Below are 123,024 nucleotides of genomic sequence, written 5' to 3'. Positions count from 1 at the left end.
AAGGAAACCAAGATTTGAATCAATTAAGGTGTTAGAACTTCCATATAATGTTTCTCTTATGCAAAGCTAACAAAGTTCAAACATATATTTCGTTAAAAGATAACCATATAAATTATGATTTGATAAGGCAAGTTCAACAATTGTGAGTACAAGTAGTTTATAATGATTACTTTATTCACATTTAAAATTGAAGTATATTTCTTTGCAAAACACAATAAAAAGATAAATATTTATCTTAATTTATCTACCAAAACAAAGTAGTACTATTGTAGAAAGTATCAATTCTATATATAGATATAAATCAAATTCTAAATAAAACTATGTGAAGCAATGACAGTTGGAGTTGCATTTGAAAGTTTATAATAACACAGAAAGATTTGAAAGAAAAATGAATTGCATACTTAAAGCTAATTTGATATAAACAACTCTCATTCTTAATGCTTCTTGTTGCGTCAAATTCCTATTTCTCTCCCCTTTTTATAATAATAAGAAGTTCCTTTTGTTTTCTATTTTCTCCTTTTGCTTTAATTTAATTTAATTTAATTTTCCTTTTCTTTCTTCCTAAAAAGGACCTCCCTATTTAAATATATATTAAAAAAAAAAATCATTCCGTTACAATAATAATCATTTTTATTCATTTTAAATCAGTATATTATTTATATTTTTGTTTTGTTCTATTTTTATAGTTTACTTATTTTTTTATTTTTTTCACAAGCTAATTCAAATTTATTTTTTACAATTATCTTTAAAATTAATCATAAAATTTTAATTTTGAGAAGAGAAGGGTTGGGACACTTTTGTCAAACAATTAGAAGATCTATTTAGCATTAGTCATTTTATTTGGTTGTTAATATATCATTCTATTCATAAATCATATCTCTAACCTTTGACTCATCTCAAATTCTCCTATTCTCTTTAATGATTGAAAAAATTGTTAAATATATCTTTTCTACAAGCTTAAGAAAAAATGTATTTCTCCTCAAGTTTGATAGGCTTAAAAATGCACATCTTAAGATTTGCTTCTATGACATCTAAAAACTCTCATATCTAATCCAATACATAAATTTCACATTAATTGAAAACTTAACTCATATAACAATAAAAATTACCCTCCTATTAATATAATAATTAATCAACTGCATTTTAATATGAATATAATTACTTGGTTGTCTTGACCACTTTTCTTTTATAATTATAAAATCTAAAAGCTCTATCTCAATCTTCCATTTCATCTTTTATAATTGAAAAATTAAAAGTCCCCTTTCATGGATTCTATTGCCCATGAAGGATGGTTTTAGTCTTCTTGTCTACCATCTCCTCCACAAGATGTTAGTTGATCATACATTGACAAATTTCCTTGTCCGCAACTTGCCATTTCTTTACGCTATACTTGTAGCCTTTCAAGTTGGATGAGTCCACAAATCGCAATTTCTTTACTCTATACTTAATAGTCTTTCAAGGTCGATGGAGATCACATTGTCGCTCTCACTAGATGAGAGCCATTTGATGATGTTTGAATTAACCATTCTCCTACCCAAATTCCCTTCCTAAAACTTCTAAAAAATTAACACTTAAAACTATACACCATTAATCAAAGCTACCCATTTTTTTTTCGTTTTGAAAGAACCAACGATTTTTTAAATGTGGAGAATGCAACTTGGGACCTTCCCCAAACAAAGGGGTCCCCCAAGGTTGGTGAAATTTAGGTACACCAACTTCCATCCCTTTCACACCTTGAACCCGAGCAAAACAAAAATATGGTAGATTGAATAAAATCCTGCACTGCTGGAAATTATGTTGACAGAATTTAATTTTAAAGTGGGTCAGTGAGAACATCAGTAAGTGGCCAGGTTGGAAGTATGATGTCTGATATATAATCAAACACGCGCCTACGAAGCATCCATTTTTGTGAAGTGCAGAATATTGTTGCAGTGCACTCGCAGCAAAGCATGGCAATGGCAAGGGCGGCCATGCGTAAGATCTCCACTTCTGCCTTGTTTGGGCGTGGATACGCTGTCACCCAACTCGCCCTGCAATCTACTGTATGTATTTCACACAAATCATAATAATTTTTTTTTGTTTTTCTATGCTTTTTTAAGATTCAGATTTCTAATATTAAGAAAAGCTTTTATTATTTATTTTAGGCGATGGATCACGTTAATGCTGGTTTTCAAATTTGATCACTGGTCTTTTGCAAAAGTTTTTTCTATTTATTATGGGGTGTGGAAGCCTTTAAAGTCTCATTTTCATTTTGGGCGTCGTTGCCTTTTTTATTAGGTTGCTCAGTCCAATGAGGCCGATTATTCTCGTCTTGAACAGCAGAAGTCTCATGTGACAGTGAGTTTCTTCTTTTCTTTTTCTATTCATCGCTTATAAAATTACAGTCCCTGATTGATGCGCTATGTTCATAGAAATAGAGGAGATTATAATGTGGAGCAAAACCTCATCATAGAGATGTCGCTGTTGCAAATAGGTTTAAAATAATGTACATTAGATAGATAACAATTGCAATTACAAGCAAGAGAGGACTCACTAGGAATACCACCAAAACTGTTTCAGCAAATAATAATTTCAGAATAATGAAGCAAATGTTAATGCACAAGTAGAAACTAGATAGAAAATTATGTGGTTTTAAACAGGAGGGGCCCTGAAAAGGCTTCAGCATGAACAAGATCTAATGAGAACATTTTTATAATTTGACAAAGAAGCATTTAAGCTTGAAGATCTGATTGAAATACATGACTAAGATAATGATGGATACAAGTTTCCAATCCGAGAATGAAGCATTCGAAGATCTGACCAAGAATACAGCAGTTGTGAATCTTGTGATCGAAAGATTAGAAAATTGATCTCACTGTTGCAAATATCTTTCAAATAATGGACTTCACATAGATAACAATTGCAATTACAAGTAAGAGAGGGCTCATCTGGAGTACCAGCAAAACTATTTCAGCACATAATAGTTTCAGAATAATGAAGCAAATGTGAATGCATAAGTAGAAACTATAAGGAAAATTATGTGGTTTTAAAAAGGATGGGCCCTGAAAAGGCTTCGGCATGACCAAGATCTATTGAGAATACGTTTTCAATCCACATTTAAGCCTGAAGATCTGATGAACAAAACATGACCAAGATAATGATGAATACAAGTTTTCAATCTGAGAACAAACCATTCGAATATTTGACGAAGAATACGATATTGGTGATCAAAAGATTAGGAAATTGATCGCACCAACGTTTATCTCTGATACCATGCTATTATTCCAAGGACCAGAATGATTCAAACGTAAGACCTCTAGTCAGCATGCTGGGAGTCTGTACCACCAAGCTAGTGGCCCCTTTGCCATCTGAAGTGCGGATTATTCTTCCAATAGAAACCACAAACAATGTTAGTACCATACAGATATTGAATGACTGCTCTTCAGTTACAAATATGATGCTTTAGTGCCTGTTATATAAGTTTGTAACAGAATTACTGCCTAGCAAAAGAAGCTGAAAGGAAAGGGAACTGGCTACATTTAAAGCAACGTATCTCTGCACATGATCTATTGAAGCTTCAAGATGAAAAATGAAGCATTCAAAATAGCTATTTTTTCTTCACTCAAGATTGAATCAGATCTTTCTCAAATCTGGGATAATGCTACACTATTGTTTGCAACCAAATTGAAATGTAATTGGTTTATTGTCATATTACAATATATGATACAGGAGTGAAGATAAATAATTCTCTTTTAACCCCAATAAGTAATTTTAGTTGCCACAAGTAGGTGGATTTTTGTTTAAGGTATAAATAAAAGGAGTCAGGACAATCTTACCCATTCCATGGTTATCTGGGTAATGTTGCCTTTAACTCTTAGCTACGGTAGTAAAAAATGGCAGTTAAAGAGAATTGTACTTTGTGTTCACTATCTCTCAGAGTCTCAAGATATATACACTCTGACTGGTGATGGGGAAGTTATCATCCAAAGTGAAATATAGTCAAAACCTCCATTAACATTTGAAATGGGTGTCAAACCTCAACCCTGATGTTAATAGATTAACCTGGGAACTTGCACTCACAAGCCTGATTCTTGGTTGGCAAAGCATTTTATAGATAACTTTAAACCTCAGAAACACGAGAAAATGTTGCTCTTAACTTATTTTAATTAAAATGGATTGCTTCCTACATTACTGTGAGTTTAAGAGACATTGCTATTGCATGTTACCTGAACAGATAGAATGATGTAAATGGGGTGTTTGAGAGTAAGTACATAAATGCGATGGATGGATTCTCTTCGGTTGTGCTTGAAACTTAGAATTTGAAGCATTTTTTGAAGCAACTAATGCTGTTTCTTTTTGCAAACATTGTAATGCAGTGGCCAAAACAGCTGAATGCTCCATTGGAGGAGGTGGATCCCGAGATTGCGAACATTATAGAGCTTGAAAAGAATCGACAATGGAAGGTTTGAGTCTAATTACTCAATTATAACTTCCATTAGTGTTAATTTACATTCTCATTTTGCAATTCCTTATTTACTCAAACATTATAATTTGTACATTACATTAAATTGTTTGTGACAAGAATTCAACTTCAATCAAGTCGGATACCTTCAACATATTACAAGATGTAATAATTCAAGTGTGATTGTTTCTTCTTAGGTTTTTTATTTTCTATTTAATTGCGTATCTCTTTTGATAATTTCATTGATGCATCCCCAATTCTTTGTCAAGAAATAAACAAACTAAGAAGACTGCACAAGGCAAGCTTTGTTGAGCATGGAATTACCTCCCTAGCTATTGGCTCTAGAGTTATGGATCACTTCCTACACATCATGAATGATGTTAACATCCTTTGCATTGTTGTGACTGTATTGGTCATATAGCTGGAGTTCGATATGTCAAAATCTCTATGCATATGCTTTGGCCCTTTGGGTCAAGGGAAAGTCACATCTTGGACCAATTGAGCTTTTATATTTGGATCAATAGAATTAGAGATCAATGAAAATATATTTTAGATGCCTAATCTATCATATAATTTAGATGGATGCTATTGCTTTCTTTGTGGAGCAAGGGGACATTGTTTTTCTCAATTATGGCTGGCTGTTGAAGGATAAAAGTTCTATCCATTTTTCATTACGAATCCACTCCTTATCCTTCCAGTTTTATGTCTACTTTACAGTTTACAGCCATTGGGCATAAAAAACCAAAGGGCTAGATTGGATTAGAACATAGATCTTTAGCATGATGAAGAAGAACACAAAATAGAATACAATAGAAGAATAGAAGAGGTTTGCACAATATTCCAATATAAAATATGAAGAATGAAGTAATGTTCTTTACCTTACAACTAGCCCTAAGTGATAACCTCCATAGGATCATTCAATGTTAGAATACAATAATTTCTGATTCATATCCTACAATGATTAACAGTGCACTTTATATAGAAAAATAGGGCAATATACCTATCCTGCACACTGCTCATTAATATCATCTTGATGCATTGTACCATACATTTTTATACTAAAACAGGGGCAATATGTAATGCCTCACCCAGAAATTAGGTCATTCCATTACAAACGAAATGAGGAAATTACTTATGACAGATGGCTGGCTGACTTACTTACAATAAGACAAGCAGCAATTATGCAATTTAAGACAGCAATAGCAACATTATTAAAAGAAGCACTTGAATTAAGATTAGTTAAGACCATAAAAAGAGACACAACTGTTGTCAGAAATAAACATAAAGTAAGCAACTTGAGATCAGGGAGCAGTTAAAATGGTGTGATCTCATCATTTTTGTTAATTAAAAGATATAATCAATCAAGAGGTGCGATTTGTATAAGTTTGTGAAGGGTGCAAACAAACATTAAAAAGGCAGCAATATATGAAGGGGTGCGAGTTGGGTTTGGATGATATTAAATAAAATTTAATTTGTTTTTAATGAAGAGGTATGTTTATGATAGGACATTGTCTTATTCAAGAGAGGTCTAAGATAAAAGGAATGCATCCTTTCTTGAAAGGGTATATGGAAGATATAAGACCATATTGAGAAGAATGATTGGTAGAGGGAGAGTGAAAGGAAAAAAGAAGATCTTTGAGATAGGTGTTGATGTAGAAATTTGTAAAGTATAATCATTATAATACACAGCAAGAGATCGAAGGATTCAGATTGGATATTTAATAAGATATTAAATATTCAGCAGTTCATCTGGTTACTACAGTTTGGTATAGTTTTCTGTGCATAATATAATAAGTACTGTATTAATATACATATATTTCTGCATACTAATTATTAGCAATGCACTGCTGTTATGATTGTTCATATATATGTCACAGTAAATGTTAATCTGATTTTCTGCAGTTAACTTATTATATGTAGAGTGTGTTCCTTCCTATGTTCAGAATGTTTCTAGCCACGGTAGAGGAAATAAGGTTTGCAAGAGGGGTACAGTGATGGGGCACTCTCCTAGGTACGCCACCTCATGGTGGGGACCAGATAGTCCCATGAGGCCAAGGGGGTACAGAGGGTACTGCATTTGGGCTTCCGGGCCACCCTGTTGTAACCTCATCCCCCTATCATGGCGAATCAACACAAGAAGTCCAATCATAGGGAGAGGGGAAATGGTTGGCAAGATGAGGGGAAATGGAAAGTGGACACCTCACTGGGTAGACCACCTCATATGGATGGCATGGGCCACATGAGGCCAAGAGGGATGCTATATCTGCTCTTGGGCCTAGGGTAGAGGATCCAAGACACCCCATCGAAGTCATCGTCTCCCATGCTCTCCTATTGTTGAGCCTTTCAAATATATTTAAATGCTTTATGATTGAATTGATAATTCTGCTACGAATTTAATAATGCTTAATTATGATAATCTGTTTATTGAAATTATTGTTGTAAATGGTTTCTAATCTGTTTGCAGGGTTTCAATCAGGTGAAGGGTATTTTCTAACCCAGCTTATTTATTTGGAAATTGAAAATTAGGGCAAATTTAGGGAATTCCCTATTAGGGGACATTACAAATAAACTTTCTCCACATCTACTCACTAATATTGTTTTGATGCATTGTATCATGCTAAGGGTATACAAGACATAGAACATTACCCAAGTTTAACATTACCATTCATGATGATATGGTGTATCGTACCCCTTTTGAATTACTTTGTTGTGGAACCACAAGATAAGACTAAATAGTAATACTTCTTAAGGTTTACATAAAATTAATGCTATTCTTGATCATCCATACATTCATATTTGATCTTAATTGGTGATGTTCTTTGATGGTATCATGTCCCATAGCTTTTGTTCATTTGATTTATATATAGCCTAGCTATATTGTTGTTCCAAGTCATGATGCCTTGATTGCTTTCTATCATGGTAGTGTGGATTCTTAGAGTTCCCAACATTTATGAAATATCCCCCTCATCTTCCACATGTTCCTTATGCTTTGGTTTAGTCAGATGTTCTCTGCCACCCTTACACTAAATTGTGTGCTTAGTTTGGCTAAATAGTAAATACTGAAGGTTGAGATATCCATATCTCTTGCCACAAAATGCTACTGTTGTCCACAACTGATATATACAAATTAACAGTGATAGGATCAACTAGCTTTCATAGCCTACCTTGTCCATTGTCTAGAGCAATCATTCTTCCCTGTTTAACATTTGTCACAATGCACTTTTTACCACAAAATCCACAACAATGTGAGGTTTATATGTAAGTTGATTGATAGATGTTTTTTTGTGCAGATCTAGAACAAACTAACATCCCTGACTATGAATTTTGTGGAATCACTTATCACAACCCATACATCCTCATTCCACTCATCTGCATGTGATCTACCATCACCCAGTGAAACAAAATCGGTAGAATTGGAATCAAGATTAAATTTGACATACCACCCCTGTGGAAGGTTAAGTAATGAGATGAATCAAATTCAAGGGATCAACAACTGTTTGCATCATTGTTCTCTTGGTTATATGCCATAAAAGCATATCCTTCCTGCCTGGAGCCTTGTTTTGCTTCAATTGTTGCCACATCAGCTCAAGCCCATGATTTCTTGTGGGATATGTGATATTGTTGCTTCCAACTTTTCTTTTTGAAATACCTGAAGTTATGAGAATTTTAACACTTGACACTGTTTTGAAATTTGCATCGAAACTCAGGGCTTTCTTTGTTTTGTCTTTGGACTATGCAGCAGTTCACTTTCAAATTGTGTAGAATTGGATTCTTTGATTTGTGATTGTCTCCATATTTTTGCAATAGATAAGAGCCAACTTTTTCAAAGGTGAAGAGTTTGACACTCTACCAATAGATGCAAGGGCTCCAGAAAAGTTTCAAATGATGTTGACTGACTATTAGTCATATGAGCAGCCCATCCTCTTCATCTACCTTTTTGTTAATGGTGGAAAGCTAATCTCTTAGATCTTTTATCGTAGAAGATGCTTAGAAAATGATCTACTCTCACCCAACTTTGTGGAAAACTACAATTTTTAAAAAAAACAAGACTCACCTTTTTTAGAGGTTTGGTACTTTTTTTTCAACCTCTCCCAAAGATCATGATTAGAAGTGGCATTTCAGATCTCAGGAGTTAAATAATCAGAGACATAGTTTTAAGTTTTAACAACAGAAGGGATTTCTTGTGACGATTAGCCAAATAAGCAAAATTTTTAGTTGATCTGGTTTTGGTTTCGAGGATTATTTTATCACAACTCTTATTCTGAACAATGGAAAGTATTTTGTAACTCTTGACATTCAAATATTGGCTTGTTAACTTCTGGTTTTCTGGCAAAAAAATATTTTGAATATTGACCATAACTAGAGTTTTTACCTAGGGTTTTATATGCAATTTCAGACTTAGAAACTTTGAGAAAATTTAATTTTGGATTTGGAAAACTTAAATTATTCATAATATAACTCAGAATTTTCCCTAAAATGTTCAGAATTTAACAAAATTTCAGATTTGACAGTAGATTTAATGCACAAAACTAAGTACCCATTTGAGATTTCTTCCATGTGGCTAGGGTTAGGGCTTCTGAGATCTGTAGCATTTCTTTGACAATATCTGTTCATTTATGAAAGTTGGCTTCGACAGAGTTTTCAACCATTTGGCTTACTTCAACAGGGTTTTCAACAGGTTACAGTTGGCTCTTTGCATGACAATTACTTTGACAGCCCTCTGCTAGGGTTATTGTACTTTCCCTCCTGTCATTCCTTTTACATGCAATTTTTTAGTTTTTACAGTCTTTGAATTCTTCTCTTTCAAATTAATTTGTTTAGCATACGCTCTTCTAGTTCTTCTTTGCGCTGATACCAAATTTAGAAGAATGAATACATAGAGATTTAGAATATTGCGTGGTGCACACTCCATTGTGTGTATGCTGTATGCATGCATTTACAAGGAAACTACATTGGTAGTTATAACTTACATTGTGCAAGTTACCTTTTTGGACATTACTAATGTGATGTTATTAGCTATTACATCATTATCATAAGCAGTAAATGCCTATGTGTAAAAATTAGTGCAACATTATATTATAATTTATATTTAATATGTTTATTAATGTTAGTTAATAATTACATATCCCAAATACTTGAGCAGATTGTGACTAAATTTGAGATAGATAATGAAACATGTATCATCCATTTTATTGTTTTGCTTGTAGCTTCCAGGTTACAAGATGGGAAATTCAACATTCCAAACCTACCTATGTCTTGGGTGTTAGCTATAACAATCGCAATCATTTGTTTAGCATTGTGAAATCTTATTTTTTAATGGTTTGACCATATTTGTATATAGTATATACTAGTCTGAGCTTCTGTAAGGGTTTGACGCTGTTTTCCCTGCAGAAGTTTTACTTGGATATGATTTTTAATTATGCTAACTGTTTAATTATTAATTCACTATCATGTCCCTTTCATCTTATTAAGTGTTCAACTTATTTTGACCTTGACAGAGTTGCAAATTATTGGAAGTCATGTATAGAGGAGATACAATATATGAGATATTTTGTATCTCAGTACTGACAAATTCCATTATCTGATACAGGGCCTGGAACTCATTCCTTCGGAGAACTTTACTTCAGTATCAGTCATGCAGGCTGTTGGGTCAGTTATGACCAATAAATATAGTGAAGGTTATCCTGGTGCAAGATACTATGGAGGAAATGAGTGAGGCCTTTATACCTTATGCCTCAACCTAATTACTCAAATTATGTGATATTCTAAAGTTCTTAAACACATAAATTTGTTTAACATATTTGTTAACTACTTTGGAACAATTACAGGTTTATTGACATGGCAGAGTCATTATGCCAGAAAAGGGCCTTGGAAGCATTTCGGCTGGATCCAGAAAAATGGGGAGGTTGGTAGCCCGTAGCTATGTCAGTTTCGGCTTTAACCAGGGTCTTAAAATCTAAAAATCTATTTCATTCTAAATATTAATTCACATTCCATCCAAAATTAATTGAATTGTACTTGTCTTACTGTTAAGACTTGTTTGCTTGCTTTGTTTAGATTTTCATTGACAGACATCAGACTACAATTGTATGGCGTTCCTTAATACTGCTAGCCCATTTTTGGTTTAGTGGCAACTAATTTGATTATGATTAGCATACTTGGACTCGATTTGGAATTGGTGAGCCAAAAATTCTACATGGCAAAAGCTTGGTATGCACGAGTTTCTCCTACAGACTCTGAGTACGCACTGTGAGTTTGGCATTGCAACTGACCCAAATTCATCCCTTGCAACTTCAATTACTTAGTGACTTGCCAAGTATTCAGTAAGTAATTGAACAATACTTTTGATTATTGAAAGGTTTGATATGTCTATATAGACTTGCTACTTATGAAGCATATGCCTGACAGCCTAATGCTAATGTCTAACAACTTTTTAGCTGTGGCTCCTTGAAATGTTGTTAAATAAATTGTATGTTACAAAGTCATTTGTTGGCATTGATAGAAGCTTCCATAAACCCAAAATATTGAAAACCTAAAATAACCATACACCAAATTTTGAATATTTTCTGTAGGGTAACATACTTATAAAATCACCAAGGCAGATTCAATAGTGCAATTTCTCCTATTCTCACAATCAGCAATTTTCATTTGCTTAGTCAAATTGTAAGCAAACAAAAAAATGGTGTGAAACGCATGCCACTACTTTTGTAAGAACTTGCCTTGTCTTAGTATATCCGCCCTCTATTTAAATCCCACTACTTTTGTAAGTCCTCCCTCTATTTAAATCCCACTACTTTTGTAAGAACTTGCCTTTTCTTAGTAGTGTTAATATAAATTCTTATATTTTTCAGCAGAAGTCTGACTTGTCTAGTTTGAATTTTCCTGGCTTCTCACTTGCTCCATCTTGATTAATCGTTTTGGCATCAAAGCATAGTCCTTCTTACTCCAAGGCCCATGCCCTTGCAGTCAGCTTGATCTGTGCTGGATTGAATGACAAGATTGAATTCTCATTTATTTCCCAAAAATATCCTTACATCTATTAAAAATTTTGCTCTAAAATTGCTTCAACTTTATGTTTTGGTCTCAATGTTTCTACCTTATCATTGGTATCGTTTAAACCATAGAAGCAATAGTCTGCAAAAAATCGTGATTATACCCGATTAATCTTGAATCCTGGAGCCAGCCAATTTATTCCCCGAAAAAAATCCAATTCACGAAAAAATCGTTGACCCAATTTTCAATGTTTTTTGGCATTTAAATCACGTTAAAATCATTTTAAAAACACCAAAAAATGGCAAAAAAAGTGAAAAAAATCATTGTAAAAACATGCAAAACCGTAGAAAAACTCATGAAGTTATTGAATTACTTAGAAATAGGGTTGATCCGAGATGGAATCCAAGTCAATGTGGAATCAACGTTGAAAAAGTGAAGAAATTGAGAAAATACAACTTCAGAGATCCCAAGAGCTGCAAGCAAAATATCTGTCACAAGGGAAGATTAGAGACAAAAACACAATAATGGCTCTAAAGAAAAAGATTATCATTCAGAGAGGGAATAGAATAAAAAAGTACAATACAATCCTTATAAAAGGAGAATATGCAACCCTAAAGATGTGCAACCCTAAAGAAACCCTAAAGGGATCAAGTGTATTTAATAATTATTAAATACCTACCATATTATTAAATGCCTAAGTTTAGCTTAAGAGTAGAGTATAATAAACTAATAATTAAATAAATAATTATTAGCTAGTGCAAGATAACTCTAACACCCCCCCCTTAAGATGAACTTAGGGAGTAGCTAAAAAACTAAATGCATGAAGCAAAAAATGCAACTACATGATGAAGGCAAATTTGGGTCTCGGCAACAAAGCCTGATGAGGTACCCAAACACAACCAAATCTCTATGAACTAGAGAAATAGAGAAAACCACGTGGGAAAAAACTCTACTCCAAAAAGAGATGGAAAAGCATGCTAAAAAAACATGAAGGAAGGAAGGCCTCAATGAGATCCCCCAAGGACAACTTCCTTCACCCCAAGCATAGAGCGCAACCGAAGGTAGCGCGAAGATGCAAAAGGTTTAGTGAAGATGTCAGCAACCTGCTCATTTGCAGGAATGTACTCCAAGATGAGAAAGCCATCCTGAATCAACTGTCTGATGAAGTGCATGTGAAGCTCAATGTGTTTAGTCCTTTGGTGCTCCACTGGGTTGCGGGAAATGTGAATGGCACTTTGATTGTCACACCAAAGAATAGTGGGACTATCAGGAGGGAACCTGTTGACGTGTATTTTGTACACGACCAAACACAGAATAAAATACCTAAAGGTACCTTATCCTCTCTTGAATAAAGTTCCCGACTGCTGAAGATCTCACCGAAGGATCAGTCGGAGTAACTCCAAGGTTCTGAAATGTAGGATCTCTACTCATGGATAAGCTCTTCGTGGTATGATGTGATTTGCTGGAATCACAAGGGGACTTACACTTGATGACTGAACGTCTGATTTGCTTTGAATATTGCTGGAACACAGGATTTCACTAGTCTAGATTTTGAAAAAAAAGGAAAAGGATGAGGGCGAGGAAAGGATCTAATTCTGACACTAAGAATGTAGGAGCAATGAATGATCTTTGATGAAATTCTAACTAAGTCTTGTTTTGACATCCCAGGACCATCTCCACAAGGTTAGTGCGATCTTCGGAGGAAAACTTTATGATGTTCAAATCATCGCTACAGGCATAGACACCATCAGGCTAATGCATATCAGTGAAAAAGCGACAATTGAAGTTAAGCTTAAGCTAAATGATTCCAGTTGACTACACAAGGCAAGTCTGCAATCAACAAACTGCTAGTAGTATGGATATACGAATTTCACCATCAATCAAACACATTTCTTCCACTCATCTAATAACATGAAATCAAATATGAGAAATATAGAGACCATGCAAATTGTTGAATCAACCCATAAATTTCACCATTTCTTCAATGAAGTTTTACAAGTCTTTTACAACAACATCTTGGTAACAATCTTTGCCTTCTCTCTCTATTCTACTTTAATTGCTATTCTATCAACTGACTATTCACTATTTCTAACTATTCACCTTCTAACTACTGACTAACTATTAGCCTTTACAAATGAGGAGCCAGGGTTTATATAGCGCCCACAATACAATTCAATGGCTTAGATCAACTTGAGATCAATGGCCGAGATTTTACAATGAAAACCCTAATTAGGGTTTGTTACAACAAACTTAATTCTGACCAATGAAATAATTGCATTATTTGGACACATGTCTTCTCTGAAATATTTGACCAATGGATAGCCGGGGTAGGTACATCGAAGTTTGTGCCATCTTTAATGAGTCAGGTACATTGAATCTGAACATGCTGAGGTGGACCAACCCGACTGGAGGAGTGATGACTGGGATGCCACCTTGTTTAACACTTGGTTGATGCTCAATTTGGTGATGCTTTCCTTCAAATGTTGGACTGGAAGATAGATGGAGAAGGTCGTCCTTAATGAAATTGGATTGGAGGAGGTCGTCCTTAATGATGCTGGACTGGAAGAGATCGTCCTTGTCCTGGCTTGATCTTCTTTGATGAGAGTCTGCCAAGTAGTTGATCCTCCGGCTTTGGGGTCGTCATTTGATGCCTACACAAAAGATTAAAGTTAGTCTTTGAGTATAATATCTTAAAGCATAGGATCTAAGACCTTTCAAGGGAATAATTTAGACATTAATTTGAAAATGACATGATAAATCCAAGAATTATAAACTTTCAAATTAATTATGAATGAAATCAGATTTTACAAGACTTGAATTTTAAAAGATTGCTATGAAATCAAAATAAGTCTTGAATAAGAACTTAAAAAAAATTGATTCTTCATACCTCTTCTTTGAAAGCTTAACTATCAACCTTGGAAAATAAAGAAAAGGAGATCAAAATTCGCTGGATAAGGACTGAATTTCTGGTCTTCCTTTGGATGAATTATGCCTCAATCAGCCTTCAAAAGATCTTCGCTTTCCACCAGCCTCCAAACACTTAGCAAATTCTGGAAATTAGCCTCCAACTTAAAAAATTCGCTCCTCTAATATGCTCCTCAAATTCGCATGTGAATAATGAATGAATGATTTGCATTTTGTTCACAATACACCTCCCTTATATAGGGCGCTCACCGTAATTCCTCATGAGGCCGACTTAGGTCAATTAGCAATAAAATACAATAAAATCCCACTGAAAAGGAGGCCGACTTGCCTAAAAAGACAAAATAAAAGGCTTGAGCGCTCACCTTAATTTAAAAAAAAAATAAAAATTAAATACAAGGCTTCCAAGGTGAATTTTATATTTATTTTAAGGCTTGAAAACTAATTAATTCAATTGCAAATGCCTTAATTCATGCGAACTTGCTTTAGCCTCCCCAAATGTCTTGAATTTGGCAAATTTAGTGAAAATTGAGGAATATTAAGGTTTGATCAAGGCTTAATGAAGGCTCTTTGCTCCTTAGACATTGAAATATCCAAAGTGATGAAGGCCTAAATTATTTCAAGACTTGTTTGAACCTCACATCCAGGTTTGTTTACTTCATGAGTCAACATTTTCACAACCTAGATTTGCAAATTCCCATGCCCTTGTCTTCACAATCTTGCAATTTACCCTTGACTCACTTTAACAAGGTTGAATGATAGGCTTTTTGATGATTTCGCCCTGGACCCTTTGGAAGGGTCAGGAGCGATTTTTCAAATTAGGACTTGAATACCTTGTTTTCTTGACTCCAAAATCTTCCGGAAGGCAAGCTCATGCTTGTTTTGACCTAATCAAAGTCTTGCATTTCAAATTTTAGCATTTCACATGAGTAAATTAGGTGATAATGTGAATTTCGCCCTGGACCCTTTGGAAGGGTCAGGAGCGATTTTCTCTTTTTAGGTCACAATTTACCTTAGCTTGATCATTAACCTCCTTCAAGGCAATCTCCAGGGTATATTCATCTCAATCACTGAGTTGACTCATCAATATTTTGAAGGAAATACTGCTTTTTGGGGAATTTCGCTCTGGACCCTTTGGAAGGGTCAGGAGCGAAATTCTCTCCTGAGCTCAAAATTCTCATTTTTTGAAAATCCAAATCTTTCCAAGGCATTTTAAATGGGTTCTATCACTGTAGTCCAGGCCTAGTTTTACTCAAATTTTGGAGGAAAAGGTGGCTTTGATGTTTTTTGCCTTGGACCCTTTGGAAGGGTCAGGAGCGATTTTCTTTGCTTGGGCTTACCCCTCCATCATTTTAACTTCAATCCACCTCACAAGGTTAGGAAATTGTCTTCTTCATTCACCCAATCCAAGTTTGATTTATTCTTGCAAGGCAAAATAGGGGATTTTAGGATTTTCGCCCTGGACCCTTTGGAAGGGTCAGGAGCGAAAATCTTTCTCTGACCTAGAATCATCATTTTTTGAAACAAACATCCACTCAAAGGTGGTCTCAAGGGCAATTTCTACCTTGGTCTAGTCTTGTCTTAGCACAAACTTGAAAGGAACATATTGGTTTTGGGATTTTCGCTCTGGACTCTTTGGAAGGGTCAGGAGCGAAAATCAGGTTTTAGGGCAATTTTCCAATCCTTTCATCTTCAAATCACCTCCAAGGCATAGAACATCTTGCCTCACTCCTTTCCAAGTCATGAAAATCAAAATCTTGTCTTAAATTGCAAGGAAAGAGGAGAATTTGGAAATTTCGCTTTGGACCCTTTGGAAGGGTCAGGAGCGAAATTCTCTCTTGGCTTCAAAACTTGCATTCTTGGCAACCCAATTCCACTCTAAGGCAATCCAAATGCCTTCTCATACCCATGTCTAAGCTTAGTTTTGTCCAAAATTTGGAAGAAAGTATAGTTTTTAGGATTTTCGCTCTGGACCCTTTGGAAGGGTCAGGAGCAAAAATCTCTTTTAGGCTCAATTCCTTCATCTTTTCAACCTCAATCATCTTCAAAAGGCAAAAACACACCTCATCACACCCATTCAAGCCATAAAAACCAAAAAGTTGTCTTGACCTTGCAAGGAAAATAGGTGTTTTTAGGAATTTCGCTCTGGACCCTTTGGAAGGGTCAGGAGCGAAATTCACTATTTGGCTCAATTCCTTCACTTTTCAATGATTTCTTAGCACTTCAAGTCACTCCAGGGGCAATTCCTTCTTGGCTTTACCTTATCCCACTCTTGACTTAGCAAAACTTTGATAGCAAAAAGAAGTTTTGAGAAAATTCGCTCTGGACCCTTTGGAAGGGCTAGGAGCGAAATTCTCAATCTTGACCAAAAATCTTCATTTTTTCAACTTGAAACTTCTTTGCAAGGTAGGATTTCATGTTTCATTGTGCAAGGAATAAAGTTTCATGTCCAAGAAAGGCTAAGAATAGGTTTACAAGGAATTTCGCTTTGGACCCTTTGGAAGGGTCAGGAGCCAAATTTCCTTTCCTGGCCAGAATCCTTCATTTTCACAACTTCTAAACATGCCCAAGGATTTCAATATGTTCATTCTTCCTTTCATCATGTCTTGGACACCTCAATTTGACCAAACCAAGCAAGAAATGTCTCTTATAGAGATTTTCGCTTTGGACCCTTTGGAAGGGTCAGGAGCGAAATTCTCCATTTGGGCTAAATTCTCCTTTTCCTCAAAACAACCTCAAGAGGCAAAAGCAAGTTATTCTTCTTCCATCCATGTCAAAAAACTTGACCCTCTTCAATGCAAAATAAGAGCCTTTGGGAATTTCGCTCTGGACCCTTTGGAAGGGTTAGGAGCGAAATTTCCCTTTCCTGGCTAAATTGCTCATTTTTCAAGCTTCAAACCACTTCACAAGGCAAAATTAGATCATCATCCACATTAGGAGCAAGGTTTCCAATCCATTCAAGTCAAGAAACAAGGTTTATGATGAATTTCGCTCTGGACCCTTTGGAAGGGTCAGGAGCGAAATTCATCCTCTTGACTAAAATCCTTCATTTTTCAATCTTTACAAGGCTAGAACATTCAAAAAACATCACCAAGCATGCCTTAGAAACCAAAAGCTTGTCTTGAACAATGAAGAAATTGAGGTTTTCAAGGATTTTCGCTCTGGACCCTTTGGAAGGGTCAGGAACGAAATTCCTAATCTTGGCCAAAATCCTGACTTCATTTTCACATTTCTCCATCCAAACAAGTGTTTTGCCGTAAAAAATGCCTGGGAACGAGTTGGTTCTAAGTTTGGGTCAAACTAGAATGTCTTATGGAGAATTTCGCTCTGGACCCTTTGGAAGGGTCAGAAGCGAAATTCGCTTTGGACCCTTTGGAAGGGTCAGGAGCGAAATTTGACATTTTGGACTCTTTGTCAGGATCATTTTATGGAATATAACATTTAAGTATAAGAATGATCTTTCTTCTTTCTTATACTTTAAGTTATATTCCATATATACTTCCAGGATGTTTGAGAGTGGTTTCGGACCTCCAGGAGTTATATTGCAAAATCTAGTTTTTGGAGGATTCTTCAATTTTCCAGACTCAGCCAAATTTCAGGATCAGGACATTCCAGACTTAGCCAAATTTCAGGATCAGGACATTCCAGACTTAGCCAAATTTCAGGATTAGGACATTCTAGACTTAGCCAAATTTCAGGGCATTTGAAGATCAGGATGACATTCCAGACTTCATCACTCACCAACTTGACCTAGCTCGGACCTTCAAGAATGATACTCACTCACCAAGCAAGACACAATTAGCAACAAGAGCAAAACCAGGCCCTAAGGAAGACTTTCAAAGAAACCCTAATTCCGGGGCCCTATGGACTCACCCTGGCTCAAGCAAAGCTTGCAATCCCACGATCCCCTTGACAGCACTCATCCTGCAAAGGCTAACAGACAAAACCCTAAAAGACCCAGAAAACACACCCCAGAAGGCAAAAAGCAGGGGTCCCCATTTGCACTGGGGCGATGTGTGAATACGTCACAACAGAACCCAAACTCAGCCATCAACTATCGAAGCCATAAAACCTACTGACTAGCTAACACCGCTGCTCGATACTCAACCTCTGTAGATGATAATGCAATAGCAGACTGCTTCTTGCAAGACCATGTGATAAGACCAAAACCGAGGCAAAAAACAAAGCCAGAAGTAGACTTCCGATCATGAGCATCACCAGCCCAATCTGAGTCAGTGAAGCCAACAATGTGAGGGGATCCTAAAGTATGGTGAATGCCAAACTGTGTAGTGCCCCAAATGTACCTCAAAATACGTTTGGTAGCTTGCCAATGGCTCTCATGGGGATCATGGGAGAACCTAGAGACAAGACCAACCGCAAAGGAAAGATCCGGGCAAGTATGTGTCAGGTACAACAAACTGCCAACCAACTGCCTATATAAGGTAGGATCCACGAAAGGTGTAGAACAAGTGGCAGACAAAACAACACCTGACTGAAATGGTGTGGGTGCTGGTTTGCAAGCAAGCATGTCACATCTGTGAAGCATATCAAGAGCATACTTCTGTTGAAGTATGAAAATCCCATCGGAAGACTGAAGAACCTGTAGGCCCAAAAAATAGTGCAGAAGGCCAAGATCTGTCATCTCAAACTTCTCCATCAAAGCTCTTTGAATATCCTGAATCAAGGAGGACGAGCTACCGGTAATGATAAGATCATCAACATATAGCACAAGGATAACTATAACATCCCCTTGACGCTGAATATATACTGTGGGATCGAAATGACAACGTGTGAAGAGTGTAGAGAGCAAGAAAGAGTCCATCTTCTCATACCAGGCCCGAGGAGCCTATTTGAGACCATATAATGAACGCCGAAGTCTGCAAACCAAAGAGGAATCCTGCACAAATCCCTGAGGCTGCTCCATATAGATCTCCTCATGAAGGTCTCCATGCAAGAAGGCACTCTTCACATCCATCTGAAAAAACTGTCCATCCTTGTGAAGCTGCAAGTGAAAGTACAAAGCGAATAGAATTCATCTTGGCGACAGGAGCAAAGGTCTCGGAGTAATCAATACCCTCCACTTGAGAAAACCCCTTCGCAACAAGACGAGCCTTATACTTATTAATAGAATTATCTGCAGCATACTTGGTACGGTACACCCACTTGCACTGAACCAACTTTCTTCCTTTCAGAAGAGTACAAAGATCCCAAGTATGATTCTTCATCAAAGAAGAATACTCCTCATCCATGGCCCTATCCCACTCTGGGTGACCTGTCGCCTCTGAAAATTTCTGAGGATCATTCGAAATGGCATGACTTAGAAGACTAGAACCAGATGTCTGTGCATGAGTACGATAAGAATCTGAAGGATCACTTGCCATAGAACCAGCAACATCAACTGTAAACCGGGCCCACTTGGGCAAAGGCTGAGCTGCGGGTGGTGGTGGTGGTGGAGATGGCGGACCATCATCTGCATCATCCTCAAGGAATAAGGAATCCTCAAAAGATAAAGAGGGAGGAGGAGGCAGTGAGGGAGAAGCTGGTGATGGAGAATCCATCTGAGGAAGGCGCTCATCAAACTGGACATCCTGCCTAAACAGGACCTCTCGGGAATCAGGATCAAACAACCTGTACGCCTTAACATCCTCACAGTAGCTAACAAATATGAGTGGTCGGCTCTTCCTCTCCATGGCTTTCCTTTGAGCATCTGGAATAAATGCCCAAGCCTCACTACCAAAAACTCAGAATGATGAAACATCAGGCTTGACATGGGACCAAGCCTCCTTAGGAGTCATTTGGCGCAATGCCTTATGAGGCATCCGATTCTGAATATAAGTGGCACAATTAATTGCCTCAGCCCAAAAAGCAGTTTGCATAGAACGTGACTGAAGCATACAATTGGCCATCTCCCATAGTGTTCTGTTCTTTCTCTCAGCAACACCATTCTGCTGAGGAGTGTGAGGAAATGATAACTGATGCTGCAAACCATGCTTTGTGCAGAAATCTGTAAAAGCCTGATTCACGTATTCTCTCCCATTATCTGTGCGTATCCTCCGGATAGAAAGACCAGACTGTTTCTTGACAAATGTCTTAAAGACTCGAAATGAATCAAAGACATCAGACTTCTACTTAAGAAAGTACACACATGTACGTCTGGAGAAGTCATCAATGAATGTGAGCACATACTTGGACCCTGAAAAAGATGGAGTCGGGAATGACATAAGATCACTGTGTACCAAATCCAAGGGTGCCTTAGCACGTGTGGCTCTGCCTGTAGGAAAAGGATCCCGGTGATGCTTGCCAAGTGCACAACCTCGACATACACCATCAGTACAAGATATCTGTGGGAGCCCAATCACAAGTGCCTGTGTGCTCATCTGTTGTAAGTATCTGTAATTGACATGGCCAAAACGCTCATGCCAAAGTCTGCTCACTGAATCTGCATGTGCTACAAGAGAAACACCTGAACCATCTGGACTCTCAAAACCATCAAACCTGTATAACCGAGAATCAGGATCAACACTGCTAGTAGCCACAACCAAATCAAGATCATGGAGATCTCTAATAACCACATCATGTGGTGAGAACTCAATTGTTTTACCAGAGCCAGAATGACAAATCTGATAAACAGAGAGGAGGTTTGTCGAAATGTTAGGAACCAGAAGAACATCTTGAATACAACCACCTGTCAATGGAATAGTACTTGAACCTGAAACTGAAAGTTGTGCTGAGTCACCAACTGCAATCTGTAAAGTATCATTGTGAGCAAGTGAGGTAACAAGCTGCTGAGAGTGTGTCATGTGGTGAGAAGCCCTTGAATCAATAATCCAAGTGGATGCAAAAGTAATAGCTCGTGCAGAAAGAGCATGTCCTTTCCCTGTAGAAGAGGAAGAGGGAGGCCGAGGAGAAGAAATATGATGCTGCTGCATGGCTTCCTCCAAAGCCTCTAATCGTTTCCAACACTGGGAAATTGGATGTCCTTCCTTGCCACAAAAACTGCAAAGTTCATCTGATTTCTTCTTAGTCTTGGAGGAAGACTCACTAGACTTAGAAGATTTCTCCTGTTTGGGATAGGACTTCGGTTTATAATCAGACTTAGGTGGTGGCTTGGAGGAACTCTCACTGCCAGTTGAATCCTTCTTAGGCTTTGGTTTTGCTTCTTGTTCTCTTTAGATGTCTGTGCAACCAATGCTTTGTTCTTTGATCCCGTGAGAGTGTCCAACTGAGATAGGTGAGCCTGCTCACGAGTCAAGCGATCACATAACACATCAAATGTAGGCATGGTGAAGTGTGCACCTAGGGCATCCATAGTAGAATAAAATGTAGAAGCAAATATCTGATAGGGACCTCGAAGCTTAGAGAGAATCAGGTAGATGCACTCTGTGTCTGTCTTATTTTTACCACAACTGTGAAGGATAGACTTGGTGGTTTTAAACTTGCTCAGAAAGTCCTCAATGTGAGGAAAGGACTCAGGTAACAAGGAAGAGAGCTTTGCCTCAATCTGTAATGCTCTAAACTCATTGATGGTACCAAAGAGAGTATCAAATTTGGACCACATAGCTTGAGGAGTGAGCAAACCATCAAGGTGAAAAAGCAAGTTGTCTGAAACATGTAAGGAGATGACACCCATAGCCTCATCCATCTTATTCCCGTGCTGAAGAATCTCAAAAGGACGTTGCAACTGAGGCTGATCCACATCCAAACAAGACCACAACCCTCGTGATCTGAGAAGCCTCGTCATACGAGCTTTCCAGAGGTGATAGTTCTGGGATGTAAGAAGCTCAACTGAAGAATCTGCCATGTGTACCTGTACCTGGACCTACTCTTGATTTTTTTTTTAATTAAGTGATCTTTTAGACTAGACAGAGGATGCAGAAGGGGTTTTGTTTTGAGTTTTGAGGTGTTCTGATTTTTTGAAGTAAATTACAAAAAGTAGAAAATAACACCCCCCCACAAGATGTAAAACCAAACTCCAATACAATCTGAGAGCCAGAAAAGAAGGCAAGAGCAAAAAAAATGCGTCAGACAATATCTTGTGTACCTGGTAAGATTTTTGGAAAAATGAACCCCAAATCTGAATAGGGCTCTCCAAGACCTTTCCGACGTCTATTCGTTTGCCGAAAATGGAGTCCATTTGCCCAAGTTATGGCTCTTGGAGTTTAGAAAAGAGCTTTGACTTTGACGGAAAAAAACAAGTATGAAATGAAAAACTCTTCAAATCTCACCTCCAAATTTGAATAGAGCTTGAAAAGGGCTTTCCGACGCCTATTCGTTTTCGAAAATCCAACTTCGTTTGCCCAAGTCATTACAAAAAAACCATCTGCCTGTCAAAAAGCCTTCAAAGAAAAAAAACCTCCCTGCTGGTGGCAGGGAGGTGGTGATTTGGCTGAGCGGCGGCGGAGTGGAGGCTGGGCGGCGGCCTGGGGCAGGCGGAGTCTGGGCGGCGACCTGGCGGTGGACGAGCAGCGGGCGGTTTGGTAACCGCTGGGCGGTGACAGCTTGGGAAACCGGCAGTAACCGCCAATGTTGGCCCTGACAATTAATTGACCGCCAACGGTCGACGTTCACACTGTTGGCCTGGGCAAGCTGTGAAACTGCCCAAAATTATTTTTTTGATTTTTTTTCTTGAAATGCGTGCCCAATAAGGGCAAAATAAAACAAAATTTGCCGGAGCCAAAGTTGTCCAAATTGGGCAAATTTTATATGAAAATGGGGGTTTTTGGGTTTTTTGAGCTCAACGGTGAGGTTCATTTGAGCCCAAAATGCCTAGAAACAAGGAAGCACCTCAGATCCAAATAATAATTCTGAAAAAACTTGAAACCCTGGCCTCCAAAAAATTCTTCTGAAAAATCAAGAACAAGTAGTGTTAATTTTTGTAACATCGTTCATGCTATTTCATGCTTCCGATATATATTAATCCGATTACATATACTAATATGTTAACTTGTAGTATATACGTTAACAAATGATAAATAAAATCAAAGTTAACTTATCGCATTTGACCAACGGTTACACCGTTCATGGTATCGAGTGGTAAATGTAAGGAAAGCCATGCGCAGAAAACGCTCTCCTATCGTCAATTCTAAGAGGATTAGCAAGCAAGGAAGTATTTCAATTTCAGTTTGTAGTACATTAAAATAAACACAGACAAAAGATTAAGATGAACCAGACAGAATAGCACCAAAGAAAGACACCAGATATACGTGGGAAAACCCTTACGGGTAAAAAACCCACCACCAAAGAGAGATCACTTTATTTAGTAAACAACACGATTACAATAAAGTTATCAGATCCTCTTTTCCGGACTCTGATCTCAGAACTCTGTTCTCACCACATGCAGACACATCGACTTGGCTACTTATAAAACCATCACCTCCACACAGCCTTCATGCGCACCCTTCTTCGCTTTGCTCATCGATTACATCTCTAGCAACCGCCATCTGTCCAACCAAACATTCCTCTGTCAGTTTGTATAACGGCCTTGGAACGCAACCGTCGAGTAACAGCCTGTCCATTCATGAACTCGTGGAAAACATATTATCCCACATTCATCCGGAAGTCGGGTCGGTTTGTATTCAAATACACCGACATAAACATTCCAAGTGTCCACCTACTAGTCTTTTGGACTTCGGTCCGGATGACCATCCGCAGTCAGATACTTCCCCATCGGCCATCGGAACTAGCACTGAAAAGTTACCCCGATATCCGATCAGCAGTAAATGACTTCATTGGACTTCGGCATAACTTTCATCTAGTCAACCCGATCGCCGAAGGCGACCTCATCGGGTATTGGTGTAGCAAACAACCAGTTCTCTCGATCTTTGATGATACCCCAATCACCGAAGGCAATTCCATCGGGTCATCGGGAAGACAACCAAACACCTATCCTGATCATCCGATCTTCCTTGATCTCTTTCTGCGCTCCGCCATGTGGCATCCCCTGATTGGCTCCAGGGTCCCTGCCCTGCCACCTTAGCACGACCTCACTAATCACCCAGAATGAAGCTCTTCTTTGTCGCTGGGTCCCACCATGGTCGCCAAGTCGCGTGGAATAAACTTCGTGCATCTCGCCATAGCGGTATAGCGACAATCGTCCGATCATCCCGGACTTGCTCACTTGTTAACTTGCCTGAGCTTCTCTCTTGTTGGGTCCCACCATTTGGTCGCCAAGCCGCGATGGATAACCTTCGTGCATCTCGCCATGGTGGTATAGCGACAATCGTTCGATCGTCCCGGACTTGCTCACCTGTTAACCGATCACAGGAAGAAGGTTCCATCGGCCATTGACATAACTACGAACAAGCAATGCCGATCCCCCAAAAACCAGTAGACGACTTCATCAAAGCGGTTCCAGACAGATCGGCCCTATCGGCCATCGGCAACAGTATTGCAAAGTTACGCCGATCACCTAAAGCAGCTTCATCGGGTCATCGACACATACCCAGAACTGTTTCCCCGATGAGCGATGCACTCTAAGTCAGAAGAAGTCGAACTCATCGAACATCGGCGTAGCTTCCAACTTGTTCCACCGATAGCCGATGACAATCCGATCGCTATTCAAGTTCAAGTTCTAAACTCTAATTCCCACAAGAAAGGAAAGAAGAATAACTTTAAGAGAAAGAGGGACAACAACTCAAATGGGAAGAGGTCTTCAAAGAAGAAGAGAGACATTTCTGAAGTACAATGTTTCAGATGTGACCAATATGGGCACTATGCAATGAAGTGCCCCGACAAGATCAATCAACAAGCTTCAATGGCAGAAATTAAGAAAGGGAGTAATTCCGAGAAGCTAGTCTTCTACTCAGCCCTCTCTAGTCAAGTCACCTCCAGTTTCAACACATGGGTGATTGACAGCAGAGCATCTCGACACATCACTGGATTTCGTGAGCACCTAGATACACTTGTGGAAAATTCAAATGAAGAAGTGACAATTGGTGATGACTCAAATTATCCAGTTATGGGAATAGGAACCTGCAAATACAACCTAACAGGGATATCCCTACAACTGACTGGAGTTCTATTTGTACCTGGTATAAAGAGAAACCTTGTCTCAGTTTCTGCACTTGAAGATAAGGGTTACAGATTAACCTTTATGGAAGGAAAGGTACTTGCTTGGCCAAAGAACTCCACCATCAAGAAAGCCCACACCATTGGAGTAAGACAAGGGAGCCTCTATAGACTTTGCACCACTCCACCTCTAGCCTTGATTCATGAGACTCTAGATTCAAATGAACTTTGGCACAGAAGATTAGGGCACCTTCATTTCCATGCCCTACCTAAGATAGAGAAGATGGTGATCGGCTTACCCAAGCTAAGTCAAAACTCTGAAGGAGCCTGCAAAGGGTGTGCCTTGGGAAAGAATACTAAAGGGTCTTTTAATTCTAGCAACAGTAAATCCAAAAATGTATTAGAATTAGTTCATTTTGATTTATGTGGACCCTCAATAGGGGGATTTTTATATTATGTAATATTTGTAGATGATTATTCTAGGAAGACCTGGATATATTTTCTGAGGTACAAAGAGTTTGAAGAAATCCTTTCTAAATTTAAAGAATTCAAAGCTCTTGTAGAAAATATGACAGGTAAGAAAATCATAACCTTAAGAACAGACAATGGGGGGGAATACACTTCTGATATGTTTAAAGATTATTGTATAAATGCTGGGATTAAGAGGGAGTTAATTGTACCTTATAACCCACAACAAAATGGGGTAGTTGAAAGAAAGAACAGGACTATAGTAGAAGTTGCTAGGGCTATGTTGTTTGACCAAAATATAGAAACCTCATTTTGGGCTGAAGCATCTAGGACAGCTATGTACATTCAAAATAGATGTCCTCATTCTCTTCTTGACAATAAAACCCTTGAAGAAGCCTTTACTGGCAACAAACCTGACATAAGTCATTTCCGGATCTTTGGGTGTCCAGTCTATATTCATGTCCCCAAAGAAAAGAGGTCAAAGTTAGAACCTTCTAGAAAGAAAGGAGTATTTGTTGGGTTTAGTGAAACCTCTAAAGCCTACAGAATATACATACCTGGTCAAAGACAAATTGAACTAAGCAGAGATGTCATCTTTGAGGAAAACATAGCATTCAGGGGGTCCAAAAGCTCTAATGAATTAGAACACCAAGATCCTCCTACAAGCTTGGATGAGGATTCCACCCTTGAGATTCAGAGGGAGACCCCTAAAGATACTGAGCATGAAGTTCAAGGCTTACCTTTAGAAGAACATTATCCCGAAACTAGGAAGAGACCACTTTGGGCTAAAAAGATGCTTCAAGAAGCTGAAAATTATGCTGCTCCAAAGGGGACCTTTAGAGAAAGTAAGAGACCTAACCTATTTTCCAGTTATACTGCCTTGATGAGTGAGATCATTGATGCAAAACTTTCCTGTGTTGGAGATGCGCTCAAGCATCAAGTTTGGAAAGATGCTATGTCAGAAGAGTATCAGTCAATTCTGAAAAATGATGTCTGGGATATTGTGCCTAGGCCTAAAGGAAAATCTGTGGTATCTTCTAAATGGCTCTTCAAAATCAAACATGCAGCAGATGGCAACATTAAGAAGCACAAAGCAAGGTTTGTTGCCAGAGGTTTCTCATAGAAAGAAGGTATTGACTATGAAAAGACATTTGCTCTTGTTGCCAGATACACTTCTGTTCGAGCAGTTTTGGCTATTGCAGGATCTAAAGGATGGAAAGTCCTTCAAATGGATGTCAAGACTGCTTTTCTTAATGGTAAGATTGAAGAAGTTTATTTGGAGCAACCTGAAGGTTTTGTGATTCATAAGGCTGAATCACATGTCTGCAGATTAAAGAAAGCTCTTTATGGATTGAAACAGGCCCCCAAAGCATGGTATGAAAGAATTGATCACTATCTCTTGGAATTAGGGTTTTCCAAGAATGAAGCATAACCAAATCTCTACTACAAGGTAATCAATGGTGAATTATTAATTCTTATTATTTATGTTGATGATCTACTAATCACAGGAGAGGATAATTGTATTTCTCGATGTAAGAAAGAATTAGCCTCTGAGTTTGATATGAAAGATTTAGGAATTCTTCACTACTTCCTTGGATTGGAAGTTTGGCAGCAGGCAGATGGTATAATCCTCAATCAAGGAAAATACACCATTGATATACTCAAGAGATTTAAAATGTTGGATTGTAGATCCATGACCACACCTATGGAGACAAATCTGCACAAGCTAAAGGAAACAACTGCAGAATCAGAGTTTGCAGATCCTACACTCTACAGACAGATTATTGGATCTCTGATGTATTTGGTAAACACAAGACTTGATATATGTTATGCTGTTAATGCACTAAGTCAGTTCATGTGTGAACCAAGGGAAATACATCTTGTTGCTGCAAAACATATTCTGAGATATCTTCGAGGAACTATTGGTTTTGGTTTGAAATATAAACATGTAGAACTTGACCTACATGGATTCACTGATTCTGATTGGGCTGGAAGCATAGTTGACAAGAAAAGCACATCAGGATGTTGCTTCAGTTTATGATCAGGAATGATCTCATGGATATGTAGAAAACAATCTTCAGTTGTTCAGAGTTCTACAGAAGTTGAATACATTGCAGTCTCCATGGGAGCAAGAGAAGCTGTATGGCTTCGGAAATTGCTTGTAGGGCTGTTTGGTCAGCCCGTAAATCCTACTGTCATCTACTGTGACAATCAGAGTTGCATCAAGCTTTCAATGAATCCAGTATTTCATGACAGGTCTAAACACATTGAGATTCCTTATCACTATGTTCGAGATATGGTGGAAAAGAATGTGATCCGACTGAATTATATTAGTACAGGTGATCAGATTGCAGACATTCTTACCAAACCTCTCTCCAGGATCAAGATTGAACACTTTAGAGATAAACTTGGTATGGTTGAAAATGTTATTTAATTTTGAGAGTCTCATTTATTTTGATATACTATTTTATTTAAAGATGTTTAGTGTGTAAACTCTTTTATTTGTCATGTGTGTGACTCCATGACTGCATGGGCCTTCTGTGAACATTATTGAAGGGTGACAACTTTTCAATAATGAACACTTGTTTCAAATTGATATTGTAAGGTGACGATTTTACAATTATCAATTTAACTATCTTGATGGATATCATGTGACTTGATATCTGTGGACATGTCATGATAGTATATATATCTCTGAGACATTATGGTAGATATCTGTTGGTTGATATCATTATTTAACCATAATTATGATAGAGATTTTCATGGTGAATATTATGAACATAATATTCGTGGACATGCCATGAAATCATTATCAGTATGGTAGGCATCATGTGACTTGATGCCAGTGCACATACCTTACTTGATAACTATGAGTTATGGTGAGTATCATGAGACTTGATATTCATTGTTGATCCATATCTCTGAATATCACTATGGTGTGATATCTCTTCTCTTCACAATCAATGGATGAATTGTGATGTTTTCTCTAACATGAAATGTGTCCTCCCTAGTTAAGAGGGAGTGTTAATTTTTGTAACATCGGTCGTGCTATTTCATGCTTCCGATATATATTAATTTGATTACATATACTAATATGTTAACTTGTAATATATACGTTAACAAATGATAAATAAAACCAAAGTTAACTTATCGCACTTGACCAACGGGTTCATGGTATCGGGTGGTAAAGCGATTCTCAAACAAGTCACACTCCTTCCGATTGGGTAAGTAAAGAATGATTAGTTTATGTGCTGTGGTGAGAGGTACGTAGGGAAGAGATATGTCTTCCCACGTGGGAAGACATATCTCTTCACTACGTAACCCCTCATCCACTTATATAACATGCTTACATTGAGGAGGATGCATACACCAAAATTGATAAGTGTGGTGCATCTTTAAAATCACACTATAGCAGATAAAAATACAACTTTCAGATCATATCTCCATCTCTTCTATTTTTGATCACAGAATTTTGAAAGAACTTAACAAGTAACAACAGATGTAAGCTTTGATACCATGAAGAAGTTGAGAAAATACAACTTCAGAGATCCCAAGAGCACTTGGAAGCAAAATACCTGTCATAAGAGAAGATTGGAGACAAAAACACAGTAATGGCTCTGAAAAAAAAGATTATCATTCAGAGAGGGAATAGAATTAAAAAGTACAATACAATCCTTATAAAAGGAGAATATGCAACCCTAAAGATGTGCAACCCTAAAGAAACCCTAAAGGGATAAAGTGTATTTAATAATTAGAATAATTATTAAATGCCTAAGTTTAGCTTAAGCGTAGAGTATAATATACTAATAATTAAATAAATAATTATTAACTAATACAAGATAACTCTAACAAAAAGTTTGTTATTTCGTCCATTTTCGGGGGTTTCATCATTCCCCACACTTCACTTGTTCAAACCCACGAGCTCAACGATCTAACAAAGTCAGAAATCCCGCGAGCTCAATGGCCGAGCAGGGGCTTGTACCTTGGTGGCTGCCTTACCAATGGAGTGTTTCTACCACAACACTAAATGTTCGAAGACATATAATATATATATATAGATATGGATACATGATTTATAATTTATAATTGATATAGTTAATTTTTGCTCAAACAAAGACATACAATTCATTATGTGAGCAATATATCCAATTCATTAGGTAATAAATGAGCTTCCAACACACAATCATTAAAATTTGTCTCTACCTAAAATAGTAGTTGCAAGTTAGTTATTGAAAACTAGTGGCTTGCTAATCTTTTACTTAAGCTAAATAGATGATTTTTGTTGAATTCTACCCCATATAAAAGACTTACCAATTGCCATTAGGGAATATGAAGCATTGCAATGTGGAATATGATTTGATAAGCTTTCTCAAATATTGACGTAGCCCTAGAAAACTCCTTGCCTCAATCACAATGAAAGTCTTGGATCACTTCAAAATGTCTTCCTCTTTTACTAAATTCCTAACAATAGTTGGATCTCTGTCTGATAAATTTTGTTCTTAGCTACTTCATAGACTCAGCTAATCTTTGATCTCAGACTTAGACAACTACTTGGTGTATTTGGTGACTGCCCTTTAAAAAAGTTAAATGAATATTTGCCTATGTAATCAGCAATATCAATATAAACAACAAAAATCTATTCTCTACAATTCATGGGTTAAACTCTATTTTATTTACTCTCTATATCTCTATGCTATGGAAATGGCCTTAAGTTAAAAAAAAAAGTAGTTTGTGTCTATTTTTTTACAATTTTTTATGATTTTTTAAAATCCATTTTTTCAAAAAATCTTATTCTTTTTGTTTGCCGATTTATACCCCAAACAATTTTTGTTGCTATGAAATAAAACATTGCAATTGTGGAATATGATTTGATAAGCTTTCTAAAATATTGAATTAAACCTACAAAACTCCTTGCTTCAATCACAATGAAATTCTTGGATCACTTCAAAATTGCTTCCGCTTTTACTATTTGTCTATTAACTTTTGATCTCAGTTGCTTTATAGACTTAGTTAATATTTGATCTCAGACTTAGACAACTATTTGGTGTATTTGGTGACTGCCCTCTTAAAAAGTTAACTGAATATTTACCTATGTAATCAGCAATATGAATGTAAACAACAAAAAAATATTTTCTACAATTCATGGGTTAAACTCTATTTTATTTTCTCTTTATATCTCTATGCTATGGAAATGCCCTTAAGTTATTTAAAAAAATAGTTTTTGTCTTCTTTTCTACAATTTTTTATATTTTTTTATATCTGATTTTCTCCCCATTTTTTCAAAAAATCTTATACTTTTGGTTTGCTGATTTTTTCCCCAAACGATTTTTGCTACTATGGTTTAAACTATAAGCGAATTTGGTTTTATCTTTATGGTTATGATTGCAAAGATGAACTTTTTTTTCTTTTATCGCACTTTTCTATGCATTATAAATCATTTTCCAATTCACATGCTTGAAAATGTAGTTGCCATGTGTTAATCCACCATTTATAATCATTCTAAGAGATTCTAAGTGGGTATTCCCTTTGTCACAAAATTGTCTAAGCATGTCCATTGTCATCCTTTATGTGCTTATCAATGTGTTGGATGTGGTAAAATCTCAAAAGGTCTAAGTGTGGGGGGTGTATTGTTCAATTCTTAAATTTGTGCAAAGTTGTTGGACTTTCAGGGCTTCCCTTACTAGAACATCATTTGCCTGTCACCCTCAATCTTTGAAGCCCAAATAGTTTACCTTAACTTCCTTCTTGTGCCAAATTTTTGGAGTTTTCCTTCCCTAGGTACCATTTTCATGATCACCCCAATCTTTGAAGTTTTGACCCCTTGCATTATTTCTTTGTTGTGTTGGACTTTTGACCTTACCCTTACCTTGCTACTTGGTATGCCTTCCTCTTGATCCTTGATTCTTTGCAATTTGTACTTGAGTTGCTTTACGCATTGGAATTTTGGACATTTGCTGGCCAATTTATCGTTTCCACGTTCCCCCCAAACCTTGATCCTTGATACTTTTACTAACTATTTTATTGGGATCAAAGGTTTGGATCTATCCTTAATTGGGTAGATGCCAACTAGGAATCTTGCCGAAATTAATGGTTTTGGTTTGATTTTCAATCTTTGACCAGCGAAGTATTTTTTTTGGTTTTTGAGGTTTTTCAGTTTTGCTTTTTGGTTTGCCAATGAGGAATGAAAATATAATGCAATACATGAAAGAGTAATTGACCGAAATGAAAACTCAGAATTCTGATTTTATTACCAGCATTTTACAAATTCAAAGAAATAACTATTTATGACATCCAAAGCCAAAATTGGCCTACCAGGTATCCCATGCTAGCTTGGATGAGCTTATTTTATTGTTGGAAGTGATGCACTGAGCAATACTGGAGCCTCCAAGTGCTATCTATTGCTCCAAAGTTATTTATTGGCTTCACTAATAATTATCTAAAACAAATGAATGAATAAATGGCAGATTTGATGCAAATTCTCCAAGGTTGCCAGGCAAGGTCTCTAGAATTGATCAATTTTCTCCAATGAAATGCTGATGTAGGTCACACGTTGCAATTTCCTTGAAATAACTGATGATCTGCTGTTATTAATGTCTGACAATAATTTCAGACTTTATTTCCACCACTAAAACCCCTCTAATTATTTATTTAGCCTCCCCAGGCATGAATGGGAGGTACGGCCCTGCTATAGATGGTACGGCCTGCTAAAATCGGTATCCAATTTGCTGGTAAAGGCCTCTGAACTGCCCAGATCTGCTGTGCATACACTGATTGCTGTATCAGTCAGCAAACTTCAAGATTTTGGCCCTCAATGGCCTGAATGAAGATACTTTTGTGTGCCTATGTGTTGCATGTGGCTGGGGTTACGTCCAATCACCCTAGAGCTGAGTGTTTTCGTCCCCAATCTCACAAACAATCGCTGCTCTGCTGATTGCAGGTTGCTTCCAAGAAGATTTGATGAAAAAAAAAAATAATAATCATGCAAAATGATCTCCAAATGCCTTTTTAAAAAGGCTCCAAACCCTAGGCGTCACTTTTAGGGTTTCCATATTTTCAATTTATTATTTTTAATAAAACACAAGTCTTCCTAAAAAATCGACCCCTTAGGCATTATATTTTATTATTATAATGTTGTCCCCTTTTTATTACAACATTTTATGCTCATATGCCTAGGAAAAGGACCACAAATTATTATAACTTATTTTATTATAAAGTGACTTATGATATCACTTTGTTATTAATTTATTTAATTCCAAACTTAGGAATCATAAAATCCAAATCTAGGCTCCAAACTGAATTCCGTCTGAACCATTGTGATCTCCGATGCTGCCTGAGTCGTGTAGGCTAACTGGCAGTTCCTCCTAAAAAATAGGAACTCGCCCTAAAAAATAGGAACCTCACTCCAAACTCCAGAAATTGCTCAAGAGGCTCCTGCTTTGCTCTTTGGGCCCCCGAGTGATCATCTAGTGAACTGCGAGTTCTCCCTAAAAAATAGGAGATTTCCCTAAAAAGTAGGAATTGTCGTGTAAACGCTCAAAATGGTTCACTGATTCCCTGCAAAGCTATATGCCCCTCAGATTGAGTCCCCTAACCATCTGGTTGACCTACGGAAACTTGAGTGATAGGTCAACCCTTTGCTCATCTCGTCACCTAGAAAGGGGACATAACATCCCAACTCTTGAAACATTTTGCTAAGTTGTTTTATCAGAGTTGAGTGTTTGGCCATCTCTTTCCCCAAGTATCCACTTTCAGTATTTTCAATCCTTGAACCTTGAAACTCCAAAACTTTTGCCATTAATGCCCAAGTTTGATTCCTTTCCTTGTTCCCTTCAGTTTCACAAGAAAAAATGGCTAAGGAAGGAAGACGAGTTTCCAAATTAAAATGTTAGACTTTCGGACTTGTTCTTATTCAGGTCCCTTTTCCTTGGTATCCCCAATCCTCGACTTCGAACGTTTTCCTATGTAAAATTTTTTTGAGTCAGAGATGCAAGTGTACTCTTGATATGGTACCATGTATGGGGTATCTTTGAACTCTAATCCCTAACACTTTGCACTACGTTACCATATTGGGATTGTGAGTTTGGATTTGTTCTTGTTTGCATGCCTTATGGATGGTTTTGTTTATAATTTTTATTCTTGGCATACCTACTAAGTTGCACTTGTTCCTTTGACTTTATCTAATTTTTCGGCCTGCCCATACTTGAGTATCAATTCCTTCATTCCCTTGAACTTCGATCCTTGATTCAATCTACTATGTTTTCTATTAGGATTGACAATTCAAACTTTCCCTTGAGTACTTTATAATGATCTTTCCCGATTGTTGACTCCCAACCCAATATTTTTCACTAAGTTACTTTATTGAAGTTGGACTTTTAGCCTTACCTCTACCCAAATACTTGTTGTTTATCATCCTTGAAGCCTAAACTTCATTGTTTCCCTCGTATATCTTTTTGGAGTCAAACTTTTGCTCATCCCCTTACTTGAGTACTTCCTCCTTGGCATCAACCACACCCAATAGCTTTCTCCATGTATCTTATCAAAGTTAGAGGTGTGGGCATCCTTTTAACATCTCGAAAACATGATTATCAACAAATTGAAAATCATTTCTGACCTCAAACTCAAACCGATCTTCCCGTTGATCCAAAATGTACAAGCAACCTTTGATTTCTTTAGAAGATGTTCTAAATCAAAATCTTTTTAAAGGCAATCAAGCTCTGCAATTACTTGCTTGATTTCTTCAGCTCTTTCCTCATTCTCTTGCGTCCTAAATTGTTTTGCAACATCAAGCTGATTTTTCACTTCTAAAAGTGTCATTTGGACACTTTCTAGCGAATGCTTTGTTGATTTTGTTAGGAAATTTAAGTCAGTGCTCCATGAATGTGGATAAATAATAATTATGTGAATAATTATTACTCTATAAATGTTAGTATATAAAAATATTATCGTTATATTAACAATAATATATATTATGGTTTGAGTTGTTTTAACAACTCATATGGTGTGAGTTGTGTATTGTTACGTAAGTAACAATCACAACTAAATAGGGAGGTTGTTCCCTATAAAATAGGATTAGTAAATCCTTTATATATGTAATATGTCTTGAATGAAAAGATGAAGCATTATTATTCCATGCATAAACTATTTGGCTTTTCTGAGTTTCTACATAATTTCCTTTATGGTATCAGAGCCGGGTTGATTAGAGGGATTATAGATCACTAATGCTTAGGTGATAAAAAATGGAGAGGAGATTATTATAAAAGTACATAGATGTAAAAATAATATCCAGATCTATCGAGCTTCATTTATATTTTGATTTGGATCAACACATTACTATCTGTTAGCCTGTGTTTCTGTGTTTGGCACTTGACTTCAGACCTGCGATCTGTGGCAGGCGTGGCATTGATATTATTGGTACCCTCATTTATTGTTCAATGAGACCGGATTTTTGTTGGCTCTAGAAGATTGGTATCTTCTTTTGTCATATCTCCCTCTTGGATTGCAGTTTGTGCTTGCTGATTTGTGGAGCGGTGTATAAGTATTTGCTAGCTATATTGAAAGCCCAATGGTTTTTTCATACATCCTGAGGTGCTATCGTACATTGCTCTATAAGGATCGAGCTAATTATTTTATCAGTGGCTCTTCTTGAGGGGATCGGGCTCTTTTATCGTTCACATTGATAGTCTTGGTGTTGTGTGGTTTATGACTAAGGTTATGGCATTAAGGCTTGGATCAGTGAGGCCATAATTACATGTGATCAAATCTGTGTGATGTGGCGAAGCTCTTCCTTGTTTATTGTTATGAGCAGTGCATTAACTCTGATCTAGGTTCAGTGTGTTGAAGGGACCGGTGCTTCTTGCTATTGGTTGTAACATTGATAAATACATATCTTCTTCCTCTGTGATTAGTGCATAAAGGCTGCAAATGACCTTAAAGCCAAGGATGAAATAGGTATCACGACTTTTTTTGTGTGTAGAAGTCGACCCTCCAAATCGATGTATTCATAATGGTGTCAATGTCTCTTCAACCAATCACAGTGCTGGAAGCCAAGAAATCACGTCTTTAGTCGGTTGCCAATATCACGATCTCTTCAATGAGATATAGACAGACCGCCAATGTCATACTCTACCAATGAGGGTGCGTATTTATGTTAAGTTTTGTTACTACTATGTGTGAAGATCCTTAGATATTTTTGAGTCTAAGTAAGCTACATCTATAAGTCAAAGTTTAGTAGTATCATTTTGTTTAGAGTAGAGTATTTTTAATAAGTCAATAATTCTTGTGTCATTAAGAGTATGGTTTCAAAACGCAAAAAGTGTAAAAAATCATCAAAATAAGCATTGCTTTTATTGTAATTGGATGCACTATCGCTTGTACGCGACGTCCATATTAAGGGGGGCGTCATAAAATTAAGCCAAATTTGCTAAGTCTGTAGCAAATTAACTGGAGTTTGGAGGACATTCAACAACCTCTCGTCAGTCACCAACGACGGGGCCGTGCATTAGGCATGGTGACATTTTTTTCAGTTGTGGTGTGAATAAGTGGAAATTTCACATCGTGGGGGGGAACATAACATCAATGTTCCATTTCCATTTTGAGCTAAATCGGCTAAAGTCAGGGGCAACTTCTAGTGGCAGTGGCAGTTTCCTATGCTTTTCGAGATTAGGTGGCAGTGGTCGACAACAATGACAGCAATTGAGAACAACATTTGGTTCTCATAGATGTAATGTGAAATCGTTCCATGTTTTGTTTTTGGTTGCACTTCCTATAATTTCCCCTGATGTTGGAGAAATATAAGCACCAATGTACGTCAGTTCATGGATCTTGAAAGGGTTTGTGGGAGGATCCAGAAAACTACAAGAGGTGGATAGATGGTGAAGGTTTTTGTTCACGTCAAGGTTAGTGGTAAGCCTGTTTAAAACCATGGGAGGAGAGAGCCTTTCTTTGGATCAAGGTCATGAGTCAGTTGGACATGCCACAAGGGTGAGCATACTGCAGAGGAGTGTGTAATGTTATTCTACCAAGTTCGCACTAAGGGGGGGAATGTTAGGAAATTTAAGTTAGTGCTCCATGAATGTGTGTAAATAATAATTATGTGAATAATTATTATTATATAAATGTTAGTGTATAAAAATATTATTGTTATATTAACAATAATATATATTATGGTTTGAGTTGTTTTAACAATTCATATGGTGTGAGTTGTGTATTGTTACGTAAGTGTTGTGACCTTTTTCACACATTGCCCCATTGCAAATGGGGACCCTCTCTTTTCTTGCTTTCTAGGGTTTTTGTTAGTATCCCATGACCTTTCGCTTCAGTTTTACCAAGCCTTGCTCAGTTTTGAACATTTCAAGTCCTAAGATTGGAAGTTAGTTTTTGCAAACCAAGTGATTCTAGAGTCAGGACACCTTCAAAGCGCTTAGAGAGGCCAAAGGACGAAGATCACAATCGATTTGGACGAATTTGAACAACTTTCTATTTTTAGAAAGTTTGCGTTTTTGCTTTTTTCCTATTTTTTAGGAAGTTTTGTTTTTGGCATTTCTAGCCCAATCCCCGATATGGCTATTTTTAGAAAGTTTGCTTTTTGGCTTTTTCAGAATGGGTACTTAGGGTTTGCATTGCTGCAACTGACCTGCCTTGACCAAGATCCAAAAATTCCAAGTTCTGACCTAAAAAGCCAAATCCCTGCATTTTAGGGGGCGTGATGCCTCAGATGATCCACCTAGGCATGGATTTCAAATTTCAAGTTAATTCGGTTAAATTTGATTAAGCTATGAAATTTTGAAATTTTTCTAAGAATTCTTCTAAGTTTGGCTAACAAGGGTTTTTGCAGGTTCAAACTCCGCCATGATGCAGGAGGCCATGAAGAGAAGACCCTCCAAAAGTCCGCCATGTGTTGAAGACCCTTCAAAGTCCGCCTTGAGCCTTGTATAAATGATGCCATGTGTGTGGGAAGCCATGAAGAGAGGCACCTAGACTCCGCCATGTGTGTGTGTGAGGTCATGTGGGAACACCTCCAAACTCCGCCATACCCTGAAGGAGGACCCTCTAAGTCCGCCCTAGGCCATGTGAAAGAGTCATCAATAAACTTCGCCCTATCCTACCGCCATGAAGGCCAACACTCCAAAGTCCGCCATGAAGGAGGACCCTCTAAACTCCACCCTAGGATAGAAGGTCACCAAGAGAGCGCTCCAAAGTCCGCCATTGTCTTGGAGAAGCCTTGGGAGTGGTCTTCAAACTCCGCCATAGCCACGTGGAAGACCTTCTAAACTCCGCCCAAGGTCTTCAAATGTTGAAGAGGTGTCTTAGAAGTCCGCCATAGGGGTATAGCCTAAAGTCCGCCCAAGCATGTCAAGTGGTGGGAGCCTTGTCTAAAGTCCACCCTAGGGGATGTGTTCCAAAGTCCGCCCTATGCCTTAACTAAAACTTCGCCTTGATTGAGCTTTGCTCAAAGTCTGCCATAGAGGTATCCAAACTCCGCCATGTATAGGTCAGGTTGGGAGGCCCATGGGGTAAGGTCTTAGAAGTCCGCCATGAAGAAGGTTAGCTAGAAGTCCGCCCAATGTTGAGGACCCCTCAAACTCCGCCATGCTTGAAGAGTTATCATCAAAGTCCGCTCAAGGTAGATAGAAGCCAAGTCTAAACTCCGCCCTCCAAGCATATTGGAGCCCTCAAAGTCCGCCTTGGTGGAGGTGACACCAAATTCCGCCATGTCTTGGGGAGATGCCACCAAACTCCGCCATGGGGCTCGTTCAAAACTCCGCCTATGGTGGAAGTAGCACAAAAGTCTGCCTAGGCCATGTGGAGACCTTCTCAAACTCCGCCATGCCTTGGGAAGGTAAGGAAAGTTCGCCAAAGTTTGAGGAAGAAGGTAAGCCTCCAAAAGTCCACTTACACATGAAAAATCAAACAAAATCAACATGATGTCACAAAACTCCTCCAAGATTTCGAACTCAAAGACCAAAATGGAAAGTTTTTAAAAGAAGAATATTGGAAGATTGGTAAGGATTTCGCACCCAAATCCAAAATGGAAAGTTTTCGGAAGAGAATATTGGAAGATTAATAAATATTTAAACTTATAAACCAAATTGGAAACTTTGGAAGATATTTTCTTCAAACTTGGAAACATGACAACACTTTCCTAAAGAGTGAAGATGGAATTAGAAGTATGAGTTGGAAGATTTTAAGGGTTTCCAATTGAAGAGCTAATTTTATTTACAAATACTTCATTACAAACTTCATTTTTACACCAACAAGTTCGAAGTTACTAAGAAGAGCTTAGTAAATTATTTCAGTTCGAAGATCTGGAGAAAATTTTTGACATTGCTGGAAGTTGGATAACCTTTTTGACAAAAAGTTTCACAGATTTTTGGAGGAAGACAACTAGTACGAGGAAGAATTATTTAACCTTTTCTGAATTTTCGGAGTTTTCTTGAGAGAATTCTAGCCCTACTTCTACCCATTCGAAGGTGAAACTAAATTCATGATGCAGATTTATGGATTTTTTCTGAATATTTTCAAGAATTTGAGAAATGATTTTTTTCGAAATTTTGGGAAAGAAAATCATTTTTTTGGTTAAGTATAAAAAGTTTTTCAAAGTTTTTGACGCTCAGTGTTGGTTGACGATCACGATCATCCTTGAGATTGAAAGGTTTTTCAAATGAAATCTCAAGTTTTCATGACTAAGTATAAGTTGAAATTCTCCGACACTTAGCCATTTCGCAGCCCCTTTTTTTTTCGAAATTTTGCAAATTATTTTCTAACTTAAAATTTCATTGTTTGTCTGCAGGTCCTAGACACTATGAAATTCCAAGTGGATAAAGATGCTCCTCCGGAGTCGAGGATGACTGCAAAATGGAAGAACGTCAGCGACACCAACCTCAGACATCAATCTGAGGGAATTCAAGAAGCGATGTTTGGTCTGGACAACCTTGTGCCTACCACCATTGCGCGAAAGATGATGAAGAGTGGCATCGTGCATGCTGCTGGCTTCCTCCCAACCATGCAATGCAATGAACTAGTAGTTGAGTGTGCCAAACATTACAACCCCATCAGTAAGGACATTGTTGCACCTGATGGAAGGATATTGGCGAACATCAGTGACGAGGCCATCAGAGAGGCCTTCAGGATCCCAGAGTATCACAACACAATGTATATGACAAAGGACGAAGTTGACGGTTTGTATCAGGACCATCCGGAGGAATATGATGCCATAGTTAACCATTTCTGGCTAGCAAGCCAAGGAAGGGCGCCTCCAAACTTCAGAGGAAGAGCCTAGTGTGAGCATACTTCAAGGAAGAAATTGGAGACATGATCGTCTTGCTCAATAGAATAATGGGAAGCCCTTAGGGAGCTCCATTCGAACCCTAGATGTATGATTTAATCAATGAAATAATCAATGGAGTACAAATGATACACTGGGCCAGGATGATCAGCGACAACCTAGACAGCCAGCTGAGGAACCTAGAGAGAAATAGGACTTTCTTCATGAGTTCTTACTTGTTCTATTCCTTGGCTAGGACCTACAGGTACAAAGGTCTCACTTGTAGAGGAGAAGTAGGGAACAAGGAGAACCAGTTTCCAGTGTATGATTGCTATCCCCAGCTTCACATGGAAGAGAATTCCATTTCAAAAGAGTGAATGATACTTTCCTTATGCACATCACTTGGACATTGCAAGGCGGGCTGCACCAGAGACTCTCTCAAGAGTCTACGGACTTCATCAGTCGGTTCGGATATTGGTACATCCAATATCCAAAGTTCACTTACCTCCGAATCCAGGGATTCTCCGGACCTCCATACAAGCTTCCAACTTACCCTACCGAGTGGTGTTGCTCGAGGTTGTAAGACAATTGGAGGAGTATATAGTGCTTCAAAGAGATAAGCAGAAGAAGGCAGGAACGTCCTCAATTACAATTGGCAATGGGCTGGAAACATGTCCATCATCACAAGCTGCTGCGACCGTTGAGAAGGAGCTAGCCTGGTATCCCTTCTATCAATACAAGGCAAGAAGGAATTTTGATCCATTCCACAGGATAAAGAAGGTCGAAGGAACAACGTTTGAGCATAGACCAGACCTAGAAGATTACTGGGCTAATGCAGCCGATAGCTTCGAGATCAGGAAGAGATTCTGGTCGAGAATTCCTTTGAGCATGGTGAGAGCAACAGAGGTATTCAACGTTACCGATCAAGTGGAGGAAAGCCTATAGCTTCAGCAGCCAGGCTTTGAAAAGATGAAAAATGAAGGAGAAGTCAGATCTAGCAGACCTCATGAGGTCGGTAGTTGAGTATTCGAGGTGGTGGACGTCTAAAAAGACAAGGCAGTTAAAGGCCAAAGGTGTGACCTTGACCTATGAATTGATGGGAGTAGATGATGCTCTGTCCATCAATCCTTGTACCTTTGCCGGTGATGCCCAAAATCCAGAAAGTGTTGGGTCTCGGAAGAGGAAGGAGTTCGTTGGAAGCTCCACAAAGGTCGCAGGGAAAAGGGTTGTAGGTGAAAGAAGGGAGTCCGGCGAAGGCCGCTCCATCCTGAGTGCCGCTTCCATTGTGCCCGATCGTAATGCAATTGGGGAGCAAGAGATGAACATCTGCATGATTGATGATGAAGTCAGAGTGCCTTTTCATCCTGTTAGGGAAGTAGGGGAAGAGGTTGTCCAAAGTCTAGATAGAGAGCAAGCTGAAGCGCCCACAGTCTTCTTGGATGGCATACTAGCAAACCCAGGAGAGGCAGATGATGAGTTTGACCGGAATACTGTAGAGCAATCTACCATTCCGGATTGGCTGAGGGAAAGAATAAAGGCCAAGGTCCCCAAGGAAGCTTGTTCCGAAGAGGTCACTGCAGCGTTTCTGGAGAGGGTGAATGAGCCCACTATAACTAAACCACCCAAGCCTGCCAAAAAGTTTTCCCTAATTCAGAGAGACAACGCAGGTTTCAGGACAGTCCAAATAGCGATGCCCAAAGAAGGAAAGACTAGGGACAATGTTGCCGCGGATGACTACAAGATCACTACCATAGAGTTGGGCAAGCCCACCCAGGACCAAGAGGTCCAGTATTTCGACGACTCTTGCAACGCTCTGAAGACAAGTCTAGCCCATGAAAAGGAAAAGAGGAAGAAGGTTGAAGAAGAAAACCAGCAGTGGAGAAAGTACGTTCTCCATCTTACCAAACCACTCAATCATGAGATCCTGGTTACTCCGCCACAACCTCTTCAGCAGGGATCGATGAAAGATTATGATGATATGAAGAGCTTGTACACTCAAGCAAAGTAGTGGATTTTAGACGCTTCGGCGCGTGCTAACATACTGGTAGAGAATTTAGTATCGGCACATGACTCAGCCTCTTCATTGATCAATCGTATCCAGGATCTAGCCACCAATTGGGAGGATGTGGATGAAATTTAGAATGAAATACTCCCACACCTGAAGGTTATCTGAGGCTTGTCGAAGAGAAGCCTAGTGGATGCAGATATCATACAGGTCGGAGACAGGTTTGACTTCAGCACATGGTACTATGCCTTGGTCACTCGGATTGAAGTTCTGAAGAAATTCGAGACCAAGTGCTTTGAGACAGAGGAAAGTGTTAGAGAGATCTTGGGCAAGGTATTCCATGTGGCATCCGAGATCTGGAAGAAGGATAGCATAAGGGAGAAACATCTGTAGGCAGAAAACTTGAGAGCTAGGATCCAGTCTAGTTTCTTCAAGAATTCAGGGATGATTGATAAAGGCGATCTCTCGAAAATTGCAAATTTTCTCTTCATCGATGAAAATTTCCTTGCCCAAGCGGTTGAGTGGGAGAGCATTCTCACCACCTGTACCGACGATGTGGACATCATTGACTTCCAGATTGGCAGTTTGCCAAGTGTCACCATGGAGGAGGTCAAGCTCATTGTGTCTAGATACGTCGAATCTCTGAAAGAGGAAAGTGGACACTCACCTCAGTGAGATTAGCAGTTGCGCCATGTGTCACCCTCTTATTCATTTGAGCTAATAGTATTTTGGGAAACCCTAATTAGGGTTTATAACTTTCAGTCTCGGCCCTTGATCACTGTTTGATCTCAGCCATTCATTTATTTTGAAAAACTATTTAAGGTTGCCTCCTCTCATTTGGAGAGTGTGAGGTTTTTGATGTATTGTTGCTTAAGGTCATTTCCAGATGATATATTGCATGTGTGCTTGCTTTGTAATCCCTATTGTTTGAATGATTTGCATGGTTTCAATTTCCTCAACACCTAGTTAAAATTAATATAGATTTGCTTTCATTGTTGTTAATTTGAATGAAGGATTTGATAAGTGTCAATTGATGGTGTATCTCCGCTCATACTTTTGGTAAATGGATGATTTCCATTTTACCGTGCAAAGTTAGTCTGAGCCCATCCTCTGTGCATCTCAACATCTCGATCATAAGCACAACCCATTGAAGATTGTACCGGCTTTGTGTAGTTGTCCCTAGTGTGACGAAGCAAGGTTTGGTTTCTCAAGAGCACCCAGTTGATACCGTCTCTGGAGTTCGTAGGAGTAGGTTAGCCTTCTTAACCCAATCTCTTTTCCCTTTTTTTGAAAGTCTAAATCTCAGAAAATCCCCCCAAAAAGAAGAGCCTAAAATTGCTAAATCCATCTAAGTCTAGATAGTTGTTAAACATAAGTCCCCCTTGAGATTTTCAGCATACACTACCCAAGAAGCTATTCCACTAAAGTCGCTTGTTCACACATATAGACCTTGGAATCAGTAGTGATTTTTTAGGAGAGGATAGAATGCCTTCGGGTATCCTATTCTAATGTTTGGTAGATGATAAAACAGACACCAACAGTAAGTAACAATCACAACTAAATAGTGAGGTTGTTCCCTATAAAATAGGATTAGTAAATACTATATATATGTAATATGTCTTGAACGAAAAGATGAAGCATTATTATTCCATGCATAAACTATTTGGCTTTTCTGAGTTTCTACATAATTTCCTTTAGATTTAAGGTCAAATTTGAGCTCATCAACTTCTTTCTCTTGTCCTTTAAATGCATCAAGTGTCTCTTCTGCAAACTTGAGGGTATGATCCTTGTCTAAAAGCAAATGTAGGAAGTTTGATTTTGTTGTTTCCCAAGCATCTTTGGCTGTTTGTGAATCTGCAAAAGTGGAGCCTCCCTCCATGCCTTTCTGTCTCTTCTCAACTTAGGCCTTCCAAATGAGGTCTTTAATAAACTTATGTGTGCCATCAACTCTTGTCAAAACTTGTATCACTTTCTCTTATGTGAACAAGACTGATTCTTCAATTCTTGCAACTCCCTAGGCCTTTTTTTTTTTTAAATCAGCAAGGCAACTTTGTTCTTCACATAATATGGGCTTATTTCCCTCTTCTTCAATTTTTGAATAAGATTCACTATCTTCTAGATCATCTTGGAGCTTCCTCTCATTGGATTTTATTTGGAAATCAATCTTGAACACTTTCCGCATGGGAAATTCCCACTTCAACTCTGAATTGTCATTACAAAAATGATGTATGGGCTCATCACTACTCGTTTTGAATTTTTCAGTCAGTTCAACTTCGTCATTAACAGCAGCAACACCTTCAATGGATTCATTATGAGACTTCACACCATATGCCTGTAGAGATGTGACATAATTTCTGCAATGAACTTCTCATCCTCTTCCTCATGCCCCATCATCAAATATGGTTTCAACTTTTCTTTACATTGGCAAACAACCATTTTAGCCAACACATTTGCAATCGATAAAGAGTTTTGGTCATCCTTCCTCACTTTAGACCATAGTTTGCAAACTTTGCGAGTACTCTCTGTTTTTTATGCTGGGTAAGTTTTCACAAGTTTAACTCTTGCTTTTTTATAGATGCAAAAAAACATGGGTAATAATGTCAACACAGATAAAATGCTGGTTAAAGTACATTTTTCACATGTTTTTGCTATAAAATCATACATTTTCTCTTTTGAGATGTCTATTTTTTATTTTAATAAATTTTGTAGCTGAATTTTACAAAAAAAATATGTTTCTTTAAGAGATTTTTATTTTTAGTACTTTCTAAGTTGCTGAGGTTTGCCAAGTTGAAAATTTTGGGCTTGCCGAGTATTCTCCGTGTTCAAGTCTGCAAAGTATGCTTTAGACAATAGAATTGATAAGAGCGGATGGGGAGCATCATCACTCTCATAAAATGATTTTCTGCATGGCTGTTATAATTTTCTCAGCATGAACATTTCTTACAATAACAAAGAAACAATTGAACATTTAGAGTTTTAAATTATCACAATCAAGATCAAGCATCAACACACAAGCTCTAATCTTAGCAATAAATTCTAAAATTCTTATTCTCTTGGAAAAAGAAGGATGTCTAGTATCATCCAAATCATGAAAACTTACTCCAATCATCTGAAATACTTCCTTCATTATGTCATCCTCACATCGAACTTCAGGAGCTGTGATTCTTGTAAATTCACTAATGCAGGAAATAATTGCAACTCTTACTTCTTAATCTGGGTGTTTCATAAGCTTAGGCTTAACCAATGAATTCACAGCCGGAGCCACAACAAGTTTCATCTCCATACAATCTAGCTTATCTATCATCAAGAAACCACTCTCCGTAATATCTAGAATACAAAGTATTTTATCGTTTCATAGAGGCAGGTGGTCAAGTATTTTTTCCCCACTAAAAACTAAATTGCTTGACAAAATACCTTAATGAAATGTGATTTCATTGACTGTAATTGGTACCAGAGATTCACAAAAATCTGTGGGGATTTCTCAACGAATGTAACTGACAAGTGGAAAGTGTAACTCAGCAATCTTTGCAAACAACCTCCTAGCATGTGCTAAAATGGAAGCATCAGAACAAGGTATAGAGATCCAACAGAAAAAAGGTTGAAAGCACGTTTATATCATATGAAGAATTTGTAATTGTCCTTCTAGACTTTATGATTAATTAACTACCCAGGCTTCTTGTCCTTTCGAATTCTACTCATTCAAGCCTAATATTTCTGAGCTTCCATCAACAGAAGCAGAACTATGCCAAGAATTAGAATAATCAGCTGTTATTACTGGTAAGGCCATAATTGGAATGTTGAAAATTTAAGATTTCTCATTTTCTCATAAACTGTGGTCCATTAGTAGGGTACCTGATATTCCCTCAAATTGTTTGATATTTGTGATCTTTTTTGATGATTAAATGGGGGTTGAATGGCAGGCAATGATAATAAGAGAATAGATAAATCAAGTGTCACACCATTGAGGTGGTGCAGATCAAATTACATGAACTGAATACTTTTGAACAATACTAGTAATATTGTTCTTGAAGTGTTTCATCAAAACTCTAAACATGATATCAGCTTTGCAAACATTAACCCAGGAATACAAAATTCCAGAAATAGAGGAGACAGATATCTTACGCATTGCACAAATGTATCAGAAGTCCAACAATGTCATCCAAACTACATAACAGCATTGCAGCAGCATTTCAAACAAATTATTGATATGGCAGCTATCCAAATCGTAATGCCATCCTCAATTTAGCTCATCAAATAAAGCAGGTCAAATGCATTTCATCTCCAGGCCATTATGATAAAAAAACATTTTATCCAGATCTCCATAAGGACTTGACATAAACTTGTAGTGGTTCTGATTGTTTGACAACTGTGTTGGCGAATAGATAAACAGCTTTATTAGCTTTGCCCTTTTTAATAGAATTTATACTAAACATTGAAGTGTCCTGTATTTCAATTTCTTTAGTTTGAAAATAGAAGAGTTTCATGAGACCCTTCAAGAGGGCTCTATCTCTGCAATATTGTTTGTGGTTTTTCCATGATTTTCAGAAATGCATATTTCTGACGACAGTGATAATTTCTAAGAATTTGCCCTCCCCTAGCAAGATGGGATCGCCCTTAACCATTCCATCAAAATTTGGTATGAACTAATTGCTTCTTGAAGGGTTCTATTTCACTTGTGAATCTATGATTTATCTATCCTCATTGGGCTAAACTCCTTATCGGCGAATATTTATGAAAATTTTAATATTTTGTAACTAGCACATTTCTTATGTATTTATCATGTTTTTTCACTAACATATTTTTTTCTTTACTCGGTGTAAAACAAATTGATTATATTGTATTTATATGGCCTTATTAGAAGCATGCGTTGACTTAACATGTTTTTAATCTCTCTTGCAGTTAATGTGCAACCATTATCAGGCTCTCCAGCTAACTTTCAAGCTTACACTGCTTTATTGAAGCCACATGAACGAATCATGGCACTTGATCTTCCACATGGAGGCCATTTGTCTCATGGTTACCAGGTACATACAAAATTATTCTCTGAAGATAGTACTTGCTCATTTATGATTTAATTGTTGTCATAACTGTGTTGTAAGGAGAAGATGGGGGAAAATGGGCATATGTTGGCTGTGTGTGCATGATAATTTATTAAATGAGGAATCAAGTGACATTGGTTGTAATTTACATTGTGTGTTAGTAGCATTAGACTTGAAAGACCTGCAATTAACCTTGAGTAATCATGGCTCACCACATTTCCATGCTATTTCCTAAGTTTTCTTGAGCTATTCAAAAAGTGATTTTGATTTTTTTTATGTCTATAAACATACATAATATCTCCTATGGCTCTATAACACTTACAAGAATACAAAGCAATGGCAGATTTAACATTTTTTGTGTGGGGTTAGGGTATTTTAAATTTTCTTCAAGTTATACTTTGAATAAATCTTTTTTAGGCATGAAATTTTAAACCACAGTGAGGGTTTTTCTTTTAATTTATACCCTAATGAGGGTTTAAGCAAAGACAAGGCTATAGCTAAAATAGTAGGTCATTCTTTATAATAGAATGAATCACTGTTTTAGGGCCAGCTGCATGATTTTTATATAAACCCTCTTGGGTGAAAGTAAAATAGATTTTTTAAAAGCTTTATGCAAGTTTTATAATCAGCCATTTTATATAATATATAATGTTTGTTTATATCTGTGTTACTGGTCCATTGGGCAAAGCCTCCTGGTTTGGGTCTGGATCTGGTCTACCTAGGGTCCTGCAAATCACCTATGGGTCCATCTGGGATGAACCTGGGTATACTTGCAGTGAATTTGATCATTTTTTTCTTTTTTCTTTTTGACTTCTAAGTTTGACCAAAAAGCGAAATTCACCCTCCTCCCCAAACCCTAAAACATGGATCAAAACAATTAAAACATTTCTCTTATTGTGAATGTAAAACGATGTGTGCCATGAAGGTCTATGTGGTTTTGAGTGTCTTAATTTGGGCTTGGTTGTAATGAACCTTTGTTGTACCTGCCTCGCCTTCTTGATAATTAGGGCCTGATCTATCCACTAAAGGTTGGATTTAGGGCCACAAAAGGATTTACGGTTTCCTGCAACATTTAGATATTTCATTTTATATGTCAGCAGTAATATTAGATAAGTGGCATAATTATTGCAGCACAAAATACATACACAACCCATTCTAGATTTTGAGAACTTTCTAGGTTGGCTGGGCTACCCATCCAGACCCATCCTGTCTCTTAGAGCTAATAGGGCCACCTGAGGATGGTCCCAGCATACCCCTGGCTTGCACTCATTATCTTGAATGTACTAACAAACAGAGGATATCAGGAAGATAATAAATGCCTACAAAAAACATAGATTCATGACTATATTACTTGGTTAACATTTATCCATTATATATAAATTTGTAGGGATTAATTCATTATATTTGTGCCTAGTTGCAGAAACATGACTATCATTAATTAGTATTCCTTTTCTTTACTTATTAGTTGTGTCTGAGAATGAATGAATTATTTTTTATTCTTTTGTCTGTCACTAAAGTGTATTTTAATGCAGCATACTAAACCTGATATTGCAGGTTACCTATCTGGCGTGAAGATTAAGTTCATTTTACCCTTTTGTACATTACAGATGTGCTTAGTTCATTTGGCAAGACATTTTTAGGCATGGAACCAATTTAGCAATTAATCTGGGCCACTAGTTAAATTATATTCATTACTGTTATATGAGGAATGAAAGCAGATTTAATACAACTTGCACAGAGACATACTTCATCATTTCGACATTTAAGCGGATTTGCCTAGGGACGTACCAGCCTGTTGGCAATGGGGAGGGATGCTTACTAGGCGCTGGTTCTTCATCGCTGGGAAGAACCAGCGACTAGCCCTTTCACATCATCTGCTGACTGATGCATTCCCAGGGCAGTCCTCATGGTTGTCTAGGCATCATAAATTATGAAAACTGAAATAAATATTATTACTGAGTAACAAAATTACCTGTTGGACGCTTCTCCTTGCCCTTCTCTCCTTGTCACCTCCTCTCCCGTGTTTCCTTGGGGTGCGGGTTTATACCTCTTTGAAACCACGTGATTCCCCTTGAAACATGGCGTCTATTCTGGAGGTGGCTTGGGAATGGACGCGTCCTTTCATCACTCCCACTAGTTAAGATAAAACGTATTTTAAGTGGTAAAAATAATTTATGTATTGAAAATATATATATTTATGTACATGCATTGTTTAATGTTTCTAATCATTGTCTGCTGTCTACACGGGAATATGACATTGGTGGTGGGGGCTCCTCCTCAACCCCACCTTGTATTGTGACATGGGACATACTAGGGGTGTTGCCCCTAGACTCCTCACAAGGAACATTGCTTTTGCCGTTGTGTTGCATTCCAAAATCCCTTTTTATACATTCAGTAGTGGATTCCCTCCAATGCATTTGTTGTCTTTCCTTCCGCAAGAGGTATGTATTGATATTTGCAAAGGTTAATGTTCAACTCTCAACCAAGAGGTTCAAAGGCTCAATAAATATCTCATGGAAGGAGATAGGCTATTCAATAGTAGGGTAACCATACCTTCACAATCTAGTGTTTTATTTATGGTAGATAACAAGTCACTTAGGTCTTTAGACCTCAATAGGTATTTGGACAAGGACTACCCTTTGGGAACTTTATGGTGGACAACAATTTTTTTTATGTAAAATACAGAACTCTTATCTAATGTTTTGATACTTAAAAAAATAATTGTTTTCAAGACGGTACTAGAAGTGGCATTTTGGATTTCACTATGAGAAGATCATCACAAATAGGAAGTTTTAGGAGTAAGGTATTCTCTTTATGACATTTAACGAAACTTTCAGTTCTTGTAAAATATCTAATTTCCTTACTCAAACAATCTGGTCATAATCCTCATACTCATATTGTGAATATCTTGGAACTCCAAATTTGTAGTTTGCTATGTTTGAGTTTTTGAGAGTCAAGTAACATTGAATTTTGTATATTAGCCATATTGACAACATTCAAAACCATAGGGATAAGCCATCAACAAAAAAAATTAAATTGTAGAGTTTTAATGAACAGGTTTTTAAATTTCAGAACTTTGCATTGGTGAACAATAGAAAATATTGAACATTTGCATATAGGAGTGCATTTGTTTGAACTTCCAAAACAGTAACAATTCATGTTTCAAACATCCATAACAACAACAATCACTTTACAATAGTAGTTGGAAAATCTGATTGGAACTATACTTATCTCATTTCTTAAACCCTTGTAAAATATAGCACCAACCCTGCCTGTAAAAACCCTATAGCCAACTCTCCATTCTCTGTGTGTGATCATTGTTTTCCTTGCACAATGTTTGCCTCCACCTTCTTTGCATGGGTTTTATTGGCCCGTGTGTACCATGGTTTTCAATTGTTTGAAGCACCTTTGACTTAGATGCCACAATTGACAGTTAACTATTTTGTCAAATTCACTTTGGAATTTGCATCTGGTCTGATTTGTTATCAAATTGTTAGACCTTTCCTTTAAGGCACAACAATATAGGATTCTCTAACTGATGGGCTAATCAAACAATTACAGTGAATTTTGAGTTCCGTTGGCCCCCCTTGGGTCATTTATGGACACCAATTTCTTTCTTTCTTTCTATAGTTATTGAGATCTGAACTTTGGTCATTGTTATGGTGATGCATTGAGATAGTTAGTTATGACCAAAGTTCAATGATTAACAGTTCTTTACATTCATTGAGATAGTTAGTTAGATGCCTGTGTGTCCGATGATTTTCAATTGTTTGAAGCACCTTTGACCTAGATGTCACAATTGACAGTTAAGTATTTTGTCAAATTCACTTTGGAATTGCATCTGGTCTGATTTGTTATCAAATTTTTAGACATTTCCTTTTAAGGCACAAAAATATAAGATTCTCCAACTGATGGGCTAATCAAACAATTACAGTGAATTTTGAGTTCCGTTGGCCCCCTTTGGTCATTTATGGACACTAATTTTTTTCTTTCTTTCTATAGTTATCGAGATTTGAACTTTGGTCATTATTATTGTGATGCATTGAGATAGTTAGTTATGACCAAAGTTCAATGACCCAAGCCGATATGATTCTAATCAACTAACTCTCTCTTTGTTGTTAACTTTTGTGACTCAGACCAGCAATCAGACTTTCAGTATTTAATTATTTATTAACATTAAGTAAATTATAAACCAGTAAATGAAAGAGAGAAAGTAAGTGCACAAGAGACTAACACAATTACCCTGGGAAAACCTCCAAGGAGGAAAAACCCAACACTAAAGACCCACAGGTCAGATTATGTATTCAATCTTGAATTGTAACAATACAATACTTAGCTGGAATCTTCAACCTTTTATCATATCTGCCCTTTTAGTCATATCAGATCTGCACTTCTAAATTCACCAAGTCTGCACCAAGTCTGCTCTTTAATGCACTCTCTAACAGAAATTAGGAACACCAAAAATAGCTTTGTCTTCCTTGAATAAGTTCCCCCAGTTCACTTAATTTCGCACACCAAGGAGCAGAAGAATTTCGCTGATTGCATGGAGTGAATGATGGATTTGATCTTGGCAAATGATCTTTATTTATATGGGCAGATAACCTTCAAGTTGGCCTTAATTAGATAATTAAGTTTGGCGCAAAAATGGTTTTGTTTGTGTGGCGTGACATTATAGGGCTGGCCCTGTTTAGGGGCACGCTACCCTCTTTAGCGTGAAAGGTTCAGCCGTACACGTTAACCTTGGAAAGGGGAGGCCCAACCCTTTAGGGGTTCGGATGTTGCCTTAGGCAATCTGAACCCCCTTTCCTAGTTACAAACAATACTCCCTCTTAACTAGGGAAGAAGAGAATACATAATCTGAACCTTTAGAGTTCCATCTAGCACACAAGCATAGAATGGATCTAGCACACAAGCATAGAATTACATCTTCCACCTAGCACATGAGCATAGGATGGTTCTAGCACACAAGCATAGAAAGTGTAATACACAAGTGGGTCTTTACATAATTACAATTTTCCATCTAGCACACAAGCATAGAATGGATCCTTTCATTCTTGCACACAAGCGAAGAATGGACCAAAACTCTATAGTAGAGAATCACTGAGATTGAAACTCCCTCTCAACCAGGGTTTCATTTTCCACAATACCAAGTCTGTCTCTGAAGTATTCAAACTTCACTCTGGATAAGGGTTTGGTAAGAATATCTGCAACCTGTTCATCTGTGCTAATATACTTCAGTTGAGTGGTGCCTCTTTGCACCATATCCCGAATGAAGTGATAATGAGTTTCCACATGTTTGGACCTGTCATGGAACACAGGATTTACTGACATCTTTATACAACTTTGATTATCACAATGAATAGTGGTAGGACCACTAGGTTGACCAAATAATCCAACAAGAAGTTTGCAAAGCCACATTGCTTCTCTAGATGCAACAGATACTACAATGTACTCAGCTTCTGCAGTACTCAATGCTACTGAAGATTGCTTTCTACATGCCTAAGAGATTACTGCAGAACCCAAGTTGAAGCAGATACCTGAAGTACTTTTCTTGTCCTTGACACTTCTTGCCCAATCTGAATCTGAATAGCCTTCCAAGAAGATTGAGTTATTAAGTGAATACTTCAGCCCATAACCAATAGTGCCTCGTAGGTATCTCAGAATGTGCTTGGCTACAACCAGGTGAACAAGTTTAGGCAAGCTCATGAACTGACTGAGGGCATTCACAACATAACAGATATCAGGTCTAGTATTGACTAGATACATCAAGGATCCAATCGATTGTGCCTGTACTTAGATGGATCTGCAAAATCAGAGTTAGTTGCAGAAACACTCAACTTCTTTAAGTTAGATTCCATAGGAGTAGACATAGGTTTACAGTCCATCATTCTAAATCTTTTCAGAATATCAATAGTGTACATTCCTTGACTTAGAAAAATTTCATTGGATTTTTGCCATACTTCTAACCCTAGGAAGTAACCCATTAGACCTAAATCCTTCATTTCAAATTCTGAGGCTAATTCTTTCTTACATCTCATGATTAGTTTATTTTCACCAGTGAGAAATAAATCATCCACATACAAAACCAGAATAAGCATATCATCATTACATATCTTCAAGTAAAGGTTAGCATCAACATCATTCTTACGAAATCCTAAGCTTAGTAAGTACTTATCAGTTCTTTCATACCAAGCACAAGGAGCCTGTTTGAGCCCTTATAAGGCTTTCTTCAACCTGCAAACATGAGAATCTCTTTTATGGATTACATAACCTTCTGGTTGCTCAATATAGACTTCTTCCTCAATAACACCATTGAGGAAGGCTGTCTTAACGTCCATTTGATGCAACTCCCAACCTTTAGCTGCAGCAATAGCTATTATAGATCTAATAGAAGTATATCTAGCAACAAGAGCAAATGTTTCCTCATAATCTATTCCTTCCTTTTGAGAAAAACCACGAGCTACAAATCTAGCTTTATATTTTTCAATGCTACCATCAACATTATGCTTAATTTTAAATAACCATTTAGAAGAAACAACAAACTTACCTTTGGGTCTGGGTACAATGTCCTAAACATCATTCTTGATGATAGACTTATACTCTTCATCCATGGCTAATTTCCAAGCATGATGAGTCATAGCTTCTTCGACATCGTGAGGTTCAGACTCAATGATGTTACACATTACAAAAATGTAGTTGGCATGATTTTGAGGTCTCTTGCTATCTTTGAAGGTTTCTCTGGGAGCAGCAAATCCTTCAGCATCTTGAATGGTGTTTCTAACCCAAAGTGGCCTCTTCTTGCTGACCACAATATCCTTGGGTATATTTGTAGAGTCCATGGGTTTTGTTGGATCATCCTGAACTTCCTGATCTAGGAGGTCAATGAACTCCTTTGACCTGAAATGTAGATCCTGAAGGCTTTGGAAGATTCAGTGTATCCTACTAAGATGCCTTTCTTTCCAGAGTGATCCAACTTGGTTCGTTTTTCTTTAGGCACATGAATATACATAGGGCTCTTGAAGATCCTTAAGTGGCTGATGTCAGGTTTGATTCCTGTAAAGGCTTCTTTAGGGGTTGCATTCTTTAGAGCACGATGAGGACATCTATTCTGAATGTAAACTGCTGTTTTTGGATGCTTCCGCCCATAGAAAGGGTTGCAGGTCTTGATCATGAATCATGGCTCTTGTAGCTTCAACAATGGTCCTGTTCTTTCTTTCAGCAACTCCATTTTGCTGAGGATTGTAGGGAACACAGAACTCCCTCTTAATTCCTGTCTCAATACAGAAATCATAAAAACTACCTGAGGTGTACTCACCTCCATTGTCAGACCTTAAACATTTAATTCATTTTCCAGTAGTATTTTCAACCAAGGCTTTGAATTCTTTAAATCTATTTAAGACTTCTTTAGACTCTTTAGATTTAAGAAAGTAAATCCATGTTTTCCTAGAAAAATCATCTATGAAGATAACATAATAAAGGAAACCGCTAGGAGATGCTACAGACATAGGACCACATAAATCTGAACGAATAAGCTCTAACGTTTCTTTGGCCCTACTATCACTTTTATGAAATGGGCTCTTCACATTCTTACCCATTGCACAACCTTTACAAGCATCAACATGAGATAAACTAAGTTTAGGCATACCTTTAACCATTTTACCAAGAGTGGGAAGAGTTTGAAAGTGTAGATGTCCAAGTCTTCTATGCCATAGCTCGCATAATTCAGGAGCCTCATTATTGAGAGCTTGAATTGGGTTAGCTGCAAGCTTATACAAACTATCACATCTATTTCCAATAACACGAGCAGTTTTGAAACTAGATTTCTTAGACCAAGCAAGTACTTTCCCTTCAAAAAATGCTATTTGCAAACCCATATCTTCTAAAGCAGAAATGGAAATAAGATTTCTTTTAATTCCAGGTGCAAAAAGAATATCACTGAGTTGTAAGGAAATACCAGAATCTAGTTTTAAGGAGGTAGTACTAGAACCTTTTATTGAGTATCGAGCATCATCACCGATTACCACATGAAGGTTGCTATCCTTTTCTATCAGATCTGAAAGATGCTCACGGTAACTTGAGATGTGTCTGGAGGCTCCACTATCAATTATCCAAGTATCACTGTCCGTAGGAACGTTGCTTGATAGAACAGAGATAAGAAGATAGTCCTCATTTTGTTCAGCGACTTCATTTAAATTGGCTTCCCTTTCCATAGGATCATTCTGACAATCTCTAGCATAGTGACCATACTTATCACATCTGAAACAACGAATATGGGAGGAATCTCTTGACTTCTTCCTTGGATCATAGGAAGAGGATCTAAAATCTTTGCTTCTCTTTTCTTTCTTCCAATGCCCACCTTTCATAGACTTAGCTGTGAGAACATGATTATCATCTTTGTGAGAGTTCTTGAGTTTTCCTCTTACCTCAATTCAAGATTCCTCTTCAGTGCAATCATATTGAAGACGCTCAACGTTGGGATGTTCAGCTCTTCCACCAATGCTACGAATGAATGATTCCCATTCATCAGGTAGACCATTTAATGCAATCATGACAAGATCTTTATCTGAAATTTGGCAATCAAGAGTACTTAACTTGTCCTTCAGTTCATTGATCTTCATGAAGTAGGCCATGATTTAGTCTTCTTCTTTCATTTTGATGTGAAGTAGTTGCTGCCTTAGAGCAAGAGCTCTGCTGAGGTTGTTGACTTCATACATCCCTTCCAAGTGCTTGATCATTTCCTTGGCAGAAAAAAATTTTGATATGACGGTGACAAGATGATTCTTGACTGATTCAATTATGATCTTCCTATCCTTGAGAGAGTCTTTCTTGAACTGCTTCAGCTCTTCAGCATCTTCAGGAGGGGACAACCTTTCTTCTTCTACAAATTTAAGCAGTTCATTCTCTTCAAGAATAGAATCAATAAATACGGACTTTCCAAGCAGCAAAGTCAAGGGCTCCATCAAGTCTATCTTCAGCCCTCAAACCTGACATTTTAATCTGAAAACAAATAGCAACTAGATGCAACAAATAATTTACTGAAATCTGAAGTTAGTAAAAGCTTAGCTCTGATACCATGTTAACTTTTGTGACACAGACCAGCAATCAGACTTTCAGTATTTAATTATTTGTTAACATTAAGTAAATTATAAACCAGTAAATGAAAGAGAGAAAGTAAGTGCACAAGAGACTAACACAATTACCCTGGGAAAACCTCCAAGGAGGAAAAACCCAGCACTAAAGACCCACAGGTCAGATTATGTATTCAATCTTGAATTGTAACAATACAATACTTAGCTGGAATCTTCAACCTTTTATCAGATCTGCCCTTTTAGTCATATCAGATCTGCACTTCTAAATTCACCAAGTCTGTACTAAGTCTGCTCTTTAATGCACTCTCTAACAGAAATTAGGAACACCAAAAATAGCTTTGTCTTCCTTGAATAAGTTCGCCCAGTTCACTAAATTTCGCACACCAAGGAGCAAAAGAATTTCGCTGATTGCATGGAGTGAATGATTGATTTGATCTTGGCAAATGATCTTTATTTATATGGGTAGATAACCTTCAAGTCAGCCTTAATTAGATAATTAAGTTTGGCGCAAAAATGGTTTTGTTTGTGTGGCGTGACATTATAGGTCTGGCCCTGTTTAGGGGCACGCTACCCTCTTTAGCGTGAAGGGTCCAGCCCTACACGTTAACCTTGGAAAGGGGAGGCCCAACCCTTTAGGGGTTCGGATGTTGCCTTAGGCAATCCGAACCCCCTTTCCTAGTTACAAACAATATTTGTTATGTTGAATCAATGACATTTCTTCTGTATTAACTCTTGGTTGCACGGTTGGACTGTCCTCTCTCTGGACCCTCCATCTGTGACTGCATCAAGATAAGTTTGTTTACAATACTGGTTTGTGTTTTCTAGAGTTTGTACATTGTCCAACAAGGATGAGAAAGCTGAAAGTTTAGTAAAATACAATAGAAGAACAATTAGCTTGCACCAATGTTTATTGCTAACAAAAATCCACTCAAAGAAAAATTACACTCAAATTTGAGTTCACTTGTGAAAGTTATTAGGCTTACAAGCTCTAGAAACTGTGATAGCACAACAATTTTTGACAAAAAACTGAAATTCTAGAAATGCTTGAGCAAAAATTGGATTTCACTACATCAAAGTATGTTAAATTTTAGTTTGTTTTAAAAATTTTGCATTGAAAAAGGACTTAATATTCTCAAGATATGGGCCTCTAAAGTTGACCTGCAAATTTCAAAAGCCCAATAGTGGGTGTGGGGGCAGACGGGGGCAAAAGTTCAAATGAACCAACTATCATTAGCTTTTACAAAACCGCCAAAAGAGCTACCAAATTTGGTTGAGACTTGGATGATTCATGCTGATGTAGATAGGAGACAAAGGTTCAATTTGTTGTTGATGTAGGCATTGTGCAAACCTATGCAAGAACTTAATAAAAGCTTTCTTCTATCCCCCATTGTGCACATAATCTCATTGAGTGCATCACTGAGAATTTCTATGCCACAAGGGGTAGATAAAGCCACGCTAGTCGCCATAGTTGCGAAATGGAGAACAATGCCAAATGCTGCACCTGTCAGTGTCGTTGCACTTGCCAGTGTCACCGCACCTGCCATTGTCACCACACTTGCTAGTGTCACCACCACAGAGGTGCCAACCACCATAACGGAGCATGAAGAAGCGGATGCAAGGGTGGATAGTTGGTTCAGCTAGTTCGAGGAGATAGGCTGCCCCTCCCCCACCATCACCTTGATTCTTGAAGGATTTGGAGGTCCCCGCCAACTACAGAGGGGGAAGCTGCACACTTGGCAGCTGTAGGAGAGATGGAGCACAGAGTAGTGGCAGAGGAGACGACAGTTGATGTTGTTGAGCCTGTAGAGACATTGAAGGTTGATGAGCCTAGTGGTCATGCCACACATGAGATTGCCATTGTTTCCCGGTCAGCCAAGGCTAAGGCCAAGGTACCAACAGACAATTTAGACGGTTCTAGCGAGGATGAGACATAGGGCTTGCATATTGAGATCTCAAGACTAGATCCCCATGATATCTTGGGTACGATTCAGAGATACTTGTCTTAACTAGAGGATATGGCCTTTGTTACACATGAGGTGGCTGAGTTGTCACAAGAGATATACATTGGGAATGCGCCTCTGGTGGCCAATGAGGCGGAGAAGATCTTGAGCTTTATGCAGATAGGTTGTGAGAGTGAGTTCTTTAGCTGTTACATATCTTGTGGATGGTCGACTAAGGAGACCCTTGAGAAGTAGGAGGCATGGCATCTAGTGAGGCCCATCACAGCAGGTAAGCATGGTCGAGTACTCTCCACTCTCCATAGTATGGAGAATGGATTCCAAGATGGTTTTTACTAGATGGAGAGAGCACACACTTCCTTGGAGGAAGCAAAGATGGTATAGGTAGATGCACTTGCCCAGGCGGAGGTTGTTTGGGAGACTAGAGGAGGGAGTTATCTGCTCAGATGGCACTTGTGCAGTAGTCGGTAGTTTTTGGAGTGACCCATCCTGGATCACAGTAAAACAACTGATTTGTAAATCTGATTTTTGTTTCTTTTTCTAATGTTTCTGATTTTTTTTGGTTTTTGAGTTTTTGCTGATTCTTGTAGATAAAATGAGAAATACAAGAGAATAAACTGGCATTGAAAGTAAGGGAAAGTAAATTACAGCAGAGACAAATTGTTTTGATATTTATTTGCATGTAATGGACCATTACATACCTGTACAACCCAAATACAGGTCTGTTATAGACCTGAGGCAGCAAAACAGTCACCTAGTGGTTGTAATGCCACCATAAATAGCCTCTCTAGGTTATGATCTGATGTTCAATCTATTTTTGAAGGTCTGAGATAGTTCCTTATGGGTCTGAATTTTGAAACCCTGTGCCCAGCTAAAGTCTTTCTGTAACTCCTCAAATTGGGATGTGGCAGGCTGAGATTGCTGATGAATATGAATGCTTGATGCTTAAACAACCCCGATCTGCAATTTACTTCTTCAATTCAGCTCTCCGTGCTGATTAATCCACTGCTTCTTTCACCAATAAGCTGATAAATAAAGATTTGCCCTGTAGAATACCCTTAGATGGTCTCACATACCTGTAGGCATTCAAACTTCTGAGAGTGTACATTCTCAAAAGCTTTGACCTACTGCTGAAAACCCTGTTCAAGGCTCCAATACAAGCTGCTGCTGTAAAAAGTGAATTTCATAATAATAAAAAGTCTCAACCAAGACTCACTTTATTTCTCCTCCTAGATTGAACTTTCCTTGGGAGGCATCTTTTGGTATATGCTTGAGTTGAAACCAAGTATATTCCCTTCATGAGAGAATTCAAATCATCCTAGGGAAGCCTTTTAATTATTGATTAAGTTGTTTTAAAGAGACAAAGTTATGTGTCTAGGCATCATGACTCCCAAGGGGGTTTACTTGTCCCTTTTTTATATAATAATATAATAACTTTATTGAAGCATTTTATTTAAATAAATGAAGATATTAAAGTTATATTTAAATATTCAGATTTATTCCCTGAAATCACACCCAATCACCCCCAAATTGAGACTTGATGGTGCCACTGGTACTCGGGGTGATGACTGGGCATAGTGCTCCAATTGCTAGTCTCCCCTAAAAATTAGGGATCCTCCTCAAATACTAAGTAACTGCCCCTAATCACTGAAATTCACTCCATTGGCTCCCTGACAATTCTCCCGACATCCTGGTGGGTCCACTGGTGACTACCAATTTGCTCCTAAAAAATAGGAACCTCCCTAAAATTTAGGAGATAGTTCTTGAACAACTAGGGATGCTCCCAGTGTCTCCTGCTATGCTTCCCCAATCTCTGGGTGAACTAACAGACACTCCCTAAAAAATAGGATCCCTTCCTAAAAAATAGGAAACTGGCGCAAAGCTCCAGAAACGACTCTTATGCCTCCCCAAAGTCTCTTGTTCCACTGTGTAAGTCCCCTGTCCACTGTATTAGCTTACAGGGACTCCTGTCAATAGGCTAACCCCTGCAAAAGTATCGACCTAGGAAATCGGGACATTATAGTTTTGTCTTAGTTAATAAATAATGTTTTGTTAAGTAATAATTGGCGATGTAATGACATTTGTTTCCAAGTAGTTGTCGGTAGTTGTCGATGGTTGGTGATCTTAACCAATCGCTAGGTACTATATGTACTTCATGGTTCTGTTGGAAACCATTATTATGGATTGTACACATTACATTTTGGAATAATGGATACATCTTTCTAGCCATGTTTTGATGTTTATTACTGTTATGTTATATGGCTATATGAAACATTTCTATCTATTGTTTACTCTGTGTAATCTAAACTAGTTGCCTTCGGGAGTAAATAGGTTTTTCAACACCTCATTTGAGGCTGTTATAAATTTTAAGCTTTTATTAAAAAAAATAAAAATTGAAACAACTTTCAAGCAAAATAATAATAATTTTTGGAAAAACTTGCAGTATTATTCATGAAGGTTGTGTTGGTGGTGTTTTGCACTATGCGACATAGAATAAAATACTAAGTATTCTATCCTCTCTTGAACAACTCTCCAAATGCTAAGTTGTGTGATCAAATGGGATGACTCCAAGGTTCTTGAATGTCAGGTCTTGACGTGCTCTTGGATAGACTCAGTTGTATATGATGTGATATTGCTGGAATCACAAGGTGGACTTATGTTGAATGCTTGAATGCTTTGGATGTCGTTGGAACGCGGAATTTCACTTTTTGAAAAAAAAGAAGAAAAAGGATAAGGGTTGAGGAAAGCTAATTTAATCCTAGGAATGCGAGAGCAATGGACAATCTTTGGTGGAACTCAACTAAGCTTTGCTTTGATATGCATTGAACATCTCCACAAGGCTAGTGCGATCTTCTAAGGATAACTTTATGATTTTCAAATCACCACCACAAGCATAGATACCCTCAAGGTGAGGCATATCGATGAAGAAGTAGCAATTGAAGTTAAGCTTGGCTAAGATGGATCCAATTGACTATGCAAAGCACTTTACCATCGGCAAGGTGTTAGTAGTATGGATGTACGAATTTCACCATTGATCATACACAAAGTTCTTCCATTCATCTAAATAACATGAAATCAAATTGAAAAGTAGAGACCATGCAAATTGTTGAATCAACATATCAATTTCACCATATCTTCAATGAAGTTTACATTAGCGTTACCCGGAAATGCATTTCTGGCATAAAGGCACACGTTTCGAAAATGGAAACTGTTTCGGGGACTTGGGGACGGCCGGAAACTGTTTCGGGGACTTGCGGACGGCCGGAAACGTTTCCAAGCCATCCCCGATCCTCAAATTTTTAGAAACTGTCTCGAAAACTCGGAAACGGTCAACCTTTTTTTTTGGGACCTGTTGTGCCTTGCACACACTCCTCATCGTCGACAGGGTCCCCCTCCCATTCTTTTCGTTGTTTGCCTCGTCGACGTCCTGAGTAGGAGTTTTGCAAGTAGGCAGAGTGGATAGCAATAGTGAGAAATTTGAGCTTGGAGAAGATGATTCGACCTGAAATTGAGCTAGCTTGAGTCATAAGTCCTAAAGATTTCGCACCTCGAAAATAGGGATTTGACGAGCAGCTTGGATGCATTGAAATGTTGATTGCAATTCCTTTTGCAAGGGAAAATGGAACAAAGAAGAACCTAAGGAAAAAATGCAAATGTTGACACAAAAAGAAAACAAGTCAAAATCTCGCAAAAATGCCAAAATGGCTGAAGTTTGCAAAAATCTCGCAAAAATGCCAAAATGGCCGAAGTTTGCAAAAATCTCGCAAAAATGCCAAAATGGCCGAAGTTTGCAAAAATCTCGCAAAAATGGCTGAAGTTTGCAAAAATCTCGCAAAAATGCCAAAATGGCCGAAGTTTATAAAAATCTCGCAAAAAAGCCAAAATGGCCGAAGTTTGTCAAAATCTCGCAAAAATGCCAAAATGGCCGAAGTTTGCAAAAATCTCGCAAAAATGCCAAAATGGCCGAAGTTTGCAAAAAATCTCGCAAAAATGCAAAAATGGCCGAATTTAGTGAATTGTGAGAAAGGGAACTTTAAGTGAAAAAGTGAAAAGGGACTTTCTTGCATTTTGCTTCAAAAAGCCTAACTTTTCCCTTTAAGTGGCACAATTTTAAATCAAAAAGTGAAATGAAGTAAATGGGATTCAAATTGTTTTAAAAAGCAAACACCTTTCATCTTTGCCGAAACAAAGCCTGACTTTGCCCTATAAATTTAATATTTGTTTAATTTATTTAATTTTACGAGGGGATTAATTCAAGTCGTAATTGATTGTTTGCAGATCGACGTCGTCGGGAAGAGTTAAAGTGGCAACCTGAAACGCAAATTGGAAACATAATCGCGATCAAAGCCAGGAAAGCAAAGATGCAGAGCGCAAGATGAGAACGACAATTACGGGGAAACGCGCCACCACTAAACCGCAAAGTTGAAGTCCCCTAGCAAGATCGAAGACAAAGAACACTTAGAATGTTACAAGTCTATGCATTCTCATAAATGCACAATTGGAATTAATTCCACAAAATCAGTTGCAAAATTGAAATTGTTTAATCTACATGACTACCTGTGGGCCCCATCTAATGTATTTAAAGTGAGGGGACACAGGTCAATTATTTCCAACTACCTGATTGGCCGAATTAATGCCAAATAGTGGTGGGTAGTTGAGAAAGTGGTTGGGAGGATAACTGAGGATTAAATAGGCATGGGTTAAAGCTGCCAAGTTCTAGAAGGCAAATCAGGGCCCTTGGATGTAGTCAATCCTGGCCTCTGGTTCAATTTGTAAAATCTATAAAGGGTTAGAGTTTTTGTAGAAGGTTAGATTTTTAGACTCTTAGAGGTTAGAATTAGTTAGATTATTAGGAGTAGCATAGAATTGCTGTAGAAATTGTTGTATTGGCAGCGAAAGCAAATATATAAACATTGATTATGCTGTTTGTTGTCTTTGTTTTCTTCTGTTTGCATGGTTTCCCTTCAGTTGGTTAGTTAGAGTTCAATGATTTTAATAGCGAAGTGTGGGGGGTATTTGATGCATTTCAGGTTCATACCATTGGGGACTTGCTGATTGTAGGTTACCGTGTATGGTTAGTCTGAACCCAAAATTGTGCTTAGTTCAACTGTAGGTATTCATTTTAGGTTGCACCAAAATTGGGTGCCTGGATGAATCCCCATAGTTTGAAAATCCTTCATCCCCTTGGAGATTGCATTGTTCTTGTCGAGTTGTGAGGGTGTCTTTGGCAAAACAAAAATTGGTTATGGAAATCTGTCTACCCGCTGCATTAGCTGTTATCATCATTGCACTTAGGATCCCTAAACCGTTCCCTTTTGATTTTATTCTACAGTCTGAGAATAGCAACATCGCTAGATGCAGACCAACTTGTTGTAAACGTAAGGCCCCTTGTGTTACCAACAAAACACATCAACTGCTGAGTTATCCTGTTGTCATGACCTACCATTTGGACCCTTGAGGTTGTCCCCTTTGATCAACTAAAATAGCATTAGGGATTCCTTACACAAGAGAGGATAGGATACTCAGCAAGAACATTCTATTTTGCGTTGATCGGAGAGAGTTGTAGCAATACGATGTTAACCATGACAACAAGACTGTTGACCGTCCTTGGGACAGCTGGGGACGCCCAAGCCGTCCCTTGACCGTCCCAGGGACAGATGACCGTTTCTAGCAGCAGGGACAATTAAAAAACAATATTTTTTTTATGAATTTTTTTTTTCATTTTCCAGATTGCTGATCGCTGATAAAAAGCGATCAATTTTTTTTAAAGAAAATTGCTTTCTATCAGCGATTAAATTTTCTAATTTTTTTTTTACTTTCACAGTTTCACTGTCGATTTCAAATACTATATTGATATAATATATAATATTGATATAGTATTATATCGATATCATATATCGATAAAGTCATTCCTAGTGAAGGAAACAAAAAATATAAACATTGGCGGATGGGAGGAGCTTTCACAATAGTGCTTAGGGAAGAAAAATGCTGGTGAAAAGTTAAAACTGAAAATATGAAGTGTTAAAGCTGAAAGGGTTTTTTGATTCAATGATTTTAGAATTAGAATCAAGACTCTAATTTATAAATGTTATTATGTTGCTATGATGAATGTTTATTATGTTACAATGTTATAAAATTTCAGATTTCCATATATATATATATAGCCATCCCTTGTTCCGAGAAAAAAAAAAAAAACACGTCCCGAAAACCTGTTTCCCCGTCCCCCCATCCCGGAAACTTAGGGTAACATAGGTTTACATGCTTCTTACAACAATGTCTTGGCAACAATCTTTGCCTTATCTTCCTACTCTATTCTAGTTATTGACTATTCTCTGCTCTTGAATTATTAATCTACTACTATTAACCTTTACAAATGAAAGAGTGGAGCCTTATATGGTGCTCTCATTACAATTGAGTGGCTAATGTTGATTCATGATCAATGGCCAAGATTGAAAGATAGAAACCCTAATTAGGGTTTGTTATACCCATTACAAAACATTTAATGCTTGACCAATGACAAAATTATATTTGATGGTACACATGTCCTTCCTTGAATAATTGACTAGTAGATGACGACGGTAGGTACATCGAACTTTGTGCCCATGTGGTAGTTATCTTGTTTGATGGATGAGTTAGGTTCATTGAATCTGGACGCCTTAGCTTGAAATGATGTGATTGGATAAGTGATGACTAGGCGCCACCTCAGTTTGCTTGATCTTTGTAACTCATCACAAGTTGTAATTGTAAATGAATGAGGCACATCTCTTGATACTCAAGATTTTCAAGCTCCATCAATGAATGAGGTGATAGAGGGAGACATTCCTAAATTGCATGACTTTCTAACTTCGATTAACTCTTCTGAAACTATCTCTTGTCTTGATTACTTCCTTCTTGGAGCTTCCATCTAGCTATACTGGCAATGATTCCGAAAATTCAAGATTGTGAAAATTTTGTCCTTGAGTGCTTGATGTTTATTATTCCTTATGTAAAATCCTTCTCTCACACCCATCAATGTGGATGCCTTGATGTGCTTGATTGATAAATATGCAACCCGAACCTTGATTTGCTTTCTTAGACTTGACTTGAAGCCTTAATCTTGATAAGATTTGGTGTGATAGACGCCTTCTTTGTTCGAAACCTTGAGCCTTTCCTCTTAGATATTGTTGAGCTCCTTGTATGTCTTCATGTTGAGGTCTTTAGTGCCTTGAAGTGTGAATGTTGTTCATCTTCACATCGTTGTCCTCTTGTATCCACTTCCTTGAATCACCATGAGCTGATCCCTTGTATGGCTTAAATCACCTTCAAATGATGAAGTTCTTCCTTTATATCTTATGATTGCTTGCTTCCAGCTACTTCACTCTCTTTATCAGCCACCTGCAACACAAACAGAGATACAATCAAACACACTATATGTATTCTGATTTTACAACTCTCTTTCATCTGATACTTCACTCTAAGTGGTCTGATTTTAGATCTTTTGGAGGTCTGACTAAGTCTGAGTTTCTTGTGATCAGGTCTGATTTTCTTAGAAAATGATTAAATTAACCTGTCTCAGATCTGCAAATTACTTCCAAAACAGACTGGTAACTTCAATTAGATTACTTCTCTTATGAAATCATCCCTTTATATTAATGCACTCTTGATGTCAATTGCTGATGCTTGTCCAATTGTTGGTGTAGACTTGGTGATCTCCCTCCAATTGGCTGTTTGAACAATCTGCTGATGTTTGATAAAGCTTTATCAATACCCTCTGTGACTGATTCGCCTTAATTCGTTGTTTGGGATCAATGAATTCACTGGTCAAAGAGGTCAATTCACTGTGAATGATGATCAAGTTCGCTGCCACTAATGACCTGGCCTTAATCTGGATAAAAACCACTGCCAATTAGGAGTGAATTCACTCTATAGCAATGTCAAAAATTGATAATTCGAAATGTCTGGTATGTCAAATTGGAATCGCTGCCTGGAAGAGCTGTTCAAAATCAATTTTGTGTTTGATCGACTAAAACGATCAAACACAATTTATAGTTACTTGGAAGGAGGATCGCACCTCATCACAAGGCCAACTTGTGATTCTTCATTAAATGATTTGTTCTTAAAATCAGAAGGCCAACTTGAACCTCAAATTCAAAATTTAAATAAAACATCTCTTGTTCAATGCTGTGGGGGCCCATCCAATGCATCTCTTTACAAAATGTTTTCCTTAAGTTGCACATCTTCATTGCCCAAGGACGGGTATCATCTTAAGTCGCACTTTTGCTTGATCAAAGGATGCCTTCATCCTCTTAAGTCGTGCTTTTGCTTGGTCCATGGATGGATTGAATTCCTTAAATCACTAATGTCCTTAGTCAAGGGACGGATTCACCTCTCTCAAGTTGCGTTTTGACATTGCCCAAGGACAGGTTCATTGCTTATGTCGCTGATTTGGCAAGGCAATGGACATACCAATCCTGAATTCGTGTCTTTGACGCCCAGCTGGAAATGCAAGAATTTGCTTTTTGAATGGTCAAAGGAAATCGCAAGGCTAAGTTCATGTTTGGTCGAATGGTCAAAGGAAGAGCTGGCTTCTACGATGTGGCATTGTAAATGCCTTTAAAACTTTTTTACTCTCCATTCTAAAGTTTTGGTGGGACCCAAGCATAAGGTGCGATAGTGGAAGGGGAATCAAAGGGAAATAAAGGTGATGAGTTGGAATGGTGCGGTGAAGAAGGGGGAGTGGTAAGGAGAAGCCGCGGGAGTAGGATGGAAGGGATGTGGGGGTAGTGACATGGTGGATAGGAGTTAGGAAAAGGAAGTAAAGGGGTGAGGGAGTGGTGAAGAAGGTGTTGGGAAATAGGGAGGCATAAGGGATGAAGGGGATGCCGTGGCAAAGGGAAAGGGGGTAGGGTGTAGGCTAGGATAGGATCGAGGTAGGAGGTAGTAAATGAGTTGAAGGTGGGTAGTGGAAGGGTAGGTTAGGATGGGATCGGGAGTATGCTAAGCGAAGCAAGGGTGTAGGGATGGGGTGTTAGGAAGTGGGGGGAATAAAGTAATGGAGGATGAAGGGATAGAAGATGTAGGTGAGGTAGTAATGGTAGGTGAAGGGTAGGAAAGGAAGGAAGGGAGGAATGGTGAAAGGAAAGGGAGTTGGGAAGTGGAAGGTGAAGTAGAATGGTAGGAAGGGAGGAAATGGAAGTGGAAGGCGAGGCTGGATAGAAGTGGAAGGAGATAGAATCGGGAATGATTGGAGATTGGGCATCCATTGGCAGTGCTGGGAGAGGCAGGTCAGAGGTTTAGGAGGGCAAAGGAAGTGCTGCAAATGCCTTAAGTCACCGATTAAAGGAAATCTTCATGCCTTAGCCAAATTTAGCATTTCATTTCATTAAAGCAAGCAAAAGATGTAAATCATTCATTTCATAAGCCTTGAAAACTGATTGGTCTCACTTCATCCTAAAGAGAGAGACTTAACTTGATTACTTCTTGGTCACCTACACCTCTTATGAATGAAAGGCTAATAGCTAAAGACTCTACAACTATGTAGAAAACGAAAAAAAGTGGGGGTCCCCATTTGCAATAGGGCGATGTGTGAAAATGTCACAACTGGTTGTATCACTTCTAAACATAAAATTTGCCTCATCTAACAACTTTGTCCAACTTCGAAATTTTTTATATGGAAATGGGTTTCTTTGGTATTTTGGAGGCAATGGCAAGTTTAGATGTAAACCAAAATGCTTTGAAAATTGAGGTAATTGCTAGATTTGGAATGCACCTCTTTCGTAAAACCCTTTTTAAATTTGGCCCCATGTGTCCAACAGGGACTCAACAAAGGGATAATCTGATCTTCTTAGATGCTTTGGATGCAATGATGGGGTCAAATTTAGTTCAGGTGGGTCCAAATTGTATTTGCAAGACAAGATATAACAAGAACCCCCTCTGAATGTGGTATTTGCTTTCACACTTTTATGATTCTTTAGACTAGCTAGGGATGAGAGAGAAGAGCATGCTCATGTTACACTTTGATGATTCTTTAGATCAGCTAGGGATGTGAGAGAAGAGTGTACTCAGTGTTTAAAAAATATAAGATTTCTTTTATTAGAATTTTTGAAAGATTATCCTTAGACGCTATCCATTTCTGATACCATATAAGAATGCTTTGTTTTCTGGATTTCAACAATGTAAATTTTTTTGCATCAACGTTTCGGATCATACTCAATGATCCATCATCCTTCAGCTCTCTCATCCTGATGATGGATCATTGAGTATGATCCGAAACATTGATGCAAACAAATTTACACAGTTGAAATCTAGAAAACAAAGCAATCGTGATGGACTGTGGAAATCTAATCTCATTGACCATATAAGAATATTAACACAAGAATAATGGTAAAGGAAAGCACTATGACACAAAAAATCAATATGATAGGATAAACCATATTCTAATCAAGGAATAAAGGAGGTACCAAAATACATAATAGGCCTGTGTTTGTATAGTGCAAGGAAATGCACAAAATGTGTTAAGTAAGGCTCAACACTCACAATAGTAAAGCTAGTCATGCCTAATTGGTGGATCTAAGTAGTAATAGGAGTTTAACTCAACTAGGACTAAATAAGCGTCAATTAGGTGCACACGACATGGGCACATACCTAATTAACTCATTAACTAGATAAGTGGCAATTAAGTGCATAAGAGTATGATAAGATAACTAAATGCAAAAATAAATAATGCTCCAACAAGAATAATAATGGAGGATGCCCCTCTGACTTCCACAACCAACCAACACTCAACACTAGCCCTCTCAACCATCTACTCAAATCCCTATGTTTCTCATCTTCAATTTTAAAATTCATATCACAGGTTGATTGAGAAGAGATTGAAATGTATTGATGTGTTGAACAACAGTTTCATTTTCAGTCATCTTCAGGCGAAAGAATATTTGTTTGATTGACATCTTGGCACTAGAAGTTTGAGTGCAAATAATGTATCGAGACCATCCCAAATGGTTGTTCTAAGATCAATGTGATGCAAGTATAAATTAGACCAATGAGTGTTGCTGCTTTGTGGTTTTTGACTATCGATCTTGTTGCTTCATTTGTGTCCTGTGGCTTTTTGTTGTTTTTCAGCTACAATATCCTATAGATCTTTGTCAATGAGGGTCAACTGCACCTTTTTTTGCCATCTATGGAAATTGTGGGCTGAAACTTGACAGTAGCATATGATTTTCTCTATTTTAGTTTCAAGCAAAAATATAAAACTTGCCCTTTTCAAACAGTAGCACGTATTTTTGAAATATTTTAAATCTGAACCTTGATTAATTATCTTAAAGCACCCTATAGCCAATTTAGCTATGCATCATACTTTGTCATAGTAACACCAGTGTAAATACAAAGGTACTTGTAATTGAAAAATAAGTATCTATGCAAAGAAACCTTTACCTAGGCTGTAGGTTGGTTTTGTTATCAAACTTTTTGGCTTAAAGAGATCCAATATAATAGATAACTTACAAAATCATCTTTCCAAATGTTCTATGCACAATGTTCCACCAGCACATAATTTACACCTTAACAACTTTTATTCCAATTTATTCATCCCAAATTACTGGCAGCACCCTGGGCTTGGATACAGAATAGGAAACATGCCTTCAAATTAGTCTGGAATGAATCTATATTGCTCCACACACCTTCCTTATCTCAGACAAATAATATAGTGCTTCTCTTGAATATTATTCAACTCTCTTCTACCAATTCCTCATGCTGGTGGCAAACAACAACAGCAACAAAATGAAAATTATGCATGACACACATGCAGTCCAAGTTCTATGAAATGTACTCCAAACTTTAACGGATCTACTCTTTATATGTTAGAATATGCCTTAAAAAGGCTCAAACATCCTGTCTAATATAATGTATAGGACTGTGTACATGCTCTTCAGTATCTTGCAAATAGATTTACACCTTTCACAAAAACAACAGATCAACATTAATTAAAATGCTGGCATGTTGTACATTCAATCAAAATATTTGTGTTCTGTCTTGCTGTGAGTAAACCGTTGATGCCTATTGGCAATATTATCATACAGATTTGCCCACTTGTCATAATATATAAATCATATTGCATTCTTTGTTTCTCCATACACCTTTACAAAGATAATCGCACATAATACTGGATATACAATACTAGTGTATGATGCAGCCTGGTCCTTTAACAACCTTAAAACATTCTAAGTGTAAAAATGTAGAAAAACTCTCCCTTTTATTGCGATACTCATACCTTGTATAGTCACTTGCCTTCCATAATGGTAACCCACTAGACATATTCTCCAAGATTCGTTTTACAACTTCTCTGATACCATATTGAATTTGGTTGAGCAAATACACATGGATTAAACCATGATTGCAGCCAAAAATGAAAATGATATTTTGATTTCTTCGGGATAATTACAATGTTAATATATATTGGCTTATAAAGCTTTTCATTTTTTATTTTACCACCTGATAAGTAACCCTATGGGAAATACCTGCACAACTAACCTTCTAACTTATTTATTCATTACACTCTGACAATTAAAAGGTTTATTTACTTAACATTTATTTATTTATCTATCAACTATACTAACTATAGATGCAATATATTTATTCAAACAACTTTCAAATTTAATGACTTGAGTCTATAAAACATAGTTTTGGTAAGGACTTTGGAGGAGTTGATTTTGAACGAGAATAAAAAATAGATGTTGAATAACAAACAATGGCAATGAGAAACTAATCTTCTATTTTCGAGTGGGACTTGGTGTGTTGAATGTTGGATGCATCATAGAAGTACACTCAATGCTTACACTTCCATCTTAAGCTTTATATAAGAAGTAAATCACTTTAAACTGTGATCGACTTTTCTATTTTCTGCACTACAGAATATTTAAATTTATGAACTCTGAAGTTGAACAGTACACAAATTGTACAATACATATCTGTTGAGTCTATTTTTTTTTCATCTAAATCTAAGTAGCTCTACAACTCAACATTAGTTTAATGGGGTTAAAAAGGACTGAACTTTGAAGCTTATTTTGCTGGGTTTTGACAATCTGAGGACTGATGCTTTTGTTTTGTGGCTTCTAAACAGACCGATACTAAAAAGATATCAGCAGTTTCAATATTTTTTGAGACAATGCCTTATAGATTGGATGAATCAACTGGCTATATTGATTATGATCAGGTATTTTAGTTTGTCATTTCTCATTTCTTTAGTCTTAATATCTGTTGCAATAAGATTTGTTGATCAGAAAAACAGGGATAAAAAGTTAAAACAGATACCCACAATGATAGTATTAGTGAAGCTACTTACATTAATCACTTTCATGCCTTGATTTCTTGAATATGTTGATGAAAATAGTGGATGACATGATAGATGGATATGACATAGTCCTTCCTCTTGATATTTTAAGAAGAAATTAATGTGCACTTGACAGTTTGAAAGCTACAGATATTGCTCAGTCTGAGTCAAAAACTTAAGATATCAGGAAAATGTAAGGAGGCATCAATACATGTCTAGAGATGAAGAAAATGGTTAGTGAATCAATACAATCTGCACTTGAGGTAAAAATAAATTAGTGACTTACATTTGAATTTGAAAAGGTTCCCAAGCTAATACTTAAAGCTAAATAAATTTATCAAGCAAGATAATAAGAGATTGATATATATAAAATTGGTATCTCCCTAGGATTATTAATTTATTAGTACATACTTACGAAACATATTTTAGCCACAAATAATGCTTTCATAGTTATGCACGGGCTCATCATCAAGCTTCATTTATTCTGTATATTCTAGAGGGTAAGCCAGGTAGAACTTGGCATAAACAACTTTTTTCATTCATCTTGGACAAGGCTCGCGTCTTCTATCTCCATAATAGCTAGGCTATAACAACTTACAATCTTTTATTTTCTAATGAAAGAGGCTACTAGGTGAATTAGTTTTATCTTTGGAGCACTGCTGCAATTCAAACATTTCATCATCTGAATTGATTGCATCTTGGTCAAGGTCGTATTCTTTTTAGTTTGAGCCTGAAGAGTTAGATGATACTTTTTGAATGCCTAACTTTTGAGGTCAATTACCTACCTCTTGCCTTGGTTCTTCATTGTGAGATTTTGCCAAGATCAAGAGCACAATGAAATGTACAAAATAGAGAGACAAAATATAGGACAAGAATAAACTGTATTCTCATCAATAGATAAATGATCAATAGATCAATAGTTGTTCATACAATGAATATGAGCCTGCATATATAGGTAGGGCAATATGGAAATGTGAGCACACAAACATGACATGTGGCTCAATAAGAAACAAGGGTAGGTAGGAAATAGGTGTGGTAGGTAGGAGAAACAACAAAATATTCCACATGAGGTGGATCACCTACCGAAGGTGGAATTATCACTCCACAATAAGTGGATATGATAGAGTAGTAACAAGATCACACCATAAAAGGTGGAAATCTCCTACAACACACTATCCCAATGTGGCACAAACACCCAAGTGTCTCATACCCAAACTACTATGATATGCATGTACCTAAGTAAAATTAAGTAAGGTGTAATAATATCCAACATGAATAATTTACACCAACACCCCCCCTTAAGTGCAACTTAGGGGAATGCACTTAAGTCTACAATGCAACTAAGCAATGCAAGATGGGTCCTGGCTACGAGGCCATATTAGGTACCCATGTACAAATGCAAATGCAAAGCAAACCAATGCAATCTCTCTTAAAGCGGGGAAAGAGAGAAAAACCCAAAGGGAAAAAACCCTCCCCCAAAAGAGAGATGAAAATTATACAAGAGAACTCTCATAGAAGTGTGTGAGGAACAAAACCCCATGTGAGGAAAAAGTCCCCCCCATATGAGAGAAGAATAGAAGCTAGGTAGCCCCCCCTCAATGTAGAATCTGCACCAATGATAGAAGCTCGAGAATGAATGAAGAAACTGCTCCATGAACGTTGAACAACATTCCTCCCCTTAGGAAGAAACAAAATCAAAGGTGTATCCATGAAGTCTCCCCAATCATGAAGGGAAGATGTAGGAAAAAAACTCATGATGAAAGGAATCTCTGAAAACCGTTCAAGTGTCCCCATGTTGATGCTGAAAGATACCCCCTCCAAAGGTGGTAAACTGCTCTACACTGCTGAAAAAGGCACTCCAAGATCTAGTAGAACAAGTCCCAAAGACTCACGTCTCCTCTAAGGATAAAGAGACCTCCTCCAACTGATGTACATAAGTATCCACAATCATGTCAACCTCGAAAGAATGATCATGCAGAGAATGAACAAGAGGGTCAGAGTGTGCCCTCGCAACAATCGAAGAAGGATCATCTTCATCAAAGAGAAGATGAATATCATCAATGATGTCTCCCAAATCTGCAATGTAGGACTCCACAAACAAACCTGCAATGTCTGTCAAGTAATCATCCCAATGAATTGAAGCTGGAAGACATGGAATATCTTGCTGCACTGAATCATAAGAATCATAAGAAGGCAAAACTGTCGCACTATCCGCATCATCAGGTGCAATAGGTGATGTGATATCAATAGGAGGAGATGAAACACAAGGCTCAAGAATGGGGTCACATGTGAGAATCCCCAAGTTCAAGTACCCGAAGTTCTCCTCAAAATATGAATCATGACAAGAAGTGTGATCATTATGTGTAGAATCATCATCTGTGAAATCATCCTCATCAACAAAATTTGAAAAGGAGTATAACTGAGATGCATGATCAACCACCCCAATCGCAATGATAGCTCTAGTCTCCAAGTCTCTAACGAAAACTGACTCAGGTGTGAACTCCACAATTCTCTTAGTTGCACCATCTGTGATTTGATAGATGGAAAGGAGATTGTTTGTCAAATGGGGTACACACAACAATCATCATCCTCTAATGACTCTAATACCATGTGAGATTTTGCCAAGATCAAGAGCACAATGAAATGTACAAAATAGAGAGACAAAAATAGGACAAGAATAAACCGTATTCTCATCAATAGATAAATAGTTGTTCATACAATGAATATGAGCCTGCATATATAGGTAAGGCAGTATGGATATGTGAGCACACAAACATGACATGTGGCTCAATAAGAAACAAGGGTAGGTAGTAAATAGGTGTGGTAGTGTTGTGACCATTTCACACATCGCCCCATCAAAATGGGGACCCCTTCTCTTTTTTGGGTCTTGTTTTCTCTTTGCTTAGCTTTTCTCTGCTTGTTAGGTGTTTTGAGTGGGTTAGTGGTGGCCTAGGTCTGGTAAGTTAAGACTTCCTTCATAGGGCTTGCCTAGGGTTCCTTTTAGGGCCAAGTCTAGCCTAAGCTTGGGGAAGTCATTTTCTCTGCCTCGAGCCCTGATGTAATTCTAACAAGATCTTGCCTTAGAAAGTTGGAGAATGTTTTTTATTGCAAGGAAGTCTTGAGGAGTTTGAGTCAGGATGGGTCAAGGTTGTGAGTTGTTAGGCCAGAGTCTTGTCTTTTGTAGAGTCCGAGTTGTTATGATGAAGCAAGTGATCGAAGTGTAGGCACGAAAGACGAATGCTAGCATGGACAAGCTTGGAAGGATGTAATTATAAGAAATTGGCTTGAAAATTTGAGAAAAGTTAAGGATGTGAGCTCAAAGAAGAATTTTGCTCCTGACCCTTCCAAAGGGTCCAAAGCGAATTCTACTAAGAACCTCCCTTGGTCCTAACTTGGGCTACAGCTTTTGCTCCCAGGCTTCAATTGAATGAAGAATGATTGATCCTTGCCATTGGAATGAGTTGCAACCATATTGGAGAAGGAAATTGAGTCTAAACATCAAATTCGCTCTTGACCCTTCCAAAGGGTCCAGAGCGAAATCCTTGGAAAGACCTAATTTGTCATCAAAAGCATTGAATTGACATCACCTTGTAGGCAAATGGACTTCATTAAGATGAAGGAAAGTTGAGGGGAAAATGAGAAAATTGAGCCTAAAACCTCAATTTCGCTCTGGACCCTTCCAAAGGGTCCAAAGCGAATTTCCTTGTATCTCCCTTCCTGGTTCGAATTTGCATCATAAAAATTGTCCTTATGGCATGATTAAGAGAGAATTGATGTGTACAACAAAGTAAAGTGATGAAAAGGTCAAGATATTGAGCATAATTGCAAATTTCGCTCCTGACCCTTCCAAAGGGTCCAGAGTGAAATTTCCCCAAAAGACCTCATTCTTCACCAAAGTCATTGAATGGTTGGGCAAATTTGCAAGAATATGGAAGGAAAAGGGTCAAAAAATCAAGTTTAAAGAAAAGCTAAGGCAAATTGGATGTGGATTGAGCCTAAAACATGAATTTCGCTCCTGACCCTTGGAAAGGGTCCAGAGCGAATCCTTAAGATAGCTTATTTCCTCACCAAAAACGTTGAAAAGAACATCACCTTAGAGCAAGTTGGCTTGAGTATGATGAGGTCAAAGTCAAAGGGGTGAGTGCAAGGCAAGTTAAGTGTAAATTGAGTCAAGAAAGGAAAAATTCGCTCCTGACCCTTCCAAAGGTTCCAGAGCGAAATTCATCCAAGCTCCTGACCCTCTCAAGGGGTCTAGCGCAAAATCCTTAACTAGACTCTCTATTTTGCCTAATGCACTAAAAAGACCTTGTTTTGAGCTAAATAGATGGCGAATTGACTTGACTATGGTAAGAAGAGATTTGATAAGTCAAGTTTGAGGTGAGGTTGAGAGGAAAAGAAGTGTGAATTGAGCCTAAGGAAGAATTTCGCTCCTGACCCTTCCAAAGGGTCCAAAGTGAAATTCCTAAAACCTCTATTTTGCTCATCTTTGAGATCAAGATCTTGATTCCTAAGGCATTGTTGGGAGAGAATTGTTAAGTCTTGCCTTGAGAAGTGATTTGAAGCAAAGAAAATGATAGAATTGAGGCTAAATCACAAATTTCGCTTCTGACCCTTCCAAAGGGTCCAGAGCGAAATCCTTAAGATTCCCTATTTCCACCTTGTTTCAAGCTAGGATGGAGGCAAGTTGCATAATCATGATGGAAGGAGGTTTGAAAGGTTAAGTTCAAGGCTGAGAAATGATGAAAATGTGAAATGATGAAAATGTGAGGTAAATTGAGCAAAATGGCAAATTCGCTCTTGACCCTTCTAAAGGGTCCAGAGCGAATTTTCATAGAATCCTCCCTCTTGCTTCAAATTTAGACCAATTTTGTGCCGTGGAGCCTTAGTTAAGACGTTATCATGCCTTGGAAGCAATTGAAGGATGAAAAAGTGGAAGATTTGAGTCTAAAGAGCAAAAATCGCTCCTGACCCTTCCAAAGGGTCCAGAGGGAAATCTTTGAGATAGCCTAATTTCTTGCCATAACCCTTTGCCCTTTGAAATAGACATCACTTTGAGGGTAGATGAGCTAGATTGAGATGGGGAGAGGACCCAAAAGCCAAGCCTACAAGCAGAGTTGAAAGAAATGGTGAAGGTTTGAGTGCAAATAACTTTTTCGCTCCTGACCCTTCCAAAGGGTCCAGAGCGAAATTTCCCAATAGGCCCTGTCCTTCCAAGGATACACAAACAAGTTTGCTCATAGTTACCTTTGAACATTAAGATTTGTGCAAGGATATCTCTAAGATGTCTTCCTAGCTAGCTTCAAGGGTGGAACACATGGATAAATGTGATATAAAGTGTTTTAATGCTTGTCCAAGCCTAATACCCTTAGTTCGCTCTTGTCCCTTTCAGAGGTACAAGAGCGAATTTCTTCAAAACACTTTATTCCTCACCCAAATCGCTCATCAAACCTTATTTTGAGCAACTAGGGAAAATTCGCCTAATTCAAGCACTTACTAAATTCAAAACTTCGTAAAATTTACCCTTTGGCGCCAAAGCATTTTTAAAATTTTTTTTAGAAAGTCGGCCAGCTCAAGAAGGTGAAATAATAAATTTTTCATATATATAACAAAGTCGGCCTTTTAGAGGAGGGGTGAAAGCGCCTATAAAGAAAGGTGGATTTTAAAATCATTAGTCATTCAATCAAACATTCTTCCTTGGAGCAAATTTAAAGAGCAGACTTGGAGAAGCGAATTCCAGCAGATAGAAGGCGAATTTCAGGCTTAAGAAGGCAAAAATCATATCATATAAAGGCAGATTCAACATTCTTAATCTCAGACCTGATCCTCTCAAGGACAAATTAGAAGATCAACAATCCTTCGAAGGTGAATTTAAGGTGCAGACATGAAGCTTTTAGTAGGACAAATTTCTTTGAACAGTATTTTGGAAAGAGGTGAATTCAATAGCAAGGCATTATTTTCCCCCTTTTCAGGTTCATTCCTTTTAAGGCTCAAAGATCAAGATTAAGGTATGTGCAATCTGATTTATTTGAAGGAGTTTTTGAAGATCTGATTCAGTTCCATATCAATTATTTTTGGAGTTAAGTCTTCATGATTTAGATTAATTCATTTGTAATTTTAATTTGTAAATTTCAATGCATATTCATTTAAGTTCAAATTGAAGTTCAATTGTTCTTTTAAGGTCTTCAATTGCCTATCTTTGTGACCATACCTGAAACCTAACTTAACCCTTTTTATAGGTAACAAATGGCGGCCTCCAAGGCAAGTGGATCCTCTACCCGGCAAGCCCTCATTAAAGAAGATCAAAAGAGTGACGACTTGGAGATGAGGATCGTATCCAAATGGAGCAATATTGGAGACACCAACTTAGGAAACTTCAATGTGAAGAATTTTCGAGAAGCACCCTACATCGGCAAGCCATCACCCATAGCCAAGAAGATAATTGAGAGTGGAATCATCAAGGCGGCAGGTTTCCCTCCCGCAGTCAGATGTCATGAGCTAATGATTGAATGTGCCAGGCACTATGATTCACATTCAAGGACAATTGTGGCCAAAGATGGGACTATCCTCGCATATCTCTCAGAAGGAGCTATAAGTGAAGCTTTTCATCTTCCAGAACAGGGGGATATGATCTACAAGAGCCTAGAACGAGCCAAGTCTATCTACAAAGATGATCTTGATACCTGTCTAAAATTCATCAATAAGAATTGGTTACTCAAGAGTAGGCCTCGCCTAAATAAGATACCCAATACACCTCACAGAATTGATTTCCAAGAAGAATTTAGAGACTTGATAACCATGCTTAATCTAATTGTGGGTGCCTCTCAAGCCTTCTTTTTTGACAGGCGGATGTTCTTCTTTATACAAGTGATCGTTCAAGGAAAGGGAATGTTCAACTGGGCCAGGATTATCAGTAACAACCTAGATGTCCAGTTGAGGAGGCTAGTCCCTACTAAGTCATTCCACATGAGTTCATATGTTATATATTCTTTAGCTAGATGCTTTGAGTATGCAGGACTACCACACAGAGGAGTTGTTGGGAGAGGGCTCAGAGAGATAAGAGTATGTGATTCTTATGTTCAATTGCATCATCCACCTAAGAATTACTACAAGCTAGTCAACGATACTTTCACAATGCATATCACTAGGACACTACAAGGAGGAATTCACCAAAGATTGTCACCATAAGCAAAAGAGCTCGTGAAGAAACATGGTGCGTGGTTCATTCATTTTCCTAAATTCACCTACATCAGGATCCATGGATGTCCTTCACCTCTTTATATGTTGCCGAGGTATCCTACGAATAGAGTAGTACTACTTGAAGTGACTAGACAACTGGTAGCTTGTACTAAGGCATCAAGACATAAGCATGGGAATGGTATCCCTATACCTATTTCACTTGGAAATTCAATTGAAGTATGTCCTAATTCTCAAGCGGCTGAAGATGCAGAAAAGGAGCTATCTCTCTACTCATTCACATCTTTTGCCTCGAGATAAAATTTTGATCCTAATGGTCATATGGAAGAAACAGTTGGGAAGAAGTACAAGCATGCATTTCAAGTAGAGGACTTTTGGATGAATGTTCAGGATGATGTAGAGGTAAAAAGAAAGATGCACTCTCGATTGCCCTGAGATCTTATCAAGAAATGCAAAGTTTATAGAGTAGCAGATCAAACACAAGACAGTGGCAGATATCTTCAATCTTCCTATGAGAAAGAAGACAAAGAAATGAAGATTGATTGGGATGAGCAAGAGGTCGCAGACTTAAGAGCATCGATGGATCCAGTCTTGAGTTGTACTCGCAGATGGGTGGATGTCCAACATCAAAAGTTGAAGGATCAAAACATAGATATGACATTCAGCTTAGAAACAAGAATGGAAGAAGGAGAGGCGAGTGCAAGCGAGAACACTTCTCATTCTAGGGGTTCAAAGAGAAAAGGACTTGAAAAGAGAGAATCGTCTAAGAAGAAACAAAAGGTAAATCCCGATCATCCCTCGAGTGCTTCTTCTAGACATGAAAAGGAGATAAGTCAAGGTGAGGATCAAAGAGAGAAGGTGTATGAGATAGATGAGTCTATGGAATCCACAGTACAAAATGACAAACAAGACAAAGGAAGGACACCTCAGCACTCATCAAGTCAGTCTCTTCCTCTCCAAGTTGATGTTAATGAGCAACAAAGAGAAAGAAATGATGATGAAGCGACATCTCCTTTTAGAGGCGAGAAGCCATTGCCTGAGGAAGTGCAAGTAAGAGAAGGAAAGTCTTCCATTCCAGATTGGCTTGGAGAAAGACTTACGAGGGTAGTTGTGGTTGAAGATGAGGAGCAAGTATTTGATTTGGAAAACCTTCTAGGCAATTCTCAAGAGGAGATTGAAAAGAAGAAAGCTACAAAGATGTCTAAGGTAATCAGAGGTGATACAGGATCCAGAAAGATACAAATAGCTACACCAGCAGTGGACAAGTACGATGATGAGATCATGGTAGAAGAATATGATTTAGAGACATTTGATCTTGGTCCACTTACCTCCGAGCAAGCCATGGAAGATGCGATTGATTTAGTGAGGGCAGTCAATGATAAACTAAAAGAAGAAATGGAAAAGAATAAAAGGTTGGAAAAGGAGATTAATGCTTGAAGGAATTATTTTAGCCACCTTAATCAGCCATTAAGGCGACAGGATCCGGTAGTCTCACCCTTGCAGGCACTCCCTCTTGAGTCAATAAATCAGGCAGAAACAATGAAGAACTTAGCCCGACTCATGGATACATGGATTGATAGATCCTACATGGTAGCTAAGGAATTTGTCGGAAGAATGATGAAAACAGTCCACAGGGCCATCCAAGTCCTTGAGATCATTCATAATCTAGTGGTAACTGTCGATGCGTTCACTCACACTAGAGACATTATCATCCCAGTATTGCAAGTGGTAAGGACATCAAGACAGGTTTTAGCACAAGAAAGGATAATTGATGGAGGAACTCATAATCTCCTACAATGGTCAACTTTGCTCCAAATGAAGGAAGTTCTATTCAAGGACATAAGTAGTAGGTGCAACCGAGTTGAGGACACTATCCATCCTATTCAGGATAAGGTGTTTGATGTATTGTGTACAATCCTTGATAGAAGGATAGAGATTGAAACAAACGTGGACGTCCAAGAATTGGAGGACAGGATTGTTGATGTGTTTTTTATGACAGCGTCGAACACAGAATAAAGTTGCCTAACGGTCACTTCACTCTCTCTTGATCAAAGTGTGATTGCATGCTAAGATTGTAAGAAGTTCAAACAATCGACTCCAAGGTTCCTTTATGCTACAGACGTGACTCAGTTGGCTGATGTGATTGCTGGTAATCCAAGGGGCCTTACGTTTGCATCATTCTTTCACTTCTTTGTTGTGGCTGGAACTCCATCATCAGATATGGCAATTCTGTGATGCTGCTGCTTTGAATGGACTAAAATGAATTGAAAGTAAAAGGGACAGGGCTCAAAAGGATCTAAATCTATTCCTAAGGGCCATGATATCAACAGTTAATGCTTTGGTGGACAAATTCCAAACAAACCAAGCTCTGCTTCGCCAAGATCAACGACAACTCCGGAAGAATTGGTGCAATCTTCTGAGGATGTTGGAGGATTTTCACATTGAGAAAAGTGCATCTGAATACCCAACACGACGCAATCCGAACGACTATTCTCAATCGAACTTAGCACAAATTTGGGGTTCAGACTAACTTTACACTGCAACTTACAATCAACAAGATGCGAAAAGTATGAACCATGGAAATTCATCGACACCATCACATTTTCCATTGAAAATCAAAGCACTATACTACTTCTACTCTAAGTGAGGAAGGTGAAGCCATGCAAGTTTTGAAAAAATAACTTAAGTGGACACCATCAGAGAACAATGTTTCATTGTGATTATCTCAAAACTTATCGCAACAATTTCATACAAGGCTCCCTCTTACAAATGAGGGGGGTCACCCCTTTATATAGGCCTCAGGCCATGATTACATACAAAACCCTAATTAGGGTTTCACCCTAGAAGATTCCCCACTCAAGATGCAACAAGGTGGGAATCAGCAATAAATACCCCATAAAGCCCATATACAATTAGTTACAATCCTTCCAAAAATGGCACCCATAAAGCATTAATTAACCATTACATTCAAAAAGTGCCCACTATGCAATGAATGTACCCTCATGCAAAGATCGCCCATGATGCCATAAATGCTCCATCATTTCCACATGCGGCGGCTGCATGCAAAAGGAATCTGCCATAAATTCAACATGCAATGACTGGCTTGCCATTTGGTCAAATATTCCGGTAATGAATGTGGCACTCTACTGCCACGTGTTCAATAGATCCTCGCCATGCAAGTGGACCCCGTCGTCGTATATCCGCTCCTGCACATCTGGAATTGTTGGAGAGGAAAAATTCGATTCAAGAAGAATTTTCTTGAAGTCTCTTCAACTTTCCTTGCTCGGAGAAGGTTTTTCATCACTTTTCACCGTCTCCTATTTTTTAGGAACTTTCCTAAAATTTAGGACTCGGGTCCAGGAGAGAGAGAATTCTCTCATGATTCCAAATCTGTAAAACTTTTGAAATTTGGATGTGATTTGGTGTCTAAAAATAGGATTTTTCAAAATTATTCCCGAGGGGATTTCGTGCATTTCCATTCCTCCTTGACCCTCGAAATTCTCCTTTGCCTTGGAAATTTCCATCCCGGACTTTTAAACTTAGGCGTGGAATGTGGAATTCAGCTTGGTGAACGAATTTCATTATTTCCATGCCTTACAAAATTTTCAACTTCCTAATTGGACCTGGAATTTTGACTTTGATAAAGGAAATTCATCCTTCCCATGTCCTTCCTTGATACCTGGATTTTCGCGTGCCTCAGACAAATTTTCAGTTTTCCAACTTAGGCGTGGAATTCACTCTTCATGGTGGAATTCATCATTTCATCCTTGATTTTTTTTTCCTGGCTTAGCCATTTCAACATCCTTTCCTTGGCCAAGGCGTTGTCCCTCCATTCCTTGGAATCTTGAATTTTCTCCATCTTCCACGCCTTGTGTGTTTTGGCGCCTTAATGAACCCTTGGGCGCAAATTCTCCATGGAGGAGGAATTCATGAGTTTGAGCATTCTTCCATGCCTTCATGGATTTGGCGCCCCATCCTGTGCTTGGGCACTAATTTGCTTGGGTCATGGATTTTCATCGTTCTTCATTTTCCTTCATCTCTCTTGTTTGGTGCCTTGATCATGGCTTGGGCGCTATTTCACCTGAGGAAGGAATTCACAACTTTTCCTTCCCTCCCTGACCTCTTTACTTCAGCGCCCTACCTAAGTGTTGGGCGGAATTTTGCACTGGAGGAGGAATTTTGTCAATTTGTGAATCCTCCATGAGACATCCATTTTGGCGCCTGTCCTTGGCTTGGGGCTGAATTTTGCTATGTAGGAGGAATTCATCAATTTGTGAATCCTCCGTGAGACCTCTGTTTTAGTGCCCTGTTGAGTGCTTGGGCGGATTTTGGCCATGAAGGAGGAATTTGATGTTTTATACCAATTCAGGACACGTATATATATGAAATATAACATTTAAGTATAAGAATGCCACTTATACTTTAAGTTATATTTCATATATATTGTCAGGATGTTTGAGAGTGGTTTCAGGTCCGTAGGAATCATAATGCAAATTCTGGATTTTGGTAGATCTTTCAAATTTTCAGACAGTCAAATTTCAGGCCATTTTCGGATCAGGATGACATTGGTGGATTGATGTGAATTTCCAGACTTGGATGATTTTGCATGCTTTCCTCTTTTGGAATAGGAGTTCCAAACTAACATTTTTTTTGATCCAACTTGTCTGCCTTCTGACTCTTCCGGATTTAGATATGATCTTTAGGAGCGTTCAGTCCTTAGTGTCTTCAGGGATGTTCAGTTTTCAGTGTTTTTCTGTGAAGAACCTACCAAAAATAGATTTTCCCAAATAGTAAGTTTTTCAAAATGTCAAGGTTTGGGCAAAATAGGTTAGGAAAGCACTTACTAAAAATAGAAACTTACTAAAAATAGAAATTACTAAAAATAGTAAGTTTGATTTTTGGCAAAATTAGACCAATTCAAGAGGCAGTGAAACTTACTAAAAATAGTAAGTGCTCAGAATTCGCTCAAATTTTATTGGGAGGTTCCTTGAAGGGTCCCGATTCCAGTTCTAAGTTCAATTTTTCCAAAACCCTAAAAGAAACCCCTAAAATCTAGGACTAAAGGAAGAAACCCTAAAATTGACGAAGCGAGTCCTAGACTTAACCAAATTTGCTCAAAGGAAAAGAAGACTAAATCAATATGACCCCCAAACACTTGCAAAGCAGAGAGACTAACAGGACTACTGCGAAAAGACCCAAAAAACAAAGCCAAAAGACCGGAAGGGCCTAAAAAGAAGGGAGTCTCCATTTGCAATGGGGCGATGTGTGAAAACATCACAACAAGGATCAAACTCATCTTTTGTAGAGAGGAAGACATAGTTACAGAAGAGCAGCAAGATCAGATGTATACTAATATGTTCTTGATTGAAAAAACAAAAGAGTTGGAGCACAGATGGGAGATGACTCTTCTTGCGGCCTTTGATGAGGTTCTTCACTTGGAAGAGCGAATGAAGAATATGCCTGAGATTCCCATTGCAGAGATTAAGGGGATTATGTCCAGATTCATTGAATATGCCAGAAAGGAGCAAGAAAAGGGGAACAAAATTCTAGATAAAAAGTTGTTATGAAATGATGTGGCGATTCAATCCCTATTGGACGATGCTTCCTTGTTATTTGTGCCAATTTCTATTGGCTATGTTATGATAATGCTTATCTAATTAGGGTTATTTTTGTAACAAACCCTAATTAGGGTTTAGGTGTCAAAGTCTCAGCCCTTGATCTTCTTTAAATTTGGGCCATTCATTGTATTTGAGAAGGCTATATAAGCTCTCACTCATTTCATTTTGTAAGGTTAAGGTTAAGAGGAATAAGTTTATTAGCAGCAAAGAAGAAGAGTAGTTATACAAATTTGGTGAAGATAGAAAGTTGAACAATTGTTGTTATATTTTGCTATGAGATCAATGAAATATTGAAGTTATGGTGTTTTATTGCAATCTTTGTGGCTTTTTACATGGTTGTTCATCTTCTTGAATCACTCTTATTGAAGATAGTATTTAGATGTTAGAGTTAGATTGAGTGATAAATGCTATGTTTGATCTTTTAGTGAAGCTCATAGTCCAAACCACTAGCCTCTTACTGATTGTAAGTGTGCCCTGTGTGGTCAATTGGAGATATTGATATTGTTTAGGGTTCAATCATTACTTGAATACTGATATGTATCCTATTGATAGTATCTGTGTTCATTAATGATTCGAAAATCTTTGAATTCCCTTAGAAGATCGCACCGATTCCAGTAGAGTTGTTGTTCTATGGCAATACTGAGATTGGTATTGTTTCACTAAGATCGCCCTCCATTTAGTCATTCTTAGGCTTAGTTTAGCATAGCCCTCTCGAATCCCTTATCTTTTGCCTTTTTTGAAACATCGGTTAGTATTAGGAAAATCCAGTTCCTCATTGGTAAAGTAGTTGCAAGAACCAACTTTCATAGAAAGTACGTAAGGCCCCTTGATGAAACAGTAAACACAACGAACACTGGTGCTTATCCACACGTAGGACCCTACATACCAGAACCTTGGAGTTATTTCGATTGATCCTCAGGCAAATCTTCAGTATTCGAATAACTTTGTTCAAGAGAGGATAAGATACCTTGGTATTTTATTCTGTGTTCGCATGTGCATAAAAAACACATCAACAAGTAAGTAGGAGAGACAATAAAATATTCCACATGAGGTGGATCACCCACCGAAGGTGGAATTATCACTCCACAATAAGTGGATATGATAGAGTAGTAACAAGATCACACCATAAAAGGTGGAAATCTCCTACAACACACTATCCCAATGTGGCACAAAAACCCAAGTGTCTCATACCCAAACTACTATGATATGCATATACCTAAGTAAACTTAAGTAAGGTGTAATAATATCCAACATGAATAATTAATTACACCAACATTCATGGAAGGAAGATTCTTTATCCAGTTATGATTGGCCTTTGCTGCAGTCAACCAACTATGATCCAATTGTGCATCACAAACCTTCTTCTACAAGGAGATGTGACTTTGTACTCATGATTGGGTTTCATCGAGCACATTTGGGCCATTAGTACACTAGTACTCTTAACACCATACAGATTTGCTCTAAGTTGGAAAGTTAGTGGTCAAATGGTTGGCTTCGTAGTAACAGAAAATGGGAATAAGATGCAGTTACCTGGATCTAAAACGTACCTGCCCTCCAAAACTTTCTGTTCTAATCTAGGTTGCCCTGTTGTTCCAATAAACCGGTCAAACCCAGGTCAAACTGGCAAAAAGCTGCATTTGATTGAAAATCCTAGTTTAACTTACATGTAATTGAAAAAACTGGTGGATTTTTTAAGTTGGCCATTGGTTTTCACTTATAAACCCCTCAAGTTGGTTTTTTTAATATATTTTCGCAGTTCTTGTTTTTCTCTGTTTTATTAAGTATTTTAGAATTATTTAATTTGTTGTGTTTTTCCTATTTTAAATTCGTGTAATTGAATTCCATTTATACTTTTGGTTTGCTGTGCCATTGCTGTGTAACTATAATGTGCTTATGGCTGGCTTCCCTTGCTTCTGCCATATCTTCTTATGGGGAATGTTCATTTTCTAGCACTTGTTGACAACAGTATTGCCAAGTGCCATCATCAACATCTCTATGCATGATAGCTGGTTTTCATGTTCATCATAAAGAACATCAGATCGATTGCCTAGTCACCTAGCAGTGGTGCTTTCCTATCTGTTCATGTCCCTTCTTCATGGTCTCAATATTGGTTGTTGCTTGCTTTGTATTTGACTATTCTTAGCTATGGTTGAAGTAGTAGCAATTGCATTCCAAAGGTTGATTTTATGTTGCAGATCCACTACTTTTATTGTTATCATTGTTTGTAAGACTTATGTTGCAATCTTTTTCTTTGATTCAAGTTTCATGGTCATTGTACTCGTAATTTCATAGGAATGCATGCATTCGCCAGGCATAGTCTTCCCTACCTTAAAACTTGCTCCAATCATCCATTTTATATTATGCTTTCTTAGCCCATGACTCTGATTTTATGACTTCCACTTTAGCTATGTCATTCATGTTGATATTTTCTCCCATTTCATGTTGATATTTTCTCCCATACATTGCTTATGGCAGTTGGTGTTGTTATGATTCCCTAGCTTGCATTGCTGACAGGGAAGTCCTTCATTGATCTAATTGGTGGGATGGTCATGGGTAAAATCTTCGCATTTCCTCTCCACTCATTTACATTTTCGACATTGCACAATTGGTTGACCCTGAGGGTCATTTTGGATTCATTTGCTACTTTAGCTATGTCATTCATGTTGATATATTCTCCCATACATTGCTTATGGCAGTTGGTGTTGTTATGATTCCCTAGCTTGCATCACTGATAGGGAAGTCCTGCATTGATCTGATTGGTGGGATGGTCATGGGTAAAATCTTCCCATTTCCTCTCCACTTATTTACATTTTCGACATTGCACAATTGGTTGTCCTTGAGGGTCATATTGGACTCATTTGCTACTAGTATGTTTCTGTACATGCTGAAATGTGCTTGGCCATGAAAGACGACTCTTTGTGATGTTTTAAAACCCCTTGACATAGGGTTTCTAACCTATACCTTTTTTGTAGGGAAAAATATGTGGCAAAAAATTGCTTAGTATTCTACTACTTTCACCACTTTTTGATCACCAAGATCTTGCAAGGGCAAGGGGAGAACATATAGTGTACAGTTGTGGCAAGCCACTAAACTATTGCTTTTTTTATAGATAGTGGCCCTAGAAATTGCTTTGGTATCACTTGGCAAGAATTTACATGCAAAATATTATTGCATAGAAGCAAAATCCATACAAATATGCATATAATCATGAATCTTACCTCCTCAAGAGCAAAGCTTGAATACAAAATATAATCTCTAGATGATCTTCTCTTCATTATAACACCAATATGTAAGCATCACAAAAAGTGACATACGAGGTGCAACCATAGTTCCTAGACTCGCTAGAACTCAGCGAGTCCTGAGCCAGGTGACCCTGGGCAAGTCCTAGGCACTGAGACTTGGACTTGTTCGAGTCCTAGTTGAGTCCAGGGATTTGCAGACTTGGCTTGGACCCGACGAGTTTTTATGCCTCGACTTGGCTAGACTCAAAAAATTGATTTTTTTTAAATCTCAAAAAATGACAAAAACAAACATTTTTTGATGTTTTTCTATCGTTGGGTTTTTCTCACATCTAACACTTTGTGTGGATCACTAAGGCTATGGATCCTGTCTTTAATGACAAGGACCATTGTAGCCATGGTAGAGGAGGAGGTTAGAGCATGAGCAGACACAGGCACAACTGTTGTTGGTGAGGGTGTCATGGAGTCACGAATATAGACTATGTCTGCTGAATCATCTAGGACCTACCTTAGACGCCTTTGTAGGAGGGATGTAGGCTCTGTTAAGCCATAGACTTGTAGTTATTGTTTTGATATTTGTGTGGAACATTTGATGTCATGGATTTTATATTCCATGAGTTTTGTATACATTTGACAATATTTATATATCTAAGTTTGCTATTTCCTTCAACTACAATTTACGTTTATACTTATGTGATTGATGTATACTTGTGTATATGATCAAATTAGCTTCTATTTGATGATGTTATTGTGCCTTTAAGGTTTATTAAATAAAGAGTGCATGAAACAAGTTTTAAATCCTAAAAAATCTCTAAATTTCTTGGGTTTTTCACTTTGCCGAGTCCTGGCCGAGTTTTTTTGCTGAGTCCAGAGTCTTGAGTTGAGTCACCCTTGCCGAGTCCGTGCTGAGTCCGAGTCTCATTTCTATGGGTGCAACACATGGGATAAATTCATATGCTTAATATCAATTCATTACAAAAATTACAACTTCATGTGATGAATGTGATATAAATTGACACAAAGTGATGTTAATTAAATAACTAAAATTCAAATATGATTATTACAATGTTCTTAACAATATTAGAAGATTAGGATGTAAGGTTTATGACAGTCTAAAGGTAGTAGTCATATTCCTGCACTTAACAAGTTTGTAGTTGTTGATAGTTGTTATGAAGTCACCTGAATTTGCTGGAACTAGAGTAGATTTTGAAAGGAAAGGATAATGTCCACCTCAAAAATAATCTGTCCTACCTCATCTGCGAAAATGCCAGATCCCTGGTTTGTCATGGTCTGTCTATTAAAAGAACCCTTACAACCAAGTTTCTCTACATGAAAAATCAAATATTGCTCTATGACTAAAAGGTTCACTTGAAGATACTCGTCTTGTCAAAATCATGAAATAAAGAAAGTGATCATACTTACCTCTAAATCTTTAGGCCTTAAATCCAAATAGTTTTGCAACTCCAAGAATTTCACTGTCCACAGGTAGCAGCTAATCCGTATAGGGATTACACCTGCTTGGTAAACATATTTAGATGTTCAATTTTACCTTATTTTTACAAGTAGTAATATGGGGCACACAGCTATCCTACTTTGCAACTAATCCAGGGCCATGGGTACCCTTCTTATTTAGGATCAATGGAGGATTACTTGCAAGATTTCCAGGGTGCTGTTACCAACTCCTATTCACTGAGAGAGTTGAATTCTTACTATTTGTCTGTTTCCTTGAACCATGCTATTACAACCACCAGCTTAGAATCTTTCTATATTGAAGCAAAGGTGATGAAAATCCTAATATACTTATCAAGATGCTATTCAGAACTTAAAATGAGCAATAGAAATGTTATTATCATCTATTTGAGTCCTTCAGGCTATGCCAAAGGAGCACTCTGTCAAAAACTAATGTGGGAAGTAACACAGATTGGTTTTCAGCTTAGACCCTTATGACGTGACACCGAGATGTACCCAGCAAATCATTAAAGAGTCCAACCTGCCCTTTAGGCACTTATGCTTAGTATTTCTTTTGTTGCTAGAAAGTAGTCATTATTCTATCAGATTACATCAATATACGTTGATATTTAATGTTCTATTGGTAGTTGTAAGAGCTACATTTGATACTCTGGCATCTTCAACCTGTCATTTGTATACTTTAGTGTGATAGATCCATTTTTTTTCCACAAGAAACATTTTTCTTATTTGTTCATTTGTTGCAACTCGTTGGGCAGTTTCTTGGATTTCTTGTAAATTTAACTTAATTTTAAAGCATACTATTAAACCTGTATTCGAGGTCTCATAATCACATAGACATGTTGCTATGTTGAAAGTACATTTATCTCTGAAATTTTTTTCGTTGTTGCCACTTGTACATTTATTAATCTGTTGCAATTATTGTCTGGAGATTGGAGTTCAGTCATCTTTCCTCCAATATTACTTCTTTGGAAAACTTTTAATTCTGAGATTATATTCCCTTGGTCTCACAGACTCTCACGTACACCCTTATCAATAAAGTTTCTGATGACTAATTCCTAAAACTGATTTTATTTTTGGAGCAATTCTTGTTTAGAAGGAAAACTGATTTTATTACATTTAATTTCTTATTTCTCTTTATTATATTTTCTCTTGCATTTTGTCTGAGTATACTTCTTTGAATTTTCGAGTTAAAGATTATTGTTTTGTCCTTTATTCTTTTCATTTATCTTCAATTATTTTAAGCTTGAATTTTATTTATGGAACATCCTTAATGGTACTTCTTAATAATATGCTTGGATTTAAGAATTTTTGTCAAAAGATAATGCCAACACACATATGTAAAATTAGTGGCGTGTGTGTCTGTAGTTGGAGAAAAGTGCAGCCCTCTTCAGGCCTAAATTAATTGTTGCTGGAGCGAGTGCATATTCACGTCATTATGACTATGCTCGGATGCGCAAGGTATGGAATTTTTGGGTGGATTTGCTCCAATTTCAGTCCAGTTGCTTCATTGAAAATGGTCATCACAGTGATGACTTGAGCATTAAAAATAGTTCCATGTAGTTAGAAGTCCCAAGAAAATAAAAATATGTAAGGGATTCTTTGATTGCTAGAGTTTTTTTGTGCTTGATAACTTGTCATTGTTTTATTGTATAGGTCTGTGACAAACAAAAAGCTGTGTTGTTGGCTGACATGGCACATATAAGTGGACTTGTTGCAGCTGGTGTGGTACCTTCTCCTTTTGAATTTGCGGATATAGTGACAACAACTACACACAAGTCACTCCGTGGTCCACGTGGGGCAATGATCTTTTATAGAAAGGGCATCAAGGAAATTAACAAGCTTGGGCAAGAGGTAGAAGACATGAAGAAAAAATAACACGGATAAATTTATTGGGTCTAGCAGTAAATCACATGATTTTATTGTGGAATGCATATGTTTTGTTAGTTAATGATGGATGCTATTTCCTTTTATTTTGAGGCAAATTGCTAAAAATTTCGAGTGTTACAACATAAAGTGCTTCCTTTTCACTGAAGGTTAAATATGAGTTTGAGGAAAAGATTAATGCAGCTGTGTTCCCTGGTCTTCAAGGTGGTCCTCACAATCATACTATAACGGGTTTAGCTGTTGCACTTAAGCAGGTTACTCTTATGATACTAAACTCTCAATTTCTTTATTTTAAAGTTTAATCTTAATTTTATTTCAATACAGCCTCATTTACTTTATTAGCAAATCTACATCTAAGTCGTTTTTTAATGCTATACATGTTTGTTTGATAGATTGCTATGTATTACTTCACGTAGTTGTTTAACATTCTAATGATTGTTTTGCACATTTCTCTTTTCATCCTTCTCATGTTTCGGTTGTTAGTAATGCCCGTAAGGAAACAATCACGATTGGACAAAAATTCTATATAAATTTTTTTAGTTCGTACTAGGTAAAAATGCTTTTCTTTTTCATGCTACATAAATGTTAAGTCATTATGTTTAGTTAAAGTGGATTTATTCTTTCTAGAACATTATTTTGTATGGGAGTCAACTGTTAGGATCAATGTTATACACACCTTAGCAAAATGGAGTTGCTGAACAATGTAACTGCATCATCAAGAGAGATAGTACATAGCATGTTGAAGGATTCTCACTTGGGACATTCATATTGGGCGGAAACTGTGCATACAACAGTTCAACATCTGAATAAAGCACATCACACCAAGAGAATGTTGGATAGGGGTAAAACCATTTCTCTCATCGTTGTGTATTTGGTTGCACTGCATACATGCACATTCCTAAGCAACAAAGAAAGAAGCTTGATGAAAAATCTATGAAATGTATTCTTCTTGGTTATAGTAGTGAGGATAAGGCCTATTGTCTTATGGATCCTACCATAATGAAGATATATTTCAATTAGATGTTATTTTTGATGAGAAGAGTGAGTTAAGTTCACCTTCCATTTCATCACCCAATTCAAATAGTGCTCCTATATTCAACATGGATGGAAAAAGTAATGGGGATGTTGATAGTCAAACTAATTTAACACCCATAAATATCACACATCCTATGCTCAAGTAGTATACTAGTACCGTTGGTGATGCAGAGCTTGGAGTCCTAGAAACTTCAACTTTAGGACTGAGGACTCACAGCATGGCTTGCAATGAGGTAAATCTAACACTAATTAGTTCAGTTGCTGATAATTTTGAACCATCTAATGTTCAGGAAGCACTAGAATCAAAGCCTTGGAAGGAGGTTATGGATGTCAAGTATCAATCCCTAATGAAAAACAAGACTTGGGAGCTTGCTGTTCTACCACCAAGCAAGAAGGCCATTAGATGTAAATGGATATTTCAAAACTAAGTATAAGGTAGATGGTAGTATAGATAAGGCTAGACTTTTAGCTAAGGGATATGCTTTGAAAGAAGGGATTGATTGTGAAGAAACATGTGCTACCACAACAAAGATCAGAACCATAAGAATGATTTTTTTTTAGCTGCACAATTTGGATGGAAGTTGTATCAAATGGATGTAAAAAGTGCATTTCCCAATGGAGACCATAAGGAGGAAGTCCATATGACCCAACTAGAGGGATAGATTGTACCTGGTAAAGAATAAAAGGTATGCAAACATTTGCTACAACATGGATTTAATAGTCATCCATATGATCCAAATCTCTACCTCAAGGAACAAGAGGGGGAGATTGTCATTATTAATGTATATGTTGATGACCTAGTTATCACAAGAAGCTCAGAAACAATGGTTGAAACAACTAAGAATGATCTCAAGAAGGTAGTTAATATGATAGATCTCGGGCTACTAGACTATTGTCTTCGCTTATGGTTATGGCAAACTAATCACCATATCTTTGTATCTCAAAGAAAATATGCCAAGAAATTGCTTGAGAAGTTTAGAATGATGGATTACAAACTTGTGTCTACACCTATGGAATCATGATTACAGTTATTTGTTTTGATCCATCTCCTCAAGTAAATGCAACTCTCTATCGGATTGGAGGTTTGATTTACTTGACTTACACTAGACCGGATATTACTTTTGGTGTCAATTATCTTTCACGTTTCATGTAGGAATAAAAAAATATGTGATTGGATAGAAGCAAAATGGGTACTAAGTTATATCCATGGTAAATGAATCATGGTTTGGAATATAAAAGGATTGATCAATTCATCTTCATCATATAGGGGCTGGTAGCTTTGTGGTAGAGCACCCGAGCTGGTCCACGAAAAACTCAACATGGTATTAGACCCAGTCCAAGCTAGGAGCCGCAAGCATTCTATTATAGTGGCTAAAGGGGGGTGTTGGAAATAAGTCACATCTGAACCAAAGATGGTCTGGTCCTATACAAGCTAGTAGCTCAGTGAGAGCACTCCAACAACAAAAGGAAGGTCCTAGGTTCGAGTCCTAGTTGGTCGATGAAAAGATCAACATGATATTAGAGCAGGTTGAAGGTAATGCTATAGGTTGTTGAGGTCATCCTCCCACTCAATTATGAGGAAATTTTGTGTGAGCACACACACACACACATATATATATATATATTAGTATTTATAGTTTTTTTGTTTTCTTTTTATAGAAGTGAAGTTTTTAGTAGGTGTTGAGGAGAGACAACTATGTGGTGCAATGTTTCCAGGCGATAAGGGAGGTAGGAGAGAAGAGTGTGTTGGAGGTTGCTAGAGTCATCTTGGTGCTTCTTAAGGGAGAAATCTTTGTTTGAGGGTCTCATTTATAGCAATTTTATAGTTGTTCTATGGAAGATTTTTTGGGCTTGTTGATAATTGACAATGCCTTAAGTGTACCCTTGAGTAGTGCACACTGGTTTTGTTTTCATTTAACTAGGCAACAAATTTTGTTGAGATAGAGTTTGCAGGCGTAAATTCTTTTTCCTTTGATTAGATCAGGAGATCTAAAGTAGTTGTTGCCGCCTTTGAATCGAGAACCATAGCAACATAGTTATTGCAATTAAAGTGGTGCAACAAAGGTTTGAGAGGTTGGAATGGCACATTAGAAGGTGAGATCTTTGAATGCCATTAATGGTTGTTGGAAGGTAGCGTTCTTTTCAATTCTTGCAAATGGATTGCTAGGATTGAAAGGGTGTTAGTAATGGTATAGATATGTGTTTTCTATCCCTCCTCCCTCATTGTTGTTGCCAAACTGCCTGATGAGGAATATACTCCATTCTTCATTTTTAGTTTGTGTAGCTGACTTTGCAAGTTCAGGATTTTATTTTGATTCTTCGCTTCATACACTATCCTAAGCTTGTTCCATGCATCCTTGGCTGTGGATGAGTCTGAGACAAAGGGTTGAACTTCATTAGACACATCGAACATGATGATCAATTTTGTTCTTTTGTTGGCTTGATCAAGTTTCTTTTACCCACATCAATTTTATGTCATGTTGTGGTGCCACTAACACGAAAGTAGAAGATTTGGCAGTAAAAATGTTGTTCATATTGCAAAACAATTAGTGGCCATCACGTTGATGTATGTAGTGTCCTTATTAGGTTCAACCTTTCCTTTGCTATACATACCACTTTGCTAGGATTAGGTGGTTTCAAAAGATCTTACCAAGTTATAATGTGCTATTTGAGTCTCACGCCTTTGTTGAGCCACTTTGATTGCAATAATTGTGTCGCTATGGTTCTCGAACTAGAGATGATTTCAACGACTTCAGATCTCCTGATCTAATCAAAGGAAAAAGAAATTACACTTGCAAACTTTATCTCAACAAAATTTGTTGCCAAGATTGATGAAAACACGGTGTGTGCTACTCGAGGGCAAACTCAAGGCATTGCCAATTGTCAACAAGCCCAAAAAATCCTCCACAAACAACAATACAGTTGCTATAAATGAGACCCTCGAGCAAAGATTTCTCTTTTGAGAAGCACCAAGATGATCGTAGTAACCTCCAACACATTCTTCACTTCCACTTCCGTTATCACCTGGAAGCATTACACCACACAGTTGTCTCTCAACACCTATTGCAAACTTTATTGTTATAAAAAGAAAAATTAAAAACTAGAAATACAAATATATATGGGTAGTCGCACAAAATTTCCTCATAACTGGGTGGGAGGATGACCTTACCACAACCCATATCACTACCTTCAACCTTCTTTGATATCATGTTGAGATTTTCATGGACCAGCTAGGACTCAAACCTAGGACCTTCCATTTTTTGTTGGGGTCCTCTACCATTGAGCTACTAGTTGGCCCTAATTGAATCAGCCCATCTTTGGTTCGGATGTTGCTTATTTCCAACAACCCCCCTTAAGCCACTCTAATAGAATGCTTGGGGCTCCTACCTGTTGATGTGTCTTTTGTACATGACCAAACACAGAATAAAATACCTAAAGGTACCTTATCCTATCTTGAATAAAGCTTCCCCGAATGCCGAAGATCTCGTAGAAGGATCAATCGGAGTAGCTCCAAGGTTCTGATTGTAGGTTCTCTATGTGTGGATAAGCTCTTGCGGTATGATGTGATTTTGCTGGAATCACAAGGGGACTTACATTCGATGACCTGAGCGTTTGATTTGCTTTGGATATCACTGGAACGTTGGTCTTTATTGATCCTTGATTTTAAAAAAGGGAAAAAAGGATAAGGGTTGGAGAGGAATCTAATTCTAACACTAAGAATGTAGGAGCAATGGATGACCTTTGATGAAACTTTAACTAAGTCTTGTTTTGACATGCTAGGATCATCTCCACAAGGTTAGTGCGATCTTCTAAGGAAAGCTTTATGATGTTCAGATCACCGCTACAAGCATAGACACCGTCAGGTTGATGCATATCAATGAAGAAGCGATAATTGAAGTTAAGCTTAAGCTGAATGATTCCAGTTGACTACGCAAGGCAAGTTTGGAATCAACAAACCGCTAGTAGTATGGATATACAAATTTCACCCTTGATCATACAAATTTCTTCCATTCATCTAATAACATGAAATTAAATTTGAGAAGTATAGAGACCATGCAAATTGTAGAATCGACACATAGAATTCACCATTCCTTCAATGAAGTTTGCATGTCTTTTGCAACAATCTCTTGGCAACAATCTTTGCCTTCTCTTTCTACTCTACTCTAAAATGCTATCTATTATTGAGCTACTAATTATTGACTCTCTCTTTTGCTAACTCCTAACTATTCTCTGACTATTAACTATTAACTAACTATTAACCCTTTACAAATGAAGAGCCAGAGCTTTATATAGAGAGCTCCTTACAAATTGACGACTCTGATTGACTTAGAACCAATGGCTAGGATTACAAGATAGAAACCCTAATTAGGGTTTGCTACAACAAACTTTCTTAGCCAATTAGAAAATTACATTTCTAGAGTGAGGACCAATAGGAAGCAGGGGTAGGTACACTGAAGTTTGTGCCGCCTCCGATGAGTCAGATACATTGAATCTGGACATGCTGAGGTGGACCAATCCGACTGGAGGAGTAGTGACTGGGATGCCACCTTGTCTGACATTTGCGTCTTGGTTGATTCTTTTCTGTCTCTGACGTGATGAATGATGTACTTCCTTTGCTTGATGAGGCTTCCTTATTGTCAAGTCTTCCTTCTCCAGTAGCATATCTCACCCTGAAGTGTTGGCAAAGCCTTTCTTTGTCATCATGTGGTCCCTTAGCATGGCGAAGTGAAGGTTTTGGCAACTTCTTGAACACTTGTAGTTTTCCAACGTTTCAAAACACGTTGAGTCCATCTTTGTGCCTTTGCAATGTCCTTGATGAGGATGGACTGGAATAGGTCGTCCTTGTCCTGGCTTGGTCTCCTCCCATCTGCAAAATAAACCAAAGGATGATTAAGCACATGACATTCATTTCAACATAGCATTTTCCACCTTAAATCATTAATGAGAAGACATCAAATTGGAATTTCGTTCAATATCCTTACCAGGGACAAGCCCTATAAAAATTTCGCTCTGGACCCTTTGGAAGGGTCAGGAGCGAATTTTGACAAAGTTGCTCAATCAGACCTCATTTTTAACATTACTTCACCAAGATCAAGTCATTCACCTCCAAAATTGCCAAGGAATAGGTTTTGCTCAAGGACCTAGGCAAAATATGAGAGCACTTAGGAATTTCGCTCTGGACCCTCTGGAAGGGTGTCATAACCCCTCTTTGGACATTGGAATATTGTGATTAAATAAATACGATAATTAAAACATTTATTAATTAACATCTAATAATATTAGAAAATCGTCTCATTTATGAGACTTCATGATTTTCCTCTAAAGTGAGAGGGTTGTCATAAACCCACATCCTGGTGATGTAATTAATAATAGATTTTGTGATTCTTCATCATAATAATAAATTATCATTTATTATGTAATTAATAATTGATGTTAATAATAGTAATAGTAATATTAATCATGCATTAATATAAAAATAATATTAATATTATTATTTATTAATTTGTTATTTACTATTATCTATTACTTGCATAAAACATAATTTATTAATAATCTTAAATTAATATAATATTATTATAAATTAATAATATTATTTATTAACAATCAGCCCACAGTATATTATAGACTCGGATATTTCTGAGTATAGAATACATACACATCTTGATGAAGGTATATTTTACAGCTTAAGAGGAGACCATTTTGAATATAAAACTATTATGAATTATGAGCAGTCCATTGACACATCAAGAGTTTCATTAGCGGTTGTGGCAGCGACTCTCAGATCCAACAACAAGCATCAATCATTTAAGAGTGCGATTTGTATATGGAATTAAGATAACTACTCTGCTAGCATGAGAGTTAATAAGGAGAGGTCAAAGAATATTGACCAAGGCAGAGTCGACATATACAATAATTAAATACAATTATGTCCAAACCCGATCTAATTAAAGGGAGCAGCGATTGCTTCACATATAGTTACACAGCCATTATAATATGAAGTATAATCGATATTCCTTGGAAGTAAACCAATGGTTCATGAAAAATAAAGGACAGCACTTAAGTCAAAAATTGACAAGGATTATCATTTGTCAAAACAGTGATATATAAATTAAGGGTGGCACTTTCAATTAATGAAGAAAGAAGCGATTACCAAGGCAACATTTATATGTAATAAATGGCAGTGATTACTGGAAAGAACAATGATCAAAGGAGCTTGTTTATTTACAGCAATGAAGGTCATCCGCCCTCAACAAACATTGATGAATATCGAGTAATGCTAAGGAATCATATTGGCATAGAATAGAGCTACGTAGGAGTGAATGATATCCATCGTCTTGAGAACTATTAAGTCAACTATCGTATGAGGGGGAGCGTTTGAGAACATAGACGATTCCAATTACCCTTAAGCATCCTTGAGACTAACGTTGTGATACGAAGAGATTAGAAAGAATGATCATTAGTTGGCGTCAAAGGGATAGATAGCACTTGACAACGGTTACCATAACTATTTAAGGAATTAATAATTATTATCATCATAAGTCATGATTATAAATCTTAACGATATCCCACAAGGTTCGATTAATAGTTGTATAAAGAAAGTTAAGTATTAAAGGACATGGGACGCACCTCTTACCAAGGGACTTATCATTCCAAATACATCATATAAGAAGACGATCATAATAATTCCGAATGGCAGGAGGGGTTTTAGATATTTTTATTTATTCCAGTTTGGAAGAGCTGGTAGTGAGCAAGGCCGAAGGCCCATAAATGAGTTGAAAGCACATATCTACAAATCAGGAGCAACACTAGTAATTGCCAGAGAAGAGTCTATATCAGAAACAATATCAACTATTTCATTGCAAGTTGTTGTATCAGGATCAGATGCAGTAACTAAATTTGCTCTAAGCGACTGTATTAAGAGTCATATTAGAGACAGCAAAATATATACAGCTTTAAGAAGTATCATATCTCATTGCATATTCATATTGCTATACTTGACATAGCAGAGCTCCTTAGAGATCATTGCACTTAGTACAAATCAAATCAATTTTCTCTAAGTATATATATTGTTGTATGTACCAGAAATAGCAAATTGATAGTTCTCCATTACATAATTGCAAAGGTTAGATCGTGTAAATTTGAGGAATTGAGTCAAATGTCCCAATATTTCAAGATAGCCCAAAAAGGGGACATTACAAAGGGTCAGGAGCGAAATTCTTGTTTAGGCTCAAGTTCTATCACTTCTCCACTCCAAAATGTCTTCCAAGGCAAGCATACACTAGTCTTCTCTCCACCAAGGCCTGGGAATCCATCTCTTGACCTTCATCATGAGCAAATTAGGTGAAATTGAGAATTTCGCTCTGGACCCTTTCAAAGGGTCAGGAGCAAAATTCTTGACTAGCTTGTTTTCCTTCACCTAAGTCTACTCTTTTCACTTTTCATACCTGGACTTTCATTTTTGGATCCCTCTCTCAACATGACAAAACTTGCTTGACCCTCAAAATGGCTAGAAAGGAGAATTTTGCTAAGAATCAAGGCCAGGGATAGGACCTATTTAGGATTTTGCCCTGGACCCTTTGGAAGGGTCAGGAGCGAAATCCTAGTTTAAGCTCAAAATCTTGATCATTGGTGTCCACAATCAATTCAAAGGCATGCCTAGGGGTCCTTCCAAGCTCAATCTACCTTGATCCACACTTAGCTTGACACAAAAATGGAAGGAAAAGAGGGATTTTGGGAATTTCGCTCTGGACCCTTTGGAAGGGTCAAGAGCGAAATTCTAGTTTTGAGCACATTTCTTCATTTTTTCAACACCAATCCACCTCAAAAGGCAAGGACACATCATCTCACTTCCATCCACGCCATAAAAACCAAGGATTTGACCTTCTCCAATGGAAAAATAGGTGTTTGCAAGAATTTCGCTCTGGACCCTTTGGAAGGGTCAGGAGCGAAATTCAAGATTTAGGCTTGATTCTTCATTCCCTTTGCCCTCATTCACTTCTAAGGCAAAAACATGTTGATTTACTTCCAAATACTTCCAAGGGACTAAGATCTTGGTCCAAACAAGGAAGAAATGGGTGTCTTCTTGGAATTTCGCTTTGGACCCTTTGGAAGGGTCAGGAGCGAAATTTGCATTTTAGGACAAATTCTATCATGTCTCTCACTTCAACTCACCTCAAAGGTCAAGGAAACGTTGCTCCATTCTTCCCTAAGCCATAAAAACCAAAAGTTTGACTTGATTTGCAAGGGAAATAGGTGATCTTAGGAATTTCGCTCTGGACCCTTTGGAAGGGTGAGGAGTGAAATCCTAGTTTTTGCTCAATTCCTTCAAATTTATTGATCACTAGCAACTCAAAGTCATTCCTATGGACATATCCAATCCTATCTCACCCTGACCCACACTTGACTTGGCACAAAACTGGGAGAAAAGAGTGGTTTTGTGGAATTTCGCTCTGGACCCTTTGGAAGGGTCAGGAGCGAAATTCCTACTCTAGGCTTGACTCTTCATCTCTTCAACTCCAATCTTCTCCAGAAGGCAAAAATACATCACTCTCCACCCAAGGAACAAGGTTTGTAGCCTAAGCAAGAGAGCAAATGAGGTTTATAATGAATTTTGCTCTGGACCCTTTGGAAGGGTCAGGAGCAAAATTCTAGTTTTAGGCAAAATCTTCATCTTCCAATGCTTTCAACCACCTCTCAAGGCAAGAACACATCAATCCACCTTCCAACATGCCTTAGAAACCAACACTTGGCCAAAACTAGGAAGGAAATGAGAGTTATGGGGATTTTCGCTCTGGACCCTTTGGAAGGGTCAGGAACGAAATCCTCATTCTTGGTTGATTTTCCACTTCATTTATCCAATTCTCTGTCAAACTTGATCAATTTCAAGGTCCTTTCATCATAATCAAGGCAATCCACCATCAAACTAGCTCCAGACAAGGCTAACCTAGGGCCTAAGGCAAAAAAGAAGGTTAAATGGAGGATTTCGCTCTGGACCCTTTGGAAGGGTCAGGAACGAAATTCTCTTTCCAGGTTGATTTCCATCATTTCATCGCCTCAAAGCTCCTCTCCAAGGCAAATATGCATCCAAGTCTTCCAAACCATGCCTTAGAAGTTCCAAACTTGGTCAAGTTAAAGAGCAAAATAGAGGAAATATGAATTTCCCTCTGGACCCTTTGGAAGGGTCAGGAGCGAAATTCATGTCTTAGGTCAAAATCTTCATTCCTCAATGCTTTCAATCACTTCCTGAGGCAAGAACATATCAATCTACCCCCACCATGTCCAAGGAACAAGGATGTTAGCCCAAACAAGGGAGAAAATAGTGTCTAGGGAGAATTTCGCTCTGGACCCTTTGGAAGGGTCAGGAGCGAAATTCACATTTAGGCTCAAATCTTGACTTCATTTATCACATTTCTTCATCCAAACAAGTGTTTTGCCCTCAACAATGCCTGGGAATGAGTTAGTTCTAAGTTTGGGTCAAAGTAGAATGTCTTATGGAGAATTTCGCTCTGGACCCTTTGGAAGGGTTAGGAGCGAAATTGAATTGAAATTCGCTTTGGACCCTTTGGAAGGGTCAGGCGCAAAATTTGACATTTTGGTCTCTCCGCTAGGATTCATATATGGAATATAACATTTAAGTATAAGTCTTATACTTTAAGTTATATTCCATATATACTGTCAGGATGTTTGAGAGTGGTTTCGGACCTCCAGGAGTTATAATGCAAAATCTAGTTTTTGGAGGATTCTTCAATTTTCCAGACAGTCAAATTTCAGGATCAGGATGACATTCCAGACAGCCAAATTTCAGGACATTTGAAGATCGGGATGACATTCCAGACTTCATGACTCACCAATTTGACCTAACTCAGATCTTCAAAGATGATATTCACTCACCAAGCTTCATTGACCTCCTCAAACTCAAACAAGACACAATTAGCAACAAGAGCAAAACTTTGTCCTAAGGAAGACTTTCAAAGATGACCCTAACCCGGAGGATCCACTGACTCACCTTTAGCTAAAACAGAACCTGCTCTCTTAGTGATCCCTTTGGCAACACTCAACATGCAAAGGCTAATAGACAAAACCCTAAAAGACCTAGAAACAAACCCCAGAAAGCAAAAAAGTAGGGGTCCCCATTTGCAATGGGGTGATGTGTGAATACCTCACAACACTACCTTGGCTTGGCTTTGATACCATGTTGAGCTTTTCATGGACCAGGTAGGGTTCAAACCTAGGACCTTCCATTTGCTAATGGAGTGCTCTACCACTGAGCTATTGGCTCCTATAGGACCAGCCCATTCTTCTCTTCCATGTCCCTTATCACTTGGAAACATTGTGCCACATAGCTGCCTCTCCTCAATGCCTATGGCAAACTTGATTGTTATATAAAGAAAAATAAACAAGTATACACACACACACAAGCTAACTAGGTGGGAGGATGAACTCACCAACCCATATTCCCTACCTTCAACCTGCTCTGATACCATACATTCAACATTCTCTCATTAGTCACTAATGACTAGGCCGTGAAATTGTATTAGTGACAAAACTATTTGTGCTAAATCAACTAAAGTTAAGGGTAGATTCAAGTGGCAGTGGTAGTTTCCCATGTTGTTAGAGATTGAGTGGCAACAATCAACAACAATGGCTACAGTTGAGAACATTGTAAACATTCCCCTGTTAAGTTTGAAAAGAGGAGAATAGAGAAATCTTTGTCATTGTAAATAGTTGTATAGGGGAGTAGTTGGCTATAGAGGTCCTTTGACTACTAGACTTCTTGGAACCGTGGCTTGCCAGTGATAGGTTCACTAGAAGTGAAAGAGGGATAAGTTCTCATATGTAGGTGATCATGTGCAGCAAGATCCCGAGAGCAGTATGCAGACCTAAAAGTATGCATAGGCATAGTATTATGTTTTCAGTTCATATAATATACTTTCTCCCCATCTTCGCACTAAGGTGGATATGTTATGTGGGTGTTTAGGTTAGCTATCAAGCTGTTGAGAAACAACTTAAATATTATTTTTAGAATATAATATGTAGGTTAATACACAAGCAATTTTGGAAGGGAGGATAGAATGTCCCTTTTTGGTCCATTCCAACATTCTTGGAGAACGAAAACTTAATCAAATAGGAATTTTGATTGTGGTAGTGAGTTCAAGAAGTTGAGTTGAATCAATTGGTACTTTTTGGAGGCAATTTCAACTTTCTAGGAGCTCTCCAAATTTTTTTGGAGTCGCTTGCTTTTTTTGAAAAGCATTAATTTTCAGAAGGTTTGATATCCTGAGGGCTAAATAACATTTTGGCATGGTCGGAATTGATATTTGATCTACTTTGATATTTTCCATAATTTTTGTTTAAGTGTGGAAAATAATTCAATAATTGAATAGTTAAAAATTTAAATGTTAGGTTGTCAAAAGGTAAAAATTAAAGACAACTTACATTGAATTATTTGAAGGAGTTTAAAGTCATCTTTTGAGGGAAATTAAGAGTACACAAATAATAATATTTTAAGTTTTCCAAAAAGTGCTTATAAAAGGGGCTTTAGGGGAAAGGAAGCTCGTTCTTGGTATGTAATGTCTCCATTTTTGGAGAGGAATTAATTAATTAATTTAATTAGTTAAGTTGTCCAAATTATTATTATTTTTCATGGATAGCTTAATTAATGGTATTAAGTTAATTATTTATAAAGTTATCAAATAAATTAAAAATTTAAAAGATGACTTTATATTTAATTAATTTAATAAAGTGACTTAATTAAATATTATATCATAAAGTCACTTTAGTGAAGCTTCTAGAGATGAGCTGAAAAAAAGTACAAAGAGAGATCTAGTTGAGCCTCAAGGTAGCTTGAGATTGGATTTTGATATTGATTGAGTCTTGTAGAACCAAGGGGTGTCTGCAGAATATTGTCTTTGGGAACAAAAACTCCCATTGATAGCATAACTGAGAGAGTGAAAGATCTTCCGAGGGGTTGCAGCTGAGAGTGGGAGACAACTCAGTCTTCCATATTGAGCTTATTGAGTTTGCTACATTGTCATGGTGGTTGGGAAGGACAAATCAGTCCTTTCACTTGAGCTTCATTGGTGGATAATATGAAGACACACTCAGCCTCATAGAATTTGATGGCATTTTGCATCAGCATTGTGGGAGGAGTTAGACGACTTTGTTAGAAGCATTTGGGAGAGATTTTGTGGTGATTGAAGGTGGCATTCCAGTTCTGAAACGAAATCGTACCAGACCCTTATCTCCCATGATTTTGCTCTTATTTCATTGTTGGTGCATCACATCAAGGGTTGGAGGACAGCGCTAGCATAAGGAAGGAAGGGCGATTCTGTTTGGAGCATTTTGAAGGAAGAATAAGAGGAGTTCATTGCCCCAATTAATTCTGAGAACAAAATCGTATCAGTCTGCTCCATTCCACGATTTTGTTCATAGACTTCCATCTTGGCATCGGCTTTGGCATTTGGCATTAGTAATCTGCTTGGGAAGGGATAGCGATCCTTTTTCGTGTTGAAGAAAGGAATTTCACATTGAAAATTATTAATTCTCAGATCTTCATGACAGTAGCAGGGGCGATTTGGATGGAGGGTTGAATTTGGTCATTGGAGGCTCCAAGATTGATGATATTGCTTGCTTCTTCGAATTTCCAACCTAGGCGATTTTACCAGGTTCATTTTGGCATCATAGTATCTAAGTATTTCTCAGTTGTATGCATATATTAATGACTGTCATGTGTCTTCAGACATTCTGAAGTTCACTCTTAATAAGACAAGTATTTGGCATTCATTGAGTCATTGTAAGGAGACTATTGTTTCTAAAATCAAGGAGTAATAAGGTTGCATTCAGATCTTATGTGTCACTCAATCATATAATGCATACCAACTGTTTGATTAAATGTCAGTCTGCTGTAGATGCATATTCTCTCTTTGAAAGTTATGTATATGCATTGGAAGGGTTAAATAGAAATTGTTCACGCATTGTGCTACTAGTTTAAACATTATAGAAGTCATTTTGTAAGCTGCATTAGTGCTGTGATGTCAATAACACGCATTACATCAGACAAAACAGCATAACACGCAAGTTATACTGCAGTTTAGAAATCGCATAACATGCAGGTTATACAGACTGAGACTTGGAACAACAGGCTGCCAGCTAAGTGTTTGACGATATCCCTTGCATTTTTAGTTCTACAACAGCAGGGGATATTTCATGGTATTTGTATTTTATTGAAACCTCAATTGTGGAGGTTGAGCAGGTTTGTTCAACAATAGCCCTAGGATGAAAACCCTTAGGCAAAGATTGGTGCCGGAAGTGAAAGATCTCCCCTAGCCAATATGGTGTGATTCATTCAGAACTAGTTTGCATCGTTTGAATAAAATTATAGGTATTGGTGTTGAATAGAGATACATCTATTTCGTTTGGTTTTGGTGCTGAAGGTGAACTTACTATGATTTGTTTGACAAATAACAATTTTATAGATCATTTGTGGTGTTTGGCATACTTGTGAAGAAAGCACCATTATTCTAGGGTTTCATACCTTATATTTCCGATTCCAGCCACCCCTGTTCTTGTTTGCATTTAAGATGTTCACATCTTTCACAAAGGATGTCAGCATGCTAGGTGCACACTCAAGGAGCTTGGTGTGAGAAAAAGAAGGTGAATCAATTCATGTTTGATGTTTATTGGGGTTCCTAAACCCTAGGCACAACTTTGGAGGAGAATATCAGCAAATTTCGGAAGGGTTTTGAGTCTTGATCCTCTATCCTGGACACAGCCAATCTATTCCTATTTATAGTTAAGCCGCCACTCTATTAACTTTCCAGCTGCTTGGCTTTAAAGTTCAGAATATTCATCGAGGAGTGAGATTGCTGCTTCAAGAATTTACATTAATTACAGTATTCAATCCTGAGTTTATTTTGTATCAATTTTCTTGTTCCAGATCTGTATAAAATTCTGAAGTACAAACAACAGTATGAAATCACTTATTTTGGCACTAAATTGTTGAAATTCTAAATAATGTACTAAATCTGATAGCTGAACCATATCAGTGTTACTCTTTTGACTCATTCTATCGTGTTATCTGCTTTGGTGCTTTACTCATCAGTTAATGTTGAATTACTCATTAAATACAACTTCCTGACATTTGTTTGACAAAATGCTTGTGAGTCAAATTTGAAATCTTTGCAAGATATTTGAAAGAAAACTGATAGGGGAGTTCACAAACAATACTATCAATCCACCCATTCATGACAATGGAACAACCACTCGTAATCCATGTTTGTTTCATCTCCATCAATATGTTCATCATTGAATATTGTTTGTTGAGGAGGGTGGTATGCAGTTTGTTCTCCATGGGGAACATAAGAGGGTTCAATTGCCGCTGCATCTCTCAACATCCCTTTGAAATAAGGAAACCTTGCCAAATGGAATGGGATAGCATGTGCATAAAAAAATTTGGCCATCGAATCATTTGCTTGCTAGGTTTCTGCACATCAATAATCCTATCTCTATATTTTTCTCACCTGCAATAGAAGTAGTTTTCCTTTTCCATCTCACAACCCTCTCCATTTGATATATTGGAATACTCATCAATAGATTGAAATGGTATGGATGAACTTTTCTTAATAGTTTACTAATATTTCCCTGCTCTCCTGAACCAACTTTGTCGTTTCAAGCTATTATTCCAATTTTATATCATCACAAACTCTAATCCCATGTCCACTCTCAATAAATGGTTTACAAATCTACCATAACTCCCATGATAATTAGTTTTTCAAACATCACCAAGGTTTGCTGCCCCCTGAAGTTTTACCAGTGTTTAAATTGGTGGCAAATTGCAGCGGGGGCTTTTTGCAAATATTTGACGAGGGAATGATGGACATGCAAAATGGTCTTGTGATGTTCAAATAGAACTTGTGGTTGGATTTTTAGAAGAATGGGAACCAGCACAACTTCCTTAAACTTCCATTCTGTTTACTTCTTTGTTACCCATCTCATTGTTATCGTTGTTGTTGGTGCTTATTTTTAATGCCAAAGATATTTTAGGGGTTTGTAATGCTGTTGGAACTGTGGTTTTGAAGTTTTTGTGTGGGAGCAAACTGAAGGAAAAAATAAATAAATAAAAAACTTACTCCCTAACAGGGTAACTGTTATGCATCAAAAAGAAAAAAGAAAAACAAAATGAGAAAACCATTCAAATTCCTTAATGACTGAACTATGAACTTTCAAGGTCAGATATCCCCTCTATAACCTGGAGACGTGTCTCCACCCCCCTGAGATGCATCTCGGAGACAGATGTGTCTCAGAGACTTTTTGCACTTCCCGAGTCTTCATTTTCGTCCAAAGACTTCACTTCCATGTCTCCCGCTGTCTCCCACGCGTTTCCTCTGACAAAAGGCACATGAAAAGGTCAAAATAAAATGAAAACTCTGTTTTCCATCATTTAGCAGCCATAGTGAATGAACCAGTAGAACCATTTGGCCTTAATGAATTACCCCCTACTGCCATTAGAGGAACCTGAGTTTGAGAGTGATGATTATCTGGAGAGCATCATAGTTGAGGACCTTGATATAGATGATGAAAACATTGAAGAGTAGAAAATAAATTTCTGATTATTTTTTTTTTGTGTATCAGCATCAAATTATCAATATTTTTGAATTTCAATATGTAATGATAATCTAATATGAAATATATAGTGTGAGTTTTGGACTTTTGACACAATGGCATTTGACATTTTGATTTGTGTATTTAAACTTAAAAGATAATTTTAAAATTTACCACTATTCTTATTTTCAAAGTTCTATGTCATGATTTTTTTTTGAAATAATTAAATTATATTAAAAAAATTGTTGTATCCAAGTACCCCTGTCTCCTATTTTTAAAAACTAGCGATACTAGTGCCAGTACCTGTCTCTGAAGTCTCCAAGTACCCCCGTCCTAGTGACCTTGGATATCCCACTAAATTGAACTAAATCCCTGTGGAACCCATCTAAGTATTTACGTTTTAGAATCTCTTTGAGTCCAAAATTGGCAGGTACGGCATAGGTATCCTCCAACAGCAGCAGCAACATATAAGCAAACTTGCAAAGAGAAATGAAAATAATAATGGGGGAGGCACCTTATTGTCATTTAGGGTTGAATAAGGTCCACACCCCTTTTAAAACTATTTTTTGAACCAAGGCGAAATTTTCTCACATCACTTCTAAAACTACTTTTTTAACCAAGGCAACTGATCTTTTTATAAAAAATCATAAAAATGAAGATTGACATTGGGGATGTTTGTCCATCCCCAAGATGGTCAAGGGATGTCTTTAGATGTCCTCAACAGCTTCGGGACATGTCCCCAACAGCCTTGGGGATGGCTAAACGTTCCTCAGACATTTTCTACTGTAAGGATACATTTCAAAAATGTTTCCAAAGTTAAGAGAAACACAACCGAACTGCTATTGGGGATGAGGATTAGGGTTTGAGGGCAGAAGATGTGTCCCTGTGGATTGTAGATGATACCCAGTTGGCTTCCTCAATACCTCGTTGTAAGCTTTCATTCGAATAATCCTTAATCAATCTACCTCTTTGTGTGTTGACGATTTAGCATCCTTTTGCCGTCTTAAAGCTTTTGTTGTGTTTTTCTCATCTGCTTATGGGTTTGAAATGATAGCAACTTGCATGTTTACAAAAGAACTGCTAGATATGGTTGATATGCTTTAAAACTTGGAGGAGAATTGAAGGGTATAGATTTTGTCAGCAGCAAATTGCAACCAAAAGCAAATTAGAATCCCATGTATTACATTATTTATAAAACATTCTATTTTGTCAGTTTTGTGAGGAGTTCGTAATGTTTGTGGCTTCATGCATGTTCAAAATAGATTCATCATCCACTGACTTTATGGGCATGCACTAATATATGCAGGCAACGACACCAGAGTATAAATCATATCAAGAACAAGTTCTCAGCAATTGTTCACATTTTGCTAAGGTATGATGTTTTAACACATGAATTTATGTTAATTTACTGAAACACGTTTGTTAAACAATATTTCACAGAAAGACAAAATTATATTAGGCAACTTCTTTTAGTGTTCAAGTATGCACCAAGAAAACTAGAAACTTTGTTGAGGAGGTTATTGTGGATTTAACTACTAAGTTCAGTATGTTTCAATAGAAAATGTATTTCTGTAGTTTACATTTTGTAAGTCCAAGGATTAAATACTGTTTGATCTTTGACCATCTATCAATTTCATCATGGCAGTGCCTAAGTGAAAGAGGCTATGAACTTGTTTCGGGTGGAACAGACAACCATTTGGTCTTGGTGAATTTGAAGAATAATGTAAGTACACAGGTGTAAGCTTATAGTAAAGGAGGTTTCTAGTACAAACAATAAATCTTCTCTTGGTGTTAGTGGATGGGCTTGAAAGAAAAAAAGAGTTACTCTGATAGTCAAAGGTTACTTGACAGTTATCACTTAAATTTTCCAACCCTTTTATTTGTTCCATTTGACAACAAACAAAAACATAATTACAACCCAAAAGGTTTGTCTATATATGCTAATTATCTCAATTTTTATCATTTTTATGGTACACTTGCCTTTTTTAATTTCCTTTCTCCGAGGAAAAATTAATTTGCAGCTCTCCCATTCTCTTTGTAAAGATTCATTTATTGCATGTTCTTTGCATGTTAAAGGTCCAAATGGTTATGCTCTTGTAAATTACAGGGAATTGATGGTTCCAGGGTTGAAAGAGTAATGGAGTTGGTTCACATTGCAGCCAATAAAAACACTGTTCCAGGAGATATTTCTGCAATGGTTCCCGGTGGAATTCGCATGGGTAATAGTTTGAAAATTTGATACATTCAACTCCTCTCTAAACTTTTTGTGGAGAAAAGCAATCCTTCTCTTATGTATCTCACGATTCTCACCTCATATCTCTATTCTTCGAGGTTACCAAATTTAGTAGTTATTGTAATATCCATCATATTTTTCATGTTTTTAGTCCTCTACATTTAATTGTGAATAAATGCTAGGGGAGCTATAAAATTAGACAACTTTCTTTAATTTCAAATAACCCTTAGTGTGGACGTGAAAAAACATGTTGTATACTTTTTATAATGATTACACTGGTAAATAAACAATATGCAGAATACCATGGAGAGCTAAGTAGATGAATAATATCCAAATTTTCATTTGTGAAAATGGTTACCACGTCTTTAAATACATCTTAAATCTCAATGTCACATGCCTCTTATGATAATAATTTTGATTTTACTGTCAAACTATTTATTCTTTTTTCAGTTATTATGTACTATATCTTTTTTGCCATACCAACCATATTATTTCAATAGGCAATTTTTTTTGCTATATATGAGGTCCACTGTTTAAAAAGCTCGTTACAAGGTTGCTACATTGCTCTTCTTTCACACATTCTAAATAAATTATCCAATTTATGAGTTGCAATAGTAAGACAGTTTTCTCAATGCGAGCATTCTATGAAAATGGGACAAGCAGTCTTATGAAGGAAGTCATAATCACTACACAAAAGGCACTTATTCCGTCAATAATTCAACTACGGGGATTTTTTATCCATTTATTGGCATAGTAAAATTGAGTTTATCTGTATCTTGCATTGAGTTATTTTTCTGCCTACATGCATTATTATTGATCTTCTTAACATGATTTTGGTAATTCTGCATGCAGGAACACCAGCTCTCACATCTAGAGGCTTCACAGAGGATGATTTTGCAAAAGTAGCAGAATTTTTTGATAGTGCTGCTCAACTAGCGATAAGAATCAAGTCTGAAACAAAAGGTGAGGAAATTACTTGTGTTAAATGGAGTAACTGTTTCATAAAGTACAATAGTAATTAAATGTTTATCGTACAGGTGGTACAAAGCTTAAGGACTTCAATGCCACAATCCAAACTAGCTCACACTTCCAAGATGAAATTGCGAATCTTCGACATAATGTTGAAGAGTATGCAAAGCAGTTTCCTACAATTGGCTTCGAAAAAACAACCATGAAATACAAGGATTGAGAGCTTCTAAAAACACCCATGCCGGCTGTTTTCCTTGCTATTTCACGAGACATGTAGATCTGTTGTGCTTTCTGTCATGACAGGCTTTCTTTGTTAACCATCATTATGTCCTGTACTATCATGCAATGTAAATAATTTGCAGATGATATGTGAGTCATAGGGCAATATTGATCTTATCCTCTTCCATAGAAGTGATCAAAATTCTGTGATCTAACAAAATTACAAAGTTGGTTTTATCCTCAGTTGCAGAGCCCTTATATAATTGAGTTAAGAATATTTACAAGCCTGTTTGATTTTGAACCTTTTTCTCATGGAAGCAATAGTACGTTGGATACTAATTTTTTAAATAAAATACTAGTAAAACTTTGAAATGGATAATGTTTATCAATAAATTTCTTTACCTTCTTTCTTTCTAAAAGTTTCTTTCAGCACATGCCATTGAAAAAAAATAGAAAATGAGTGATAGGATCTTTCATACCAGGCACACTAGAAATAGGAATTTACACTGCTCATTGTGTTACAAATATTAGGTGTATTTATAGGCACCTGTACTGTAGGTACTTGAAGCTATGCTAGTAATCAAATGAGTTACAGTTAACATCATGTATATTCTTCTTTCATTAAAATATAAAGTACTGTTGACGTGTTTTTTGTACACAGCCAAACACAGAATAAAATACCTAAAGGGTACCTTATCCTCTCTTGAATAAAGCCTCTGAATGTTGAAAATATTGCAAAAAGGATCAATCAAGGTGACTTCAAGGTTCTTTGCTGTAGGATCTCTACATGTGGATCAGCTCTCTGTGGTATGATGTGATTTGCTGGAATCACAAGGGGACTTACACTTGATGACTGAACGTCTGATTTGCTTTGAATGCTGCTGGAAGATTTTATCGCCTTAGATTTGAAAAAAAAGAAAAAAAAGACGAAGGCGAGGAAATGATCTAATCATAATACTAAGGAATGTAGGAGCAATGATTGATCTTTGATGAAATTCTAACTAGGTCTTGTTTTGACATCCCAGGACCATCTCCACAAGGTTAGTGCGATCTTCGAAGGAAAGCTTTATGATGTTCAAATCATCACTGCAGGCATAGACACCATCAGGCTGATGCATATCAATGAAGAAGCGACAACTGAAGTTAAGCTTAAGCTGAATGATTCCAGTTGACTACACAAGGCAAGTCTGCAATCAACAAACTGCTAGTAGTATGGATATACGAATTTCACCATCAATCAAGCACATTCCTTCCACTCATCTAATAACATGAAATCAAATATGAGAAGTATAGAGACCATGCAAATTGTTGAATCGACCCATAAATTTCACCATTTCTTCAATGAAGTTACAAGTCTTTTACAACAACATCTTGGCAACAATCTTTGCCTTCTCTCTCTACTCTACTCTAATTGCTATTCTATCAACTAGCTAATCACCTTCTAACTACTCTCTATTCACTAACTTCTTTCTAACTCCTCTAACTGCCTTTACAAAATGAAGAGTCGGGGCTTATATAGTGCTCACAATACAATTCGATGGGTAAGATCAATTTGAGATCAATGGCCAAGATTCAACAATGAAAACCCTAATTAGGGTTTGTTACAACCATTACATAACATTTAATGCTTGACCAATGATAAAATTACATTTTAAGGACACATGTCTTCTCTGAAAAATTTGACCAATGGCTAGCTGGGGTAGGTACATCGAAGTTTGTGCCACCTCCCATGAGTTAGGTACATTGAATCTGGTAATGCTGAGGTGGACCATGTTGACTGGAGAAGTGATGACTGAGACGCCACCTCGTCTGACACTTGGTTGATGCCAATTCGATGTTGCTGAGAAGCTAGCTTTAATTAACTCTTCTGGAACTATTTGCTTCTTCAACGAACCCTTGCTCATACTTCTTTTGTCTTTGATGTGTAGAAAGATTGATGTACCTCGCCTTGGACTACCGAATTGGAAGAGGTCGCCCATATCCTTGCTTGATCTTCTTGGAGGAGACCGTCCTTGATCTGGCTTGATTTTCCTTGATGAGAGCCTTTCAACTTGTAGATACTCCAGCCTTAGGAGTCGCCATCTTGATACCTACACAACATTTCAAAATTAGTAATATATCTTGAAGTGTAGAAATTAAACTTAAAAGGAAGATTTAAGATTTTAATTAGGAAACTTCATGATAAATCTTGAGTTATCATTTCCTAATTAACCATGCAATACTTAGATTTTCCAAAACAAATGTCCAAGAATCAAACCTTGAACAAGAGTGTCAAGATGATTTTGCCATACCTCCTCTTGAGTATTAAACTCTAAGAAATGATGTAAAAAAAATGGATTTTGCTAGGCAGAATTTAAATCAAAATTCTCCCTTGGATGAATTGTGCCTCCTCTAGCTTAAAAAAGAATAGACACCACCCTCTTTGATCTTCAACACTTAGTAGAAATTCGCTCCACTCTAGCTAGATTTCGCTCCTCCAATTCGCACTTCAACCTCTGGATTTCGCTCCTCAAATAGCTCTCCAATTTCGCACTTAGGAAAGGATGAATGAATGATTAAACTTGAACAAAGCATCACCCATATATAGAGCGCTCACCTTGATTCCCTCCAAGGCCGACTTGCCAAAAAAGAGGTTAAAAATAAATAAATTTCCAGAAAAGGGGGGCCGACTTGGCAAAATAAGTGAAAATAAGGCCTCGTGCGCTCTATATTTAATTTTTAATTTCATAAAAATTAATTTTAAATGCCTTCACAATAAAAGTTCGATTTTTTAAGGTCTAAAATCAATTTATTAAATGCCAAAATTTTAATGTCAATTTAATCTTAATTTTCCACATGCCTCAAAATTAGCAATTTTAGCGGCCTAATGCAATTTGGAGAATATTAATTTTTAAAACAAGGCTTAATGAGATTTCACGAGGATTTCGCTCTGGACCCTCTCTGAGGGTCAGGAGCGACTTTTGATTTTTAGCCTTGAATATTCCACATTTCAACTTGAAAATCTCTTGGAGGGTAAATTGATATCCCGTTAACGTGTTGCACTTCAAATTTGACATTTTTTATGAGGAAAAATAGGTGAAAATGCAAATTTCGCTCTAGACCTTCACTGAGGGTCAGGAGCGATTTTTCATTTTTTGCTCAAGTTTAGCACTTTTCAACCTCCAAAACTTCTTCAAGATATCTCAAGGATGCTTCCTCACTGACTTGCAAACTTAGCTTTGTCAAATTTTGGGAAAAAGGTGTATTTTTGAAGTTTCTCGCTGTGGGCCTTCAGTGAGGGTCCGTAGCGATTTTTTGATTTTGAGCTTGATTCTCCATCATTTTTCATTAAAACTTTGTTCATCATTTGGCAATGTCCTTCCTTAATCTACTCCAACCAAATTTGCTTAGGTGTTGCAAGGTAAAATGAGGTTTTTCAACAATATTGCTACGGGCCCTCTCTAAGGGTCCGTAGTGATTTTTCGCTGTGGGCCTTCGCTGAGGGTCCGTAGCGATTTTTCATTTTTTGACCAAAATCATTAAGTTTTAAAGGCAAAATAATATTCATCCTGCTCTTGGAGGTCTTTTCTCCTTGTCCAAACCTTGCCTTAGCACCATTTTGAAGAAAACATGCATTTTTTGAAAATCCTGCTGTGGGCCTTCAGTGAGGGTTCGTAGCGATTTTTTGGTTCTAGGAAAATTCCTTCATCTTTTAATCTTCAAATCACCTCCAAAACATAACACATCACGTCCTCCTCCTGTCCAAGCAAGTTTTTGTCTCAATTCTTCAAACAAAGGAGAGAAAACTGGAAAATCGCTATGGGCCCTCTCTAAGGGTCTGTAGCGATTTTTGTAATTGCCTTCAAAATATTGATTCTCAACGATTTCTTTTCGCTTCAAGGCTTTTCAAACATCGTTTCTAACCCATGCCTAGCCTTAGCCTCCCTCAAACTTGGATGAAAAATTCCCATTTTAGGTTTCTCGCTATGGGCCCTCTCTGAGGGTCCCGAGCGATTTCTCGCTGTGGGCCTTCAGTGAGGGTCCGTACTGATTTTTTGATTTTGGGTTGATTTCTTCTTGTGTTGACCCTCCAAATTATATTCAACGGATAGAACATGCTTTCTTTCATCCCTTCCAATCATAAAATCACTTTGATCTTGTAAGAATAATGCATATTTGAAAATCTTGCTGTGGACCCTCTCTGAGGGTCAGGAGCGATTTTTGCTATCTTGACCAAAATGTTCCACTTTTCATCTAAAAATCACTTTGCCAAGGGAGATATCATCTTGTTCTTTGCTATGAATAAAAATTCATGTCCAAGAAAGGTCCAAAAATGTGCACACAAAGAAAATCGCTGTGGGCCCTCTCTGAGGGTCAAGAGCGATTTTACCTTTCCTGGGCAAAACTCCTTCAATTTATTATCTTTGATCATGTCTAGATACCTCATTATGCTCATTATATCCTTCACCACGCTTTTGACCTCTCAAATCGACCAAATAAGGCTAGCAATGACCCTTCTAAGATTTCTCGCTGTGGGCCCTCTCTGAGGGTCAGGAGCGATTTTTCTGTTTTCAACAAGGTCTTTCATCATTTCTAGCCAAAACTTCCTCAAGTGGGTGGGGAAAGTCATTTATTTTCCATTTATGATCAAAACTTGGTCTCTTTTCATTGCAAAACGAAGGAAATCAAAATCTCGCTCTGAGGGTCAGGATCGATTTTTCGCTGTGGGCCCTCTTTGAGGGTCAGGAGCGAAATTTGACTTTTTGAACTCTCCGTCAGGATAATTTTATGGAATATAACATTTAAGTATAAGAAAGAAGATCTTTCTTATACTTTATGTTATATTCCATATATACTTTTAGGATGTTTGAGAGTGGTTTCAGACCTCCAGGAGCTATATTGCAAAATCTAGTTTTTGGAGGATTTTCAGTTTCTAGACTTAGCCAAATTTCAGGATCAGGACTTTTAGACTTAGCCAAATTTTAGGATCAGTACTTTCTGACTTTATCACTCACCAACTTGACCTAACTCAAGCAGAACCTGCTATCCATGTGATCCCCTTGGCTACACTCAAAATGCAAAGACTAACTGACAAAACCCTAAAAGACCTAAAAACAAACCCTAGAAAGCAAAAAAAGCAGGGTTCCCCATTTGCAATGGGGCGATGTGTGAAATGGTCACAACATCTAGCGCCACCTTGAATAAATGTTCCTGAAACATTTTAGAGATAAAGACTCAATCGACACCTATAACCTCCGAAAAATTCAACCTAGCTCATCAAGAGATTAGAAAATGCACTCAAAGTGGAAGAAGAATCCCTAACCAAACCAAAATGCCTAGTCTTTGATTACGCATGTGTGTGCAAGTGAATTCATTCCTCTCGACAAGACAATTATAACCTTCGGGTTCCCCTATGATCGGCTACGTAGTTTATCTGAACCTCAAAAGCATCCTGGATAGAGCCTCGCTGCCAGTCAGACGTTCATAGTCCCGACGAGGTTATCGCCGCAAGCTCACGAACATTGCTCCATTGCCAGCCAGGCGTCTATAGCCCTGATGGAGTTATCCGTATATTCCCATTAGCCAATTTTGATGTTTCATTTCATTTCATTTTTTTTTTTTTTTTTTCATTTTTCTCTTTCATTTTCTCATTTTTTCCCTTTTGATATTTTCTTTTTCACTTCGTCAATTCCTTTGGCTCGTAAGCAGTGAAGCTTACTGGGGTTTGAGGATTGCGGTGGCACTGAAGTCAGATTTTAGATTTTTCACCAATCACAGCTTTGCCTGAAAACCATAATGACTCGGAGTCTATTAATGTGTGAAGATATAGTAATCAACAGATGTCGGCATCAAGATACAGAAAATGATTCCCTTCCAAGTCAAATACAGGTCCTGATCAGATGATAAAGTTGGAGAGGAACAACCTCGGATTCTGAGCACTTCATGAATAGATATCTAAGAAATGAGTCTAACATAAGATCCAGGATGTAGCCAGTGTGTGAGCAACAACACAAACACCTTTCTCACAAGATGGAGGCTCCCACTCAAGACACCTAAACTAAAGCAAACCAACCGACGGACTGACTCAAAGCAAACTAAACTAAAGCGCACACCAAAAGAAAACTAGAGAAAGCAAACAACTAAACTACCCGAGCCACACTAAATCGTGAGTCAAATGACTCAAGGCAAATTAAGAACAAGGCTCAAAAGACCTCTAACTAAAGACACGAAAAGAAAAACCTATTCTAAACCTATATACAAGACTCCAAGACTCAACACGACTCAAAGAAGCGAAATATGTACATGACTTTACATGATTTCTCAGGTTGTGCAAGAGGAGCATGGCAAACGTGATGGTTCTCAGTCGGGCAAATTCATCCTTAAACACAGAAAAGCAAACTCTCACCACGCATCTCTCATACTCAAGCAAGTTTTCACTCAAAATGATCAACTGAGGTAATTCGTTAGGACCATGATCAATCCAGATGCAAGTTGTTTTCCCAAAATCCCCATAATCGAAATCATAATAACTTTCAAAGCTAGGATTAAAGAAAGAGACAACCTGGCATTGTTTGTGCTCAGACGACACTGCATTGTCGGAAGCGAGGTCACCAGCTGCTTCAGGAGGTCGCCATTGATGATGAACTATTCCACGAGCATCTACAATATGTTGACCTTGATTTGGAAAGTCCTCTTGAAACAAGCTCAGCGCCCCTTCGAATAGCTCAACATTCTCTGTTTTCACTGAGATATCTTGCATAAACCAGGCATCTTCATGAAATTTTGTTAGCATATCTTCAAAAATAAGAGTCTCCTTGATGGATCGAGCTTCAATCATTTCCTCTAGTTGATCAAAGATAATCTTAGGTGATGTCTCGTCTTCAAGCATGGTCTCGGGAGGTCGGAGCTGATGATGGATCATATCACTCACAGTAACTTGCTTATCTTGAAAAAAATTTGGCAGTGATTCCACCTGTGTTTCCTCTACAAGATCCTTAAATGCTTCCTCAAATAGCATAATGGTGATGAAATCTTCAAGCGCCCCTTTGAATTGTTCTTCATACCCGGGCTTACTTACGATGATCTGTAATTCTTCATTCAATATGTCAACTTGATTGTCCTCTTTAAGAATGCCATTTGAAACCTCTTGTATTTCATTCTCATCTTCTCCTTTAATTGCTTGTTCAACTCTTAGATCTTCCTTTATCACTGCTTGAGTATTCTCAACTGATTCTTCAACTTTTGTTTCATGGTTTTCCTTTTCAGGTGCAAGGCATGGCAAGCTATCCATTGTAATACATTGTCCCTCAGGTGCTTTTGTATCATCAACGTACAACTGATCCTCCTCACAATTAGATGCTGGAACAATGTCCTTTTCATAGGTTCTCCTGAATTCGGCTGCGAGATGTGCACCCCAAGATTTGTTCATAATACACTCTTCCTCGGACAAAGTTGGCATTCCAAACTGGTTTCTAACTTGATTGATAGCCATTTCACATACCGAGCAAGTAAATTCAGAGTGAGGTGAGTTGTGAATTCTACACCACAATGGTAGCAATATGTTCTCCAAACGCATTTCACCATTCAAAATGAGCTGACTTTCGATCGTCCACAAGAAGCTTAGAAGAGGATCCTTGCTCTCTGGGACACTGAAGTTGCCTTCTTCTGTTTCTGGCCTGGGGACATCCAAAAAGAAGATTTTTCCCTGCGCTGCCGATTCCATTCTTGATAAGTACTTCAAGCAATGCATTTAATCATGCTCCTCTGTCTCGTGAACTCGACACTGCCCTGGTCTTGCAAACTCGGACAATCTGCGTGGATAAAGCTGTGTATCTAATCTCCACCAAAGTTTAGGAAAATCAACTTGTTGCTCCTCGTGAAACTGTTGCCGCTCCATTGAGAAATCTTTTCTTTTTTGATTTTTTGATTTTTGATTTTTTTTTGGATTTTCTATTTTTCACTTTTTTTGGATTTTCTGGAACAAGAGAGATCTTGAATATCTCAGATTCAACTTGAACGTCCAATTGGTTCCAACTTGATTCCTTGTTGCGTAAGTCCAACTGACGATCCAGCGATCACCTTCCTTCTTTGTATCACTTCCGTCGAGTGTTTGAGAACAGTCTTTCCACTGATCTTCCTTGGATTCAAGAGTTTGTATTTGCTCACCTTTCTTCTGCTTCAACTCTGTCGAGCGTGGAGGAGGGTAAAAAAAGTCCTGGATAACTCCTTGCGAATTGATAGGATCAGTAGTTCAAACAAATATCGCGATCATGCCCTCCTTCTAGCGCCAATTTTGTTGATGCGTGGGAGGAGGGACAAAAGTCCTGCACAACTCCTTGCGAATATGATTATCTATGAACAACTTGATAATGATCGAGGCATGATAGTACTGACCTCCTTCTAGTGCCAATTCTGTTGACGTGTTTTTTGTACACAGCCAAACACAGAATAAAATACCTAAAGGGTACCTTATCCTCTCTTGAATAAAGCCTCTGAATGCTGAAGATATCGCAAAAAGGATCAATCAGGGTGACTTCAAGGTTCTTTGCTGTAGGATATCTACGTGTGGATAAGCTCTCTGTGGTATGATGTGATTTGCTGGAATCACAAGGGGACTTACACTTGATGACTGAACGTCTGATTTGCTTTGAATGCTGCTGGAAGATTTTACCGCCTTAGATTTGAAAAAAAAGAAAAAAAAGACGAGGGCGAGGAAAGGATCTAATCCTAATACTAAGGAATGTAGGAGCAATGATTGATCTTTGATGAAATTCTAACTAGGTCTTGTTTTGACATCCCAGGACCATCTCCACAAGGTTAGTGCGATCTTCGAAGGAAAGCTTTATGATGTTCAAATCATCACTGCAGGCATAGACACCATCAAGCTGATGCATATCAATGAAGAAGCGACAACTGAAGTTAAGCTTAAGCTGAATGATTCCAGTTGACTACACAAGGCAAGTCTGCAATCAACAAACTGCTAGTAGTATGGATATACGAATTTCACCATCAATCAAGCACATTTCTTCCACTCATCTAATAACATGAAATCAAATATGAGAAGTATAGAGACCATGCAAATTGTTGAATCGACCCATAAATCTCACCATTTCTTCAATGAAGTTACAAGTCTTTTACAACAACATCTTGGCAACAATCTTTGCCTTCTCTCTCTACTCTACTCTAATTGCTATTCTATCAACTAGCTAATCACTTTCTAATTACTCTCTATTCACTAACTTCTCTCTAACTCCTCTAACTGCCTTTACAAAATGAAGAGTCGGGGCTTATATAGTGCTCACAATACAATTCGATGGCTAAGATCAATTTGAGATCAATGGCCAAGATTCAACAATGAAAACCCTAATTAGGGTTTGTTACAACCATTACATAACATTTAATGCTTGACCAATGATAAAATTACATTTTAAGGACACATGTCTTCTCTGGAAAATTCGACCAATGGCTAGCTGGGGTAGGTACATCGAAATTTGTGCCACCTCCCATGAGTTAGGTACATTGAATCTGGTAATGCTGAGGTGGACCACGTCGACTGGAGAAGTGATGACTGGGACGCCACCTCGTCTGACACTTGGTTGATGCCAATTCGATGTTGCTGAGAAGCTAGCTTTAATTAACTCTTCTGGAACTATCTGCTTCTTCAACGAACCCTTGCTCTAACTTCTTTTGTCTTTGATGTGCAGGAAGATTGATGTACCTCGCCTTGGACTACCGAATTGGAAGAGGTCGCCCATATCCTTGCTTGATCTTCTCGGAGGAGACCATCCTTGATCTGGCTTGATTTTCCTTGATGAGAGCCTTTCGACTTGTAGATACTCCAGCCTTAGGAGTCTCCATCTTGATGCCTACACAACATTTCAAAATTAGTAATATATCTTGAAGTGTAGAAATTAAACTTAAAAGGAAGATTTAAGATTTTAATTAGGAAACTTCATGATAAATCTTGAGTTATCATTTCCTAATTAACCATGCAATACTTAGATTTTCCAAAACAAATGTCCAAGAATCAAACCTTGAACAAGAGTGTCAAGATGATTTTGCCATACCTCCTCTTGAGTATTAAACTCTAAGAAATGATGTAAAAAAAATGGATTTTGCTAGGCAGAATTTAAATCAAAATTCTCCCTTGGATGAATTGCGACTCCTCTAGCTTAAAAAAGAATAGACACCACCCTCTTTGATCTTCAACACTTAGTAGAAATTCGCTCCACTCTAGCTAGATTACGCTCCTCCAATTCGCACTTCAACCTCTGGATTTCGCTCCTCAAATAGCTCTCCAATTTCGCACTTAGGAAAGGATGAATGAATGATTAAACTTGAACAAAGCATCACCCATATATAGAGCGCTCACCTTGATTCCCTCCAAGGCCGACTTGCCAAAAAAGAGGTTAAAAATAAATAAATTTCCAAAAAAGGGGGGCCGACTTGGCAAAATAAGTGAAAATAAGGCCTCGTGCGCTCTATATTTAATTTTTAATTTAATAAAAATTAATTTTAAATGCCTTCACAATAAAAGTTCAATTTTTTTAAGGCCTAAAATCAATTTATTAAATGCCAAAATTTTAATGTCAATTTAATCTTAATTTTCCACATGCCTCAAAATTAGCAATTTTAGCGGCCTAATGCAATTTGGAGAATATTAATTTTTAAAACAAGGCTTAATGAGATTTCACGAGGATTTCGCTCTGGACCCTCTCTGAGGGTCAGGAGCGACTTTTGATTTTTAGCCTTGAATATTCCACATTTCAACTTGAAAATCTCTTGGAGGGTAAATTGATATCCCGTTAACGTGTTGCACTTCAAATTTGACATTTTTTATGAGGAAAAATAGGTGAAAATGCAAATTTCGCTCTGGACCTTCACTGAGGGTCAGGGGCGATTTTTCATTTTTTGCTCAAGTTTAGCACTTTTCAACCTCCAAAACTTCTTCAAGATATCTCAACGATGCCTCCTCACTGACTTGCAAACTTAGCTTTGTCAAATTTTGGGAAAAAGGTGTATTTTTGAAGTTTCTCGCTGTGGGCCTTCAGTGAGGGTCCGTAGCGATTTTTTGATTTTGAGCTTGATTCTCCATCATTTTTCATTAAAACTTTGTTCATCATTTGGCAATGTCCTTCCTTAATCTACTCCAACCAAATTCGCTTAGGTGTTGCAAGGTAAAATGAGGTTTTTCAACAATATCGCTATGGGCCCTCTCTGAGGGTCCGTAGCGATTTTTTGCTGTGGGCCTTCACTGAGGGTCTGTAGCGATTTTTCATTTTTTGACCAAAATCATCAAGTTTTAAAGGCAAAATAATATTCATCCTGCTCTTGGAGGTCTTTTCTCCTTGTCCAAACCTTGCCTTAGCACCATTTTGAAGAAAACATGCATTTTTTGAAAATCCCGCTGTGGGCCTTCAGTGAGGGTCCGTAGCGATTTTTTGGTTCTAGGCAAATTCCTTCATCTTTTAATCTTCAAATCACCTCCAAGACATAACACATCACGTCCTCCTCCTGTCCAAGCAAGTTTTTGTCTCAATTCTTCAAACAAAGGAGAGAAAACTGGAAAATCGCTATGGGCCCTCTCTGAGGGTCCGTAGCGATTTATGTAATTGCCTTCAAAATATTGATTCTCAACGATTTCTTTTCACTTCAAGGCTTTTCAAACATCGTTTCTAACCCATGCCTAGCCTTAGCCTCCCTCAAACTTGGATGAAAAATTCCCATTTTAGGTTTCTCGCTATGGGCCCTCTCTGAGGGTCCCGAGCGATTTCTCGCTGTGGGCCTTCAATGAGGGTCCGTAGCGATTTTTTGATTTTGGGTTGATTTCTTCTTGTGTTGACCCTCCAAATTATATTCAACGGATAGAACATGCTTTCCTTCATCCCTTCCAATCATAAAATCACTTTGATCTTGTAAGAATAATGCATATTTGAAAATGTCGTTGTGGACCCTCTCTGAGGGTCAGGAGCGATTTTTGCTATCTGGACCAAAATGTTCCACTTTTCATCTAAAAATCACTTTGCCAAGGGAGATATCATCTTTCTCTTTGCTATGAATAAAAATTCATGTCCAAGAAAGGTCCAAAAATGT

The 123,024-nt window shown here is 37.7% G+C and overlaps 1 protein-coding gene across 1 annotated transcript; it reads left to right on the top strand.

Annotated features, from left to right (window-relative positions):
- The first annotated feature begins 1,477 nt into the window (after positions 1–1,477).
- LOC131064203 (serine hydroxymethyltransferase, mitochondrial) lies at positions 1,478–111,331 on the top strand. Its single transcript, XM_057998258.2, has 15 exons — positions 1,478–2,042; positions 2,278–2,337; positions 4,356–4,442; positions 10,032–10,153; positions 10,270–10,346; positions 46,999–47,123; positions 71,282–71,374; positions 90,378–90,470; positions 90,666–90,863; positions 91,046–91,150; positions 108,838–108,903; positions 109,177–109,254; positions 109,639–109,750; positions 110,617–110,727; positions 110,802–111,331. Exons 1-15 carry the CDS (start codon positions 1,950–1,952, stop codon positions 110,951–110,953), a joined length of 1,572 nt encoding a protein of 523 aa, XP_057854241.1. The 5' UTR covers positions 1,478–1,949; the 3' UTR covers positions 110,954–111,331.
- The last annotated feature ends 11,693 nt before the right edge of the window (positions 111,332–123,024 follow it).

This window comes from Cryptomeria japonica, chromosome 6 (genome assembly GCF_030272615.1).
Source record: "Cryptomeria japonica chromosome 6, Sugi_1.0, whole genome shotgun sequence".
In the NCBI taxonomy this organism is placed as follows: Eukaryota; Viridiplantae; Streptophyta; class Pinopsida; order Cupressales; family Cupressaceae; genus Cryptomeria; species Cryptomeria japonica.
Note: the sequence above shows the minus strand (reverse complement) of the source record. Positions and strands in the feature narration are given on the sequence as shown.

Coding starts and splice junctions, on each gene's coding strand:
- LOC131064203 (XM_057998258.2), top strand. CDS start 1,950: ATGGCAATGGCAAGGGCGGCCATGCGTAAGATCTCCACTTCTGCCTTG. Junction 47,124..71,281: donor ATTTGTCTCATGGTTACCAG/GTACATACAAAA, acceptor GCTTCTAAACAG/ACCGATACTAAAAAGATATC. Junction 71,375..90,377: donor GCTATATTGATTATGATCAG/GTATTTTAGTTT, acceptor GTGTGTCTGTAG/TTGGAGAAAAGTGCAGCCCT.